Below are 144,179 nucleotides of genomic sequence, written 5' to 3'. Positions count from 1 at the left end.
ATTGGGAGAAGTGCCATTTCATGGTGAAAGATGGCATTGTTTTGGGTCACAGGATATCAGAGCAGGGTATCGAGGTTGACAAAGCAAAGATTGAAGTTATGACCAGCCTACAGCCTCCTAGGACAGTGAGGGATATTCGGAGTTTTCTGGGACATGCCGGTTTCTACAGGAGGTTTATCAAAGACTTCTCTATGATAGCGAGGCCACTCACCCGTCTGCTGTGCAAAGAAGCGAAGTTTGTTTTTGATGCTGACTGCCTCGCTGCGTTTCAGATTCTCAAGAAGTCTCTAGTCAGTGCTCCCATTGTGCAGCCACCAGATTGGGACTTGCCATTTGAAATAATGTGTGACGCAAGTGATTACGCGATTGGAGCTGTTTTGGGGCAGAGAAAAGACAAGAAACTCCATGTGATCTATTATGCCAGCCGAACGCTTGATGATGCTCAAATCAAGTATGCTACCACTGAGAAGGAGTTGCTGGCAGTAGTTTATGCTTTCGAGAAGTTCAGGTCCTATTTGGTGGGCTCGAAAGTAATTGTGCACACAGATCATGCAGCCTTGAAGTACCTGATGACGAAAAAAGATGCTAAACCGAGACTCTTAAGGTGGATCTTACTGCTACAGGAGTTTGATATTGAGATCAGAGACAAGAGAGGAGCAGAAAATGGAGTGGCAGATCATCTTTCCCGAATGAGAGTGGAAGCTGAAACACCACTGGATGATACATTACCCGAGGAGAATGTCTATGTGATCACCTTGCTGGAGGATGAGTATTTGGATCAGGCTGATTGCTGTGTCATGAGACAAATTCAGGATGATCTCCCATGGTTTGCAGACTTTGCAAACTACCTATGTGCTGGAATTGAACCACCGAACCTGAAGGGGTATGAGAGGAAGAAGTTCATGAGAGATGTGAACCACTACTACTGGGATGATCCCTTCCTCTACAAGAGATGCTCAGATGGTTTATTCAGGAGATGTGTTCTGGAGAATGAGATGCAAGGGATTCTTTTCCACTGCCACAGTTCAGAATACGCAGGCCATTTTGCAACATTCAAGACGGTTTCTAAGGTCCTGCAGGCTGGTTACTGGTGGCCTACACTTTTCAGAGACGCCCATGAGTTTGTCTCAAAGTGTGATGCATGTCAGCGGAAGGGCAACATCAGTAAGAAAAATGAGATGCCCCAAAATTTCATCCTTGAAGTTGAAGTTTTTGATGTATGGGGAATTGATTTTATGGGCCCTTTCCCATCTTCTTATGGAAATGAGTACATCCTGGTTGCGGTTGATTATGTCTCCAAGTGGGTGGAAGCAGTAGCCAGCAAGACAAATGACTCTAGTGTTGTCAAGAAAATGTTCAAGACAGTCATTTTTCATAGATTCGGGATCCCGAGAGTGGTTATTAGTGATGGAGGCTCTCACTTCATCAACAAGACGTTCGATAAACTGCTGAAGAAACATGGAGTAAAGCATAAGGTAGCTACACCTTATCATCCTCAGACAAGTGGGCAGGTTGAAATATCGAACCGAGAAATCAAGGGGATTTTGGAGAAGGCTGTAGGCAAAACAAGGAAAGACTGGGCTGTGAAGCTTGATGACGCCTTATGGGCGTATAGAACCGCCTACAAGACTCCCTTGGGCACCACTCCTTTTAATCTGGTCTATGAAAGTCTTGTCACCTACCTGTGGAATTGGAGTACAGTGGTTTTTGGGCAACGAAGTTGATGAACTTCGACATTAAAACCGCTGCAGAAAGGAGGATGGTTCAGTTGAACGAGCTGGACGAGATTCGGTTGAACGCCTATGAGAACACCAAAATCTACAAGGAAAGAACTAAGGCGTGGCATGACAGAAAGATAATCCCGAGAGACTTCGCTGCTGGAGACAAAGTCCTTCTGTTCAACTCTAGACTCAAGCTATTTCCTGGAAAGCTTAAGTCTCGTTGGTCCGGACCTTTCACCATCACAGAGGTTAGACCTTATGGAGCTGTTGTCTTGGAAGAGAATGGGAGGAAGTTCACAGTCAATGGGCAGAGGCTAAAACCTTACTTCACAGATGCAAAACCCGAAGAAGGAACCAACATTCCTTTATCGGAACCTGATCTCGCCTAAGGACAACAAAATAGTCAGGCTCGCGACTTTAAACAAGCGCTGAGTGGGAGGCAACCCACATGGTTTGATTTTCTTTCTCTTTTGTGATTATGTTTTCTTGTGTGAATTGATTTTTGGTTGTGTTTTTAGATGATTTTCAGGCATGTATCACGATCAGGCAGAGATCGATCGATCCTAAAGAAACAGAACGGGCGATCCATGTAAGAGATCGGTCGATCCGGGTGAGGTAGAGCGGTCGATCTCAGGAGAAGATCGGTCGATCCGACGCGTATGGATCGGTCGATCTAAGGTAAGTATTGCCCGGTTTGATTTCACTTAATTTAAACCGGAAAACACCCATAGAACACCCAACTCGCGAAAATATCGATCAAAACACATATCATTTCATCTTCCTCTCCTCTCAAACTCTCTCAAACCTCTCAAGAACACCAAATTCGATTTCCATCATCTCTCATCCGATTTTTGTAATTCTTGGTGCTAAACTCATTAGTTTTTCAAGCTCTATCCGTTTCTACCATCAGTTTTCATCAAGACACAGGTATGACTCTCTAATTTTGGAATCTAAAATCGCCCTAGGGTTTGATGTTGGGGAATCTCCGAATTCTAAATGGAATGGCATCTAGGATGGTTTATTTGTGATGATTATTAGACTATTTCCTTGTGTATTGTGCATTACATTTCATATTGGCCAATTTTCAGGACTGTTAGCGCAGACAAACCGAGGAACCACTTGACCAAACAACCTCTCCTTAAATCTTTTATCAAGTCTTGGTGAATTGTAATCGACTCAACTATTTTTGACCATTAATGAATTTAATTTCTTTTGACCAGGAATCAACATCAGGAAACGGTACACCATATACACATTCAGGATTTTCTTTACCACATTTTACCACTCTTTAATAATCCTGAATGGCCAGACTCATCAATAGTTTGGTACCACACCTACACCTTACCATTTTATTTCATCTCCATGCATTCTTACACACTGATCATATGTGCATACATGTGCAAAAACAATGGAGAGATTAGGTAGACATGGTTCATCCGACTGCTTAGGTAGGATCGGAACATTTAGGTGGTTAGACACGGACCTGTGTGTCTAGAGGTGTAAATAGAAAAATTGGGTGTTGTAAGTGTGTGATTGCATCGCAGTGTATATATTCGATTTTGGTTTGTATAAGTTTTCGTTCTAAAATATTAAAAAAAAAAAAAAAAATCCAGATATGAATCGATTGATTACCACAAAACATTTGCAAGTAATCGGTCGATTCTAAAAAAAAAAAAGAAGAAAAAAAAAGGAAAAGAAAAAAAAAGTTCATGTTTATATCTCATTCAGTAGATTTGATTTAGACATTTTATTTTTATTTTGTGTACCAGAGATGATGCGTTGTTTAAATTTGGGGTTAGAGTTTGAGATTTGTTGGGTTTTGATCATTTGAGACTTGAGCAGTTCGAAAACGTGGTTATCAATATACTCGGTTTCTCCAGCGATTTTGCATAATGTTTTGCATTTTTTTTGTTATCGCTGATACCCACAAACACTTGAGCCTCACCTAATTAAACACTAAAACAGCCTCCCAAACACCGACCCCGTTATACCTGATGGAGATATCTTTGGTGGAAAGGTCACGCCCTTTTTAATGAATGTAAAGAGTTGATTACTTGAAACTGAGACTTGCAGGTCTGAAATATGGAAAGGTTTGCGCGGTCTTGGTGGGGATTTGGAATGAATGCCTTCACAGTCTCTGATTTAAGTGGTTAGCGAAATCACAAGGTAAGGTCTACTGAGGGTTAGTGAGCTCCCAAATTTTAATCCTCTTTACTTGAGGACAAGCAAAGATTCAAGTATGGGGGAGTTGATATTCCGTGTTTTTAACGGTTTTAAACTCGTTTTGGAGCAATTAAATGGTCGGTTTTAATTAATGTTTTGCTCTATTTGATGCGTTTTGGTGTTCTTAAGTGTAATATGCAGGTTACTAGATAGCTTGCAAGAAAAGAACGCATTCGGGATTTATTCAGAAGCAAGATGGACCGAACAATGGACCGAATGAGAAGTATTGATCGCACAGGACATAGATCGACCGATCCATTGTCTGTGGATCGACCGATCCAGAGCTAAGAAGAAAAGCCGTGAATTGTAGCGACATGCGTAGCGACCAGAACTTGTCGCTACGGTTTCATGCACTAGATCGACCGATCCGACCACTGAGGATCGACCGATCCCACGCTCTACGGGCTCCACACGCACCAATGAGCTTTTCACTCCTTTTTACCCACTCCCCTCAATAAGGGACGAAAGAAGGGGACTTTTGGGACTCAGAAAAGATTAGAGATGACCAAGGAGGAGATTTACAAGTTCTTGAGAGAGATTTGAGAGTTTTGTAACTTGTTTTGTGTGATTTGTGAAGATTTGTAAAGGAGTTCATCTCAAAACCATTTGGAGAAGATCTTCTGAACCTTTACTCTGTTTTAATACAATCTTATCATGTTTTCTTCATCAAAATCGTGTTGTTCTTGCTTAGTTATGTGTGAGTAGTCATCTAGTTGGGTTTAGGGGTTCTCATAGGGGATTTCTTGATGTTTTGATTCATAAAACGTGTGTAGACTAAGGGATTACGTTTTGGTTCTTCATCTAATGGATTTCTTACTGCTTGGACTGAATTGATCACTTAGTTCATGATATCAGATTGTTTAATGCACCGAAAGTGATTGTTTGAACTTCCGAAAATACTTTAGATGAGCAAAGTGTCCTTAACCCTCGGAAGTTGATGTTATTGCGCTTTGTGAACATATTGAACCTGTTCTTAATGCTTGTTTAGAAATTGAAACTCAGCGGAAGTTAGTGTGGAGATTTCTATAACATAGAGAATTAGCACTACGGAAGTAGGTTAATTCTAATATCGTGTTTGAGTTCTAGAAGGTTCTTAATATATCCCTGTGTCTGCCATTAATTGTATCTTGATTAAAAAAAAATCCCTGAGAATTCCCAATGCCCAACGTTTGTTTTAAAATAGTTTTCAAATCGTTTAAATCATTTTTTTTTACAGCTTGTTTATGTTTTGTGACACTAAAGAAAATTAAATAAAAACCATCAAAAATATATCTTCGTTCGCTGTAGCTATTAACTTGTCTGCAACTCTACGTGTGATCATCGGTCCCTGTGGATTCGATCCCGCATTACTACTGCGTACTTTACTGTGCACTTGCAGTTAGATAATCGGGTTAAAACTCGACACATCAACCTATCAAGCACCCAGGAAGATCCCAAGGAAGGTCTCTTATCCTCTTAAACCGTCCAGGTTCAAGAAGAATCAAGTTTCTCACTTGGAGCCAAAATCCCATAAAAGGCTCCAACGGCTAGTTTCCGATTTTGTTAGTTTGCTTGATTTGTTTCCTTTCTTTTCTTCTTATGAACGTTAGACTTAGTTTCCAGAGCATTATATAATCTCTTAGATAGTCATTGTAAAGAGCGCCCTCAATCACCAAGTTAATAAAAAGTTTATTCAGTTTTTATCAAAGATTGCTCTTTGTATAAAATATCGGTCTTTAGGATTCAAAGAGAGATTCTTTGTTGTTCTATTGATTTCGTGAGTCTAGTTTGTTTGTTCAAATCAAACAAGCTCAGTACACAGATTGAGAGAGTCAATCACATCGTTTCCATCATCCATCAGATTGAGAGATTCAATCAAACATTCGTCCGCAATCCACTTCAATCCATCTTTTGATCAAGCTGAGAGTGATACACATCCAGCAGCTTGATTCCGCCATATCTATCATTTTCCTTTGTTTATTTATCTTAGTTTATTCTTCATAGCATTCGTATCTCATTCATCTTTCATTTGTTTCAGGTTTTACAATCGATTTTAGACCATATCGACCAACCGGTCACATCTTTGGTTGATCCGATTTGAACCTCCAACAACCATTTGGGCGACCCAGCTTCCAGCCTGTAACAGTTACCAGCCCTAAATCTGTTGCTGACTACATGCCCATTGCTCTGTGCAATGTGAGTTACAAAGTCATCTCAAAAATCCTCACGAAGCGTCTCCAACCTCTCTTCGAGAACCTCATAACTGGAACTCAATCTGCATTTGTACCAAAGCGAGCCATTTCAAATAATGTCTTAATAACCCACAAGATACTACACTATCTGAAGAAATCAAAAGTTCAAAGACATTGCTATATGGCCATCAAGACCGATATGAGTAAAGCCTATGATAGGCTAGAATGGGATTTCATCAAATCTACACTCCTATGGCTTGGGTTTCATACTACTTGGACAAATTGGATTATGCAATGCGTGTCTACAGTCAGCTATGGGTTCATTATCAATGATGCAACAAGAGGACATGTCAAGCCAGGCAGAGGTATCAGACAGGGTGACCCCCTACCCCCTTACATATTTATCCTCTGCAGTGAACTCCTATCAAGCCTCTGCATTTTGGGTCAATCTAATGGGAAGTTCAAGGGAATCAAACTAGCGACAGGCTCCCCGTGCATAAATCATCTGCTTTTTGCAGATGATACTATGTTCTTTTGTAAGGCTAATGCAAGTAATGCTCAGGTGCTAAACAAGATCCTATCGACCTACGCAACAGTGTCAGGCCAACTGATTAATACCCAGAAGTCAGCTATCTCATTCTCCCGCAAAACCAGCCAGGCAAGAAAAGACCAAATCAAACAAACACTTGGAATCGAAAATGATGGGGGCTTTGGAAAGTACCTAGGACTGCCAGAGTAGTTTGGTATACGTAAAAAGGACATCTTTGCCGGTATAGTGGGTCGCATCAAACTGAAATCTATCAGCTGGTCCTCAAAATTCCTCTCGCGAGCCGGTAAGATGATTATGCTGAGAACAGTCCTTGCCTCCATGCCCACACATGCAATGTCGTGCTTCAAACTTCCCCAATCACTCTGTGCCCAAATCCAATCTATATTGACTAGATTCTGGCGGGATTCTGCACCTGAAACAAGAAAAATGTCTTGGATCTCCTGGAAAAAAATGGCAAGACCGAAGAAGCTTGGTGGTTTAGGATTTAAGGACATCTCTACCTTTAATGATGCTCTTCTAGCTAAGCTCGGCTGGAGAATACTGAGGAATCTGTTTTGTCTGCTAGCTCGATGTCTCTTAGGGAAATACTGCACAGAAGAAAGTTTTTTGTCAGTAAAACCAACTAAAGCCTCCTCTCATGGATGGAGGAGTGTTCTCATTGGAAGAGACTTGTTGATTAAGCACCTGGGATGGGTAGTTGGTTCAGGCTCATCTATCAACGTGTGGAACGACCCCTGGTTATCGTCAACTGAGAAACTCCGCCCTTATGGACCCGCCCCTGATGAGTTCAAAGATATCCAAGTGGCTGATTTGATGCTCGAAGGATCCCATGATTGGGATCACCGGAAACAGGAGCTATTCCTCCCTTTCCACAAGCACCAGGTGCTCCAGATCAAACCATCTCTGTGTAACGCCCCTGATGAACTGGTCTGGCTCAAAACAGCCTCAGGTGACTACTCCACGAAATCTGGCTACAATGCTCAATCTGAAAGCCTGTCTCTGGTGGAACCAGTAACCCCTGAGGCCTCCCTTGATTGGTTTGCAAACGTATGGGATCTCAAAACCTCAGAGAAGATTAAAGTCTTCCTCTGGAACTCACTACACGATGGATTACCGGTGGGAGAATAGTTTGCAATCAGGAACATCCCAATCTCAAGACAATGCCCTCGCTGTCCTGAAGTTGAAACGATCTTACACATGATTTTCACATGTGAATTCTCCAAAGAAGTATGGATCTTGGCGCCGCTTGCTACCCCTGTAACCCTGGACCTTATACTTAACACAACTACTGGTCTCGACCTCATTAGAAGAATCCCATCATTGCCACCGATTGGTTTGGGACCAGGAACTCTACCAGCGTGGATATGCTGGAACCTTTGGATCTCCATAAACCAATTGACCTTCCAAAGTCGAACCTTCTCACCGATGGAAACCCTATCGAAAGCAATCAAGGAAGCACGATATTGGTCTTTAGCTCAACTCCTTCACCCAAAACCCCAAACCAGAAACCCTAGTATCTCCCAGGATCCGATCAACGACCCATCTCAAGCTTGCATGTATACAGATGCAGCTTGGAACCCTTTGTCGAAACGCGCTGGACTCGGTTGGATCATCGACGATGCTGGATCTACCACAACATATTCAGCGACCTCCCCTTTTGTGGCGTCGCCCCTTATTGCAGAAACTTTGGCTCTTCGAGCAACCATGATCTCTGGCAACACTCGTGGAATTACCGCTCTATGTATCTACTCTAATTCTTTAACCCTCATCAAGTTGGTGAAGAAGAAAGGAAGAAACCTAGAGATCGCTAGAATTCTCAACGACATTTATCTCCTCTGCCATAAATTTATTGCTATTCAGTTTAAGCATATCCCTAGAACTAATAATAATAGAGCTGACTCTATTGCCAAACAGGCTCTAGGATTAATGTATGAAACTTAAGTTTTTCCTATGATTTAAAAGTCTGATTTACAAAAAAAAAAAAGTCTTATTGTTTGTATATAAATATTTTTATTAAATGTTTCCCACCGTGCTTTGCATGTTTACTTTTGGCAAAACACCCTTCAAAATATTGGTTAGTTAACCTTTAATTCAACCAGTTAAAGAATATTTTGAACCTTCAATAGGAAATAGTCAAAGGCTAGCGACATTACTTATGCTGCTTGATTTGTGGCATTATTTGACATAAAAGGTCTAGCTAAACTCGGACAAAGACGTTGGCACGAGCCTCAGACCGGCTTGATATCAACCTCTTGCACCTCTAGTTTTAGCCCTTTTAAACGTAGAGTATTATAAATAAAAAAGTTATGATGTCAGACCGGCCCTGCTCCCCCTCTATCGAAACCCTAAACCGCTTCTCCATCTCTGCATCCATAATCAATTCCAAATCCTTTCATAAAATACATGCAGAAATCCTAACAACATTATGTAAGACCATACCATTGTTAGCTATAAATAAACCGGCCTACGTTATCAATATTCTAAACCGGGTTTACTCTCGGTTTGACATTTTTAAAATTTTGTTAGGCAACGGTTCCTTTGCATATGCTCATGGGCGGATCTGGCCTGGTTTTCTATCTATGCATCCATACCAAATCCAGCTATAAATTTTCAGTGATTACTACACAATTACATATACTCTCTTTGTTCCAAAATATATCATGTTTTAGTCAAATGCACAACTATTAAAAAATATTGTTAAAACATAAAATAATAATAATTTAATCAATTATATAAAATATCATATTGATTGTACATTTCTTAATAAAGTTAAAAGATATCTAAAAATATGAAAAGAACTTTCGTGCATGCATGAAGTGTAACACGTGGGACGCCTAAAAGGCTACACCTGTGTATTTAAGCTTTTGTTTAGAATTGTATAGACAAGAAGAGAAGAATTTGTCAAATGTTTAGAGATTTTCTTTTGTAAAAAATGCCTGAGAGATTTTCTTTTGTAAAAAAATGTTTGAGAGATTTTGAAAAGCTGATTAGATAAGTGTTTAGCGATGCTGGGATAAAGAGTTTATTTTTTTTTGTAACTTTTTACAACAACATCTGGAGTGTTCATCTCAGCAGATTTAATCAACCAATAATATGTTTCCAAATTACCATGTCCTTTTTGTTAACAAAAAAACTAAACCTCAAACATTATTTTATTAAAATGTAGCCGACGTTATATGTTGCTCCTCCTTCTTCCTTCGGTCTCGATTTTACTGGCAAAGAAAATTTCACAATACTAAAAGTTCTTAAAACTCAACATCTAGAGTGTGTCCACCTTAACAGATTTAATCAACCAATAATATGTTTCCAAATTGCCATGTCATTTTTCTTAACAAAAAAAAACCTCGAACATTATTTTACTAAACCGTAGCCGACGTTATACGTTGCTCCTTCTTCTTCCTTCGGTCTCCACTATATAAGGGACTAGTGGTTTGTCCGCGCTTCGCGCGGATTGTTGTTGATTATAATGTGTGTTGGATTTAAGTTGTTGATGACTTCAACATGACTTTGAACTTGTTTGGGTGGTTGCCACTTGAGTTCACGTAGCTGTTGTTTAACCATGGCCATCTAACGTCCCCACCTTAGTTGTTTATGTTTATTTATAAGAAACAGTTGAGTTGTAGTGCATCGGGGGGAAGTTATCTGACAAAGAGCTAACTTCTCTAACTTTTAGTATTTCACTATGCTCTGTTCTCCGACTCGGTTTGTTTGTTTTTCAACATTGTCCAATAGATATAAGAGTGGCTAGGAAGACGAAGCTTAGTATATATGTTGTGATTTATGGTTTGTTAATTTGAGTATTAATGATGTGCATGTTGTCAAGGCTAATGGTCCACTCTCGATATATCACTTATTAGTGTTTTGTCTTGCGGATCTTTTTGGTTAGCTTTTGGTTTTAACAATTTATCTATTACAATTTAATATTATATTTACAGCTGATACAGCACTGATTACACAGAAGATCTAACAACAATAAACCGTTTAGGCAAACGAAATCTAGTTTAGTTGTTATATCACTACAAGAAAACATCAAGGATTCTGAGGGAAAAAATCGTCGGAATTTCGTCGGAATATCGTTATTCCGACGCAATTCCGACGAAATACGTCGTCGGAAATAATTCCTCGGAATTTCTTTTTTCCTCTGAAATCCCTCGGAATTTTCCGACGGAATTCCGAGGAAATAAATTTCCGAGGAAATTCCGAGGATCCCTTGTTTGTCGGAAAAGTCCTCGGAATATACCGAGGTAGAACTTCGTCGGGATAATTCCTCGGAAGTTCATCGATCGATGCGTGTTTGGACATATATACATCGATCGATAGGAGTATACCGACGGACTTTTTCCTCGGTTTATTCCGAGGAACTGTTCCCTCGGTATATTCCGAGGGATCCGTTCCTCGGAATTTTCCGAGGGAGTTGTCCCTCGGAAAATTCCGAGGGAAATGTCCCTCGGAAAATTCCGAGGGAAATGTCCCTCGCTATATTTTTTAAAAAAAACGGATCGATCGATGCGTTTTTGTTCAAAAACGCATCGATCGATGTAGTGAAAAATATAATTAATTTCCTCGAAATGTAAAAAATATTAATTTTTTTGAAAAAATAAAATTTCTGAAATTTAAATTCGAAAATATGAAATTAAAAGTAAAATTGAAATCATACTAATTAATATTCAAAGTTTCACAAATAAAAATAAAACATTCCGAGATTGGGGAAAAAAAAACTACGGGTCTGGCACGTCCGGGAACACCTCGTTCGGGTACATCCTCTGCATCATCTCCATCATTTGCTGGTTCAGCCTCCTCTGTGCCTCATAGCCCGCCTGTTGAGCCGCCATCTGGGTCTCCAACAAAGATATTCGATCATCTTTGTCCTTCAACTGAGCCGTAAGTACTTCTGGATCAACAAAGGGCGGTGGTGCAGAAGAAGGAGGAACCGACCGGGTGCGACGACCCAAACCGAACAAACGTCCCTTCTTCTTTGGAACCGACTGAATAGAAAAAAGCCAAATTTAGAAATTTAAACCAAGAAATAAATGAATTGAACTTAAAAAAAAAGAACTTACGGATTCAACGATTTCGTTGATTCGAAACCGGGACAAGTTGGTCGAAGCCGTCGAAGCGTCATCCTCGGTTTGAAGCTGAGACACTTCGTCTACCACCTGAGTTTGGACCAGGTCGACCACGTCCCTCACAAGACCGTCATCAATCTGGCCGGTCTTCTTGTTGGTATACGCCCTCCTCATTAGGGCGAGATCATCGACCGGCTCGCCATCATTTTCTTCCGCCTTGAAAAAAACATAAAATTAAAGAAACATTAGAAATTAGAAGAAATGCACAATAAATTTAAATTCTGAAACTCAAATAATTGAAGAAAAAGCGGTTGAACTTACCATGCGATCTCCGAGAGTGGCAATAGATTGAGCACCCAAGTTATGCTTGTAGATGCCCTTCCCTTTACGGTCGCTCCTGCGGTTGGTGGAGTTGGTGGAAGAAGTTTCTTTCGTCTCCTCCTTATCCCAATGCGCACACAACTCCTTCCAGACCGTATCGTTCATCGACTTTGGGACCTTTTAATTAAAAAAAAAAGAAAAAGTTTAATAAATTAAAAAATAGTTTAATAAATTAAAAAATTGTTTAATAAATTAAATCGAACCTTATTGATTTCCCACTTCTTCTTCCACTCGTGGATCTGCTTCCCATAGTTGTCCATTACTTTATGGACGAAGTGGTGATAGATAAAGAGCGTCTCATCGGAATTCCAGTTGAACTCTTGCTGAAAAAAAACACAATTAGTAGAAAATTTATATTAAAGATTAAAAATATAAGTAAAAAATTAGAATACTTACCGCAAACTGACGAAACCACAGAACCTGCTTGTCGGTTGGGAAGTGAGTGAAAGTCGGATGTCCACTGTCGAGGGCCGAGTACATCATACGGTTGATCCATGCGCTGATCCCGTTCCCGGATCGGTTGAACCTTATTAAAAGAACAAACGGTTAATAATGAATCCAAATTTAAAGAAAAAAAATGTTTAATTACCATGTTTGACCCCGTCCATGTGGATACGGAGTGAGATACGGAAGATGGTCACGACCGGGCTGTTGAACCAACTCCGCAACCCTCATCACTCCCGGAGGACCCGGAGGAACAGGAGCGGATGCAGCAGCGGGAGCGAGAGGAGCATGAGCGGGTGCAGCAGAGGGAGATGTATGGTTGGAGCTGTGGGGCGAAGGGGAATCCTGAAAATGGCTGGAATCCCGAGACTGGCTCCCCGTACCACCACGACCACGACGCTGTCGAGGCCGGGTCTGATCATCATGAGACCTGTAAATTAAAAAAAATATATTTAATAAATACAGAAATATATAAATTAATTTTTTTTATTAAAAAAAAATCCCAAATAATTTAATCACAGAAAAAGATTTATATATATTAAATTTTTTTAATAAATATATAAAAATAGTTCTAATAAACAAAAATAGTTTTAATAAATAAAAATTGTTTAATAATTACAAAAATAGTTTTAATAATATATATATATGAAAAATATTTTTAAATCCCAAATAATAGTATTTAATCACAAAAAAGTTTTATAGATATTTAAAATGTTTTGTAAAATCCAAAAAATCGAATTTATATAGAATTTTTTTTGTAAAATCCAAAAAATCGAATTTATATAGAAAAATCGTTTTGTAAAATACAAAAATCGATTTTATATACAAAAATCGATTTTATAAATACAAAAAATAAAAAATTATAAAAAAATTCTAAATCAATTCAACAAAACAAATTATTCAACCAAATCACAATTCTAAACCTATTATACAACCAAATCACAATCCTAACCAATCACCCTAACAAAAATCTATCAAAACTACACAAAAACCTAACAAATAGAACCTAAGAGAGTGGGATAGGGTCCTTACATGATTTGTGTAAGAGAAGAGGGAGATCGCCGGAGATATCGTCGGATTTCAGGGGGAAATCGCCGGAGAGAAGGAGAGGAGGCGCAGAGGAAGAAGAGAGAAATGGGGAAGAAGAAGGGGCTCGTGGTTATAAAACCTAGGGTCCGACGGACATTATCCGTCGGAATTCCGTCGGAATTCTAATTTCAATTTTCGCGAAATATTTGCCCGGTAAAATGAAAATATTCCGAGGAAATTCCGACAGATAGTAAAATATCCGTCGGAATTTCCTCGGAATATTCCGAGGAAATACCGAGGAACTAGTGTTTGGGGTTTCAAAACATCAATTTTTTTTGCCGTATTTCATTTCTTATACAATTGTAATGCATACCATTGAGGATTCTTTGTATACATGAGCATAAACCATGAAATAACAAATTTCAAAACTAATTGAAAGTATTCCCTTTACCGTTCGTTAAAAGGTATAAGTGTTTCTCTTATGTTGCGAGATTTCGTTCATACAATCGGAAAAGTGTTAATTATACGGTAAGGAACAAATTTTTGACTTCATAATGAACGTAAGACACTTAATAAGGGTTATATAGGTGTTATTCAAACGGCAAAACGTTGTTTTCGGTTTAAAAACCCTATTTCCTCGGAATTTCCTCGGATTATTCCGAGGGAACTCCGAGGAAACCCTCTTCTTCCTCGAAATTTCCTCGGAATATTCCGAGGAAATTCCGACGAACTAGTGTTTGGGGTTTCAAAACGTAATTTTTTTAAAAAAAACGCATCGATCGATGCGTTTTTGAACAAAAACAAATCGATCGATTACTAAGATGGCCCGGGCCGTAAGATTGTGATCGATCGATGAGAGTATCCCATCGATCTATCGACAATCTGAATTGTTCCTCGGAATTTCCTCGGAAAATCTTGTATGTTTTTTTAAAAATGCATCGATCGATGCGTTATAGAACAAAAACGCATCGATCGATTACTAGGATGGACCGGGCCGTAAGATTGTGATCGATCGATGAGATTAACCCATCGATCTATCGACAATCTGAATTGTTCCTCGGAATTTCATCGGAAAATCTTGTATGTTTTTTTAAAAATGCATCGATCGATGCGTTATAGAACAAAAACGCATCGATCGATTACTAGGATTTACGGGGCCGTAAGATTGTGATCGATCGATGAGAGTAACCCATCGATCTATCGACAATCTGAATTGTTCCTCGGAATTTCGTCGGAAAATCTTGTATGTTTTTTTAAAATGCATCGATCGATGCGTTATAGAACACAAACGCATCGATCGATTACTAGGATGGACCGGGCCGTAAGATTGTGATCGATCGATGAGAGTATCCCATCGATCGATCGACAATCTGAATTGTTCCTCGGAATTTCCTCGGAAAATCTTGTATGTTTTTTTAAAAACGCATCGATCGATGCGTTATAGAACAAAAACGCATCGATCGATTACCAAGATGGCCCGGGCCGTAAGAATGTGATCGATCGATGCGTTATAGAAACAAAACGCATCGATCGATGCGTGTTCGGAAAACAGAATTATAAGGCAAAACCCGACCTTTTTTGGATCTAAACCTTAGAACTCTCATCCCCTCCGATTTCCCCTATAATTCGCCCCCCCCCCCTTTCTCTCTCTATAATCATCCGATTTGAACAATTTTGGGCTCTATTCCACTTGATTTTTCGAGCTCTACCTGATTCCTACACTCGTCTTCACCCTAAGACAGGTATACTCCGCGAATCTCCACATTCTGAAATCGTGTTCTTGAGCAATTTTTTGGGTTTTGTGAATTTCTTATTTCCGTGTTGATTCCTTGATCAAATATGCATGAAACAGATGTTTAAACATGGAATAGAACACAATTGTCTGTGATCAACGAGTTTGGAACATGATTTGAGATGATTTAGGGATAGAGAATTTTTTTCAATTTCGTTTTTTTTTATCACAACTCGATTTTGCTTTTCATTTTCATGTTCAGCTTTGCCTTCTTAATTGATTATAACCATGTTGAGAGCAATGATTCTATTTTGTAGAGAATGAAGCGCACGAAAACATCAGCAAAGAAAAACACACAAGAAGCGGGTTCGTCACAGCTGGAGAAGCAAAGGCCAAAGAAGTGGGATAAGTCTGATACCACCCACTACAACAACATGAAGAAGGTAGCCGTTCCGGCTACACAACTAGCATGTCCTGAGACGATGACAATATTGGGAATCAAAGCAGACATTGAAGGACTGTTCCAGAACATGGGTCTAGGCCAACTATGCAACCTCAAGGAACCCACTTATCCGGAGTTGGTACGCCAGTTCATAGCATCCGCATACGTCACCCGTCCCGATGATAGCCATCAGGAAGGTTTTCTGGCATTCGTAGTGCAGAAAGTATACTATGAGGTATCTTTCACAGACCTCTGCGGACTATTTGGATTGAGTGCGGGGGAGAGGACATATGGTCTTTATTGGACTTCAGAGCTGTTGAACTTCTGGGAAACGATTGGCACAGGGGTTTATAGATCTTCTCAGGCAAAGGAGTCACTTATCCGGAGCCCAGTACTGAGATATGCGACACGCCTCATTGGCTCATTGCTATACGGGACAACCACAGCCGCATCAGTCACGCAATGGGAGTTGTGCCTCCTGTACCAAGGTGTGAGGCATTTGCTACCGGCATTTGGAAACTCTACATTCCCACCTGCTACTGCCTTCAACATGGGAGCGGTGCTGGCCGCAAACTTAGCAGGATACAAGGGGAAAGTAACCAAATCCAAGAGCAATGCATGTGGATTTGGTGCAGTGATTACTCGGATCCTTAGACATGTGGGTGTAGACTGTGAGAACCACCAGGTAGCACTGGACAGATCGAACAACATTGCTTGGAACTACCTGGATGTCATTTCTCTAGTAAGTAAGGAGTTCATAGCTGGTCCCCACTCGAGGATCGATCGGGATGGTCCTTACGTCTACGTATTCCAGGACCGAGCGAAGAAAACACTCTACTGCCACCTGCCTCAGATCGGCCTGACTGCTCTACTTTCAGAGGCTGCAGTTGAGTTTCTACCCCCTGCTACCGCACTAGTAGACAAGCCATCCTTCTTCACGCCAAAATATCAGACCAAAGGCAAGGGCGTGGTTGATGAAGAAGGACAAGATGAGGCTGCACAAGCCATTCCAGATGATTCACAACCCCATCAGCTACTCCCATCAGACTCCAGCCAGTACAAGCTGCAAGAGCTTCCACCGAACGCCACTTCGCGCCAGCAACAACATTGGAGAGATCAGAGCATAAAGACAAACAACGACATGCTACACAAGATCTGGGCTGCCATTTCACGTATCAGGCCGTGTCGTTGCCAAAAGGATGATGTAGTTCATCGGGACAACTCTCCATCCAGCTCTGGTTCGGGTTCGAGTGGTACACACAGGGTAAGAAAGAGGTCCAAGAGACCCAACGATGCAGGAACATCTGGAGCAGGAGACGAGGAGTAGGAGCTATCACCGGCTATTTTATTTTCTTTTCTATTCTAACGTTTTATGGTCTTATTTTCTGTTAATTTTGAACTGAGTTTTTTTTTAGGTTTCTTAATTATGAGTTCGTATTTCTTTTACATGGTTTCTTTGTTTTATTTGGTTGTGTTTTGTGTAGCTTTTAATTCGTATTCAGCTTTGCCTTGCTAGATAAACCAAATAACTATTATCCAGGAAAGAGGTTATATCAAGTGTTCCTCGGAATTTCCTCGGTATTTCTTAAAAAAAAAAAATAAGTTCAATGGTAGTCTGTTTCCGAGTCATCATCACCAGATGAATCTGAATCTGGATCTTGGTGAAACTCTCCAATTACTGGTTCATCCTCTACGTGAACGACGGCTTCCTCTCCAAAGTCGGTTAAATCGACTACAAGGCCAACTCCAGCTAAATCTTCTGCTGCACTACAGTTGCCGGATGTGCTTGGTTGTAGTGGGTCTTCCAGCTCAGAACTTCCCTGAACTCGGCCTCTCGGGTTGAGTCTTGTAACAGTAACCCATGGATCATCTCTGTTCCTTACCCGGGGGTACTTGATATAACAAACCTGTAACATTTAGAAAAATTATAAATTAATACACATGATGATGAATCATTCTGAATAATTAACATTTAATTACCTGATCGGCCTGGGAAGCAAGAATGAAAGGATCATAATATTGCAGCTTTCGCCTCGAATTTACTGATATAACACCAAATGCATCTGTTCTCACACCTCGATCTGGGGTGTTGTCGTGCCAATCACAATAGAAAACAGTACAGCGCAATCCAACCATGCCCAAATACTTGATTTCCAAAATCTCATGTATGTGTCCGTAGTATACATCATCTCCTGATGCAGAACAAACGCCAGCATCATAAGTCGTACTCGAACGTCTCCTCTTCTGAGTTGTGAATGCATATCCTCGAGTACAAAATCTCGGATATGACTTCACAACAAAGTTTGGTCCAACGACCATCTCACGTATCCAATCGTCAAATGTTTCACCTCTGGCCAAACCAGCAGACACCTATTAATAGCACATATATATATATTATATCAATAAATGTGAATTAGTATAAATATGTGATAAAATATATTTTAATTTGTTTAAAGCACTCACATAAGTAAACATCCATCCAGTAAATTCTCTCTGCTTCATTTCTTCTAGTTCGTCCTCTGTGGCGTATCTATACTCGAACCGCTTTTCTGCCATGAAAATCCTGTATATGATGACAATAATGTAATTAATTAAGATTTAAATTTCAACTTGTTAAAATAAAAATTTGTAAGCTCATTTATTTACCTCTCATATTGAAGAACGTCTTCGCAGTTGGTGAGCAAATATGTTTGCAAATGACTGCGCTCCTGCTCAGTAAGTCGACGGTCCTTTGGTTTTCCGCTAAGTCGTCCAACGTCTGTGAAAATGTCTGGAACCGTAACATGATATGTTGCCCGTTCGCCTCTATCATCATGCCGAGCAGGTCTTCTGTTTTTGGTCTGAACTTCTGCTGGAAAGTAGTACTCGGCAAAGTTTGAAGTTTCTTCATTGATCATCTGTGCGACTATAGAACCTTCCACCCTACTTAAATTTTTCACCATCTTCTTCAAATGGAACATATACCGCTCATACAGATACATCCATCTATACTGCACAGGACCACCAAGTTCCAATTCTCTTGCCAGGTGAATAACAAGATGCTCCATAACATCAAAAAATGAGGGAGGAAATATCTTCTCAAGGTTGCACTGAATCACGGCTATGTTAGTCTTCAAATTTTCAATACCTTCAAGAGTCACTGATCTCGTGCATAAATCGCGGAAGAAACCACTTATCCCTGCAATTGCTTCATGAACATTTCGTGGTAATATTTCCTTGAAGGCGAACGGAAGGAGGCGCTGCATCATTACATGGCAATCGTGGCTTTTCAAGCCAGTAAACTTTCCTTCCTTTCTGTCGATACAGTTACGCAAATTTGATGCGTAACCGTCTGGAAATTCCACATCGTTTGAAATCCAATCAAAGAACGCATCTTTTCCCGCTGCATCAAGTCGGTATATGGGAAAAGGAGCCCTACCATTCTCATCAACATGAAGTTCTGAACGAGCACATATATCGACTAAATCCAGTCTTGACTTCAAATTATCCTTTGTTTTACCTTGAACATTAAGGATCGTGTTCATGAGATTGTCAAAAAAGTTCTTCTCAATATGCATGACATCTAAATTATGCCTTAGCAGATGATCCTCCCAGTATGGCAGATCCCAGAAAATACTTTTTTTGTGCCAGTTATGTAGTTCTCCAACAGCATCTACCGGAAAACGCTCATGTCCACCGACTTCTGGCGTCCTTTCTGCACCAAAATCTCTTAGTTGTATCTTCAAATCTTTCCCACAAATTTCCGGAGGTGGACTGTCAAACACCCTCTTGTTCTTCGTAAACAAATTCCTACTCCTACGATATGGATGATCAGGTGGTAGGAATCTCCTGTGACAGTCAAACCAACACGTTTTCCTTCCGTGCTTTAGTTGGAAAGCATCAGTGTTATCTTGACAATATGGACATGATAGCCTTCCATGCGTTGTCCATCCAGACAACATACCATATGCTGGAAAATCACTTATTGTCCACATTAGTACTGCCCGCATTTGAAAGTTTTCTTTACACGAAACATCGTATGTTTCAGCACCTTGAGCCCATAGTTGTTGCAACTCATATATTAGTGGCTGAAGAAACACATCAAGTGATCTCTTAGGATGCTCTGGTCCGGGAACGAGAATCGAGAGAAACAAAAACTCTCGTCGCAAGCACAAGTTTGGGGGGAGGTTGTATGGTGTAAGAATGACGGGCCATAGAGAATACTGTCTTCCACTCTTGCCAAACGGACTGAAACCATCAGTACATAATCCAAGGTAGACATTTCTTCTCTCATACGCAAAGTCGGGATACTTTGATTGGAAATGCTTCCACGCTTTTGCATCTGAAGGATGTCTGATCTCACCATCTGTTGAGTGCTCCGCATGCCATCTCATTGGTTGCGCTGTGCGTTCAGACAGATACAACCTCTGCAACCTTTCCGTCAAAGGTAAATACCACATCCTTTTATATGGCACTGGAACTCTTCCAATTGTATCTTTATAACGAGGCTTTCCACAAAATTTGCATGTAACCCGCTGTTCATCCACCCTCCAATAAATCATGCAGTTGTCGCTGCATACATCTATTACCTGATACGATAAACCAAGACCAGCTACGAGTTTCTGAACCTCGTAGTATGAACCAGGAGCTACATTATCCGGGTAGAATACCTTTTACAAAATCAGCAATCGCATCCACACAGTCTTCAGCCAAATATAATCTGTTTTAATGCCCATCAATCTTGTAGCAGATGATAAAGCTGAATGACCATCTCTGCAACCTTCGTACAATGGTTGCTTTCCAGCATCCAACATATCATAAAATCTCCTAGCTTCTGCATTGGGTAAATCTTCCCCTCTAAAATGATCATTTACCATCTGCTCAGTACCTACACCATAATCTACATCCGTTCTAATTGGTTCTTCTAATCTAACCGCTGGCTGAGGTTCACTAGTACTACCATGTTCATAATCAGTTTCCCCATGATGATACCAAATTTTGTAACTTCGTGTAAACCCACTCAAATATAGATGAGTCCAAACATCCCACTCTTTAATAACCTTTCTATTTTACAATTAGAGCAAGGACATCTTAACATACCTGTTTTTTGCTTCCGGTTGTCGGTGAACTAACCCCATGAATTCAGTTATACCTCGTTGGTATTCTTCCGTAAGCAATCTCGTGTTCGGATCCAAATGAGGTCGATCGATCCAAGAACGAAAATAATTTGAAGAAGACATATTTTTTATGAATCAAATTCGTGTGTAAATAGAGTAAGAGGAGGATGAAGATATGAAGTGAATGAAGAGGAAGAGGAGTGCTTGTATTTATAGTTTAAATCCTGCCGACATACCGAGGAAATTCCGACGGAATTCCGACGGACAAAACTAGTTCGTCGGAATTTCCTCGGAATTTTGTAAAATCCCCCAACGGCTCTCCAACGGCTATAATATTTCCTCGGAATTCATCGGTTTTTTCCGAGGAAAAGAGTTTTCCTCGGAATTTCCTCGGAATATTCCGACGGACTGTAGTTTCCTCGGAATCCGTCGGTATATTCCGAGGAAATTCCGAGGAAACCCAATTTTGTGTTTCCTCGGAATTTCCTCGGAAATCCTCGGTATATTCCGAGGATTTCATTTTCCGTCGGAATGTCCGTCAGAATATCGCTGTTTTCTTGTAGTGTATTGTTGTTCTCCTTTCATGTACAAAGACTGAAAAAACCGCTCCACCGGCAACCTTTGGGTTGTCCCTTTTTTGGCCATAGTTTTTGTATACATCTCAAGACTGTTAAACATCCAGTGTTTTTTCTTTTCAACATGAAGTCCTATAATGGTGGATATAAGAGACTTTAACCATGTGGATATAGAGAACTTGTTAACCAAGGCTGTTTGCATTGGTATTTTATTTTTTTAATTTTTGAAAATTTCATATTTATTTATTGTTCTTAATTTACATTTATTTGTTTTAATGTATTTTTTCTTTGGGGGTATTTCACTTCTTTTTTTTTCAATTTTGTGTTTTTTGGTTTCTTTTTCTATCCCTATCTACTTGTCTTCTTCTCTTCTTTCTCTGCTTTGGTTTTGTTCTCTGGTTTTCCTTCCTGGGGCCCTTTCTCTTTTTTCTCTTTGTTCTTCCTTTGGTTTTTGCTATGCCTCTTTTTTTTTCTCTTTCCTTTTTCGTCTGTCCTTTTGGAGTCTTTATTTTTTTGATTCTTCCGTCATTTTCTTTCTCTCTGTTTGTCATTTTTATTGCTCTCACTTCGCTCTTTTGAAACTTCCTTTGTGTTTTCTTCTTCGTCTCTTGGATCATCTTTTTTCGTGTTCTGTTCCTCAGATGTTTTTGTTTTTATTTTCTCCTCTTCTCTCAGGACATTATCTGGGTTTTTCTCTGTCTCCAGTCATCTGATTGGTCATCTCTTTTTCACTCCCTTTCCGTATGCTATCTTTGGTCTTCTCATATATTGGTTCCACGTTTGTCCATCGTGTCGTTACTATAGTCCCTCGTCCTTTATGTTTTGGACCTATGGCTTACTTGCTTGGCCTCGGTTCTTGGCTCTTTGTGCTTGTTGTTCTCTGTTTTCTGTTTGTTTTTTCACCTTTATGTGTTTCCTGAACCGTAAAACTTATCCAGTGTTTTTAATGATTTCTATGTGAATGTGTTTGATCAGAGACTGAAACAAAATTTGTCACTTTTGGCAAGGCTTTGTGGTTGTCACTTTTTTGGCCATCAGTTTTTTGTTACTTTTTCAAGATGTTAAACATCCAGTGTATTTTCTCCAAGACGTTATGAGATTTCTTAATGTGGATCATAAGAGACTTTTTTTAACCATGTGGATATAAGAGACTTGTTAACCAAGGCTGTTTGCATATGGTGTTTGAAACCTTTAGGTTTATGTTCTCTGAAATATAAGAGACCTGTTAACAATTGGTATAATGGAACCTTCTTTACTTGAAGAGACCCCGGTGATACCAATGGTTGCAGAAGATCACTGATACGTTTTTGTTAAGTGTTAACAAAGCAAATAAAAGATAGAAACCTTACTTTTTGAGGTAACTTTGGCTTGTAACAAATTCATGGTCGAAATAAAATTTAGTTCCAGAGGTTGCTTTAACGAAAAGGCGATCTGGAATTACGGCATTGGAAAACAATGAACATGTAAACAACTGAAATACATACATGTTACTAAATAAGCAGCTAACCAGATACTCATAACATCATTTACCAAGCTAGATTTTCTCTAAAATAGTGACAAGAAAATCATGGTTAAGATTAGGCAAGAATATGAAATAAAAATCAAACCTGGTTTGCAGAAAACAGAGAGGCCAAAGTCCGTAGGTTTAACAGAAGAGTCTTCATCAAAAGAATCGAAAAGGAAAGACACACAGCAGCACAAGCTGTAGCAAGACTCGACATTTGTCACAGCATCACACTGAAGCAAACACTGAACATAGACCATACATGAAGATTCGATTCATAGTCTTTAAAAAAAATAAAGAAGTAGAAGTGAGTATATTAATAATATTAGCATCAGTCAAGGTGGCTACTCAGTATAGCTTGGGCAAATTGACAAACGATTCTATAGGAAAAAACTTTCGCAAATTTTTTGAACCTTTTTGCAATTAATGGCTCTGATCACAGTCCTAGTCTCCAACCTCCCAATCGGATCTGATCATCACCTAATACGGTTATAGGTTTCGGAACCACCGCATCTCCACAGCCGGAGCAGTTGTTGCTGAAACAGACGGTCCTCGACGCCATCAAGCTCGGTTATCTCCATTTCGACACATCTCCAAGGTATCTCGATGAAGCTCTATCGGAGACGATTTCTTACCTCAAACTGACTTGACCAAAATATAACACCACAAACTATAATTTCAGGTAGTTTCCTACATGATTTAACTTTTAAATAACTCTATAAATTTGTTAAAAGGTTAGAAAATAAAAAAAGGACCTTGCGATTCTGTGTTCGTGTTATGCAAGAGCATGAGTTGGTCGGAATTACCGAACCGGAAGCCCTCCGTCGGGATTGGGTGAATAGTTTCTGCAACTTCAACGAACACAGTTTCATCTCTAAAATCTGATAGACACAGGGGCATCATCAAACAAAAAACTCAGGTTGCTTCTTGTAACATCAAACACTCGGTTCATAAAGCTTCTTTCAAGATATGTCTAAACTTAGAGGAATGTAATTGTGATTTTGTTTGAGAAATAAAGTAAGCTACTAACCTGGAAGAAGAGCATGATTTACCAACGCTTCTCAGACGGCCTATATATACACAGAAACTGGTCGCCGGCAAATGTGAAATGAAATTGGAAGTTCAAAAGGTACGGAGCTCAGGCGGAGATCTCTGCGTCAGGAAGAAATAGGTCTGATAAAGGATCACAAATTAATGGGTCATAACTGGTTATATAAGGCTCAGTGTATGCAATCAAATGGAACTTACGGTACAGAAGCCCATTAAATAACACACAACACAATTCGGTTTATTTGTACTTACGAAGTTAAGCTGCCACGTGGCAGTAAATGCCCCTATGTGAATGATGATGTGGGTGCATAAGGAGAGAGACAAGGCAACTTTATTGTATAAGACTAAGGGTATTCCGGCGCTACGCACCGGGTTGAATGTTTTATTTGCGGAAGAATTCAAATTGTTGTGTTCTTGTGTGTGGTAGTTAATAGTGTCTGTAGTTTAGTGTAGTTGATTGCTTCTTCATAGTAAATATAGTTGTACATTTAAGTGTTGAAATGTCTATGGTCGGGAGGGAGAATAAGTATAATGAATGTGTCTGTTTTGGGTCTACAAATCATGTCATGGTTCGTATATTTAGACTAATAGATGTTGTTGTATTATAGTGTTTCTCATTCTAAGGAATTTTGAATGTAGGAATTTTATTCATAGGAGAGTAGTAATCATTTTAAATTGGTATAGGTAAGAATTTTTTTTTTAAATCCCACAAAAGAAAAAAAATAATAACATTGTTTTCTATCTATGAACTATGTATTGGATAAATTTCTCCAATCTTAAAAAGTAGTAGTAATTCTTGCATAGATGATTCATGTTTTGGAAGTCGCAGCTTTGTACGAGTTTGAGTCTGGTCATGTTGTTTACATAGTCGTTCTCTAGAAGAATACTGTAAACACTGATTTTTTTAAACCTTTTTTCAGCAATAACGGATGTAGATAGTGACATAGTGTGTGTTCCCAGTCAAGTGTGTCAAGCAACATTTTTCCCTCTCTGATTTTTCCTGAGTAGAGCAGCAGTAAACAACAAAGATAGGTATATATTATTTTGTTAATTATTGTCTTAAAAATTCATGTATATATATATTTTTTAATACATTGCTTTGAAACTATAAACTTTAATGCATGATACCAATAATCACAGATGATAGCAAACTTGCCCAAAAACCGACTAGACATATAGTCAGAAGAATTACCTCTCTCTTTCTTTCTCTCTAACATCTCTCCAAAGGCGGTTTCAGAAAAAGCTTATCGTTGGTGGCCGGTGGCTTTAGCCATCGGTTACCATCTTCTCTTTTTTTGTTTTTTGTTGTAAATATCTTCGATCTTCTAGATCGATTGTATTTTCCGCTTGTCAGATTTTCTCTTCGCTTAGGCGATTTCGGTTCCGCTCTGTCGGAAATTTTCTTCGCAAGGCGACTCTTTTCTTTTGTTGTGTTTCTTCAAGTCAATCAGAGCTTCTCGCTGATTTGCTTGAATTTCTTCTCCCCATGTATGTTTTAATCCTTTATCCCGGATCTTTGATTTGTTTCTCTTGAGATCTTCGAGTGCTAGATCTCGTCCATCGGAGAGTAATTAATTTCTTCTCATGATAATAAGTTGAGGAGTTTCTCCTTCTTGGTTGAGATTCGAAGTTTATGGATGAAGCCTATCGATTGGAAGCGGATTAAGTAAAGTTGGGGTTTGCTTCAAAATGTCCTAACAAATGATCTGTTTTTGATCGGAAAGATCATCCCAGAGTTTGAATAATCAAAGGTCATTAGGAGTTCAAATTATAAGATCCGGTGAACACTGCATGGGGGCTTCAAGATGGATTCGAAAGGCGATAGAGCTGCATGCGTCATCTCCATATGGAAGACCGGAGGGATGATCGGAAATCAATCGGAGCGCCGGTGAGAAGATCTGAAAGACTCGGGAACCTTCTCACTGCCCATTGTGCTGCCCTTTTTTTACACGTGTCTCACACGTGTGTTATGACATGTATGATAGTTATCTTTATGTTGTTTTGGGCTTGTAATATTTGTTCTGGGCTTTCGAATCCTCTTGTATCGTTAAGCTTTTATAAAAAGCAATGTTGATAAAAAAAAAAAAAAAAGCAAACTTGCCCAAAATTAATTACTTCGTTAGACTATCTTTCATTATTATACATGATATTTACTCTATCGTTTACAGTTGTGTAAAAATCGAATTGTTAAGCAAATAAACCAAATTTACACATCAACTCACTTTTTTAAGCAAATCTATTTTCTTACAACATTGGCTTAAGCTCTCTAGTACTCATCCAGGATAAAAACACAAAAGAAAAATTAAATATTTGTTTTACCTGCACTACGTCTATTGCCCTCTATGAACTGTGAAAGCTAAAGGACGACACACATCTGTTATTTATATTCGGCTCCAAACTGGGCAATTACCTGAGTTAAAACTATTGTTCTACAGAGTTTTAAATATTTAATATAATTTAGGTACTCTTTGGAGTAGTACACCTTTTCCGAACACGCTTTTCTCCTGCCACTTAGATTGCGAACTCTCTCTATCCAGATAAGGTAGCACCGGTGATAGCCTATGAAAAGGGCGGGGAAAATGATTGTAGTAGGAAAAGTGAAATTTAGGATATATGTTGTCATGTGATGATGGTGTGCTTCTTATACCTCCTATGTTGATAAGCCGCTCTCTCGATTTGAGTAAGGTATGCTAAGCTGCATCTCAATGAGGAATGTGAAAGTATGCTCTCTCGATATTCTAGGTTCTTGTTGTTGAAATATGGACGTGATGATGCAGTGCCTCCAAGTATACTTAAATGGTAACAAAAGAAGACCAGGTAATTCATCATCGATCAAATCTTACTTCTCTCATGTAGTGAGGCATAAAAAACGACTATGTGTATTGATCCCATTAACTTCCAAACCACAGAACAGAAACTAACACGCCAAAAAAATAGTATTTGAAACTTTTTTGACAAAAAGCCTTTGTCAAAAAAACAACATGCCTACGTTTATAGACGGAACAAAAGGATCACATTAAAACAGAGAAACAACATGACTACGTTTATATACAGAACAAAGGCATCAAAACAGAAAAAGTTGAAAAGATATCCTAAAGAAGTTCACATGTTGCGTCAGTATATGGCTAACTATTTATAATCCCACCTCTTTGTTCATACAGTACAGACCTGAGAGAGACAAAGATGAAATTTTAAGACAAAAAATTTGTGCTACTAATTTCATAATATGAATATTAATATTTATACATCAAGGAGGCTTCACCAAATACAATAATACTTAAGACAATAGCGTATGCAAATTGTATGGAATTTATGAATTTTGTTTACAATGCTGAAGTAAACTAATTAATCTTGAGCTTTCACGTGTTTTAACTAAAAAAAAAAGTTAGTATCTTGGTCAGATTTTTAAAGAATTCAGATCTATTCCACAAACATATACATGTTACGACAGAAGTGGATATAATCATACTCCAAGCTAAAGTAAACGATCTCATCAGCTGCACCTTCAGTCACGAGACTCACGACATGTGCTCGCTCCTCTACCATTGCATCTGAGCAGTTTTAATATTTCAGAAAGTATTGGATTGGCTGAAGAAAAGCAATCCCTTGCGCCAATCATACAAACCTTCATCTCATTTTTGGAAAGAGAGAAATCTAAGATTATCCTCCTCCATGTCCATTTCTTGCTCTCCTAATTCCATTTATCAAGATATCAAAACCATCATCAAAACAAAACTTATGGATCATGATGGCACACATACTTTTCTATAATCTCTGGTTTGTTCATTTTAAAGCAGCATCCAAAAAAATGTTCTGCAATTAAGCTAATATATTTTACAATCCTATTCCTCGTATCCACCTTTATTCTAGTATACGTACAAAATATATTTTACATGTAAGTCATCTAGGTATAACAAAATATTGATATTTTAATTTAAGTCGTCCAGGAAAATTCAACTTTCTGACACAATCCGGTCAAATGCAAAACTAACCCGTTTACCTTAGATGACTTACATGGAAGTTGTCTCGATTTTTTTTTTAACAGACAAAATAAATTTTTTTTTAAAATTTTTAATTGCAAAACTAACCTGAGACGACTTACATGGAAGTCATCTAGGTATAACAAAATATTGATATTTTAATTTAAGTCGTCCAGGAAAAGTCAACTTTCTGACACAATCCGGTCAAATGCAAAACTAACCCGTTTACCTTAGATGACTTACATGGAAGTTGTCTCGATTTTTTTTAATAAACAAAGATGGACGACTTCCATGTAAGTCGTTTAGAAAAACACATTTAAAAGTCAATTGCAAAACTAACCTCTGCATTGACCAGAAAACTTCCATGTAAGTCGTCTACAGCTAGACGACTTACCCGGAAGTCGTCTGGACGAACAGATCTGGAAAAAAAAAAACTAATTTCATAGTTTCAACCAGTGAGATAACTTGTTTAGTACAAAAAAAATCTTCTCCAAGCACCCAGAATCTCAAACAAAAGTGACCCACCAAGAATCGTAAGCTTCAATGGCTCCATGAACCATAAAAATTTTAGAATCAAAATCTTGGGTTTTTTTGGATGAATATGGAGAGAAAGTGAAAGAGATGTTGTTTTTAGTTCATAAGAATTGAGAAAGAAAAAGTGTAAATCGATTTGAGGTGCATTAAGAGCTTCAAATTGGTTGTTCATGGTCGTTGGTGTATTGATGACAATGACAATCTTGTAAATACTTGAAGATGACGAGGTTGAGAGAGTAAAAAGACCATTTTCGAAACAAAAAACAAAAAAAAAACTAACGGCATTTTCGTGAATAATATGAACTTGTAGGGTGAATTGGACAAAAAAAATCCAAAAAAAAACATGGGTTAGTTTTAGGTTTGACTTTGAGTTTTGAGTCAATTTTGCAAAAACCCCTGTTTGTATTGGTGGTTTTAAATTCTGCGAAAATTATTATAGATATTAAGTTAATACATTTATATTGAATTTCGAAAATTTATTATACATATTAAGTTAATACATTTATATTATATTTTACTTTTTAATGACTTACAGCCTCAACTTTTATATAGTACATAATCATTTATATTGAATTTCGAAAATTTATTATAGATATTAAGTTAATACATTTATAAAGTTTTTAATTTGTTAGTTTACATTATATGATATTGATTTCTGTTTATTTACAAATAATTTTTTTTAGAATATTAACATTATTGAAAATATTAAATTAGAATGGTAGCGTGTCATAATACAATTGGTGGTTTTAAATCATTTTATAATCGCGCTACGCACGGATCTGTATTAATAACTTAGTTTAGTTTTAGAATAATGTTAAATATAAATAATATATAATCTTAATTTTTTTGTAAATTTATTTAAATATAAATTATTTATATATCATTTTCTTTCTTTCTACTTATGTATTCTATAAAAAATATAGCTTTAAGCTAATTACTTCCTAGCTATTTATTTTTGTTTTTATAAATGAATATATTATGTGTATTAAGGTATTTATAATGTTTCTAAAATATATGCAGTTTAATTTTAACAAAAATATTATGTACATTTCTCTACACATATAAACTGTTAATACACTTTGTATAAAAATTATCATCATTTTAACCTATCATGTTAATCGATTAATCTATGGGAAATTGTCATAATACCACATTCATAATATCATTTTTCATGTCTACACTAATCACCATATCCTCAGTTTTAATGAAGGGTAAAAAACACTTATACCCCTAGGGTTAACTAATCTAGACTTAGAGTTTAGAGTTGAGGGGTGGGGTAGGATTTTTGGAATATGAAATTTAGGATTCTAATAACTATATAAATAAATACCTAAAAATATATATATATAATTTTAAAAATAGTTTCAAACATAATTTTTGATTTTCAAAAAGAAATTTTGAAAAAAATAAAAAAAACATTATGGAAAACACAATTCAAAAAAAAAATTTATAAAAAAGTTCGAATTTGAAAAAATATAATTCGAAAACATAAAAAAAAAATATTATTTTTTTTAATTGGACCATCCCTAAAAAATCACATTTCATTTATTTTTTTAATTAACATTTTGACATCAATAAGATATCACATTTTATATAATCAGCACATATAACAACTTCATTTATAAAATTGTTTAAATTTAAATTTTAATTATAAAAAATTTGTTAACAAAAAAATCAAACAAAATCTTTATAAAAATATTAAATATTTTTATATAATAATGCACTAATTAATTTTGTAATTAGTAGTATAATATTGTTCAAATCAATGTTAGTTAAGATTTTATTGTAAAATAAGAAGAATAAATTTGTACGTTATTTTCATAAACTTTGTAATTATAGTTTATAGTTTATTAAAATAGAAGTACTATATGAATTAAATATAAAAATAATATTCAATTTATCAATTAACTTTTTTTTAATATTTCATTTAAATCACCTACAAAATTTAATTATAAAATTCTGATGTATACTAAAATTGTATATCGTCCACAAATAACTGTTTTATGATTTATTATATGTATAGAGAAACAAAAGTATAAGAATCTTTTGCTACTTAATGAAAAATTTGAAAATTTTACATTAGTGATTGTAAAGATGAAAAGTGGTACCATGAAAGTGCTAAACATGAAATTTCCCTTTTCAAATACTATGTAGACACAGTCGCATTGAATGAGTAAATAAACAATAATTTAAAAAAACAAATACTTCACAAGCGACAATTTTGTAAATATCTCTTTTCTTTTCCAGTATCTATCTTTTTGTCAAAGTAAATTTTGAAACCTCTAGGATATTTGACAACTATTTATACTCACCTTAATACTTAATATATTAGAAAGTTTCTTATTTTATATATTAAGTGAATTTCCCTTTTTAGATGTTTTAGTTTTTGTTATTTTAACTTCTTTAATATCAAATTTCCTATTTTTGTAATTTAAAGGATATTAGAAAATTCCTTTTTATACATTGTGAATTGTTTAGACGATTTTTTTGTTACTTCTACTATTTTAACGTTAGATTACTATTTTATTTTTGTATAAAATATATTTTACATTTATTATACCTAAGAAAACAATAATGTTTTGTTAATATTACGATTTTACTTTTGATTTTCCATTTTACTAAAACAATTAAACTTTTTAAGAAAGTTGTAAAATATTAATATTTATTTTGTTAGTTTAAGTTATTATATGGATTATAAATTTCATTTTTAATATAATTTTGGAAATTTTAATATTTTCTATAAATAATATAGGGAAATTGCCACAAATACCACTTTTCATGTCTACACTAATTATTTTTAATGAAGAGTAAAATACATTTATATCCCTAGGGTTAACTAATCTAGACTTAGAATTTAGAGTTGAGGGTGGGATAAAGTTTTTGGAATATAAAATTTAGGATTCTAATAAATATATAAATAAATACTTAAAAAATATAAACAAAAATTTAAAAATAGTTTCAAACATAATTTTTGATTTTTAAAAAGAAATTTTGAGAAAAATAAAATAAAATAAATTTTGAAAAACTAAATTAAAAAAATATAAAAAAATTCGAATTTGAAAAAGTATAATTCGAAAACATAAAAAATTATTTTTTTCATTTTTTTATTTAAATAATAATTTATTATATACATAGAGAACAATGATATAAGAGTCTTTTGCCACTTAATGAAGAAGGTATTTATGAAAATGTCCATTTACTGGTGGTAAAGATGAAATTTTTTCCAATAATAAATTAATATAATGGTGTGTCATAATATGATTGATTGGTTCAAAATTTTGACAAACATATTATTACATAAGAAGATATATGCGCCCTTTATGAAGTCGATATACATAGTATATGTTATGTTAAATTTCAAAAAATATTTCATATATTAAGTTAACTTATTTATAATGTTCTACTTTTGTCAACTTAACTAATTTAACATTAAAAAGATAGGGTTTCAAAATTTTTAAAAGGAAAATAAATATTAAAATTTTCAAAATAAAAAGGGCTATTTAAGTCATTTTTCTCCTTGAGGACTATTTGAGAGAATTCAAAAAAATTTTATATATTAAGTTAACTTATTTATAATGTTCTACTTTTTTCAACTTAACTAATTTGATATTAAAAAGATAGGGTTTCAAATTTTTCAAAAGGAAAATAAATATTAAAATTTTCAAAATAAGAAGGACTATTTTAATCATTTTTCTCCTTAAGGACTATTTGAGAGAATTGCCTTTTTTGAAAGTCTTGCATTTTTTAATTAATTATCATTCTGTATTTATATTTTTATGTTAAATTTCAAAAAAAAAATTATATATTAAGTTAACTTATTTATATTTTTGACGTTTGTTAACTTAGCTAATTTGATATTGGTTTCTGTTTTATTTTGAAATAAACAATTTTTGAAAATATTAACATTTTTAAAAATAATTAATTAAAACAAATGATTTGTCATAATACGATTGAAGGTTTTAAATCCTACGTGGATGCTCTCAATAGATAGCCTCAATTTTTATATAGTATAGAATGTTTTACTTTTGTCAACTTGACTAATTTGATATTAAAAGATAGGGTTTCAAATTTTTTAAAAGGAAAATAAATATTAAAATTTTCAAAATAAGAAGGACTATTTTAGTTATTTTTCTCCTTGAGGACTATTTGAGAGAATTGCCTTTTTTGAAAGTCTTGCATTTTTTAATTAATTATTATTCTGTATTTATATTTTTATGTTAAATTTCGAAAAATATTTTATATATTAAGTTAACTTATTTATATTTTTTACTTTTGTTAACTTAACTAATTTGATATTGATTTCTGTTTTATTTTGAAATAAATAAGTTTTGAAAATATTAACATTTTTAAAAATAATTAATTAAAACAATTGATTTGTCATATAATACGATTGAATGTTTTAAATCTTATGTTGGACGCTCTAGCCTCAATTTTTAAATAGTATTAGATCGGAGGGACTCGGATAAATGAGCTTGTGTTATCACCGCACTGCCAAGCGTCCCGCCAAGGAATGGAAGCATTCAAAAGGTAACACCTTTGTAGATCATGCAGAGAATATTGTAAAGCTTAATGCATATGTAAGCTCTCCTATAATTTCAGGTCTAATAACAAAACGTATGGGCTTTTAGTAGGGATCATCATTTCAACGTGTCAGAAGGTAAGAACTATCCTCAGGAACGGCCTCAAGCCTCTCAATATGCTATATGGGCTTCTCTTAACCAAGGCCACTTTAATTTTATTCATTAAAGTCTTTGAAACAATGCGACTAGGGTCTACAGCAAAGTCATCTCCGCCATGAAATTCAAGCGCAGTAAGCGAGCTAAGACCTTGTTGAATGGAAGAGAAAACTCAAAGACGATCCCTACTGATCTCATAATCGAAATACTGTCGAGACTGCCGATGAAGTCCGTAGCTAGATTTCGTTGCGTATCGAAGCTTTGGACCTCCATAGTTGACCTTCCCTATTTAACAGAGTTCTTCACCACCTGAGCTTCAGCTCACCCGCAGCTATTGTTCGTCTACAAAGAAAAACACAAGCTTGTATTCCTCTCGTCACCTCAGCCTCAGAATCTTGATGAGAACTCGGCTCCTGAAGCTGTCAATCATCTATCGCGTATACCCTTTCGTGGTTCTTCTTGTTACGTTAGTGGTCATGTCCAAGGCTTGGTATGTCTTAGAGTTATAAGTAAGTGGATGTCACCAATACAGATAATATGTAACCCTAGCACAGGACAAGCTTTAACCTTACCGAAAATAGAGAGGATGAGAAGAAGCTTTACTAGGGCGAGAAACATTCTGGGGTATGATCCCATTAAATAATCAATTCAAGGTATTGTCCATAACAAGGTACTCTCCTCTTGATCAGCATCAAGTTCTGACTTTGGGAACTGGAGAACTTAAATGGAGAACGATCAAGAGTTCCACACCCCAGAATTATTTCCAACATGGGATATGCATCAATGGTGTTTTGTATTATCCAGTTTGTACTCGAGGAAGAGATATGATAGGTTGTTTTCACGTTAGGTCTGAGACTTTCAGTTTTATTGAAGTGGAAACAACTTCAATAGGAGCAGTCTTTTTAAAGTTGCACAAACACAAAGATTATAAGAACTTCTCTTCTTATTAGATTTAGAAACTCTCTCAAAACTAAACCTTTCAATGTGTTTCTCTTGATGGAACATCTCTCCATGAGAACTCTTTATATAGGAAGAAGCTACATCTTTTCCTAAGAGCGAATCTACATCTTTTCCTAATAATAATATGGAAACATTCCTAAGCTCGATATGTTTTCCTTTTTCCTTAACCCATCAAACTTCACTTTAATGAGTTAACTTGCTCCTCAAGTTAATTGGAATTATCCAACATTCTCCCCCTTAATTCCAACTTGAATCTTAGGTATGTTGATCTTCTTAACTCCGATGAACTTGCGCATTGCTTCGAACTTGATCCTTGCCAATGGCTTAGTGAGTATGTATGCCTTCTGTTCCACTCCAGGTACGTGCTTCACTTCGATAAAGTCGAACTCTACACATTCTCGAATGAAATGGTACTTCGAGAGTATGTGTTTGCTTCTACCGTGAAACACCGGGTTCTTGGTGAGGGCTATCGCTGACTTGTTGTCAATCTTCAACACGACCTTCTTGTCTTCTTTGTTCATGATCTCGATCATCAACTCCTTTAACCAAATTGCTTGTTTTGCAGCTTCCGTAGCTGCCATGAACTCCGCCTCACATGAAGAGAGTGCCACTGTGGGTTGCTTGCACGATGTCCACGTGATCGGCGATGTTCCTAGGTAGAACATAAACCCTGTAGTGCTTCTTCCATCATCAACGTCTATGTTATGGCTGCTGTCACTGTAACCTGTAATCTCCGTTGTTCCATCCCGTTTGAAGAAGAGACCATACTCTGTAGTGCCCTTTATGTATCGTATTAGATGCTTCACTGCTTCTCCATGACTCTCTCTTGGACTCTGCATATATCTGCTTAATACACCAACCGAAAACGCCAAGTCCGGTCGTGTATGAAGAAGATACCTTAAGCATCCTATGATGCTTCGATACGATGTTGCATCAATCTCAGGCTCCTCCTCTGCCTTTGATACTTTCAAACTCGTGTGCATCGGAACATGAGTATAGTTACATGACTCCATCTTCGTCTTGACAAGTATACATTGCGCGTATCCTTCTTGTTTGATGTGAATGCCATCAGCTCCTTGCGTTACTTCTATACCAAGATAGTATGTAAGCTTCCCGAGGTCTGACATCTCAAATCTTCTTGACATATCATCTTTGAATTGCTTGATAACGTTGAGTGAAGTCCCTGTTACAAACAAGTCATCAACGTATATAGCTATGATCAGAAGCTCCTCCTTCTATTTCTTTTGATATACCGCAGGTTCCTTGGTGCACTTCGTGAACTCCATCTCCTTGAGAACACGGTCGAGTTTGATGTTCCAAGCTCTCGGAGCTTGACGCAAACCGTATAGTGCTTTGCTAAGTTTGTACACATGATCCTCCTTTCCTTTCTCCACATAGCCTTCTGGTTGAGTAACGTATACATCCTCATTTAAGTCTCCATTCAGGAACGCAGTTTTCACATCTAAGTGATGGATCTCCCATCCATTAGTTGCTGCTAACGCCAAGAGTAGTCGTATGGTTTCTATCCGAGCAACTGGTGCAAATACTTCGTCGAAGTCTATGCCTTGTTGTTGCACATAACCTTTTGCAACTAGCCTTGCTTTGTATTTGATCACCGTTCCATCTGCATTCCTCTTGATCTTATAGATCCACTTCAAACCTATCGGTTTCACACCTGCCGGCTTCTTGACGAGCTTCCAGGTTTTGTTTTTGATGATAGATTCGATCTCTGCCTTCATTGCATCGATCCAAGCTTGTATTACTGCAGCTTCGATGTAACTTTCTGGTTCACCATCGATGGTGAGCAAGAGTCTGCCACTTTCAACTTCAGCGAGTAGGATGTAATCATCGAACCGCTTTGGTTTTCTGATGTTACGACCATATCTTAATGTTACATGCGGGTCTTGGTTTGCATCGTTGTTCTCTACTTCTTGCTCTTGTTCATCTGCGTCTACAGCTTCTTCTTCTTCATTATTGTTTTGCTCTTCGTGGTGTTGGTGATCTTGATGCTCATCACCATCTCCTTCTTCTGTAACATCAATATGAGGAAGCTTGAATGATCTTGGTTCTTCGTCTACGTTTGTTGATAGTGTGGACCAATCCCAACTATCTTCTTCGCGACCGGATCATAGAGTCTGTAAGCTTTTGAGCCGGGCTCTGTGCCTAGGTTGATCACCATCCTTGATCGATCATCCAGCTTCTTGAGATGAGGACTGTTGATTTTTGCAAAAGCTACACATCCAAAGACCCTTAGATGCTCAATGTTCGGTTTCTTAACATACAAGCTTTCGTATGGAGTCTTGTCTTCCAAAGCCTTTGTAGCAATGCGGTTTATGAGATACGTTGAATGACGTACTGCTTCTCCCCATAGCTGATTAGGTATCTTCATAGCTTTCATCAAACTTCTAGTCATCTCCATTAGTGTTCTATTTCTTCTCTCAACCACACCGTTTTGTTGCGGTGTATACGGTGCGGTGAGATGTCTAGTTACACCGTTTTCTTCACAAAAACGAATGAACTCAGAAGATGTGAACTCTCCTCCTCTATCGGTGCGAAAAGTCTTGAGTTGTAGCTTCATTTGATTCTCCACGTACTCCTTGAACTTTTTGAACCGATCGAACGCTTCACTCTTCTCTCTTAGCAGCATCGTCCATATATATCTTGAGTAATCATCAATTAAGACAAATACATATCTATTGTTTGCTGGTGTTGATGGTGATATCGGACCGCACAAGTCACCATGTACCAACTCCAATGCGTGTGATGCTCGATACTTTGCTTTAGGCGGGAAAGACTTCCGAGTTTGCTTCCCAACTAAGCAGGCGCTGCACACATCTTTCTCGTGTATCACCTGAGGCATCCCTACTACCATCTCTTTGTCTACCATATTCTTCATGACTCCAAAGTTCACATGTCCTAGCCGTGCATGCCACGTCCATGTAACATCAGTTTCTTGTATTTGAAGACACTTCGGATATTCAACCTCCATTGGCGTCTTGTACAATCGGTTTGGTTGCCTTGCGACTTGTACTAATAGCCTTTCACGGGGATCTTTCAGCATCAGTAAGTCTTCTTTCATATTGACCTCACAACCCATCTCGGTTGCTTGTCCAAGACTTATGATATTGTGTTTAAGACTTGGGATGTAGTAGATATCTTTGAGTGCTCTTCTCTCCCCTGTTTTTCCGATGAACGTGATCGAACCTTTCCCAACAATCTCAACGTTTGATCCATCATCGAATTTGACTTTGCCTTTGATGCTCTCATCTAGGTTTGAGAAGAACTCTCTCTTGCCTGTCATATGGTTACTTGCACCATTGTCAAGGTACCATATACTCGTATTTCCATCGGATACATCAAACCTCTTAGGAAACACTCTCTCTTCGTTGAGGAATACTACTTCATGCATATATAATGCATCTGCTTCTTGTGTTTCCGTTAGGTTAGCTTCTTCTCTTGGTCGTGTAGGACAATGTGACATGAAGTGCCCCATCTTGTCGCATCGCCAACATCTAACCTTAGAGTAGTCCTTCTTGGTCTTGTCTGAAGCTTCTCCTCCTTTGTTATGACCATCAGAACCATTAGACCTTCCTCGTCCTCTTCCTCTTCCACCATAACCTCTACCTTTGCCTCTTCCTCGCGAGTTGCTATGGCTTCCACGACCTTGTGCATCATTCTTTACAAACATTAGCTTCGATTGATCTTCATCTTGGGTTTCTTCTTTGATGCGTTCTTCGAAAGCCTTCAATCTCCCAACAATGTCTTCGAATCCCGTTGAATTTAGATCCAACACTTGTTCTAACGAAGCTACGATGTGAATGAACTTCGTTCTTGGAAGTCCCTTCAGAAACTTCTTTACCAGCTTTGATGCTTCCATTATCTCTCCTAACGCGGCTGCTGTCGATGCTAAGCCTGAAAGTTTTCCTGCGTAGTCATCCACCGTGTCTGTGTCTGTCATCTTCAGTTTGTCGAACTCAGACATCAAAGTTTGTAACCTTGCTTCTCTCACGCGATCAGCACCTAGGTTACAGGATTTGATAGCTTCCCAAATCTTCTTCGATGTATCATGTTCTCCAATCTGAAGTATTAGCGCCTCCGGGACTGATTGAAAGATTAGAGCAATCGCCATATTGTTCTTCTTTGCATCGTTACTCCCTGGATCAATTGTATCTCAAACTTCGTATAAACGAAGCATCACTTTCATTCGCATCGACCATACGGTGTAGTTGGTCGATGTTAGCATCGGACATCGTATGTCCTTCTTCATCTCAAGACCTTTATCACGTGCTTGAGAATCGTCTCCCATGTTTTGATCGAAGTTACAACTCCTCTTGTAAACGACCTTCGAAACCTGGCTCTGATACCAATTAAAATTGCACAAACACAAAGATTATAAGAACTTCTCTTCTTATTAGATTTAGAAACTCTCTCAAAACTAAACCTTTCAATGTGTTTCTCTTGATGGAACATCTCTCCATGAGAACTCTTTATATAGGAAGAAGCTACATCTTTTCCTAAGAGCGAAGCTACATCTTTTCCTAATAATAATATGGAAACATTCCTAAGCTCGATATGTTTTCTTTTTTCCTTAACCCATCAAACTTCACTTTAATGAGTTAACTTGCTCCTCAAGTTAATTGGAATTATCCAACATCTTTGAGGGCACTCTGATAAACTACAATGGAAAATTAGGTTCACTTATCTCTGATAGAGGGGATCGCTTCGCTGATGGAGAAAGTAGAAGTATTAAGTTGCTTGTTTTAGGGAATGTGTACTTAACAAAATTAATCTAACGAGTTCGAAATACAAGTCACCAACAAGAATCGTATACCCTAATTAAGTTTGGGCATGGGCTTTCTCGTAAGTCATAACCAGCATGCACAAGATAAATTTTATACCGCCTTTTTACTCTATTTTTCTGTCAAAGGCCTTTTTAAAATCTTTCTTACGATACGAGCTCAGAGGCAAGCTAGGTTTTACAGCAAAGTCTGTTTCAGCCAGGAAATCTAAGCGCAATACGCGAGCTAAGACCTTGTTGGATGGAAGAGAGAACTCAGATACGATCCCTACTGATCTCATAATAGAAATACTCTCGAGGCTGCCGGTGAAGTCAATAGGGAGATGTGTCAAGAACATTTCAGTAGTTTAAGATGTTCTTCTTATTCCTTACGTAAGAGAGGCAACTGCCTTATATACAAGTGTGCCCTAAGCCCATTTACATTGACATATACAAGATATAATAGTCCAATACAGCCCCAATACCTCCCCCCTCAAGATGGAGTGTGCAGATTACAAACACCCAGCTTGAAAAGAAATGCTTCAAATTCACGACGTCCAAGTGCTTTTGTCATGATATCGGCGAGTTGAGACTTTGTTGAAACATGTTTCGTTGCAATCCTTCCTCGTATGATCTCATCGCGTATAAAATGACAGTCATTACCCACATGCTCAGTCCGAGCATGATACACCGGATTAGCAGCCAAGTTAATAGCCGACAAGCTATCTGAGTACAGAAGTGTAGGTTCTGTACATGGGATCCCCATTGCTGGCAGAAGCTGCCGAAACCAAAGAAGTTCACTCACCGTATCAGCCATTGCCCTGTATTCAGCCTCCGCCGACGATCGAGAAACCACATCATGTTTCTTTGTCTTCCAAGACACCAGCAAACCTCCTAACTGAATAAACCACCTGGTCAGTGACCTGTGAGTGATTGGACAGCCTCCCCAGTCCGAATCACACGACCCTATCAACTTCAATTCGGTATCTGCTCGTAAAAGAATACCTTGGCCAGGACTGTTCTTGAGATACCGTACAACTCGCAATGCCGCAGCCCAATGTTCTTCCTGCGGATCATTCATGAATTGAGACAAGATATGTATGGCATATGATAACTCTGGTCTTGTTACCCCAAGATAAATAAGTCGGCCTATTAGTCGACGATACTTAGAAGGATCCGAGATTGCATTGTCTTTAACTCGAGCGAGTTTATGATTTTGCTCAAGAGGGGAAGCGACTGGTTTGACACCAAGTAACCCAGTCTCAGCAATGATATCCACCGCATACTTCCGTTGGCACAGGTAGATACCCATAGGACTGCGAGCGACCTCGATGCCCAGAAAATACCTTAAGATACCCAAGCCTTTCATGTGAAACTGCTTGCTCAAATACTGTTTAAACTCCGAGATAACAGTGATGTTGTTTCCCGCAACAATAAGGTCGTCAACATACACTAAGACATGTAACCGAACGTCAGAAGCAGTGTACACAAAGAGAGAATAGTCAGACCGACTCTGCTCCAACCCATAATCCTTCAACGCAGTTCCAAGTTTAGCGAACCAGCATCTAGGAGCTTGTTTTAAACCATACAATGACTTGCGTAAGCGACATACTTTTGTTTTCTCATTCGTACGGAAACCCGATGGAAACTGCATATAAACTTCTTCTTCAAGATCTCCATGAAGAGAAGCGTTATGAACATCCATTTGGTGAACTTCCCAATTTAAGGAGGCTGCCTGCTGGAGGAAAGTTCGTACTGTAACCATCTTCGCAACTGGAACAAAGGTCTCATTATAATCAATACCTTCTGTTTGATTATTTCCAAGAACCACCAACCGAGCCTTGTATCTCTCAATCGTACCATCAGCTCGAAATTTTATTTTAAATACCTATTTGCAGCCAAGTACTTTCTTTCCAGGAGGAAGTGCTTCAACTGTCCAAGTACCCTGATCCTCAAGTGAGTCAATCTCGTGTGTAGCCGCAAAATGCCACATTTCATCCAATATTGCTTCTGCGTAGCTCCGAGGTTCAACCGCAGACAGAATAATACCCAAAAATGCTTGATAGTTCTCTGAAAATTGCTCACTGGAGGGATAATTATCCAAAGGATATGGTGTAGTCGAGGGTTGTGGATCGTGTATCAGATTCGCAACATAATCGGCAAGTCGAGTAGGCTGTTTCTTTGGTCTCATACCACGACCAAGAAGCTCTGGTTCAGGTAGAGAAATGACTTCAGCTGGAGAAGAAACTGAAGGTTCTGGTGCATGATCAGTGATGACTGCTGTGTCTTGCCTTGTATCTGTCGAGACTGATATTGTTTCTGCATCAACAACAGGCAACGGTATTGGCTGAGAAGAGGCATCAGGAGTAACAGCCGAATCAGATTCATTAACACCAGACGACGTAGAAGCGTCGAGATTAATCGGTGCAGGCGATGCGATTTCAGTAAGCATATGCTCTGGCTCGAACAAGTCAACAGGAGGTATCTGTTCGAGCAGCTCCGTAGGTGTAACAGAGATAGGCAAAGATGAAAATCCAAATTCTGTCTCAAGAAAAACAACATCTCGCGAGACTGTTACACGTCCAGTTTCGATGTTGTAGACACGCCAGCCCTTCTTAGCAAAAGGATACCCAATAAAGATCGACTTGTTACCGCGATTTTCAAATTTATCTCCACCATGCTTTTGGTTATGTACGTAACAGACGCAGCCAAACACTCGAAGATGATCCAAAGATGGCAGTCTATTGTATAGCACCTCGAAAGGTGTTTTCCCTTGCAGCAATGGTATTGGTGTACGATTGATGAGATAACCAGCTGTGAGTGCACAAAAACCCCAAAATTCCATTGGGAGATTGGCCTGGAAACGAAGAGCACGTGCAGTGTTCAGAATGTGTCTATGTTTCCGTTCAACCCGACCGTTTTGCTGAGGAGTTCCCACACAGCTCGTCTCGTGTATGATGCCATTCTCAGCAAAGAAACGTGAGAGACAAATAAATTCTGATCCATTATCAGACCTGACCGTTTTCACTTGACTAGAGAATTGCCGTTCAACAAGAGCAATGAAGTTTTTGAGATGTTTTGGTGCTTCAGTTTTTGATGATAAAAGATATATCCACACTGCTCGTGAGTAGTCATCGAGAATGGTGAGAAAATATCGAGATCCGCAGATAGCAGTAGTTCTGTATGGACCCCAAAGATCGCAGTGGATCAATTCAAATGCAAAACTCGTCTTATTGATACTCAAAGGAAGAAAATCTCTTGTTTGTTTTGCACGAATACAAATCTCGCACTTCTTTGAGTCAAAAGTACTAAAATCAGAAAACTGAAACAACTTCAAAACTTTAGAGGAGGGATGTCCAAGGCGAGTATGCCACACATCAGGCGAGAGTGAACTCGATCTCTGCATTGCTGCCGCCATTTCCATTCGTCTGAAAAAATACAGACCATTCTCCTGCCCACCCACACCAATCAGCATCCTCGAAATGCGGTCCTGGAGAATACAAAGTCTATCAGTAACCTGAGCAACACAACCTCTGTTCTGAGTCAACTGAGAAACAGAAATCAAATGACACTGCAATCCATCTACAAAGAATACTTGTTCCAGACTTAGCGCAGGGCCCAATCGGACACGCCCTTGCTTAGTCGAAGTAGTGAATCGGCCATCCGGAAGTTTTATAAGAACCGGAGCCATATCCCCAATATCAGCCAAGAAATCACAAGTTCCAGTCATATGATTAGTTGCACCTGAGTCAATAATCCAAGATTCAACAGAAGTTTTACCTGATCGAGACTCTGTAGATGGTGCTTTTCTTTCGTTTAGCATATGAACCAATGTTTTCCACTGGTCATCACTGAGCCCAGTAAGCCCCACTAGATCAGCAGAGGTGAGAGCCGAGGATGAGACACTGGTGGCTACTGCTACATGATTCGCTGCTGCAGACCCACGACCGGCTACAGTGGACCCACGACCAGCCGCTTGCGAAGTCGAGCCACGACCAGCACCATTGTTTCCACAAGAAGCTCCAGTTATGTTCTTTTGTTTCTCGACTTCGTACCATTATGGGTATCCTATCAATCTGAAACAATTCTCCGATGTATGCCCCTTTTTACCGCAGTTGGAGCATGTTCTATTTTCGTATGGTCCTCTGGTGTCAGCAGAAGAACGAGAAGGTCGAGGGTTTGTCTAAACTGCAAAGCTCGCCACATCTGTTCGCTCCTCATTCAGACGACCCACAAGCTTTGTTTCCTCATCTTGAATCAGCGTGTTATACGCTTCTTCAAGCGTAGATAGAGGTACTCGTGACAACAAAGACGATTTAACTCCTCCGTACAAGGTTTCATCAAGACCCATGAGGAACTGATGCAGTTTGTCTTCCTCACGCTCTTTTCTAACTTCTTCCATGGTCTTGGCTTTTTGGTAGTCAGCCAAGCTCCTCCACAGTTGAGAAAGCTTTCCGTAGTACGCTTCGATAACGACTCCTTTTTGGCGACAATTTGCCAACTCTGTTTTGAGTCATTGAACTCTTTGCCCATTCTTAATCCCAAAGCGCTTCTGAATGCGTGTCCAGAGTTCATGAGAGTCGTCGATGTGAGCCATAGAAGCTGTGATGTTCTCATCAATCGTCAACTTCATCCAAGAGACTACAAGAGCATTGTTGGCAATCCAATCCTCATAGTCTTCTGATTCTTCAACCGGTTGCGGGATGGTTCCATCCACAAAACCAAACTTCTTTCTCGCCTTCAAAGCCAGTCGCAAGTTGGTGGACCACTCGTCATAGTTAGGTCCTCGCAACGACGGCTTGGAGATGAAAGTTCCTGGATTATCACCCGCAGTTAGGTCATAGGGTGAAATCGTTCGTCTACGAGTCGGCACTGTGGAAGTAGTGAGAGCCGAGCTTGTATCCATTTTCTCAAACCAGAAACGTCAAACAACACAACTCGCAGCGGATCGAGTAGTGCCAGAATCGATGAGCCAAATCTTGTAGTTTAGATTTGAGGCTCTGATACCATGTCAAGAAGATTTCAGTAGTTTAAGATGTTCTTCTTATTCCTTACGTAAGAGAGGCAACTGCCTTATATACAAGTGTGCCCTAAGCCCATTTACATTCACATATACAAGATATAATAGCCCAATACAGCCCCAATAAGATGTCGTTGCGTATCAAAGCTCTGGGCCTCCACACTTCGCCTTCCCTATTTCACAGAGTTGTTCATCACCAGATCTTCAGCTCGCCCGCATCTATTTTTCATCTATAGAGGAAAAAGCAAATTATTATTCCTCTTGTCACGTCAGCCTCAAAACCCTTATCAAAACTCGTCTCCTGTAGCCGTCAAGCATCTTACCCATATCCCCTTTGGTGATTATCATCATCACTGTAAAATTAGTGGTCCTGTCCACGGCTTGCTCTGTATCACAGATAAAGAGTTATAGAGGGACCAACAAGGCAGCTCTCAACCGTACATATAATATGTAACCCTAGCACGGGACAAGCTTTAACCTTACCCAAAGTGAAGAGGACATGTTGGGAGGGAAACCTTTTTGAAACGATGGGCTTTATGGGGTATGATCCCATTTATAAACAATTTAAGGCTCGTCCTTGCCTAGACTTGGGTTCTTGATACTGTTGTTAATAATTGTGGTGGTTGTGCCTTCGGTAGTTGTCGTAACTCGCAAGACTCATCATGTAGTTAATAGCTCGCAGCAGCTATTGTACGCCTAAAAATTTGTTTCTAAATACATTCCTGCATGAAGCTGGCAGTACGTATGTAGGCTCTGACTCTGAGCATTCCTCCTTTTCAGCATCTTCTAAGATCCACAACTTCAAACTTACAAACCAGACATTTATTAAATAATTACTCCTAATTTACCATGGTAGTCTATCTATAAAATTGTTAGAAACCAAGTACTTGATAACGTTTCTGTATTTGTATACAGAGATTTACATTATCAACCATAGAAATCCAGTCAGACGATCACCCAATCAGAGGATCATCCAATTACACATTGCTAGAGAGAGAAGAGTTTAAAGCTATATTGTCTCAACTGGACAAACAATATGTGACCCTAGCATGAGACAAGTTTTTACTTTTATACCAAACCATTACAAAATTAAGTGATTTCAATAAGATGGAAAAAGAAAGCATAATGAATTTCACAATTATTTTCCCTTTACTAAATTACAAAATTTCAAAATACAAATGTCCAACAAAAATCATATACGAGCCCTAAGTTTAGGCATGGGCTTTCTCGTAACCAGCATGCACAAGATAAATTCTATACCGCCTTTTTACTCTTTTTTTCTGTGAAAGCCTGTAGAATTGGATATCAAACTGACTTGATTTTATTAAGCTATACAGCTGAGACTTTATACAACTCCAATGACGGTTCTAACATCCGTGTTTCCTTATAACTAATAGGAAACTATACATAACTTTAACAAGAGAATATAGGAAACTATACGATATAGAATATATCGTAATACTCCCCCTCACGTTGGAGCGTGCAGGTCACAAACGCCCAACTTGAATAATAAAGTATTGAACTGAACCCGTCCCAACGCCTTGGTCAGGATGTCTGCGACCTGCTCCTTGGTACGTATGTGATGGAGATTAATAAGACCAGCTTTTACAGCGTCTCGAACTGCATGACAATCATTTTCAATGTGCTTGGTACATTCATGGAAGACTGGATTTGTAGCAATGTAGATAGCTGCTTTACTATCACAGAAGAAGCGAGTAGGAGCCTGTTTGACATCGAATCCATGCAACAGTTTACGTAACCATTTAACTTCTTTGAGAGCATCAGACATAGCTCGATATTCAGCTTCTGTGGAAGAATGGGATACTGTATCTTGCTTCTTTGTCTTCCAACAGACCGGAGAATCACCAAGTAAAAGAACAAAGGCACTGAGAGAACGACGGGTTTTGCAACAAGAAGACCAATCGGAGTCACAGTAAATGGTGAGGGACATATCTTTAGACGAGCTTAACATGATTCCTTGGCCAGGAGAATTCTTTAAAAAACGCACTACTCGTTGCGCAACTTCCCAATGAGCTTCTTTGGGCGTCTGCATATACTGAGAGAGAACATGAACCAAATAACTCAACTCGGGTCTGGTATGGAGAAGATACAATAACCTGCCGACAAGCCTCCTATACTTGCGCGGATCAGCCAAGACGGGACTCTCAACCTTGCCGAGTTGATGATTCTGTTCGAGAGGAGTAGCCGCCGGCTTGCAGCCAAGGTTTCCTGTGTCGGCAATAATGTCCAAAGTGTACTTACGCTGAGAGAGAAATATACCTTCTAGACCACGACTTACTTCGATACCAAGGAAGTATTTGAGTTTTCCCAGATCCTTCATAGAGAAACACTTACTCAAATATTCTTTGAACTTTTGTACCATACGACTATCGTTACCACTGATAAGCAAATCGTCAACATATATCAACACACACAGCTGTATTCCTTTGCTACTGTTGCAGAACAATGAGTAGTCATCATAGGACTGGATAAAACCAAACTTAAGCAGCGCATCAGAGAGCTTTTTAAACCAGCAACAGGGAGCTTGCTTGAGACCATATAATGATTTGCGAAGATGACAAACCTTATTGGGATGAGAATGACGAAATCCAGGCGGTAGTTTCATGTATAATTCTTCTTCAAGATCGCCATGAAGGAAAGCGTTGTTGACATCCATTTGAAAATCTTCCCATTGATTTGCTGCGACCAAACGAAGGAACATACGCACCGTCGTCATTTTAATAACAGGAGCAAATGTTTCATTATAGTCTTCCCCTTCGACCTGTTTGTTTCCCATAACTACAACTCGAGATTTATGTCTCCGGATCGTACCATCAGTATTATACTTGATTTTATAAACCCATTGACTTCCGAGTGCAACCTTGTCAGGCGGTAGATCGCATATGTCCCACGTATGTTTTTTTTCGAGAGCAACTACTTCGTCAACCATGGAATCATCCCATACATCGATCCCAACAGCTTCCTTAAAGTGTTTGGGTTCAACTGCGGCTGTAATTGCAGCTAGGAAAGCTTGTTGCTGTGGAGTAAAGTTAGAATCAGAAATATACTTTGTCAATGGATAAAGTGAATTACCTTGGACCGAAGACGAGGACTGAGACGCGGAGACCGAAGGAGCGTGATGGGTACTTGAGGTAGAACTCTTCACTGATGTATTATATGTGACATAGTCCCTGAGTTTAACAGATGGTATTTGCTGACGTTTACCCCGACCAAGATCTTCTTCAGGCAGCAGGGGACTACTATCATCGCCAGTTAGATCAGCTGCAGTTGTTATAACCTCTTCTTCGATGTCACCACTGTCCTGAACAACTGGTTCAGCTTGTAGAACTCCATCACCAGTACTACTAGAAATCGATGAATCAGCTGGAACATCAAGAGAATGATCGGCAGGTAAGAATCTCCCCCTGTCCGAAGAACCAGTCGGAGCCGCTACTATGTTGTAGCTCCAGTCATCATCAACAATGTCCACCAAAGTTGTTGTTGACACTGGTTCCTTGTGTGTTGCATATGGATGTCAAACACTTTGTAACCACATCTCGAGATATTATAAACTCATTACGATCCATGTCAAACACTTTGTAACCCTTTTTCCCGAAAGGGTAGCCGACGAAGATACACAAACGACTCTTCTCACCAAACTTATCTTTGTCTCTTGCTTGGCGATGAGTGTAACAGGCAGACCCAAAGACTCGTAACTGCGTATAGTCTGGTTGAGAACCATGAAGGACCTCAAAGGGAGAGTGACCTTTATGAATCGCAGTTGGCGTCCTATTAATCAAGTAGGCTGCGGTCATGACGGCTTCACCCCAGAACGTTATAGGCAAACTCGCCTGAAATAGTTGTGCTGGGGCAACATTAAGTATGTGCCTATGCTTCCTCTCCACACGACCATTTTGCTGAGGAGTTCCAACGCACGAGGTCTGATGTATAATCCCTTTCTCGCGAAAATATGATAAGAGACACATAAACTCGGTTCCATTATCACTTCGCACCATCTTAACAGCTTTACCAAATTGTTTTTCTGTGTAGGCGAGAAAGTTTTTCAGAATTGTCTTAACTTCTGACTTCTCAAGCATAAGGTACGTCCACACTGATCGAGAGAAATCATCAACAATAGTCAGAAAATATACAGCACCACAAGAAGAAGGAACACGGTATGGACCCCATACGTCGACATGAATTCATGAAAAGCAATCAACTGATTTATTAATACTGTCTGGAAAAACTTCTCGAGTTTGCTTAGCTCTAAAACATACGTCACAGTGACGTGAGCTAGTAGAAGAAGAAGAGAACAAAGGTAAAGCCGAAAGCACATTAAAACTAGGATGTCCTAAACGCTGATGCCACAATGACTGATCTGGAGAAGCATTCACTGTGTTTATCTTTGCTGTAGCCACATCCGTTAAGTAGTATACCCCATCACGCTCTTTACCGGTTCCAATCAGAGTCCTCGAAAAACGGTCCTGCAAAACACAAATAGCATCAGTGAAAGTCACAAGACAGTTTGTTTGCTTTAGAAATTTTGCGACAGATATCAAGGTGCAATTCAAGGATGGCACATAGAGGACGTTCGTCAGTGATACTTTCCCCGACAGGGGAAGGACTCCCATGCTCATAGCAAACGTACGGCTGCCGTCTGCAAAGCCTACTGAGCACGGTGGTATGGGTACAATATTGTGCAACAGAGAGAGCTTCCCGGTCATATGGTGAGAAGCTCCAGTATCAAAAATAACATCACCATATTTCTTCTTACCGGATAACTTATCGGAACCTGATTTTTCTTGGATCACCTGAGTGAGAACCTTCCATTGTTCTTGTGTAAACTCTGGGAAAGGCGATGAGTTTGAGCTGGTAGCAGGTGCCGTAGCCGTCTGTCCTCTGCCTCTGCCACCACGACCACTTCTGCCTCGTCCACGACCAGCTGCAGTACGATCGGATAGCTCATTCCACCATTCCGGAAATCCCACCAACTGCCAGCAATCCTTTTTCTCATGTCCACTTCGTCCGCAATGAGAGCAGAGACTCTGTCGATCTTTGTTTCGAAGAATTGACGTGTCGGACCTGGAACCACTCTGGTTTGGAGACGCCATCTCCGTTTGTCGAGCAAAAAATCCTATCGCATCTTGTTGCTGCTCATGACCGCGAGAAGAATTCAGACGCTGCTCTTCTCGTATCACTTTGGAGTACACTTCTCCAATTATCGGCAGAGGATCCATACCAATCAAGGATGTACACAGACCTCCAAAGCGAGAGTCATCAAGACCCATGATGAACTGGTGAACTTTGTCGTCCTCTATTTCTTGCCTGATTTCATTAGCTGCACCGCAAGTACACATAGGCAGGGGACGATAGACTGCATATTCTTCCCACAAGGAACACAGTCTGCCATAATATTCAAGCACGCTTTGACCTTCTTGTGGACATGCCGCTTGCTGAGCTTTAAGTTGATGAATACTGACTTTGTTCCCAACTGAGAACCTCTGTTTCAACTCCGATCACAGCTGACTTGCATCGCTTACGAACGTCACTTCACGTTTGGCTCTATAGCCGCCCTAATCTAGCCAATGATCATGGAATTCACTGCAATCCAGTTGTCATGGTCGGGATCATCGGCAAGAGGTTTCTTCAAAGAGCCATTAATAAAACCCACTTTACGCTTTGCCTGAAGGGCGTTGAGCATCTCACTTGCCCACTGATTGTAATTCTCGCCGTTTAGCTTAACAGGTGTGATCATGGCTCCGGGGTTGTCGGAACCATAGAGAGCATACGGAGAGGTACTAAGGGGCCCCTCTGCAACAGGTTTATCAACCTTAGTAACCGAACTTAGGTCAAACATCGTCACTGACGATATTAGGTTAGTTCAAACTTTGAACAGATCGACTAAGAACAAAAACTTGTCCAAACTATGAACAAGAGGAACGATGGATATTTTGTATTTAGAATGATCTTAGCTCTGATACCATATAGAATTGGATATCAAACTGACTTGATTTTATTAAGCTATACAGCTGAGACTTTATACAACTCCAATGATGGTCTAACATCCATGTTTCTTTATAACTAATAGGAAACTATACATAACTTTAACAAAGAATATAGGAAACTATACGATATTGAATATATCGTAATAAAGCCCTTTTTACTTATATTCTTTAAAATCTTTCGAACCTTAGGAGCTCAGAGGAAAGCTAGGGTTCATTGCAGTCGTCTTAGCCATGAAATCTAAGCGCAATACGCGAGCTAAGATCTTGTTGGATGAAAGAGAAAACTCAGATACGAATACGATCCCTACTGAACTCATAATCGAAATACTCTCGAGGCAGTGAAGTCTATAGGGAGATGTCGTTGCGTATCAAAGCTCTGGGCTTCCACACTTCGCCTTCCGTATTTCACGGAGTTGTTTAACATCAGATCTTCAGCTCGCCCGCATCTATTGTTCGTCTACAGAGAAAAAGGCAAGTTCCTATTCCTCTCGTCACCTCAGCCTCAAAACTCGTCTCCTGTAGCCGTCAAGCATCTTTCCCGTATCTCCTTTGGTGGTTATCAGTATCACTGTGAAATTAGTGGTCCTGTCCACGGCCTGGTCTGTCTCACAGATAAAGAGTTTATAGAGAGATCAGAGATGTCAATAGTACATATAATATGTAATCCTAGCACGGGACAAACATTAACGTTACCCAAAGTGAAGAAAACGAGGATGGTTGAGGTGAGAACCATGCTTGAAACGATGAGTTTTTTGGGGTATGATCCCATTTATAAACGATTCAAGGTATTATCCTCGAGATATGACTTCGACCGTTGTATCACCGAGCATCAACTTCTGACTCTAGGAACTGAAAAAATTGAGTGGAGAATAATACAATGCTGCGTACCCCATTATTGTTGGCTTAAAGGAATATGCATCAATGGTGTTTTGTATTATAAAGCCAAAAATTATCGTACACGAACTTCTATAATAGTTTGCTTTCACGTTATGTCTGAGAAGTTCAGTTGTATTGAACTGGACACGACTTTCAAGGAAGCAGTATTTAACCAATCTATGATTAACTACAATGGCAAATTAGGTTCAGTTAAGATTAACAGGTTTAAACTTGGTGGAACTCACAGTATAGAGTTGATGGTCATAGGGGATTCTGAAAAGCTGGAATGGTCGAAGCATACATACATACTGCCTCCTGTGTTAAAAAATGTGGTTGGAAAAGACGTGTTACGCTTTGCTGGAGTTACTGATAGTAATGAAATCGTGTTTGGTCACCCCTCCTGCGTTATATATTACAACATCGAAAAAAACACTATCGTAAAAGTTAGAATCCAAGGGATGGAAGCGTTTCAGAGTACTAATCTGTCCACCTTTCTAGACCATAAGGAGGTCGACCCGAAGCTTATGGAAGCATTTTAATTAGGGCACTGATAAACTTGGCGTTTTGTAACATAGCTCGTTTGGATTTTAAAGTTCTCATCATAAAGATCATGGGACCTTAACTTAGTCTCTTACTCTTTCTATTGGTTTTGTATACTTGTCACCTTTTTGACTTACTAGACGACTGTTTTCTGGTTTGTGTGAATTTTTATGGATATATTATACACATTATGGAATTGGCTCCGTACACTCATCAAGAGAAATGGTTTGTGTGAATTTGTATGGATATTTTCTACACATTATGGAATTGGCTCCGTACACTCATCAAGAGAAATGGTTTGTTATCAGCTAATAGCTTGCTTTATAAACTCTTCTCTATCTAGCAATGTGTAATTAGGTGACCATCATATCTAATTAAGTTTATGGCTATATCCGTAAATTTCAGTTGTTTCTATAATTGATCATGTAAATTCGCTGCATATACAAGTACTGAAAAGGCCAAGTTTGTAGAAACTTTTGACAAGGCAACTAATACATCACAGTAACAGAGTTTATTACTTTATTTCATGTTTTACAGATGAATCATAGAAAAAGTCCAACATTATAGATAATCTGAACTGATATTTTTGTTGATCAATTACTTCAACGGATCAGAAGGCAAGAAACTAAACATGACCATATCTCTAACACTTCCTTTCATTATTATAAAATTCCTCATCACACCTTCTCTAGTAAAACCAACTTTTTCAAGAACCCTTTGAGATCCCATATTGTCCACGTCTACTAGTGCCTCAAGCCTCTCGATCTCCGGCATTTCCTTGAATATCTCCGCCGTCACTAGCCTCACCGCCTCCGTAGCGAACCCTTTTCCCCAATACTTTCTAGCTAGCACATAACCGATCTCTTTCCTGATGTCATCAACCGCCATGATCAAGATGTAGCCGATGGGACGGTCGTCCTCCAAACAGATGGCTCGGAGCCATGGGTGTGTCAAGACCGAATCAGTTATGTATGTGATGGCTTCTTCTCGGCTCGTGCAAGGCTCCCATGAGCAAAATTGTGCGACTTTAGCGTCTGTGGCCCAAACCATGTAGTGGTCAACGTCGGAGAGAGTCATTTGTCGGAGTGATATTCTTCTCGCCGGTGATGAAACAACCACCTTTGGTTGAGTCTCGTTTGAGTCCATCTCCATTTAAGATAATGATTGTTTGAGATATCACATTGTAACGTCAATGCGATATCTTTATATACACGCTGCGCTTAGCAAAAATCTCGAATATTGCTTCTTGCTTTCGAGTAAAATACAGTTAGTGGTAATATTATATTATATAGTCAGTTTTAATGAATGAAGCCATGACGGAAGATGAAGTGTCATGTGACTCATGTTGTGAATGGCTGGTTGTTAATTTTGACCTTTGACTTTTGACACTTACTTGGTTGCCAAACAAAACATAGATGAGGATTCGGAACTTGCCGTGTTGCTTCCAAAAAAAAAAATCCAAGTGCTGCTGTGTCGTCGGTAGTAGTCAACGCAAGACTCAACATGTTGTGAAACTAAAATTTACCCAACGTTAACAAATTTTATTTTTATTCCATCTATGCTTGTTAAAAATACTTTTTCTTCTAATTTTATTTTTATTCCATCTATGCTTGTTAAAATACTTTTTTCTTCTAAAATTTTAAAACTATCTTGTTTAACAGATTTTCTTTCATCTAATCGTTGCTAGAATTTTTTTTTTTCTCATACCATCTCAGTACACTATAGTTATTGTATTTTCTTTTTTTTTTTCCTTTACGCTACTTTTAACTTTTAACAATCAATATTAACTTGCATTCTTATAAGATGCTGAATCTTTGTTTTTAGTTTATGAAGTGGTAGACAGAAACGAACGTACTCTAATTTGTACATAATTTTGGTGTAAAATAGCAAATAAGTTACAACAACATAAGAAGAAAAATAGAGCAGCATAGCAAATTATCTCCTATATATTAAAAGAGAAGCATTCTAACATTTTCTGTAGCCACGTGTCATCACCACAATCATTCTTAGAATCCTTAGAAAAATATGTTGGTTCATCAAAATATATAATAAGCTTTTTATTAATCTCATATATATTAAAAGAGAAGCATTATAACATTTTCTATAGCCACGTGTCATCACCACAATCATTCTTAGAATCCTTAGAGAAATATGTTGGTGCATCAAAATATATAATAAGCTTTTTATTAAACTAATCATAAATTGATTATTAATGTTATTCATTGTTTCCTTAAACAAAAATAACGGAATTACCAAATCTGGCTAAAGTATATATGAAAATTAATGATTTTGAATAATAAAGATTTGATAGAAATTAGTCTATTTTCTATCATTTTTTAAATTTTAACATATTAAAATAAATTAAACAACCACATTAATATAGTAAGAATTTAGATTTTTCTGTATATGTTATATTTTGAAATTTTAAAAAAGAATATAAATGACTAAAGTTGTCGAAAATCTCACATTGAATTTTTCATGGTTTAAATTTTTTGTTATAAAAAGATATAAATGATTACAAAATTATATAATAAGAAGTCTCATTTAATAAATATTAATATTTTTAAAATAAATTATGTACAATATAAAAATACATATGTATTTTAATTTCGAAAGTTGCTTTGATTTTTCGTTTGATAAAAAAATTGAACAAATATTGACAATTTAATATTTAGTTTTAAAACTTTTCATAATGTTTTTAAAATTATAAATGACTAAAACTATTAAACATCCCACAAAAAAAAAATTGTTATCGGTGATTCAAAATTTTTGTTACAGAAAATACAAATGATCAAAAAACAATATGAGTATAAAATATTATTTAACAGATAACAATATTAAAAATGTACTATATATATATCTATGTTAATATCATTAAAACTTAATTTTATATCATATAAAATAGAAAAGGTGTTTGTTTGAATTAATAAAATTTATTTATGTGTTTGCACCAATTTAATCATATACGTAATATTTACTGAGTTTTTAATTATCAATATATATGTATTATTTAATAATATGTAAAAGAACATGTAATACGTAAAACTAATTTATATAATATTTATTCCGCGCAAAACGCGGCTCTTAACCTAGTACAATGTTATTTCATAACACAGCAAAATACAAATTCGATGGTCTATACTCTCTTTTTGGCATCTTCGATGGACTATATTCTATAAACATATTTATCAAACAAACATGTTTTCTTTTCTGGAAAAAAAAATCAAATAAATGTTCGATGCAAAACTAATGTGACAGTGAAGTTCTTTAGGGAAATATTCTCTCGGCTTCTTATTAATTCTCACAGATTCCTAAGCTAATATTTTCTCTGTTTCAGTTTAATTGTCTTTGTAAAGTAAAATTTTAGTTCAAAATAAGTATCGTTTTATAATTTCAATGCAGATTTTATTGATTTTATATTTCAATCTATCTTTGTATTTATTAAAATGTGGATAAGTGTATTGATAATGATATTTTTATTTAATAAATATACAAAATTAAATATTTTTTAATATGTGTGTCTAAGTCTAAATCAACTGCAATTTGAATAAAATGGATGGAGTATGATATCATCAGTTGGTCTAGACAGATTCTTAGGGTGTGATAAAAAAGTGATTAAAAAAAAAGACAAATTCGTAGGGTGTGATAAAAAAGTGATAAAAAAAAGACAGATTCCTAGGGTAATCTGTAACAAATAAAAAGAAGCACTAGAACAAAGAAAAAAGAAGCAGAAGTTTCATTGTTGCTCGAGCTGTCGAGTACGCACTCAACAATAAAGGCCATGGATCTATGATTGATGGTTGCCTCTCGTGGGATGCCCATAATGTGATGGTAAAGCATGTAACATGTTTGGTCATTTTCCTAATCAGACGATTCATTGTTTTGTATAGTTAGTGTAAGTTTTTTTAATGGAAAATTAATCAACAATTTAGTCAAAAAAAAAAAAAAGATTACTCAACAAACAGAGGTTGTTTTTAAGAGATTTTTTTTTGAGAAAAAATAGATGAAAATAAGAATATAAAATAAATATGTATTGTGTACGTACCTACTTATGCAATAGTTTGTTCTTTTTGAAAATTATGTCTATTGACTTTGTATTTATTAGATTAATTAACTGAAACATTGTATTTTAAGATTTTTATATGATAATATTTTTATATTCTTCTTCAAAAGATTGATAAAACAGAACATACTTCCAATAAAAAAACAAATAATATAGTAATTTTTAATGGTTTTATATGAATGTTAGCCATTTATAGATATTTACACAAAGCACACAACATCAATCATGAAATACATTGTAATTTAATTTTATCTTTAAATTTGAAATAAAATATGTATTATGAATGTAAACAAAATTTCATATTGGAATTTAGATATATAATGTGTAATATGTAATATGATGTCCAATTCTGATCAATACGAAATCTTTTATAAAAAGTCAAAAACAAAATCTATATGAACTTTAATTGTCGGATTTAAAGTGGATATTATCGTATTAATTGGTTTAGTAAAAGTTGGACATGGACTCGAAAGACTCCAACAATAGAATACAAAATCAAGAAAAAATGTCATAAGAATTTGTTATATTTTGTTGAAAATTTCTCAACAAAAATTTCTTTTTTTCTCTCTTTTTTAATTATTATCGTTTTCTATTTATTTATCTATTTATTTGATGTTAAGATATTTTATACTGCCTACAATAATGTCTTTAACACAAATAAATTGTTGTTAACTGAAAAAAAAATTATTTACTGAGTTTTTAATTATCAATATATATGTATTATTTAATAATATGTAAAAGAACATGTAATACGTAAAACTAATTTATATAATATTTTGCGCGGATCTTAACCTAGTACAATGTTATTTCATAACACAGCAAAATACAAATTTGATGGTCTATACTCTCTTTTTTTGGCATCTTCGATGGTCTATATTCTATAAACATATTTATCAAACAAACATGTTTTCTTTTTTGGAAAAAAAATCAAATAAATGTTCGATGCAAAACTAATGTGACAGTGAAGTTCTTTAGGGAAATATTCTCTCGGCTTCTTATTAATTCTCACAGATTCCTAAGCTAATATTCCCTCCGTTTCAGTTTAATTATTTTCTAGAGTAAAATTTTAGTTTCAAAATAAGTGTCGTTTTATAATTTCAATGCAGATTTTATTGATTTTATATTTCAATCTATCTTTGTATTTATTAAAATGTGGGTATGTGTATTGATAATGATGTTTTTATTTAATAAATATATAAAATTAAATATTTTTTTAATATGTGTCTCTAAGTCTAAAACGACGACAATTAGAATAAAATGGATGGAGTATGATATCATCAGTTGTTCTAGACAGATTCCTAGGGTGTGAAAAAAAGTGATTAAAAAAAAGACAAATTCGTAGGGTGTGATAAAAAAGTGATAAAAAAAGACAGATTCCTAGGGTAATCGGTAACAAATAAAAAGAAGCACTAGAACAAAGAAAAAAGAAGCAGAAGTTTCATTGTTGCTCGAGCTGTCGAGTACGCACTCAACAATAAAGGCCATGAATCTATGATTGATGGTTGCCTCTCGTGGGATGCCCATAATGTGATGGCAAAGCATGTAACATGTTTGGTCATTTTCCTAATCAGACGATTCATTGTTTTGTATAGTTAGTGTAAGTTTTTTTAATGGAAAATTACTCAACAATTTAGTCAAAAAAAAAAAAAATTACTCAACAAACAGAGGTTGTTTTTAAGAGATTTTTTTTTGAGAAAAATAGATGAAAATAAGAATATAAAAATATATATATATATATATATATATAGTGTACGTACCTACTTATGCAATAGTTTGTTCTTTTTGGAAATTATGTCTATTGACTTTGTATTTATTAGATTAATTAACTGAAACATTATTTTTTACGATTTTTATATGATAAATATTTTTATATTCTTCTTCAAAAGATTGATAAAACAGAACATACTTCCAATAAAAAACAAATAATATAGTAATTTTTAATGGTTTTATATGAATGTTAGCCATTTATAGATATTTACACAAAGCACACAACATCAATCATGAAATACATTGCAATTTAATTTTATCTTTAAATTTTAAATAAAATATGTATTATGAATGTAAACAAAATTTCATATTGGAATTTAGATATATAATGTGTAATATGTAATATGATGTCCAATTCTGATCAATAGGAAATCTTTTATAAAAAGTCAAAAACAAAATCTATATAAACTTTAATTGTTGGATTTAAAGTGGATACTATCGTATTAATTGGTTTAGTAAAAGTTGGACATGGACTTGTAAGACTCCAACAATAGAATACAAAATCAAGAAAAAATGTCATAAGAATTTGTTATATTTTGTTGAAAATTTCTCAACAAAAATTTCTTTTTTTCTCTCTTTTTTAATTATTATCGTTTTCTATGTATTTATCTATTTATTTGATGTTAAGATATTTTATACTGCCTACAATAATGTCTTTAACACAAATAAATTGTTGTTAACTGAAAAAAAAAATCAGAAAATATTAAGGAATAAAATGGAGGAAAAAAAAAAAGAATTATCCAGAGGGCAAGGAGACTCGATAATAGCTAAAGACACGGAGGAGTGTTCATTAAAAAAGCCTTAAATTTAACAAAAGTTAACTTTTAATGGCGTCTCGCAATCTTTTCTCCATCCCAACAATCTCACCCTCTCAAATCACACTCTCCCCATTCACCTTCCTCCCTAGACGCCTCGCCATCACCGCCCGATCCCACCGCCGGAAGATTCCTCGGGATAGGAGAGACATGTCCTCCACAGTTTCGATCCCGGAGCTTCCTCGCAGAAGGGATTCAGAAGAAAGTCTCCTTCTTGATTCCAGAATTAGTAAGTTCCATCAACTGGGTTCATCGAAATGTTCACACTTTCTTATGATTAATGAACTGGGTTCATCGAAAGATAGTGAATTGGTTCGAAAAGATTCAAACTTGTGATTAGTCTCTCTGTCTCTAAATGTGTTGTGGTGTATAGGTGTAGCTGAAGGAGATAGTGTGAATACAGATGTTGAAGGAGTCAGAGATGGTTCTGTTAGAGGACAGGCTCGTAAAGGAAGAAACTTTAGTAGCAGAAAAAAAGTTTTGGGTGTTGAGTTATCGCCAGACAATTTTGCTGTAGCAATGGTGTATTTTGTTCAAGGTGTTCTAGGACTCGCTAGGCTCGCTGTTAGTTTCTATCTTAAAGACGACTTGCATCTTGACCCTGCTGAGGTATATGTCCTTGTTGAAATGCTTTCATGAACAATTGTCTTTTTATAGGCTGACAATAATGTAACATCTCTTTGACTTAGACAGCTGTGATAACGGGACTTTCTTCGTTGCCATGGCTTGTTAAGCCTCTCTACGGTTTTATCAGGTATATGCCTCCTTCATCACCTCTGTTTTGTTAGCATTTTGAGTTCTAAGGTACTTGTTTTGTTTTGCAGTGATTCGGTGCCTCTATTTGGCTACCGGAGGAGATCATATCTAGTTCTCTCGGGACTACTTGGTGCATTTTCTTGGAGCTTGATGGCTGGTTTTGTTGACAGTAAATATAGTGCTGCTTCTTGTATACTTCTTGGTTCCCTCTCTGTCGCCTTTTCTGATGTTGTAAGCTTTCTAACCCATTAGATTGTTTAGTTGATAGACAATTCATCATATTGAACTGTTTGAGTTATTACAGGTAGTAGACTCAATGGTTGTTGAACGTGCTCGTGGCGAGTCACAAAGCGTGTCGGGATCTCTGCAGTCCTTATGCTGGGGATCCTCAGCCTTTGGTGGAATCGTGAGTTCCTACTTTAGCGGCTCTCTCGTGGAGTCGTATGGTGTGAGGTACAGTCCCTTGAAAAGAAGCTTTCCCTTTTTTTCTCTGCCACGTGTCGTAGATAACTAACTTGGTGGCATTCGAAAAGCTGTTACACCTCAGGTTTGTATTCGGGGTGACAGCTTTACTACCTTTGATAACTTCAGCAGTTGCCTTTCTCGTCAACGAACAACGTGTGGTCAGACCAATGCCAGGGTCAGGGCAGAAAGAGAACATAGCCTTGGCCAATCCCGGCTTTCTTCAGACCTCAAAGCAGAACATGATTCAGCTGTGGAGTGCCATTAAGCAACCTAATGTTTTCCTCCCAACCTTGTTTATCTTCTTATGGCAAGCCACGCCACACTCTGATTCCGCAATGTTTTACTTCACGTATGTTTCTCTCTTCCCACTGAGATGATAGTAGTTACTTAAGTTGCTAGCTAATGCTAAACATTGTGACCTCAGAACGAACAAGCTTGGCTTTACTCCGGAGTTTCTAGGAAGAGTTAAACTTGTGACCTCAATTGCTTCGTTGCTTGGAGTAGGACTGTACAATGGCTTCCTCAAAACCGTTCCTTTGAGAAAAATCTTCCTCGTCACAACCGTTTTCGGAACAGGTCTTGGGATGACTCAGGTTAGTCTCTTTAGATGAAGAACCGTTTCTTCTATATTAGTCACTAATCTTATGTCTTTGCAGGTTCTCCTCGTGACTGGTTTTAACAGGCAGCTGGGGATAAGCGACGAGTGGTTTGCAATAGGAGACTCTCTGATCCTAACAGTTCTTGCACAGGCCTCTTTCATGCCGGTTCTCGTGTTAGCGGCGAGGTTGTGTCCGGAAGGAATGGAAGCAACGCTCTTTGCTACGCTCATGTCAATCTCCAATGGAGGCAGTGTTCTTGGGGGACTTATGGGGGCAGGGCTGACTCAAGTGTTCGGCATCACAAGAGACAGTTTTGATAACCTGTCGACGCTTATTATCTTGTGCAATCTTAGCTCGTTGCTCCCTCTGCCTCTGCTTGGTCTTTTGCCAAAAGATTCTCCAGACAATGTTGGTAATAAGGATGATCCAGACATTGACATAGAGATGAAATCTAATTAAGGAAGATGATGTATACCTTTGGTTATGTGTATTCAGTTACAACGGTTGTCATGTAACCAAAATGTTGTTCATTTACAAAGAAGAAGAAAAAACTACTTTAATATAATAGTAATCTCAACAAATTAAGTTTATAACATAATTCTGGATTTGATTCAACATACTTGATTCAGTCTTCCTCGCCAGTACCATAGTTGTGACATGACAACGCAAGTTCCATACTTGTTGTCACGGTTGTTACTTCTTCCTCCAGCCAATTAAGATACTCTAATATGTAAGTAATGATCAAAACAATATTTAATAAAATTACAATTTAATTACATGTTAGTTCTATACTATGTTGGTGTTTTAATAAAAACTATATATATAAATACAAATATTTATCTATTTATTTATGATTATTACATCTTTATATAGTATACATATAATTCGATATCTAATTAAGATAATACAATACATATTGTGAAAATCAGAAACATTAAGGAAAAAAATAGATAGTTATTAAGGCCTTGCATAGAAAACAAATTTGAACCAATTAAATTGTTCCCTCCAGTATTTAGCTGCAAAAACTTAGGCTAACCATTAAGATTAACGTAATGGTTTTTTTAAAGTCAATGGTTAGACAAAATGTGATGGTACGAATGCTTATGGTTGGTTGAATTTTATCTATTAAAGATTTTAACTTTTATAAAAATATATATATTTAGACATATTCAATTCAACGTGAACATATAATATATAAAGTTATTATAATTTGTTAAATTTTGGAAATAAGTATTATTAATTTAGATGCTACTATATATTAACATTAAAATATACATTAATGTACTATTTATTTATTATTTATATCTTAACAACACTAAAAATATAGATTTCGTATAGAAAATTTCCTTTTATATTACTATGCTTTTTTTTTCTTACCTTGTAGGTTCCTTCAAGTATTTAAACTATAAATAATAAAATTTGAAAAATGTAAAGCTAAATAAAATACGTAAAACCATGATATGTTGGTTTTAATTTTTTGTATGGTGATCAGTGTAATAATATGTCTAAATGAGACCTTATCTTATGGATCTTGGAAGTCAAGTACTGCAGTAAGACATCAATTAAAACTTCTATTGAACCGCTCTCAAAAAAAAAATTTCTATTCAGCCGTTACTGTCAACTTTTAGTAAAGGGGTAGCCGACGGTATCTACCGTCGAATCAGAAGAATTATGACGATTACCACTTTCTGATTTCTATTTTAGTACTTTTCGAAGGGGACCATTAGCTACTCATTTGGAACAATCCTCGTTTATTCATTGAGACATTGTCTATATTGCCAACATTCATCATCGAGGATGTTCATTATGCGTTACTCAAAAATTGGTACTTCTACTCATTGCACCCAAGTATATGTTTGATTTTGTTGGCTAAAGATTGAGCGGTGAGCGCTGTATTCATTCCCAACGATTAAGGCAACTAGGCTGCCGTTATGTTGCAACTGTGTCATTACGATGTTCTTGGTTAAACGATTTGGATTTACGGTCTATCATGGCTTGGTTCTTGATCATCTGACTGACGATTCAACCATGTGTCAAAATCAGAGTTTACTGAAACGCATAATTTTTCCCCTTGGGAGCAGATAAGAAAACCTTCTGATGAGTGAAAAGGTTGAGTATTAGTAAATATGAGCTAGATAACATCAAAATGTTATTGCCTCAAACATATCTCAAGACATATCCACTAAACAAGTATTGAATAACAAAAAAAAAACAAAGAAAACAAGAGGAAATAGCATCTGAAATCTTGACTTTGCTGATTTTAGTTAGATTCAATATGCTTCTTGACGATGTTGAGTGCAGTTGTCTCCTCACCGTAATCCTGTAAGAGTAAACACACAGCAGCACGAATAAATACCCAGACACAAGTCAAACACATTATACGATCAAGATAAGAGTTAAAAAAAAAAAAAGACTCTTTACCTTGACCACAAGGCACGAGCATCCAACAACCTTCCTTGCATTACCCTCTGAATCAATCTTGCAAAGCTGCAAGCAACCACATTCAAGATTATTAATATGAAAAGTCTCATTTACATCTAGAGTTTGACGAAACTAAAGACTACTTACACTAGCCCATTCACCGAGGGTTTTGGCACTTGGAACAGTAAGCAAGTTGATGTTGTGATCAGCGCATAGAGCTTTAACTAGCTTGACGTAATCGGGCTGGTTGCAGTCTTCAGCCAAGACACAAAGCTGAGCAACACGCTTCTCGATAAGCTTGGCGCTTTCATGGAGACCACGAGTCACACCACCGTGAGCACGGGCTTTTCTTAGAGTCAGCTCCAATGCAGTCAACAGATCCATGTCCTCTGGAATTGCAGCTGGCTCAGCAGCCGGAGTAACAACAGCAGGAGCAGCTTCTTCCCTGAAATAAACGAGAGGAGTGAGCAACACTAGACAACACACATAGGCCTATGGAAATTAACCGAACCTAACCAAACTTTTTGGTTCGGTTTTACATTTTTATTTTAAAAATATAATCAAATCATATTGATTTATACAAACCCAAATCATATCCAAATTTTGAACCAAACTAAACAAACTAAAACGAAATTACCAAAAATTTTAACCAAATTAAACTAGAATCGAAAAATTGGATCCAATTCAGTAGAATTTTAGATAAACGAACTAACCTATTGTCGAACCGGATCAAGTCTTTTCGGTTTAATTTGGCAAGCTTTAGTGTGAACCGAATTAACCCAAAACCAAATTATCCAGACCGAGCTCGTACGCTTACATACACTACAAGTTACAACTACTGATTCTTCCTAGGTGAAACCTAAATGAACAAAACAGAATATGGTGTAATAAACCAACTAAAAATGAACTATAAAACCTAAATTTCAGTATCAGTTACCGATTCACGAGACCTTTAACGAAATGTGGTAACATCAAACATAGCTACATCCAAAGAAAAGCTTACCCAGACATGGTGACTTTACGAAGAGAAGCAAAAGTCCTTTTGAATCTGCAAACAAAACCAAAGCAGATTCGGATTCTTCAATAAGCAAAGTCGTCGGAGGAATAAGAATGCTCGACGATAACATACACAGATAACAGATTCAATTCGTACAAAAGAGTGAGTGACTAACCTTAAGAGAGTTAGAGAGACTACGACCACGACGAGGATTGAGTAATAAGTTTATAGACTAGGGTTTACAATGATTTTACAGTTTTGGGCCTTTTAAATGGGCTTTAAGTGTACATAAATAAAGATCTATGACTGTTGTTGAGAGGCATCGAAAGATGAGAGAGAATTGTTAGGCAAATCAGAGGGAGTGTCTCTGCATTTGAAGGTAAGTTCAAAGAGGTTGTTCTCTGGATTTGAGGGCTCAAGGTCTTGACTGAGATCTTGAGATTGTATCGGTTCCGTTAAGCAATAATATTGTACGTGTGGTTGCTTATCACTCCACCATTTAGATCATATGCCAAGTCAAGACACAGACAAAAATTTCATACGCTAACAAAATCAATGGTAACAAACATGTCATGAAAATACAAATTTCCATTCTCAGTTCCACAAAAGAAAATATAACACAGTCGTATATAACAACATATTATTCCTTACACATGAATACAACCACTCTAAAGACAATCCACAAATATACTTTCCACACCAACCAAATTAACAACACTCTGCGCGGACAAGCAGAACAAAGACGGACATAATAACATTCATACAATACATAAACATTTCAGTGATCATTCTCAACAGAAAACCCAAACAAGACACCAGAATACTTCTCCACAGACCCATTGAAGAAAGAATCCTGCAGAATCATGAATATACGCGACGTTAACAAGCTATCCGATCCCGCCTGGTGAGAAATCCCCAGACGCTCAACTCCAAGCAGCTCCGCCAACTTGTTCAGACCACCACTGAGACCATTACAGAACTTCATCAAGTGCTTAATGTCACAAAACCTCGGGAAATAAAGCCTAATCAACTCATCGAATCCCTTCGGCTTCTCCGGTAGATCCTGGATAATCAATACCTTGAGCAAGTAAGCCAAATCGTACACCCCGTGAAACGTAACCCACTGAACATTCTCGTTCAGCACGACCCCAGAGGTCAACAGAAGCTCGGCGAAGCGTTTCGAGTGGACCCCCTTTTCGTAGTTCTTCTTGAAATCGATCCCTGAATTACGGAGGAGCTTGATGGATTCTTGGTTGGAAATGGAGCAGACGGGATCGAAATCGCAGAAATTGAACTGCCAGATGCAGTACTTGTCGGAACCGCAAGTCGGGAGGTTTCCACTCTCGTTGGAGAACGTGAGACCGAGCTGAATCATCTTCATCAAGTTGACGTTAGTTCTCAACGTTTTGTAATGATACTCGGTGATGGTTTTGATATTTTCGAAAGGTCTAAAGACGATTCCGGGGAACTCGGTGTCCATCGAGACGTAAGGGAAGTCGTCGACGACTTCGCGAATCAGAGCCATTTCTGCTTCGAGATTGTCGCTCCACACCTCGCGGATTTGAATCGAATCGCCTTGCAGAAACATCGTCATGATGATGAATGGTAACGGATCTAGAGTAAGATCTGGTCCTGTTTCGATTTAAACAAGAAAACATGAATCAGTCGAGTTTCAACCAAATAGATACCATATACAGATTATGAGAGGAGGATAAGTCGGCTGCTACGAACCTTGAAATTAAGAAACTCGACGATCACATAGATATAAAATATCAGTTCCTACACAAAAAGAGTGAGGAGGGGGGACTAACCTTTGAAAGAGAGAGAGGCTGTGAAGACGAGGAGGTTGTTTTGTACAAGGAATGCGACAATTGAGTAACGAGTTTTTACTTTATATATATAGTAGGGTTTATAATGATTTTACTGTTTAGGCCTTTTCAATGGGCTTTACCTGGTCAATTAGTTCGGTTTAGTAATCGTCTCGCGTTCTTCACTGCTCATCGTTCCTCAAATTACCCAGTTCAAGTAGCCGTTGGCATTCAGGTGGTAAATAAAAATTAATTTATCACTCATAAAACTAAAAAAATAACAATAAAATGTTAAATCAAGCATGAAAACACATTATTTGTAAATAATACGTATTGTCCTATAGAGAGTAGACTTTTATTTCAATGAACAAATTATAAAATATTTATTTATAACTAATTGTGTACTTAAATCATTTATTAAAATTTTAATATTTATTATTATATATCATATTACCACAAATATTGAATTTAATAAGTAAAATACTTATATATATTTCAAAATATTTATATTGACTATTAATTTCAGATTTTTCGGGTTACTCGTTCGGATTCAGTTAATAACACTTCCGGTTCGGATATTTTTTGTACCACCCTACAAGATCCGTTCAAGTATTTTTTACATTTCGGGTCGGATAACGGGTCAGATTTTTTGGTTCGGGTTCGGTTCAGATTTTGGATTCCGGATGTTATGCCCAGGCCTACCTCAAATGATAATAAGTTTATCAAACACTGCACAATACACCATGATATCATATGACATGCCAGAGCATTATAAAGCATTGATTGGTACATCATTAATATAAGCATTACGATCTTTATTATTCAAGCAACCGTTATTATAAAATTATTTAGAACTAGATTACTTTCCGGATAATATTATTCAAATACACTTGAAGTAAATAAGTTTTGTATATATTTGAATTTAGAATAATTTTAAAAAATTAAATTTATTGATAAAAAAAATCGACAGAGAGATTTTGATTGGTTAATAATAAAAGAATAACATGAAATTTTATAAATTTCATTATATTAATCATCTTAACACATGTGTAAGATTACAAAACTAAAAATTATAAAGAGAAACTACCATATGATTTTTTGTTTTTGTTTTTGAAACTGACTACTATATATGAGTTGTAATATATATCTAATATTTAAGTTTGAAAATATTCTATTATAATACTTGAAAACATAATATAAATTTATTTAGAAATTTTAACCAAGATTAATTATTAAGTTTAGTTATGTACACAATTATTAATCAATAATATTTTCAAGACATTCTGAAATATAATATAAGAGATCCCACTAAACATTCTCAAGACATTGGCATATTTATTTGCCTTTATATTAAACATAATATTATGTTAATAAAATTAGGATTCTAATCAAAAATATCAATAAATTCAAATAATTTGAAGAAACTTCAGGACGTAGATGATTTTGTTTGTCTTACAACTACAAACTCATATTCTGATGAAGATGAAAATTATGTAAACTATAAAAAAATATAATATTATTTCACTATAATAAACTGTAAATTAGTTATTTAAAATAAGGTAATACATATTAAAGCAGTAAGCCACATATTCTATAAAATATTATTTTAAAGATTGTCTAAAGCAGAATATTTAATATCATATAATACATAATTTTGTTTGAAGATATATTCTTAAAATTATATTATAACACTGATTTCCACTTATTTAATTATTTTTACAATACATGTTATACGTGTTATCTTTATTAAGACCTTAAATATTTTTCATTATTACAGTTACGTCCAACTCATTATATATATATATATATATGTACATATTCCTTTTGAAAAAGACTAAAGAACGATAATAAAATTATGAACACATATATAATATATACTATTTACATATGATAGAGTTCCAACTAATTAAAATCTCTTACAAATTAATTAATGTATATTACGTATCTAAAGATCGGACTGAATAGAATATTTAGAATTCTATCATAATCATTATCTCAAATTATTAAATAAAGTTTCAAATAATAGTATAAATTTAAATTGATTAGTATAAGTTTTAATTGATGACTCATTATTCAAAATTATTAAGAATATGACAAATAAGCAAAATTACCTAAAATTATGAAAAACATGATAAATCAGCAAAATCAATTTCCAGATAATAGTATCATTTTAAAGATGCAAATGTTTTGATATGTTTTTTACCAATGTTCTTATATAAAGTTTTTGGTAAATCATGTACATTTATAATATATAATTAAATTATTTTATAGAACCAAGATTTGGTTCCTTCTCTCACACCTCATCCAACACGCTCACGACTTGCAGATGGACAAGATCTACAATCTAGGGAGGCAAGTAGGCAACATATCAGCATTCGATCCGTCAGAACAGAGCTTTCCGGTTGTCCATCAAGCCACCGGATGTAATCGGGTTTGCTACGTTCATTTTCAACGGAGAGTTTTTGGAAAAATATTAAAGGCAGTACCTCAACCTTCCGGATATCGAGCTTGGACATGAAAACGTCAACGGCTGTAGGATTCCTCAGCCACTGATGATATAAATTTACATTTATGTTATAATTCAAAAGATTACTTTAGTCTAGTTGTTTAAGTGTCATGTTTAACTTGTCTCGTTGTTTAGGTAAAAAAAGTGTCATGTCTATAATATTTCCGTCAGAATTAAAATAGTTTTACACACATTTTAAAAAGTTCAGATAGTTTATTTAAATTATAATCAAGTGAAGTTAAATACTATTTAGCATGTATCATTTATTTGGATTGTATATGGCATGGGTTGTGTAACAGGCAGTTTTCCCTTCTCGGATCAGTCTTTTTCTTTCTATCTTGCTGCGGGAAGTTTAATCATATAGAAGATCTAAGCACGAGCAATTTAAATTCCAGCCCGCTTATGTCAAAAATCCAACTATAATGTTTATTGGACAATTTTTTAAATAGTTTTTTTTTAATTTTTGTCACAAAAATAATCTTCAAAAAATAAAAGGGAAAATTGCCAAATATGACTCACAACTTGATTTCAAACACAAAGGTTAACCCAAACTTGAATCAAATGCAAAAGTAACATAAAAGGCTATTGAAATTACAACCAACCCCTTGTGAACAAACAAAAAAACCGATTTTTTTTTACTTTTCTAACCCCCGTAAGTCGTCTGGACTAGTTTTACTTAGAAATAATTTAAAAATTTTGTAAAAAATATTTTGATAAGTGGAAAATTGAAATCATGTAATTAACATATGTTTTAAGAGATATAAATTAATATATAACAAAAATTAATTGTTTTCAACATAGATGAGTGAAAGTAGTGAGTCATGATATTCTTTGGTTTAGGTTTTGCCAACATATGTTGTAGTATTGTATGTGTTCTTAGGGTTAGATTTTGGAATGCATAAATGTTTTTTTGAAAACTTTAAAATTTACCTAAGTGTTTTTATTTCTGTGTATAGTAAACACTATTTAAGTATAACTACAGGTTTATAACGTGGTTAGTTAGTTAATTTAGTCAATTTAGTTTAGGGGTTAAATTTAGGGTCTGGAACGACTTACTAGTAAGTCGTCTGATGTACAGTATTCAACAGACGACTTACTAGTAAGTCGTCCAAACCGGACCAAACCTTTAATTTTACAATGTACTTTTAAACCTAACCGTATTATTTACCGGCCATATATAAGGTGTTTTTTTTTCACTGTTTATCGAAAATCAGAAAACCCTAAAGCCGTTTCTCTCAAAGGCGATTTCGAAGGCGATTTCCGTCGATTCTCTCTAATCCATCGTTCTCACCGCCGGTTATCTCTCCGCTGTTATCACCGTCGTTCTCACCACCGTTCTCACAGCCGCTTCCTCTATTTAAGATCCGAGAGGAAACCCTAGCGCGCATTCTCTCAGAGGCGTCTCGTTGAACTCCGCCGCCGGTAAGTTATATCTCTTACTGTCGAGTGATTGATTGAGGAAAAGGTGAACATAAAACTGGAAGTCTTGGAAGACTTATAATTAAGTCGTCTGGAAAGTCTTCCAGCTGGAAGACTTTCCAGACGACTTAATTATAAGTCTTTCAGCTGGAAAACTTGCCAGACGACTTAATTATAAGTCTTTGATTGTTTGAGATGGTTGTCTTTGATTGTTTTGCAGGAAAAAAAAATGGAGATGCCAGAACTCCCCCGTAGGATATATACATTAGGGGAAGAGCCCCCTGCAGTGCAAAGCATTTCGTATCATACTTGTTGGACGTTGCATGCTGCTTTAAAGAAAGCTCTTCAGGATGACGAATATGAAGAGCTGAAGGAGTCGAAGTTGGGAGTTTTCATCAAGTTCCAAGAGCTGGGATTTGATTGGGCTTCAAGGCTGGTTCATTACATGCTCGGTTTCCAGCTGGACATAAATAAGAAGTATGAGCTGTGGAGTCTCGTTGGTCCAGAACCTGTGAGGTTTTCACTGTTAGAGTTTGAAAATCTCACTGGTCTAAACTGCGAGTACATCGAGGACCTTGAGAGACCTCACTCTGTTGTTACAAAGGAGTTGACTTCTTTTTAGGAGATGCTGGAAGTTCATGTCGAAGCTGGGCCATCTACTCAGGAGATAATAGCAGCACTTGAAAGATGCGAAGGGTGGTCTCGGGATGATCGCAAGCGGCTCGCGTACCTTGCCATCTTCATTGGATACATTGAAGGGAGAAAGTATTCAACCCCTACACAGGTTAGTCTGGCAAGGCTAGTGATGGAGCTAGAACGGTTTGAGAATTATCCATGGGGGAGAGTCGCGTTTAAGGTGCTGATGGACTCTGTGAAGGGCAGAGATATTTTGGGTTGTTACACTATTAATGGGTTTGCGCAAGCTCTCCAGGTCTGGGTGTACACAGCTCTTCCGGAATTGGGTTATACTTTTGGTAATCCTCTCCCAAACAATCCGTCTCCACCGATACTGGCTTACAAGGGTCGCAAAGGATGCAGACAGTTTAAAGAGGCTATCCTCAGTCAGGTATTTACTTCAATTTGGACGACTTCGTAGAAAACTTATAATTAAGTCGTCTGGGAAGACTATCCAGATTACTTAATTATAAGTCTTCTACTAAGTCTTCCAGCTGGAAGACTTTCCAGACGACTTAATTATAAGTCGTCTACTAAGTCGTCCAGCTGGAAGACTTTTCAGACGACTTAGTTATAAGTCGTCTGTGAAGTCTTTTCTTCCCATCTTTCTTAATCCGTCAAATATCAAAGTTCATATCTTCTATTTACTGCAGACTAGGGTGATCAACTTTGTTCAAAAGGACACTGCTGAAATGTTTCCAAAATGGGAGTTTGATGTTGAGGACACGCTCGCGGAGAACATAATTAAACTCATGTTTGTGAAGAAACCGTGGAAGTGGACCATGGATTGCTGGGAAGTCACCGATACTTGGGTCAATACAAAGCCAGCGGTTGTGAGTCCAGCGAAGAAAAAGGTAGTGAAGGAAGACAGTCCAAGACCTCGGAAGAAAGCTCGTAAAGAGGCACCTGCTGAAGCTAGTGAAGAGGCAGCTGCAGAGGCTAGTGAAGAGGCAGCTGCAGAGGCTAGTGAAGAGGCAGCTGCAGAGGCTAGTGAAGAGGTGACTACGACTGTTGGTGGGTTGACCAAAGAGGATATTAAAACCATGTTCAAGGACATAGCTGATGCCATGAGGAAAGGGTTTGGGACGTGCCTTAAGGAGATCAAGTATCTGTCGGAAAGGGTGGAAGCTGTGGAGAAGAAGGTTGGTATCACCACAAAACGGAAAGGGACATCATCTCAAAACACTATCTCTCCACCTAAACCGACGCTCGAACCCGGGGTTAGTAACGAATCCTCCCACAACAAGAGATTGACTAGACAAAGTCTTAAGAATAAGAATTGAAAAGTTGCATTTGCTTTGTTTCTTGTATGTTAGAACATGTGTGCTTTGTTTATAGTGTATGGATTTTATATATGTATTTTTTTCCATGTTTGAAGACACTCATTGGTTATTATTGTTTGAAATGGATCTTTGGTTATTATTGTATAAACTCATCTTGTATATTGCAGAGTGAAAGTGTCAATGGGACGAACGCGGGAAGGAAGAGCTTGGCAGAGGATAAAGGTCCAGATGTGCCCGCAGATATGCCCGCAGCTGTGCCCGCAGATGTGCCCGCAGATGTGCCCGCAGATGCTAGTTCCTTGGAAGATAAAGCTCCAGAACCGAGCCTTGTTCTATTGGACAAAAATCAATCCACTGTTTCAGATTTACAGAAGGAGGATGCTAGATATCTAGAAAAGATGGATGCTGCTTTGGCACTTTGCCGTGCAAAGAGTGATCGAACAAGGAAACTTGCTGCCTCACAGAAGTCTCCTTATACGGCAAACAGCACGGCCAGAGTGATCATTTCAAACAGAAAGCTTTATCCAGGATATAATCCTTTTGCACCAATTGACAAGACGAAGTTGAAGGAGCTCGCTGATTGGTTGAAATATTGTCCGTAAGTGTTTGCTTTTCCCATAATAGCTTGCTTTTCACATAATAGCTTGCTTTTCCCATAAAACCTGATTGCTTTTCAACATTTTGTGTTTGCAGTCATTATAGAACAGCTCTCGATAAAAAACCCCGTAAAAGTACAACTTGGTGGTATCAAATCCTCTGAACCTCCCTAGAGTGGCTGGAGGACTGTGTAAGTCTTCTGCTATGACGTAGACGGCTTACTTGTAAGTTTTCTGGTAAGTCTTCTACGTAGACGACTTATCAGATGACTTAATTCGTCTACGACTTACTTGTAAATCGTCTGGTAAGTCGTAAGTCGTCTGGTAAGTCGTCTATGTAGAAGACTTACCACTAAGTCGTATGATATCTTCTGACTTGTACTCTATTTTATATGCAGCATATTGATGCTTGGATTAATGTGCTGAGGAAGAGGTACGACACTAACCCACAACATTTCAGGAGCGAGAGAATGTGTTTCCTTGATCATCTCTTGGCTCAGCAATGGAGATTCAACTTCAAGGATTTTAAGTACTCGAAGCCCGATCACAATGGTTTAGGAAGAAGACTCTCTGGTGGGGCGTGGAATTTTTATGCATGCACTATACCATCATTTTGCCACTCGAACAAGGTTTGGGGGATGGATATTGATGATATCTATGCGCCAGTAAACTTCGCCAACAGTCATTGGATTGCTATGTGGATATCGATCCCTAAGAGGCACATAGTCGTCTTTGACAGCATTTGTTCCAGTATCTCCCCAGAAGAACTCGATGTAGTAATGGAGCCTTTTCTCTACATGGTCCCTTATCTGCTTGTTGAGTACGCTTCCTTAGACGAAGTACGTGCCCAATACAGCCTGGAGCCATTCACATATGAGAGACCGACCAATATACCTCCAGCCCGAGCTGGTGATTGTGGCGTGTACACTCTAAAGTACATTGAATGTCATGCTCTTGGGATAGAGTTTAGTAAAAAAGATTTTGCTAAGCCCAACGGGAAGAGTATGAGGGATAAGATGGCAGTGGATATATTTCAAGAGCTTCTTGACGTGCATGAGTTCGAAAACAATGACATGGATGACATCCTGGGTACGTATGACGGGTGATAAACAAGCCACTTTAGATTATTTTGTATGGTAGATTAGGCTGATGTGTGTATTTGAACTTGATCCCTATTTTGTATTTGAATTTGATCCCTATTTTGTAACTATATTCTGCGCAGAAGACTTACAGTTAAGTCGTCTGGAATGTTGGACGACTTAACTATAAGTAGTCTGGAAAGTCTTCTGAGCAGTGACTTTTTGTAACTATATTTCAGATAATATAAAGGGCAAGACCATCTCAAATTTGTTTGGTAGTGCAATTTGAAGTTGACACAGATAAGTTCATAACACAAATTTTTAGTACATAGACTGAACACTGGACGACTAACTTGAAGGTCTTCTGGAAGAAAAAACCCTGGACGACTAACTGGACGACCTTCTGGACGACTTAATTGAAGTTCTTCTGGAAGACTAATCACTGGACGACTAACTTGAAGGTCTTCTGGAAGAAAAAACCCTGGACGACTAACTGGACGACCTTCTGGACGACTTAATTGAAGGTCTTCTGGAAGACTAATCACTGGACGACTAACTTGAAGGTCTTCTAGAAGAAAAAACCTTGGACGACTAACTGGACGACCTTTTGGACGACTTAATTGAAGGTCTTCTCGAAGATTAATCACTGGACGACTAACTTGAAGATCTTCTGGAAGAAAAAACCCTGGACGACTAACTGGACGACCTTATGGACGACCATATGGAAAGTCTTCTGGAAGACTAATCACTGGACGACTTACATTGTGGTTTCGTATGGCCAGTTTCCTTGCATTTTGAGCATCTATAAACCATGTGTTGCTTCTAGGGTTTGCGTCCTCTCATCCTGGATAGCTCCAACTAAGATTGCCATCTTGATTTCTTCTGTCTTCCCGGACCACGTTTTACTTCCGAAGGAAAGCATGTGCGTTCCTCAACTTGTTGTCCAACACAAGGATATATATTCTCTGAGTATCCTGCAAACAGAAAATCTTTTGAGTACACTGGACATACAAGTGTGGAGATATGCAAACCAACAGATGTTCCAGCAGCTATAGCATGAGAGCAAGGTATTTTCTCTGCTGCATAGACACCACAATCACACTTTCCATGTTTCAAATCAACCACACAGTCCATTTTCCCACCTTTCACAAAGAATCGCCATCCATCAATTGGTTGTACCATCATCGTATCCGCTATCTCCGATCGAACAACAAGCAAGTATTCAACACCTCGACTATGTTGAGTTGGGAGACTCAAAGCATCTTCTCTCCTTTTCCAAAACCACTTTCCTAGCTTCTCCCTTATGAACTCCAACAGGAACTGAACCGGAAATCCTCTAGCTCGCTTCAGAGCGGAATTAATAGATTCAACGATGTTGCTTGTCTTTATGTTGTACATGTCCCCCTGACAATAAACCCTTGACCATAGGATGACGTCGGCATTCTCCAAATACGTTGCAAGGTCCGGGTTTGCACTCCGTATCTCAGCCATGTACCGGTCAAAATCTGAAACCGTATGAGCATAAGCAGCACCTTTCACCAAGTACAAGAGATGTTTCCCTTTAAACTTTTTGACAATGTTATCTTGAAGGTGATAATAACATATTCCTCGGGTTACCCAAGAAAACACCTTATCACACGCACTTTTACTGGCCGCGTGCCGGTCAGAGACTATCACCAGAGGCTGCTCATCAGATACACAACTAGCCAATTTTGTGAAAAACCATTCCCAAGAAGGTTCATCTTCAGCATCTACGATCCCAAAAGCGAATGGAAATATCTGAAAATTCCCATCTTGTGCGGCTGCAACTAACATAACACCTCCATATTTCCCACTTAGGTGAGTCCCATCCACCACAATGACCCTTCTCTGATACTTAAAACCTTTGATAGAAGCTCCAAAAGAGAGAAATAGATACTTAAATCTATTGATAGAATCAAGTTCTTTTCTAAGGAGATTTGCTCGAGATATGATGGCAGACGCGAATATCCAATCTTCTGCTGATCCTCTCACCAATGTTTGTGCATATAAAAGTGCTCTGTATGAAGTGGTGTAATCAAGCGTCATGCCAAACATGTTCTTCATTGCATCAGTGATATGCTGCGGATTCAACCCATCAATGATTCCAACACGATCAATGAAAAGCCTACCAACATACTTCGGAGTACAGTATCTCCGCTGAGCGAGTCGGTCTCCCGCTGAGCATGTATGTTTTTCCACATACTTTGTTACCCAAAACGTGTTTGTCCCATGTTTCACACTTGCTCTGACCTTCCATTGACAACCACTAACCGGACATGTTGTCACAAGGAGAGTTTTCGTTGACTTGTATATTCTGAAGGAGAACTTAAACCTCACTGCTGTCAAACGCAGCTCTGAAAGCAGTGCAACCTTGCTAACAAAACTCTGGTTGACATAGATATTGTTACCATTCGATCTTCCTCCTTCAATCTTTTCGATATCTTCAAAACACATATAATCATCTTCCTCATCCTCATCTTCAACCTTTCCATAAACACTGTAATCCTCACCATTCTCGTCCGCTTTAGCAACAATAGAGATACCAGCATCCTCCTCCCCATCGTCCTCCTCCCCATCATGATTTTCATCTTCAACCAAATCATCATCATCATCTTCAAAACATTCATCAGCTTCATCAGCTTCATCATCTTCCCTGAACTCTGAAACCGTTTCCACCTTGCTATGGCTTGATACACAAAGCCGTACTCCATGCGTTTTGGTTATCTCGAGCAAGTTTCGAACTTGTCTATCACTTGTAACATGAATATGAGGGGTGTCTGGAGCCTGCATCATTTCTGCTGGTAATGAGTAGGTTATCTCCACAGATTCTGTGCTCATGTCCAGGTTATAATCTTCTTGAGTCATTGCAAGAAGTTCAGCATGTGTCGAACCTTCCCCCAAAAAAATGATTCTCGCTCCTTTGACATTATCAACCACAAAATCCCAACGGCAATCATTCAACAACCATTCTCCATACACTGCATGTAACTGACGCATCATCTACAAAAATTCAAAATAAAACACATTAGTAAACATAGAGAAAATGAAAGTTTACTAAACATTGACGCAGATGACATACCAGTAAGTCGTCCAAACATGTCATTTTTGCAATTGAATTTTAAATAGGACGACTTACAAGTAAGTCGTCCAGCTTTGTTTGTTAAAAAAAAAAACTAGACGACTTGCCAAGTCGTCTAGGATAAATGGGTTAGTTTTGCATTTGACCGAATTGTATCAGATATTTGACTTTTCCTGGACGACTTACCAGTAAGTCGTCTCAGGGAAAACAAAAATTTCAATATTTTATTAAAGCTAGACGACTTATTTGTAAGTCTTCTCAGGTTAGTTTGCAATTCGAAAAAGAAACTTATATATTTAACTTTACCCAGACGACTTACCTGAAAGCCGTCCAGGCAGACGACGTACAAGAAAGTCGTCCGAGATAAGCAAGGTTTTACCATAATCTAGGAAATAAATCTGGACGACTTTGCTTATCCTAGACGACTTTCAAGTAAGTCGTCTTACTTGACGACTTCCGCGTAAGTCGCTGGGAAAAGTTAAATATTTAAGTTTTATTTTCCAATTGCAAAAGTAACCTAGACGACGTACAGATAAGTCGTCCAGATTTAATAAAATATTGAAATTTTTGTTTTCCCGGAGACGACTTACTCGTAAGTCGTCTAGGAAAAGTCAAATATCTGACACAATTCGGTCAAATGCAAAACTAACTCATTTATCCTAGACGACTTATCAGTAAGTCGTCTAGGGTATTCTCTAGATTTTTTTTAACAAACAAAGATGACGACTTAAAAGTAAGTCGTCCGTTTGACCAGAAGACTTACCCGTAAGTCCTCTACAGCCAGATTACTTACGGGTAAGTCTTCTACGCAAACAGATCTGGAAAAAATTTCAATTTCATACCTTAAACTAGTGAGATGACTTCCTTAACACACATAGTCTTCTCCAACCACCCAGAATCTCAAACGAAAGTAACCCACCAAGAATAGTATGCTTGAATGGCTCTATAAACCATAAAAAATTTTGAATCAAAAGCTTGAGTTTTTTGGATGAATATGAAGGCAAAGTGAAAGAGATGTTGTTTTTAGTTCATAACAAGTGAGAAAGAGAGAGTGGAAATCGATTTTAGGTGCATTAAGAGCTTCAAAATGGTTGTTCATGGTGGTTGGGGTATTGATGACAATGGAAATCTTGTAATTACTTGAAGATGATGAGGGTGAGAGAGTAAAAATGTCATTTTCGGAAAAAAAAAATAGAAAAAAAATTGATGGCATTTTCGTGAATATCATGAACTTGTAGGGTGAATAGGACAAAAGAAAAATCCAAGAAAAGCATGGGTTAGTTTTAGGTTTTGACTTTGAGTTTTTAGTCAATCTTGCAAAAATCCCAAAATAAAATGACCAAAATAAATTTTTTTTTATTTTAAAAATTTTAATATTTATTTTTTATTTTTAAAAATTTGAATTCATCCCTAAAACCTAGCGGCTTAAATATAAACCCTAAGTTTTAGATTAGTTAACATTTTTCATAATAAAAAAATTAATCATTTTTTTCTTTGAAGATTTATTTTTGTGAAAATAAACTAAAAAAAAGATTATGTAAAGAAATTTGTCATGTTTATTTCTAAAAGACTTTCAACTAATTTTGAAAGCATATTGTGTCATTCGTATTCTGCTTAATGATCATATAAACTATTTGGATTCCAATTCTTGTAGATAGATCCCTCAATGAAACAAACTTAATTTCTGTAATGTGATGTAAGAAACGAAACCATCTAAATAAAGAACATAAACTGTTATAAGAAGAGTGTTGGAATATCATCTAGCTACTTCTAAACACCTAATCTGTGACGTGAAAAGAACATAAACCCATCAACATGAATCTAAACAAAACCTTTAATTTTAACAAACAAGAATTATTTCCTTTTATTTCAGTGAACACTCTGAACATTTTCAACACCTAACCCATACAAAACACCAGAGTACTTCTCCATGGAACCAATGAAGAAATTCTCCTGCAGCTTCCTGAATGTACACGAAGTTAACAAACTATCGGACCCCGCCTGGTGACAAATCCCAACTCGCTCAACCTCAAGCAGCTCCGCCAACTTGTTCAGACCACCGTGGAGACTATTACAGAACTTCATCAAGTGCTTAATGTCGTAAACCCTCGGGAAATAAACTCTGATCATCTCAAAGAATCCCACTTGAGTCTCCGGCAGATCCTGACACGTCAACAGCTTCAACAAGTAACCGAAATCGTACCCGCTGTGGAACGTAACCCAGTGAACATTCTCATTCAACACAATCCCCGAAGACATCAGAAGCTCCGCGAATCGCCTCGAATCGACGCCGTTTCGTTTATTATTATCGAAATCGATCCCCGACTGGCGGAGAAGCTCGATGGAGTCGTGTGCGAAGATGTCGGAGGAGAGATCGAACTCGCGGAAGTTGAACTGCCAGATGCAGTACTTCTTGTCGTCGGGACCGCAGGTCGGGAGGTTTCCTCTCTCGTCGGAGAAGGTGAGACCGAGCTGGATCATCTTGAGCAAGTTGACGTTCGTTCTCAGTGTCTCGTAGTGGTACTCGGTGTTGGTTTTGAATGTTCCGACCGGTCTGCAGACGATACCGGGGAACTCCGTGTCCATCGCGACGAAAGGGAAGTCGTCGACGATGTCGCGAATCAGAGCCATTTCTGATTCGAGGTTGTCGTGCCATACCTCGCGGATTTGGATCGAGTCGTCTTTTAGAAGCAGCGACATGATGGTGATTGATGATTGTGAACAGATCTAGAGCGAGATCTGATTCGGTTTCATTATTTCTACAGTCGATTATTACAAGAAAAACATGAATCAGACCAGATATTTATAGAGAGAGAGAGAGAGAGAGGATGAAAGGAGGATAAGTCGGCTGTTACGAACCTTGAAATCAATACAGGTCGAAAAGATGTTTCTAGACAAGGCGGCTATTGTACAGGTTAGGGTTTCAGAGGATTGTGGTGGTTTATCGAAGAGGATATATATAAAAAATCACCTACTTTAATTTTTTTTATACTAATTTATTTGTATTTTATAACTATAAATTATGAAAATTATTAAATAAGTGATTAATATTACCTATTTGATTAGATTCATGCTTAACGATTTTATTTGTACTGCACTAACTAGTATTATCGATTTTATATATGTTGAGGATTAATCTTTACAATTAATAATAAATTGTATTTTTATGATTCAAATTTTAAATCTCTTGGTAAAGACAGCGTTTCCACCACCTGGTTTTATTTGTCTCTGCTTTTGACAGTTTAAACTCAAAACTCTCCCACGCTCTTCTTGTCTGAAGCTGTTTGTTCCCTCTACAAATTCTCATATTCAGACTTTGCTCAACCCATATGGGACATCAATTATTTATTGATTATTATTACACACTGGCATTAGCCCAAACCCAATGTTCTTTTACAACTGAAATGCAAAGCTGTCAACAGATATACAACCAATGACCCAAACTGATAACAAAAAAACAAGTTAAAACAAAACATAACCAAATGGGAAGAGTGGGGGGAAGGAGAGAGGGAGGGATAGATGCAAATGGTAGATGGCTTCAGCTTATTTCCAGTTGCAGACTCCAAACTTTTTTTAATCTGCTACTAAAGCCAAATGATGATCCTGCTGAATTATTTTTAGATGATGTGAATGGGGAGATAAATTACTTGAAACTATTGCACACAGGTGATCAGACAGCTACTAGGGAAGTCGCTGAGATTCAAGAGGATTGAAAATTTGGAATGGATTCCATTTAATTCCCCCATCCCCTAGAAGAATCAAGTGCTCATCTATGAGGAGGATCAATAGTCCTGACATTTGCACCTGTCATCCCATCAATCTTATCTTTGGTGATCTCCACAAAGTGACCAATCACTTCATGAAACTGCCTTAGACCAGATAACGGTAGAATGATCGACGACCTGTCAGAACCCGCCACCTATATTTTCATGCATTATTAAAAACAAAGCTCTCAAGAGTCTAAACAACAGCAAAAAAAAAAGATAGTTTCTTCCAAGAAGATTACCTCGGAGATCCTGAGGAAATGGCCCCTGTTGTTGTTCCCAAGATCAAAGAAGAACCGTTTCTGATCAGCTCTGATTACTTTAGAAACACCCGTCAATCCGGTTTCATCCTGGCCAGGCAAGTCAGTAGCTCGATCCACAGTAAGCTCTGAAGAAGAAGATGCCGGTTGGTTACCATGGCCAGGTATAAATCCCGCGCCAACATCATCAGAAAGTCCAACCAGGTGTTCCTGTCCATCAGAAGGTTTCTGTTTTCCAGAGAAAATCAGAATGAGACCCGAGAAAACAGAGAGCTTATTAGTTAACATGTTTTAGAGAGTATCCTAACCTGATTTGGCATCGTGAAAAGCCCTGATGCTTCATGTATCTCAGCCAATATGTTCCTGAAAGCTGCCCACCCTTCATCAGGGGAGCTTCCAGCGGGAACAATAATGGTGCTTCGGTTTCTACTAACAGATGCTTCTGACACCTAAACCAGATCAAACCCATATCAAATCTGATAACCAATATGAAAAGAACATTATTAAACTTCAGATTCAGACAACAATCCAATCAGACAAACATGAGCTTAAAGACTTGCTGTCGGAAAACGGAGAAACCGATACCTTTCTTTCAAAAATCTGAAGCTATCAAAAAAGAACATTCCTAAACTTCAAAATTCAGACAACAAGCCAATCAGACAAACATGAGTTTAAAGACTTGCTGTCGGAAAACGAGAAACCGATATCTTTCCTATCAAAGATCTCAAACTATTAAAAAGAACATTCCTAGACTTCAAATTCAGACAACAATCCAATCTGAAAAACATGAGCTTAGACTCCTGTCGGAAAAAAAGACAAATCGATACCTTCAAGAACCTCCCCCTCCTGTTATCACCGATGTCAAAGTAAAACACCTAAAACCACACAGAACTCAAAAAAGTCAACGCCCGTTAGTGCTAAAAAAAAAGAGATGGAGAGTTAACGAAACCTTGGAATCGAGCTGTAACTCTTTGCTGAAAAGCTCATGCTCCTCGGAATTGACGTAGTAATTGAAGAGATCGAGGAACCAGGGTATGCCTGAAGAAGGAACGATGATGGTTGACCTTGTCGCCGACGTCTTCTCAGATATCTTGAGGTACCTTCCGCGAGGATTCTCCTTGAGATCGAAATAGAACAGCTTGTGCTCCACTTGCAACGTCTTGCTCACCAACTCCACATCGCTCCCTCCCCCTCCTCCTCCCGTGGCCGCTCCTCCGCCAGAGTTCCCTTCCATGTCAAATCTTTAGCCGATCGATGGGCTCGGCGGACGTAGCGGAGAATTTTCGCTGGAATTAGTTCACTGAAGAGTTGAATTGGACGTCTCTGATCTGAGAGATGGGAGTGCGATTGAACATATGAGAGAAGGGGTGGAGTACGGGAAATCGGTTTGGAATCGGACCGGGTGTCTAACCGGTATATACTATTAAGATTCCAATTAGTATTGGTTAGATTTTAAATACTAAAGATTTTAAAAAATTATAGGAAAAAGATCTATAAACTATGAATTTTTGACATTATTATTTTAAAAAATTCATTTCAATTAGATAATTCTTACGTTTTATAAAAAAATATCATTTAAAGTTTTATTTTGTTATACAAAAAATGTTATTTTAGAATTTTGATGTAATTAATACTTATTTTTGTAGTTTAATATTAATTATAAATTGCATGATCTTATAAATAATTTAATTTATAGCATTATTAACTAACTATAATTAATATTTGACAAAAAAAACTAAGTATATAATTAATTAGAACATATTTCAATAATTCTGTTAATTCGTGTGAAAAGTTTCAAAAATCACACTTTTTATGCTCCTTCTGTTTCATATTAAGTATCATTTTAGCTCATTTTTCTTGTTTCACAAAGAGTGTCATTCTACAATACTAATGCAATTTATACAAATTTTCAGCTCAAAATTAATTGTAAAAAACATTGATTTTATAAATAAATTGATTTATCTAAAATACTATTGGTTAGATATGTGATATTAATGAAAACATAAATACTAGTTCTTTAATATGTGTGAAAAGTGTCTAAGTGATACTCTCTGTGAAACGGATTAAGTACATTTTATCTAAGCTTTAGCTAAATGCATCTTTAAACCGACCGGTTCAACGGTGGTGTTAATTCAATATGTGTTATGTCGGTTCGACGCCACGTAACCAATAAAAATGATGACTGGGGATGGACTGCCTACTATCACTGATCTTATTTAATTAGTCAATAAGTTTGTGTTGTGTGCTTATTTAGCTCTGTTCATAGAACCAAAGATACATGGCGACTCTAGGCCATATCGCGAGAGAATCATCCGACGTCACACGCCTCGCCCAGTTCTACAAAGAGGTAATCAAATCACCTAATCAGCCTTCTCTTTGTTATCTCTTCTAGAATTTTTCTGCTGTGTTTGTTTGTTGATTGTTACCCATCTGCAGTAGAATCTATAGGATTTGATCAAGTTAATGTTTCTTCTTTGATCATATACATCATCGTTTTGTAGGTATTTGGGTTTGAGGAGATCGAAAGCCCTGATTTTGGAGACTTGAAGGTGATATGGCTAAACTTACCAGGTGCTTTTGCGATGCACATCATCCAGAGAAACACTTCAACAAACCTCCCTGAAGGTCCTTACAGCGCCACCTCGGCCGTTCGAGATCCTAGCCATCTCCCTATGGGCCACCATATCTGCTTCTCCGTCTCTAACTTCGACTCCTTCCTTCGTTCTCTCAAGGTCTTCCTTCTTTACATGAGAGCTTTCATTGTACAATATCATATGGTTTGGTATTGAATTTTTCAACTGGCGCTGAAATAGTTAATTCTTACTCTGTTATAGTCTTTTGACCTTCATCTAGTGTTCTGTAATGGTTTCAGTACTGATTTTAGTTGAGGTTTTCATTGATCTTCTCTCTGTCGTTGAATGGTGTTAGGAGAAAGGGATAGACACTTTCCAGAAGTCTCTTCCTGATGGAAAAGTCAAGCAAGTTTTCTTCTTTGATCCTGATGGTAATTTTGTCTCCTTTTGCTCATAATCCATGCTTAATACTAATTACTATTACTCCCAAACAATTTGTTTCCTCTTTTTAATATTCAGAGCAAAGGCATTGAATCCATTAATATACAAGAATTGCATGCAACTTTGTTGGGATGTTTATTCATGTATGTTTTAACTTACAGATTATTCTACTCTCAATTTTCTTTTTGTAGGAAACGGATTAGAGGTAGCAAGTCGATCTGAGTCTTGAACCGGGAACTTTGTGGTATGAGTAATTAATGAAAATAAAAAATAATCAGCTTGTTCAAAGCAGGATAATTAAAGTTGCATATCTAAAGAAAAACGTTGCTGTTCTCGTTTCTTAGCTGGAGTGTTTTGGAACAATCTTGAGTCTCTATGCTGTCTAGGCTTTGATGTTTACTTCTGACAACTTACCCTTCATGTGCTTTGAATGTTGGATGTATCGCATTAATGATCTTTTCTTGTCTACTAGTTACCATGTCCATATAACAACACCAAAGAGAGAGAGAGAGGGAGACTTAACAAAGAACAACCATACATTCATAACTCAGGATATTTATTTATTTTTGGTGCTGAATCCAAGAAAACCAGGGTTTAGTCTTGGTCCACTCATATAAAATGCTAACCAGAACCGGGTTAAGGCTAAATCAAACTTAAGTATGTCATGTCTGTCTAACTGTAGATTGATCGGCCTTGTCACTAACCCACCCATGGAATCAGTGTCTTGGTCCGATGAGCTGAGCTGAACCGCATCGGTCATTTGCAATTTCTATACGGTTTAGCAAACCGATTATCCAAAAAAAAACTCAAAATATAGAAAACTTGTCTTAAAATTCCAGTCTAAGCACATCAATTTGTGGGTCAAAGTTGTTGTCGATAAACCAACATGACATGGACATGAAGGTGTCTTAAGGCATCACAAACATTCTACAACTTACCATTTAATTACCAATCTTTTCATAAATCCATTACTCAAGTCGGTTTTGTGGTTGTTATTTGAACGGATCTTGAGTAGCTTATGTAACAACAAATATGATAGCTATATTTTGCGCCCCACATAAACTGAATTTTATCCGATGGAAAGATGAGTTCGAATCTTTTCTGGTGCAGGATAACTACACAAAGTGGTACCACCGGTCCATCTTCCCCAAGATATTATAGCTAGGATGTGTGTTTCGGCTCAGCTTGTCAAGTCATTCGATTTAAACATGTAAACCATTCTGATTTTCTTAGAATGATTTGTTTCCTTGTTCAAAAAAGAAAAGAAAGAAAAAAGAATGATTTGTTTGAGACTTTCTGTAATACTAGGTGGTTTCCTGCACATGGTGCAGTAAGAAATTTTTTAAATCTAATTTATATTTAAAAATAAATTTCATTAAATATTATAGATTTTACTATTTTCTTACTAATATTTAATATAGATTTGATATATATTAAATCAATTTGTATAAAACTAATAAAAATGATATAACATTGTATAATTATCAAAAATTTAGCATAAACAATATTTATAAAATTTGTATATAAAAAACTAATGATCTTACGATTAGATATTTAAATTTTTTTTAAAAATGTAGAAATTTTTGAAAGCTTTAGTAATACAAATTGTATAATTATACAAAAATAATAATATTTCAAAATTTGAAATGTTATATATGAATATATTTATTTTATAGATGATGTATGAGCTATTAACATATTTAAAAAAAGTTTACCAAAAAAAAATATCAATATTAAATGTAATATACGAATTATTACCATATTCTAATAAATTTGCCAAAAATATAAATCAACATTAAATGAAATTATATATGTCATATTTTTCTGGAAGTCATGTCATCAATTTCAGTAGCCATGTCATATTTGTTTTGTAAAATTGATTATAAAGAGTACATATGACAAAATCACTTCGCAAATATAGTCTAGGGAATTGATATGTGTCAATGGATAAATGTATAAGTCCAAATGTATATACGTATATTCTAATTATCCATTTAGAGAACCTAAAAATATATAGATCACTAAAATTATCTTTAATTATCCGAAATTTTGAAACATGAATATGATCCTCACTTGTAAAGTAGTTTTAGCCATTGTCACTTGATCCAATGATCTTTAATTAAAAATGGGCAGATGCTTAACTGATAATCACATATATGTTGGCTAAACATATTTTGAATGTTTTTCCATAAAAAAAAAAAAAAGCGACCCGATTGATCTGATTGGTTGGACCAGTGTTAACTCGACTTGGCCTTATCGACCGGACCACACAAGAGGGGTACTCGTACTCTAACATCTTTTGGAATTTACATCATGATGAGTGGACCTATTTAGGTGGTGGGTGAATTTTCCTCACCGTGAGTTTTTTTTTCCTGTAATTTACATGGACGATCACTCTTCATGTTTTGCAAATTTCAGAACTCTATATGATATGTTTATCCCATATGAATAAACCAAAATAAATAAATAAACAATTCACGATAAAGAAATACATCCCCATGTTAAAATGCAGCTTTGTATGTCAGAGTCCAGAAAGAAAAGTAAATAGAAACAAAACTGGAAAGTATAAAACCAAAAGAAAGAGAAAGAAGTAATATCTGACCTTCACATTCACTCGAACGTACATACCATTTTAGTGTATATATGTTTCCAAATTGCTTTTTTTGAATCTACTTGGTTAGCTTTTCATCAATACAGATGTAAACTAACGATCTTAATAACTGTAGCTAATAACATAACAAGTACAGTTAGTATGTTTTGCAACTCGTAACACAAGTGCATGTGGTGGTGATTGGTGAACATGGTCAACATTCAGAGTCTTGGTAGCTGCATTACCATTCTTGAAAATGAGAGCATCAATAGTAACTCCATTAATAAATAAAAAAGAGGGATTTTTTTATTAATTCCACTAATTAATAAATGAGATTTATAGATTACATAACTACCCTTACTATCATAATGAGACACTGTGGATATATATATGCAACAAAATAAGCCAACAAATCCAATTGCTCTAGAACATTTATACTCTCTCAAGTCCTCTCTCAAAAAATGCCAAAGATCATGTGGAAGAGCCTCCATCTTTGCTTCCCGTCAAATCTCACCAAATGCTACTCTTCGCCGTGTCTTCCTCCATCGGCCGCCGCCGCAGAGGACGACGATCCCAGCCGTCCATCTATAGTTCTCATCAACAACTTCAACCTACTCTACCACAACGACCACAACAACTACCACCACCGTGTCGTTGACTTACCTTCCTCATCCACCGCCACCACCTTCTCCTCTTCCGCCACGTCATCACACGAATCCGAGAGCCAAGACATTTCTCCGGAATTATCCGCCGCTTTCGCATCCCGTCGCTTCTTCTTCTCTTCCCCTGGGCGATCAAATGCAATCACCGACTCACCGGAAACACGGTCAAGAGAACTCTCTGATAATAGCGACAGTGCCAGTATCAAGACAACAAAGAAGACGACGTACGACACTAGCGTGAACACCACGAGGCTTCTAAGCGGAGGTTCCGCCGTGAAGCAACACGTGTACTCACCGGATCCGTTAACTGACTTCCGGCGGTCAATGCAGGAGATGATTGATGCCGCCATTGAAGCCGGAGATCTTATCCATCCCGACGACGGTTATGATTACTTGAACGAGCTGCTTCTCAGTTATCTAGCGTTGAATCCAACCGACATGCACAAGTTCATCATAAGGGCTTTCTCCGACATCATGGTCTCACTCTTGTCGGAAGAACGTCGGATATGATAACGCCGCGGCCGCCTGGATAGAAAAATGATCGTGTAATAAATGCCCCCACGTGATTTTAATTAAGTAGACGGACCTAACATTTTTTTTACATTATCGTCTTCAAGGAAGAGAAGCTAGCTCAGAAACTACTAACAATTTTATCTTTCCTTTATTTGTATTTTGTATGTTTTTATTAAATAAACATCAACTCCGGACCAGAGGTGAACTAATGGCTGTAAAATGGTAAATATATAATGAAATTAGTGGGATAAAAAGGAATTGAACAAGGAGGAAAATGGAATACATATATTTCATTCATTCACAATCAAAACTGTAGTGAAATAATTTTCTTTGCATTTTGTTTATTTTTGAGTGGAAATGATGAAATTAGCACAAATGATATTTTTTGTAGATTTGATGGAATAGAGGATTCTACATTATTAATCCATTCCAAAAATTACTATCCAATATTTTTGCATGCATTACGACCGAATGACCAGATGTAACTATTGTGCAATGACGTCTGATTTTTAAGAATTGTTGAGGTGGCGAGTGCTTTTTTTTTTTTTTGGCGAGTGCATATTGCTTTTGGTTTATTTTTAATTTCAAATTATTATAATGAAAAGGATCGAAGAAATTTGAGATAAATGATAAGGATTTTTTATATAAATTTTTGGAATGGATATTGTAAAGTGAGATATTATGTTGTCGAAATAAGGACAAGAAACTTAAAAGAATTTTAACATGTTTGGATACTAGACATAATATACTAGTATGTACCAAACCGAGATACACCCCTCTCGACCCATGGACTCGAGAGTGAACAGAAAATTCAAAACATATATATGTGTTCAATTATTGGCAAAAAGCATTATAATTGGAAGTAATTGTCTGATGATACGGACAAAACTTGTTTGGGGGTGGACAGTTTGCGGGGAGCTCCAAGTCCAGATCAAATAAGTAAAAAAGATTTTTTATTGATTAACTTATGAATTAACAAAATGAAAGCTAAATACGTCCAAAAAACTTTATGCGAAGAGTTAAAATTGAACTTGGTTTGATTAATGGAGAATAAAGTCTTGTAGACAGCAAAGTATCACAGAGCTGCAAAGCTTGAGGCATCGATAACCTCACTAGTCACTAGTTGCCTGTATTATATCTAAGGCATGGATCTTGTTTTAAAATATTAGTATGAATCCATACCCTAGTAGAGGGAAAAATAATTAATGTTTGGATTTTTAACGTTAAAACTTCTCGACCAAATTTGTTTTGGGTATAAATCCATGAATTAAGTATTTAACAAAAAAAACTTCAAACTAATTTTATTTAATGAATTAAACTCTAACATGTCATAATTACCATTATTACAGGTAAATTTTTAGTTTAAAAATTTCTACATTAATTAAACATAGCCGAGAGGTTTTACCCTTAAAAATCTAAAAAATCAAAATTTTATAATATTATCTAAAAATTAGTAACTTAAATTTTCAAAATTAGCATTTAAAAAAAAAAAATTGTAAATATATGAGTTTGATGTGTTTTAAACAACAATATTATATATGTATAAATTAAAAATGTAAAAACCTATTAAAAATAATAAAAATTATCTAAAAATTTATTATTACATTTTTATTAGATAAAATATAATTTTATTATATTTTCTTATTTTTTTTTACATTTTTAATCTTTTAGTAATTTTATTACAAGTAAATGTTTAGATAATTTTTATTATATTTTCTGAGTTTTTACATTTTTAATTTATACATATATAATGTTGATGTTAAAAACACAACAAACTCATATATTAACAATTTTTTTAAAAAAATGCTAAATTTGAAAATCTAAGTTACTAATTTTTAGATTATATTATAAAATTTTGAATTTTTAGATTTTTAATGGTAAAACCTCTCAACTATGTTTACTTAATATAGAAACCCTTAAACTAAAGATTTACCAGTAGTAATGGTAATTATGATCTAATAGGGTTTAGTTCATTAAATAAAGTTAGTTTAGGATTTTTCTTTAAATACTTAATTTGTGAGTTTTTATTCGAAACAAACTTAGTTGAAGGGTTTTAACGTTAAAAGTCCGTAATGTTTTAATTCCTCGATAAAATGTACAACGGTTTTCTTTATTTATAGACAAACTATCAATGTCTTATTAACTGTTAAGACATACTGTACAATCTAATGCTAGGCAGTACTATGTTGTAAGTATGTCACCGCCAAAATTCAAGCGCACATAATTCATATTGTTGGAAAGAAACATCAAACAATAAGTTTAATAAAGTTTCATATACACTACTTCTCAATGTTTCCTTAGTAATATATTAATATATTAATATATAATTAATCTTCTTCTCGGTTTACAACAAAAAAATTTCTCAGTTTATAATATTTATAAGTAAGTTTTTGTTTTTAATAATTTAAGTTAAAGTTGCATGGTTATATATTGATAAAATCAAGGAATGCTACATGTCTGGCTTGTAGTTCACTTAAATATTGAGATCTATTCGGTTTTGCTTCTTTCCATTAGATTTAAACACATAGCACAATGTGAGACAAAACAAAATAATTGCGAATCCTAAGGACGGATGTTGGAAGGTCCACTCGCCCACAAAAACTATAGAACTGTTGTTAATAAAGAGTCTAATATTTAACTAAATAAACGTATTAAAATGATAGTTGGTTTAGGTAAAGTAAGGCCATACCTTTTGTCTTATTCAGTAATTAAATAAATAAACCTACCTCTTGACCCTCTCAACTGCGAATATCTTATGCAACCAACACACAAATTAATTTCTTCCACACAAATTATTTATTAATATTTTAAGTAACTGCTAAGTAGTAAACCGGGTTATGATGGTTTAATACTTAAACTAATTTTCTACAAAAAGTTGAAATAGTAAAATAATATTGTGTAATAGGAAATATGTTTCTCCAGTGAAAAAAGTATGTACTTTGTGGAAATCTGAACGTGGGGTTTTATATTTATATTTGCACCTAAATTTTACTAGAATTTTACTTTTGGAATTTATAAACAGGTTTTCTTAAAATGCCGCCGTATGTAATAACTAGTTATGGAAAAAAATAACTAGGTATGATTTGCATAAGTTAACGACTCCAAATTTATATAAGAATAAGCAATCTTAATTAGACTAATCGAGTTGGCAAATAGTGCCTGGTTTTCTGCCGCTTGTCTCCAATTTTGCCCAACTACTTGGGTGATACATTCAACCAGGTGTTTTCTTCCACCATGTGCAGTAAGTAACTTTTTAAACTTAACTTATATTTAAAAATAATTTTTATTAAATATTATAGATTTTACTATTTTTTTACTAATATTTAATATAAATTTGATATATATTAAATCAATTTGTATAAAACTAATAAAAATGATATAAAATTATATAATTATCAAAAATTTAGCCTAAACAATATTTATAAAATTTGTAGATATATAAGAAACTAATGATCTTACGATTAGATATTTAAACTTTAAAAAATTGTAGAAATTTTTGAAAACTTTAGTAATAAAAATTTTATAATTATACAAAAATAATAATATTTCGAAATTTAAAATGTTATATATGAATATATTTATTTTATAGATAATATATGAGTTATTACCATATTTTAAAAAAGTTTACCAAAAAGAAATATCAATATTAAATGTAATATATGAATTATTACCATATTCTAATAAGTTTGCCAAAATATAAATCAACATTAAATAAAATTATTCATGTCATATTTTTCCGGAAGCCATGTCATCAATTTGAGTAGCCTTGTCATATTTGTTTTGTAAAATTGATTGTAGAAAGGACATGTGGCAAAATCACTTCGCAAATATAGTTTAGGGGATATAAATTTACATTTTTAAACACTACACTTTTAAATACATCTTATATATTAAAACAGAAGTCACAACCTTGATTCATGTGTGAATTCTTTAAAAATAGACCTATTCCTAGAAAGTCATATTACATTTAATATCAAATTTTATCATTTAAATTTTGAGCCTACCAGAAATTTTTATTGGGCTAGGCATAATTGGATTTAAACAATAGATGATCCATTGGATTTATAGATACTATAAATTAAATAGATATAATTTAATGTTGTAATACTATACCTCTATATGCTAAATATTTAAATATTTGTCGATGCTAACTTTTAAAATTATAAAGATTTTTTTTTTAAATAACAAAAAATCATATTATCTAACAATGATTAATCTTTACTACCTTAAACCAATGAAAACAAATTTTAAACTATATGGCTTATTTAAAAAATTAAACAAAAACTAAATGTTTAATTATTTACACGATAATATAAATCTATGAAGCGAAAAGTTTAAAATTTTAAAAGCTTTCTAAATTTGCAAAATGTTACAATATTTTTGAATATGACAATAAAACAATATTTTACTAATCTTTATATATATAGTTACAATTTTAATAATGAAATAATAATTCGAAAATATATATATAGAAGAAGATACAAATACATGTGAAAATTTGAAACAATCTATTCAATGAAAAAAAATATACAGTAAACTTATTATGTTTTAAAAATTGATAGACATATATATATTATAATATATATCAATTTAGAATTGAAAATAAAATATTTATATAAAAATAAATGAAAACAAACTGCGCGAGATCTAGTGTTTATTGTTAAACTCGGAGGCAGTTACGCTATTTCTGAAAAAGAGAGCTAGCTCATATGGGTCAAAATGCACAGTGGATATGTGTATAATAAATAGTGAGTTTTTCTATCAAAGTAACCATGTACAGTTATATGTAAATCTTGCGCTCGTTCTCTCCCCCAAATTATGTCAATCAACTCACTGTTTGTAAACGTATCATAAAGAAAATCTTAGAAGAAGAAATATTGCTTACAAGATTTTAAGAGATGAAAAGGCCATATCTTGTTCAATCGAGCAGTTGTCCTAAGTCCTAACAATCCCGTAAACCAAAGAAAACTTGTGATTATATTCCAAAACGAGATATGAGACTAATTTGAATCGATGTTTTGTTTCTTTATGAACACGGAAACCGAGTTACAATGATTCTCATTGGTCCTTGCCATCCTCAATTAAATCTTAACATTTCACTACCTGAAATTTTTTCCTTCATTGGAGTTCACTTTCAACGGGTATGTGTAATTGAATTGAGCAATTAACTGGACTCAACGTGTAAGGAATTAGTTCAAATGAGTCACGGGTTCAAAACATGTACAGTTGATACGAAACATTACTCATTAACCATAATTTCTAAGAACTGATTTCAAGTTTATAGAATACTAGATTTTAATTCGCGCTTTCAAAGCGCGGATTTATTTCTTTTGACATATTTATTATTATAGCAAATGTGTTTATATATAAAATGTATATCAAGTGTCTTAATGATTTTTTGTTAGCAGTTGTTTTTTTATGTTTATGTTCATTTTTCATCTATACAAAATGTTAGTATTGTGAAATAATTATTATGTTTTATATTTATATTTATATACCAAAATTGGTAAATATTTATATTTAAATATTATTGGCCGTTTAAAAGGTCAATAACATTGAAAACCAATGATTTCGAAATATGTTAACCCTATACGAATTCGATGGATTAGTAAACATACACGAAATGAGCTTAAAATTTTGATGGATAAATTATTTAAATTATTGAGTTGTTTTGTTTAGTTGGACAAAAACATGCTATTTTATACTCCCTCCGTTTTTAATATAAGTCATTTTAGAATTGTGCACATAGATTAACAAAATCATTAATTTTTTATATTTTCTAAACAAAAACATAATTAATTATTTACTTAACCATAAATCAACCAATAATAATTTAGAAGGTATATTATCATTGGTCATATAACATTAAGTGTTAATAAATTTTACATAGAAAACCGAAAACGTCATATAATTTGGAACATAAAATTTTCTCTAAAACGACTTATATTAAAAAACAGAGGAAGTAATTTGTTGGATAATTTTTGTAATTAATTGAAAAACTTAGAGGCATAATCCTTAAAATGATTCTGCTTTGATAGTATAGATTATGAACCACCTAAGGTTGGAAAACTTCTAACAGCAATAAAAGAATTACCCGATTCGGATTCGATACAAAGCATGATGATATATATTACTACAATTTTACGTGCTTTAAAAAGAAAGAAATAAATCCATGATTGGCAAAGTTAGTTTCTCCATTCGGATGAGCCATCTGGATGGAGATGAAAGTTTTATTTGTTTACGCACTAAAAGTGCAACTCATCCGAATGGATCATCCAAATGACTTTCGGAAATCTAGGCTTAATTTTAAGGTTCATTCAGCTGAACCAATTTGGACCATTTGGATGGAGAAGGTTCATTCAATATGGTATAATGTCTATTATGCCCCTAATGTAATTCACAAGTTACAAACCTAAACATAATATCATTTTGTCACACACAAAAACTGACAAAACCACAAAAACGCATTTTTCCGCGAAAACCTAAAAAGAATTTTTCACGCCAAAACCCTAAAAATGCATTTCCAAAAAAAATTGCAAAACGTGTTTTTCCGCAAAAAAATCGCAAAAACGTATTTTCCCGCGAAAACCGCAAAAACGTATTTTCCCGCCAAAACACATTTTCCGCGAAACCCAAAAAACGCGTTTTATGCCAAAACTACAAAAACGTGTTTTCACACCAAAACCGCAAAACGTGTTTTCTCGCCAAAACCGAAAATTGTCGTTTTTCTGCCAAAACCGAAAAATCTTGTTTTCCCGCCAAAACCAAAAAACATGTTTTCCCGCCAAAACCGAAAAATCTCGTTTTTCCGCCAAAACCGAAAAATCTTGTTTTCCCGCCAAAACCGAAAAACGCGTTTTCCCGCCAAAGCCAAAAAATTTCGCTTTCCTACCAAAACCGAAAAATCTCGTTTTTCCGCCAAAACCGAAAAATCTCGTTTCCCACCCAAACCGAAAAACGCGTTTTCCCGCTTAAACCGAAAAATCTCGTTTTCCGCCAAAACCTCAAAAATGTGTTGATTTAATCTAAAGTTTTTTTTTTCAAATACATGTTTATCAATTTTTTTGTTTATTAGAAGTTATTATTGTAGTAAAATTTTAACATATGATTAAATCAACATAAGAGTATTTTGGTAATTTGTTTATTAAACTCATTAGGATGGAAATAAAAATAAAAAAACAAACATAAGATCCATTTAGATGATTCATCTAGATGAACATCTATCTGTATGGACAAACAAACAGTCACAAAAATCTGAATGGATCGTCTGGATAGAAATGAATCATCTGGACGGAGATGAAAGATGCTGGGATGAACAGCCCCTTAATACAAATACTTACTTTGACTTCAGTAAAGTAAAGTTCCACACCTACCTAGACATATATTGGGTCAATCTCAAGATATGAGATCCAAATCAAGACGGAACAAACAGAAGTTTGAGACTCCTGCGCATACATATATGGACTTCTCTTACCTACTTACGAAGGTCATATAAAATATAATTTGATACAGTCAATTTAGACGGCCGTCACGTCCACATGATTCATGGTAAGTATGTTTACGCACACGCCCATAAAAGAAAGCAAAAATGTAAGCAAAAAACAGACAAAACAACCATTTTGATTTTGTATGCGCAAAGTAATCAAAGCTGGAATAGCTCAGTTGGTTAGAGCGTGTGGCTGTTAACCACAAGGTCGGAGGTTCGACCCCTCCTTCTAGCGTTTTATTTTACTCTCGTAATGTTCATTTGACCCCTGAAGCTTTGGTTGACTAGAAATGTCTCCCTTAAAAATTGTTTAAAACTTGACACACTATCAAAAGCTCAAAGGAGGTGTACAAAGGACCAAGACTCCGTTTATTATTATTTATACAATATATGGATAACATTATTACTTCACTTCATTACACATACAGACATTGTCACCAAGTTTCAAGACAACACACCCCAAACACACAAACTCTTTGCTAAAAGATCCCTTCATTCAAACTTACATCACTTCCTCTGAAGAGTAACCAAATCGAGAGCAGATCCAAACTTCGCACTCAAAGCTTGAGCACACCAACCATGTCCATCATCAACCGTCGGCATCCTCACTTCAACCACAGGAACCACAGGACTCTTCGACCCCGGCATCAACACCGCCGCAAAAACCCTCAAAGCATTCGAAGCATCGATATCCATACAAACATTAATCTCCGGAACTCCTTTAGCCGCCGCCGGGATCCCAACGATCTTGAAGTAACCAAGAAGATGATTCTCTCCAACGCCCTCTCCTTCACCTTCGTACACAACGATCAAAGCTTCCTTCTGGTCATCATGAACCGTAGTGAAGAAGAGATCTCTACGCGCAGGAACCATCGTGTTGCGCGGTATCACGGGTACGAACTTGTTACCATTAGCTCTAACTCCAACCGCAAGAGCTGTAGCTTGTATAGTCAAGAGGTCTAAGCTACCGAACGGGTCGTGAATCCCTGACGTCACAGCACCTTCCAAAGCCGCTCCTCTAACCGCAGCTTCTAAAGGATTCACGTCTTTATAAATCTCTTCCTTCTTGCACACGTTAGAGACGATGGCTCTCACTTTAGGTATGTAAGAACACCCTCCAACCATTATCACATCGTCTACATCATCAACGTCCACTTTAGCATCTCTCAGACACTGCACAACAAGCCTCTCGCACTCCTCGAACACGTTCTTGTTCACTTCCTCAAACTCCAACCTATCAAGAACCTTGGAGACCACGTCACCGTCTCCCAAATCAACTTCTATCTGAACACTGTCCTGCTTCGACAGCCTGTGTATAGCGTCCTGCGTCGCGACACGCAGCGACCCCGAACCTTCCTTGTCCGGTCGAGGAGCGATATGTCGCATCGTGTTCTGCAAGATGTCTTCTCCTCCAACGGCGCTTCCAGCCAAGGCTTTGATCTGCGAGACGCCACCAGCGGTTGCGGTCACCGCGACGTCGCAGTAACCAGCACCCATGTTGAATATAACCGCTACCCTCTCGCTTCCGCTCCCCATGTTGTCATGACTAGTCATCTGCTGCTGCTGCGCGTACAGCAGGGCGACGGCTGTGGGCTCGGGCATTAACCTAAGGACGTGGAGTCCAGCCATAGCGCAAGCTCTCTCGATCCTAGTGAGCTGGAACCTGGAGAAGGACACAGGAACCGTGAGCACCACGTTTCTCACCGCGCGTTTCAGCTGAGACTCGGCCATCAGGCGCAGCTCCACGAGGAAGATCGCCAAGACTTCCTCCGGAGTCGTCGACCTCCACGCGTTGTTCACCAGGGCGGCGATGAACGGTCTGACTCCGATGTCTAGGGTTTGGACGAGAAAGGGAAGGCTTTTGCTGGCGTGGACTACGGGGTCGGTGTCCACGCGGCCTATGAGGCGTTTCATGTTGAACACGGCGGCTCCGGTTAGCATCTCTTGCTCGTGCGCGAGCTGGTTGCTCACGCCGCCCGCGGGGACTTCGTCTTTGAACGTGACGAAGGATTTGATTAGCTTTTGGTTTCTTGTGTTACGCAAGATGTGGACTTGAGAGCCGTTCCAGACGGCTATGCTGCATTGGGATGTGCCAATGTCGATTCCAACGGCGATTTCGGGTAAGGAAGGAGATGATGATGACTTCTCTTCTCCTGTGTTCTCGCTGTCTGATGCCACTGTGTATGCTGGTTCTGCCATTTTTGTCCTGTTCAAACACAAGTTGTTAAGGTTTGTACATAGAGATGTAAACACAACCAATTATTAAAAACTAAAATTGATTTCACTACATCACTTAACATTCAAAAACTAATTAAGACATGATTCAGACAGAGAACTAAAACTAGTTCCAAGTGTCTGCCTGATTCAAACCATTTTTATGCTGGTTCTGCCATTTAACCAGTGATTGGGTGTAACTAAAACTGATTTCATTACATCACTTAACATGCAAAAACTAATTACGACATGATTCACACAAAGAACCGAAACTAGTTCCAAGTGTCTGCCTGATTCAAACCATTTTTATGCTGGTTCTGCCATTTAACCAGTGATTGGGTGTAACTAAAACTGATTTCATTACATCACTTAACATTCAAAAGCTAACTAAATAAAACTTTATTTAGTTGTCAAGTGTCTGTCGGATTCTCGGGAGCTCACTCTCCTACCATCTCACCCAGTAACATAGCAAAATAAATATGAACTAATTAAGCGATATTGGAAAAACACAGAGCTTACAAACCCAATGAAGAAGAGGGAACAAAATGGAAGACGAGACTCAGAGCAGACAAACCTGATCAAAGGAGAGATTTTTCACAAGTGGGTTTTTCAGTTGTAGCTATTTAGAAGATTAGGGAGCGACGCACGAAGAAGAAGTAGACAGACTTTAGAAGGTGCGAGAGTGAAGGGATTTGATCTTCTAGAGCTTCCTAGAGAACTTCGGCGCTTCTTTAGAAAAAGAGGAGAGGGAGGCGATTTTTTATTTCTTTAATTAATTTGCCGACCAGAAAACAAATACTTACTACTTTATTTAAAAATGGGCCTGCTTGAAGAAAATATATGGGTCGAATTAACGAAATCATGTGGGCCTATAGTTGATTCTAGGCCCAAATTAAGGATCGTGATTCTTTAGCTTGTGTTTCAATGAAATCAGCAAGTCAATTAATTCGTGTGTTTGATTGCACTACTAAATGATCTAAAAGAGCGGAAGAAAATATAATGATTTGGACAGAATGGTTATATGTCATTCTTCTCTGTCTCCAATTGGTTCCTTATAATTATATGATAATAATTCATCAAATGAATAATTTAAACAAATGATTATAAGTCCTATTCGAATGACTATTTAATTAAATAGTAAATCTATCAATTCGTGTGTTGTTTTCTTCCGAGACTTCCAAATAAAGGGAAACAAAAAAGAGAGTTTTTCTAAACTAGCTCAAATCCAAAACCAACATCTATTCATCAATGAATTTTCTATATTATCCCAACGTTTTTGAATTATTTACAAAATTACCATTATTATTTAATTTTTTATTAATTTTGAAATTCACAAAAAACCAAATACACCAACACTATTTCTTCTTATTTATAATAACGCTATTATCATCAATTTTTTAACCATCATGAACCACCATTTTTGAGCTCTTAAAACTCTAGAATTCAATTTTCAACCACTTTTTCTCATTCTAAACCAACAAATCTTCATTTCCTCTACATTTCCATCTAAAAAAACTCTCATAACTTTCAATTTCATAAACTCAAACTTCATATTTTTGAGTTTCTTCATTAGTGAATCATTAAAGGCGATTCTTTTTGTTCATATTTGGAGTTTGAACGGTTGAGAATGTTGGAAACGAGCTTTACATCAGAAAAAGATAACTATTTACATGGTTTTCATCATTTTTCAGATCTGTGTCGAGATAGTAGACTGTTTTGTATGTCTACGCCTATATGCAGACGTACGATGCAGTCTACTTGTCAATGCACATGTCAGTTATGCATTTGACCAAACAAATTGTTTTTTGTACCGCAGACTTCCCCAGCAGTCTTCGTCTTTATCTTTGACAACAGAAACAAAAATTTTAGGTAGACTTACTAAGACATCTACGTAAAAGAGGTTAGTTTTACATTTGACTAAACTTTTGACTTTTTATTGTAGACTTCAACGGAAGTCTATGAAGTGTAGACTGCCTGAGAAGTTTGCAAAAGGCCAGTTTTGCATTTGACCTAAACTTTGACTTCGTTGAATAGGTTACTTTTGTGTTTGACTAAAAAGTTTAACAATTAATTAAAATGATATTAAATTGTAGACTTCATATGCAGTCTTCTTATCTTATAAAAAAATGTAGATTACATGTTAAGTCTACTATTTTATTTTGGTCAAATGAAAAACTAACCCGTCAAATTTGATAGTAGACTTCAAACGAAATCTAAAAATATGTAGATGTTTGTTTCCATTTACTCGTAGAAAGTCAAACATGGTCAATTGCAAAACTAACCTCTTTCAAAAAAATTCAAAAATGTTGACTGCATATGAAGTCTACTTCCGGAAGTCAAATCATGGGTGAATTTTGGCCAGTTGAAAAAACTAACCATTTTGAAGTGTAGACTGAAATGGAAGTCTACATGTATAAAATCACAACGTTTTTTCAAATATAGAAAGTAACCCGTAAAATTTTCAATTGCAAAAACTAACCTAAAGAGTATACCTATTTGATAGTCTACATTAGTAAACTGAAAATAACGTCTACATCTTCGTTGATTGAATATGGAGTCTACATAGAAAAATATATTAAAAGTGAATTTGTGTATTATTCATTAAGTTTTTTCAAGACTTTTTTTGTTTGACAGTGTGTATTAGTTAATCCTAACGGGTTCGAGTTATTTTGAAAAGAAAATATGTTATAATTATGAAAGTATAATACTTTTGATTTGACTATGTTGTTAGATAATAATTGTAGATGTATTTGTAAGTCTTCCTTTATATTTTTATGAAACATGAAATATTTATCCGCTAATTATGTAAACTGTATTTTTTCCGGAAATAGCTCTGTTACCTGTTGTATACAGAGAATGTGTGGTGAAAGACTCTTTGTGAGAGTTTGTGGTCAATAATCGGAAAGGAGGAAGAATGTTCATTGTGCATGCTGGCTGTACACATGGTGAACTTCTTGAAATGACACAAGAAGATTATGATCTGGACAAGAAAATCGAGAAGATGGTGCTAACATATTCCTTACCAGATGTTATTTTACAACAAATGACTCCGAATAGGCGAATACTCCTCTTATGTCTGTCACAAATGATCGACAAGTGCAGAACTTGATCGAGTTATCTAAGACACACTTTGTACACCTTTGTGTATCAAGCCAGCGCCAAGTACACTAGAAATTTTTGGATTGACTATATGTTAGATAATAAGTGTAGACATCTTTTTAAATCTACAAATGTAGTACAAATGTAGACTGCAATTGAAGTCTAAGTCGTAAATTCTATTAAAAGTGCATTTGTGTATTATTAATCATATTTTTCACGTTTTAATTATTTTACAGTGTATGTTAGTAAAATTTTAATGGTCTTGGATGAATTTCAAAAGTTAATGTGTTATAATTATACACTTGAAGCTTATTGCAAAAATTTGTGATTAGTTTTACTCTTGAAACTTCTTAACAATTTTGTATAGATTTTCTTCTTCTCACATGTGTGTTAGTTATTATTTTAGCTTATGGTGGTTTTACTTGTTTGGTTGATTAGATCTTGTGAAAAAATTGATATTTAACAAAAAATTAATAATATCATACAAGTGAAACACAACTAAAAATGAATACAATGTTTATAGATTATGTATTAAACAATTATTTAAAATTTAATATTTTATTATAAGAAATTTTACAGAGCAATATATTAAAAAGTATTCTTGAGTGTGTTTAATTTTTAATAACCTTGATGCCTCAAATAAAGTATTGGAAAAGAGTACGTGCAAAATAAGATAAAGTTATGAGAAAAACATAAGATAAAAATTAAATCATATTTTAGTAGAATTTTTATTAAGTCTACATAAAGTGATTGTTTAGTAGACTTCAGTTGAAGTCTATACTAATGGAAAATTTTCATATCTAAAAGTGTACATTTAGAAGATTTGAAAATACTTTGTTCTGAAAAATATTTTAAAATAGTTTTTTTTGTCAACCTTGTAACAAATCAAAAACATAAAGTACGAATCTATAAATATAAATTTAGTTCAATATAAACACAAAATATTTTATAATGAATATATGTAAAACCTACATTTTTGGGAAGATGATTTGAAAACTTTGGAAGAGAATACCTGCAAAATAAAATAAAATTATGAAAAATAAGATAAAAATTAAAATCATATTTGAGTAAACTTCTAATGAAATATGTTTAAAAGTCAAGGCTAGTAGACTTCACTTAGTCTACCAGCCCTAACTTTTAAGTAGACTTCAAATGAAGTCTACTTTATCAAAAAGAAATTAGATCTGAAAAATATATACATTGAAAATATGAAATAAGTTTAAATGAAAAAAACTTTTAAAAATATAATTTAATAGACAAAATAGTAATAAATTAAAGACATAAATTTGAATATGTAACCTTATTTAAATATAAATACTAGAACACATATTTAAAATCTATAGATGTAAACCTTACATTTTGTGAGGAGAAGAGAACAACCATGTAAGAAAATACCTGCAAAATAAGATAAAATTATTAAAAAACATAGAAAATAAAATTAAAATCATATTTTTGTAGACTGCTTAAACTTTGTGGGTTTAGTAAACTTCATATGAAGTCTACTAGCTTTAGTTTATAAGCAGACTTCTTTAGAAGTGTACACTGTCTGATAATTTTCAGATCTGAAAAAATATAGACTTTTTGAGAAGAGAAAATAATTTTAAATCTGAAAATACTTTACAATATAGAATTTATAAGATAAAATAGTAGCAAGTTAATGCACAGAGCTTGATCTATAAATTTATTTGAATATAAACATATAAATATATATTCAAAATCTATTAATCTAAATCTTACATTTTTAGAGGAGAAGATGAAATCCATGAGTGATAATACCTACAAAAAAAAAGATAATATTGTGAGAAATAAATAGCATAAAAATACACATTTAACATCTATAGATCTAAACTTACATTTTTAAAGGAGAAGATGAAAACCATGAATCATAATACCTAAAATAACAAGATAATATTGTGAGAAAGACTTGAGAAAATTTTAAAGAGAAATAAGAGAAATGAGATAGTTATAGAGAGAACGAAGATAATTTTAGAGAGAAAGGAGAGAGTTTTAAAGAGAAGTGAGAGAGTTTTAAAAACTTGTACAGCCACTTTAGAGAGAGAGTGTGTAAATTTTAGTTATATAGGGAGACAAAAATGTAACTAGGTTAAAATTTACGACACTGTAGAATTCTTTTGAAGTCTACGAAAATTAAAATGTTGGAGTAGATTTTACTGTAACATAATAGACATTTTTGGAAGTCTACTATAATAATTTCATTATTGTTGTTCATTCTTTATTATTTTAATATGATTTACTAAATTTATTTCTTTATTTTTTAATAGTTATTGTATATGATTTCACTTTTTACTCTTAAGGAACTCAACTAATTAGTTTAAATATAATGATTTTTTTGTAAAAAAAAGTTGAAAAATGTAGACTGAAAAAGACGCCACCAGCTAAATAGACTTTATTGTAGGTCTACGAAACCCTAAACCACAAATCTCAAACCCTAAATGTTTTGCTTTATAATAAAAAGTCTTAATTATTGTATCAAATATCAAATTATACAAAATATAAACTACTAAACATTAATATACAAATTTAAGTCAATAAAACAAAAACAAATCTAAATCTAAATCTAACCCGAAGAAGTCTACTACTAGAATACATAACATGTTATAACATTTTGTTTCTAAATCATATTGTCTAACACATGGTTACCAAATTAGAGTATAATCTTTAAAATTGTTTAGTTATATAAAATTTCAATTTATTTACTTCATATTGATCATTATATTGATGATTAATTAACAATATCACAATAATTATTTTTATACATTTCAAAAACATAATTATTTTTAGATCAAATTACGATGTAGACTAGAGAATAAGGCCCTGTTCGTTTGTACATCTGGAAGATGCATCCAGATATCCAGATGGTCCATCTAGATGTCTTATCCAGATGCTCCATCTGGGTGTTGTTCGTTTCTTCATTTCGTCCATACATCCAGATGAATCATCTGAATGCAACTATGTTCGTTTGCTTTTCATTTTTTTAACTTCCATCTACATCCAGGTGGACTTGTTCATAAAATGATTAAAATATATTTTTTTACGTTTTGGCAGAAAAATAGCAATTTTATGGTTTTGGCGGAAAATATTTTTGCGGTTTTTGAGGAAAAATGTGTTTTTGGCGAAAAAGTGTATTTTTTACGTTTCGGCGGAAAAATAGCATTTTTACGGTTTTTGGCGGAAAAATACGTTTGGCGGTTTGGACGGGAAAAGTGTGTTTTGCGGTTTTGGCGGAAAAGTGTTTTTGACGGGAAAAGTTTTATTTTCACGATTTTAGCGGGAAAAGTTTTTTTTTCGCGATTTTGGCGGGAAAAGTTGTTTTTCGCGATTTTGGCGGAAAAAGCATTTTCGCGATTTTGGCGGGAAAATCATTTTTTCGGTTTCGACGAGAAAATACATTTTTCCGGTTTTGGGTGGGAAAATTCTGTTTTCCGATTTTGGCGGGAAAATTCTGTTTTCCAGTTTTGGCGGGAAAATCGTTTTTTCCAGTTTTGGTGGGAAAATTCTTTTTTTTTTTTGCGGGAAAATTGTGTTTTCCGGATTTGGCGAGAAAATGCATTTTTCCGGTTTTGGCGAGAAAATTGCGTTTTCCGGTTTTTGGTGAGGAAATTGCGTTTTTCCGGTTTTGGCGAGAAAATGTTTTTTGCGGTTTTGGCCGGAAAATATTTTTTGGAGTTTGGTATTTGGCGGGAAAATGCGTTTTTTTTGTTTTGACGGGACAATGCGTTTTTTTTGTTTTGGTCGAAAAGTGTGGTTTTACTGGTTTGGCCAAAAAATGTGTTTTTATGAAAATGTGTGTTTTACGTTTTTTTTGCGGAAAAACGCATTTTTTATAGCAGAAAAATGTATATGCAAAAAAATAGAATTTAGGGTTTGAAAATAATATTTTGATTTTAAAAGATCATTTTTGTCATTTATCATTTTGGACTGAACTAGATGCATCTGCATCCAGATGCACCATCATGACTCACCTTCATTTGGGTGAGAATTTGGGATGAATTTTTAAAAATTCAGGTGGGTGATCCATCTGGATGTCATTATAATGCACAAAACGAACATTGATTTGCATCTTCACCCAGATGGATCATCTGGGTGAGCAAACGAACAGGGCCTAAGTCTACACAGTAGACTTCTTAGGAGGTCTACATATACGTAGACTTCTTTCTATTACGTGTTGGCTTACTAAGGACATAATTGTAAAATATATTTCTGTTTTTTTGTTTGGTCATAAGAGTTACATATTATTTTTACTACCCCTTTAGGTTGGTTTTGCGTTTGACTAGGGTATACTTTTTTTTTTTTTTTTTATACTTTTATACTTTTAAGTTTAACATGAATATTTAAGTTGGTTTTAGCAATTCTCCCAACAAAAAATCACTGATTTGGACAGAAATAGTTATTATCATTCTTCTCTAGCTCCAATAATTTGTTTATATATGATAATTTATCAGATGAATAATTAAAACAAATGATATTGTACAATATCATAGTCGAATCTTTCACGATAGGAGATGAAGTTGTATAAAATGTCCAGCCAATAACCCAACAAATTGGTGACATCTCTTGATGGGAAGTGATGTTTGAGAGAGGTCCACTTAAAGAAAATTAAAATCAGCTATTTTGTACAATATTTCATCAATAAACATATAAAACCAAACTAAGCATAATCAGTCATTTTTTCTTACGCGACAGATTCACGGAATAATGTGCTTTAGAGAGTGGGACAACTTTATCTTTTCCACATCGCTTTGTATTCGTTTTTGACCATACGTAAAAAAAAACTTAACCAAAAAACAAAACACGTAAAACAATCGAACCACTTCCTACCAACGCGTACGCTAGTGCCGTCCAAGATATATTTTCTCTATAAAGGCACGTGTATATTGTGTGTGAATTTGTGGTAGTGACATCTTATTTGAACTCCATAAAGGTGATAGTTGTTACGAAGACAGCTCTAAAAGCCTAAGCCATGTGACTAATGGCATTTCATTTGAAACTCCATCGAATATTTATTAATAATGATCGCGTAGCCTTCATGTTTGGGTTCAATTTTTCTGGTTTATCACTCTTTTACAAATGAACAAGAACAGAAAGGAAGCGGTGCCTAACCAACATCAGCTTCCGGCCGTTAAATCTTAAAAGCATTATACCTCCACGGGCCCCCACGGCCACGATTCATAATCTTGGTTATCGACTATGATCCTAATAACTTAAGATATTTTAAAATTGTTTCTTTTGGTAAAATATTTTTTTATTGTTATTTGTAGATTTTAACAATAAGTGCCAGCTAACATTTATGACGCAGAAAGAATAGTTATAAAACATGTTACACAGAAACAATATAATCGGCATCAATGCTTGGTCCATTGACATGTCAAACTTCTGTAACGAATTGAAAAGTTTGGTCTCAAAACTATGTTGGAGAGATTTACTCGTGACAAAAGGACGTAGAGACTTGGCCCCGAACTTGGTCGGATCCACTCTAACCATAACAAAAAAAATCCAGTATATGTATATATGAAAGTGAAATTAATAACTATATGATCAATATATGATCAATATGTTATATATTTAAGTGAATGTGTGCAATATTATATATGAACCATTGCAATTGTTTATATGAACAATTGCAACTATATAATGAAACCTTGCAACCATTAATGATTGCAACCTTTGATAATTAACCATATTGATAATCGCAATCCTTGGTGATTAACCATTGCAACTCTTTATTAACCATTGCAACTCTTCATTAACCTTTGCAACTTTTGGTTTAACAATTACAACTATTGGTTGCAACTCTTCATTCTCTATATAAAGAAGTGTAGGTAATGACAAATAAAGATAAAAAAAATCAGAAACTAATAGTTAGTAAGAAAGACAGAGAAAAAGATTCAATGTTCAAAGATCATCAAAGACTTTGAAAAAACACATATAAACACTAAAGCTTTGTTTGCTACTCTTGTATCTTAGCCTAGAACAAGAGTGATACTTTGATTGTCTTATCCTACAAAGGGATTTCGTGTAACTCAAGGTTTGGAATAAGGTCGAAATACTCTTTAAGAAAAGCACGGCGATTCAATCATTATCCAAGTATATAATTCACAACTATTCGGGTTTCAACCCAAATAACCAACAATCTTAAAGAGTATTTTTCTTGTGAATTATGGCTGGTGTATCGGTGCGAGAGATGACATCAAAGTTTGGGAAGTTAGATAAGTTTGAAGGAGTAGATTTTCGGAGATGGCAAAAGAAGATGCATTTTCTCCTCACAAATCTGAATGTAGTGTATATTCTAAGCATGCCTATGCCTACTGTACCGGAGGATGCTGAGAACGAGTCTCTGGATGAGACAAGGAAGCAACTTAAATGGGAAAACGATGATTGCATATGTTGTGGCCATATTCTCAACGGTATGTCAGATCCTCTCTTTGATATTTATCAGAATGTCGAATCCGCAAAAGAGTTGTGGGATGCGTTAGAATCAAAATACATGGCTGAGGATGCTTCTAGTAAGAAGTTTCTTTTTAGTAATTTTAATAATTACAAGATGTCTGATTCTAGGCCAGTTATGGAGCAATACAATGAATTGCTTCGTATACTAGGTCAATTTGCACAACACAACATGAAGATGGACGAATCCATCTCAGTATCGAGTATCATCGATAAGTTAGCACCTTCATGGAAAGATTTTAAACACATGTTAAAACACAAAAAGGAAGAGTTGTCTCTTGTACAACTTGGCAGCCATTTGCGCATAGAAGAATCTCTAAGGGCGCAAGAGGGAGAAAAACCCAAAAATAATGAGGCTGGTACTTCTTCCATCAATATGATGGAGGAAGGTGTGAGTTCTAAGAATAAGAATAAGAGGAAACGATCCTTTAATAACAACACTTACAATGGATCTAATAAAAAGTTTAAGAGCATTTGTTGGAATTGTAACAAGCCGAGTCACTTAAGTCGTGATTGCCGAGCAGGGAAGGATAAAAATAAAACGGGACAAAACCGTTTGGGACAAGTGTCTAAGGACCAAGGTCCATCCACTCATCAAGTATGATGAAGTGGCATGGTGGATTAACTCGGGTAGGCCTGGGCGTTCGGGTACCCGTTGGCGTTCGGGTCGGGTTTTTCGGGTTTTCGGGTTTTCTGGTTTACGCCCTTAGGTCCCATACTAAAATTTTATTAATACGGGTCGGGTTCGGATAATAACACTTCGGGTTCGGTTCAAAATTATATTGCGTCTTAAAACCCATAAAGTAATCATATATCGTACGGATTCGGGTTATATCGGTTCGGTTCGGATATAACCGAAGTAAAAAAACAAAAAACCTGAAGTAAAACATAAAGAAAAACATCTAAATTAAATAAAAATTAATCTATCACACATAAAATTGATAAAATAGCAATAAAATGTTAAATCAAGCATGAAAACAAACATTATTTGTAAACAATATGTATTGCCTTATAGATTGTAGACTTTTTTATTTCAATGAGCAAAATATAAAATACTTATTTATAACTAATTGTGTACTTAAATTATTTATTAAAATTTTAATATTTATTATTATATATCATATTACCATAAATTTTGAATTTAATAATTGAAATACTTATATATATTTCAAAATATTTATATTAACTATTAATTTCGGATTTTCGGGTTACCCGTTCGGATTCGGTTAATAACACTTCGGGTTCGGATATTTTTTGTACCACCCTACAAGACCCGTTCGGGTATTTTTACATTTCGGGTCGGATAACGGGTCGGATTTTTTGGTTCGGGTTCGGTTCGGATTTCGGGTTCCGGATTTTATGCCCAGACCTAGACTCGGGTGCAACAACACATGTTTGCAAGGATCGTGAATGGTTCACTACATATGAGCAAGTTCAAGATGGATACGTACTTCATATGGGAAACGAGTCAACTGCCCCTATCCTAGGTCGTGGAAAAGTGGTGTTAGAGTTTAGTTCTGGAAAAACCCTTGATCTCAAGGATGTACTTCATGTACTTGGAATTAGGAAAAACTTAGTCTCTGGTAGTGTTTTAAATAAATGTGGTTTTAAACAAGTGTATGAATCCGATAAGTATATATTATCGAAGTGTGGTGTATTTATTGGATTTGGATATTTCTGTAATGGAATGTTTATGCTTAATATTAATAAAGTTGTCAATTCTGTTTATATGGAAAGTTCTAGTAAAAATGATTCATTTCTGTGGCATGCTAGATTAGGTCATGTACATTATAGTTGTATGATTAATATGTCTAAAGAAGGGTTAATTCCTACTTTTGATATAAATTTAGAAAAATGCAGTACGTGTATGTTAACAAAAATAATTAGGCAACCATTTAAAAGCATTGAAAGAAATTCGGTAGTGCTAGGACTTATACATAGTGATCTATGTGATTTGCATGCTACACCATCTTTAGGAAACAAGAAGTATTTTGTCACTTTTATAGATGATTATTCTCATTTCTGTTATTTGTATTTATTACATGCTAAAGATGAGGCTCTAGATAAATTTAAGATTTATAAAACTGAGGTTGAATTGGAACAAAATGGTTTGATTAAGAAGTTACGCACTGATAGAGGTGGAGAGTATTATGATCATGTATATTTCCAATCCGTAGGCATTATTCATGAAACTACGGCTCCATATACACCACAACAAAATGGTGTATCAGAAAGGAAAAATAGAATCCTAAAAGAAATGGTTAATTCCATGTTATCTTACTCGGGATTAAGTGACGGATTTTAGGGTAAAGCCATGTTAACGGCTTGCTATTTATTAAATAGAGTTCCTAACAAAAAGAACACAATTACCCCTTATGAACTTTGGTATAAGAGAAAACCAAACTTGAATTATCTTCGAGTTTGGGGATGTAGGGCTGTTGTAAGACTACCCCAACCTAAAGTTAAAACTTTGGGAGAGAGGGGTATTGATTGCATTTTTATTGGATATGCAGAGCATTCCAAAGCTTATAGGTTTTATGTAATATAACCTAATGATTCAGTAGCAGTTCACACTGTAATTGAATCAAGAGATGCAATATTTGATGAAAATCGGTTTTCATCTATACATATGCCAAAGGATTTGGTACCAACTTCAAGTAGAGCTAATAAAGGAGACGACACTTTAGTGCCTCCTGACATGTCACCTGTGCTCCGTAAGAGCAAACGGGGAAGGATTGAAAAATCATTTGGTCCTGATTTTTAAATATATTTAGTTGAAGGATCAAGAGATGAGATTGGTTTCCAACACTCATATTGTTATCATATTGATAATGATCCAAGAACTTATAGAGAAGCTATGAATTCTCAGGAAATTTTTTTTTGGAAAGAAGCAATAAATGATGAGATGGACTCCATCATGGAAAATAATACTTGGGTCTTGTCGGATCTCCCACCTAGTTGCAAGCCTTTAGGCTGCAAATGGATCTTCAAAAAGAAAATGAAAGTTGATGGAACAATAGACAAGTTTAAAGCATGATTGGTTATTCAAGGCTTTAAACAAAGAGAAGGTAATGATTATTTCGATACATATGCTCCAGTTGCTAGGATCTCTTCTATAAGATTATTAATTGCTTTGGCAGCAATTAATAACCTTGTGATTCACCAAATGGATGTTAAGACAGCGTTCTTAAATGGTATTTTGGAAGAAAAGGTGTATATGAAGCAACCTGAAGGTTTTGTTATGCCTGGTAATGAGCATAAGGTGTGTAAGTTGATCAAATCATTGTATGGGCTAAAGCAAGCACATAAGCAGTGGCATCAAAGGTTTGATGAGGTTGTCTTATCAAATGGTTTCATGTTAAACCAATCGGATAAGTGTTTATATAGAAAATTTGACGAATTCGGTAATGGAGTAATCATTTGCTTGTATTTTGATGACATGTTGATCTTTGGTACTGACCTTAGACAAGTAGAGCTTACAAAAGCATTTTTGTCATCAAATTTTGCAATGAAAGACATGGGGGGGGGGGGGGGATGTGATTCTTGGAATTAGAATCAAACGTGAAACTAAAGGACTATCTTTGACACAATCTCATTACATTGAGAAAATTCTTAAGAAGTTCAATTGTGAGAATTGTTCTCCAATGAGAACTCCCATGGATGCGAGTGTGAAGCTTATTCCTAATGCATGACAAGCAGTATCACAACTCGTATATTCACAAGTGATTGGCTGCTTAATGTATGTCATGATGAGCACTAGGCCAGATACAGCTTACGCTGTAGGAAGGTTGAGTAGATACACTAGTAATCCTAGTACTCAACATTGGCAAGCCTTAAAAAGGGTGCTCAAGTATTTGAAAGGAAACATTAATTATGGTTTGACATATGTCGGATTTCCTTCGGTACTAGAAGGATATTCAGATGCAAGTTGGATTACCAACATAGAAGATTATTCTTCTACAAGTGGTTGGGTGTTTTTGCTTGGGGGAGGTGCCATTTCTTGGGCTTCCAAGAAGCAAACTTGCATTACAAGTTCGACTATGGAGTCGGAATTCGTAGCATTAGCAGCTGCTGGTAAAGAAGCAGAGTGGCTAAGAAACTTAGTGTACGAGATTCCATTGTGGCCGAAACTAGTATCACCAATTTCTATCCATTGTGATAGTCAAGCTACCTTGGCTAAGGCCTATAGCCAAGTGTATAATGGTAAGTCTAGACGTCTGGGCGTTGACATAGCACAGTACGTGAGCTGATCACACACGGGGTGATTACAATAGAGTTTGTTCGGTCTCAACAAAATTTAGCTGATCATTTGACGAAAGGATTAGCTAGGGACTTAGTGATTAAGTCGGTTAAAGGGATGGGTTTAAAATCCATTTTAAATCTTTAATGGTGGGATACCCAATTCCCCTCTAATACGATGTTAGAGGCTGAATTCAATGTGAAAAGCCAACACTTAAAGATTGAAGCACATTTTTTTATCATCCCAAGGTATGTGCTTGGACCTGCAAAAATGAGATAGGTTGAAATAATATTCTTAATAAATACTTTGAAAAAATGCATTTGCTGCATGAGTGAAAGTATTTACCTATATGAGTGTGAAGTGATGCCGCTTCAATAAGCTGGGACTTGGCTTTGTACGCTCTCAAGAATGGATTGGGACACATGGCTTATAATAGTGTCAAGTATAAACATTTAGAGTAGTGTGGAAACACATGTGTGTATTATCTTCATGTGCCCAAAATGGGTTGAGGGATTCAATCCGTAGGATATCCTGATTCTCGGAAATTTGAAATGTGTAATACACTAAGATGAAAATTCAATTCTTCGAACATTTTCATTTATGCATGAGTTTGATATATGTATGATTTATTTAATGAATCTATGATTACACTTAAATGGGGAAGGATTGTTATATATTTAAGTGAATGTGTGCAATATTATATATGAACCATTGCAATTGTTTATATGAACAATTGCAACTATATAATGAAACCTTGCAACGATTAATAATTGCAACCTTTGGTAATTAACCATATTGATAATTGCAACCCTTGGTGATTAACCATTGTAACTCTTCATTAACATTTGCAACTTTTAGTTTAACCATTATAACTATTAGTTGCAACTCTTCATTCTCTGTATAAGGAGGTGTAGGTAATGACAAATAAAGATAGAAAAAATCAGAAACTAATAGTTAGTAAGAAAGAGAAAGAAAAAGATTCATCGTTCAAAGATCATCAAAGACTTTGAAGAAACGCATATAAGTACTAAAGCTTTATTTGTTACTCATCTTAGCCTAGAACAAGAGTGAGACTTTGATTGTCTTATCCTACAAAGGGATTTCGTGTAACTCAAAATTTGGAATAGGGTCGAAATACTCTTTAAAGAAAGCACGGCGATTCAATCATTATCCAACTATATAATTCATAACTATTCGGGTTACAACCCAAATAACCAACACAATATATGAAGTAGAGGAAGATTCTGTTACAGTGATCACTAGATACAGCGTGAGTAGATGGAAGTATTACAGACAATTTTTGTTAAGTAGTTTATTTTTTTTGTATTTTATCAGAAAGATACAAGAAGAAAGAAATGTATTAAATCATTTAAGCACATAGATGACAATATATTTTTGGTTGGCGTGTCAAGACTTAAGACTTATTAGAAAATTTGGTCGTCTAAAAAAATTTGCAATCATTGATGGAGTAGTTACTATTCATGTTGGTTTTAATTACTCTTGGCTTAATTTTCTAACCTTCTGTAGTTAGGTTATTCTTTACCAAAATGGCACCAAGGATAACAAATGATTGATTTTCTTATTCATGAAAAAGTCAAAATTGATCCATAGCATATAATACAAGTTTACGTATTTAACGTGATCAGTTATTTTTATGTTCATCTTAAGTTTTTTTTTCGTTTTACTCTTCTTTATAAACCATACTATTTTCTGTTGACAAAAAAAAAAGAAACATGGTTTTTTTTTCTTGATCATATATTTAGAGACATGGTTCTAAAGACTTAACACGTAAAGTTTGAATCTATTTAATTAAGAAAATGTATTTGCACTACAAGAAAACATGCCTATAACGAGTAAAAATTATGAGGAAATATATTCCTCGTAAATTTACGAGAAAATTATTACGATTTTACGACAAAAATGAATTTCGTCGTAAAGTCATAGAAAAATTACAAGGAAAATGTTTCGTGGTAATTTACATGTAAATTTACATCGATTTTACAAGAAAAGAGAAAATTCGTTGTAAAATCCTTGTAACTTTACAAGGCTTTTACGACGAAACATGTTACCATTAATTTTTGTGAAAATATGTTTTAAGCATGCTTTACCAAACTGATACCCTCGGTTTAGAGATTTTGGAATAATTTGATTAGCTGCTATCAAAGTTACACCTCGTGAACGAATAGTTGCTAGAGAAGAATCACCTTTACAAGAAGAAGTGTGTATCACTGAAGTGGAAGTATCTGAACAACAAACTGATGACATTCTTCTAATTGATGTGGATAACCATCAATATGAAGATCTTTTCGACGATATGACGGATGAAGAAGGTGAAGAAGAGTTCGATGCAAGCGATGATGATCATTGTACTGATATTGATGAAAACTCGAATGATTCAGAATGATGTAATATATGTTTTAAATATTTTTTTAAAAAATATATAAATCAGTTTAAGACTTAATGCAAGTGTATATTGTTTGGTTATAATAATTATTTGTTGGCTTTTAAGGATTTAATTGGAGTTTAGGGTTTAAGAGAAAATAGGATAAATGGGAGAATGGGGGAATGGGGTAAAAGGGATATGATGTTATAGGTAAGAGACTTTGGGGTTTAGGGATTTGATTTTCAGGGATTTAGATATAGTCGTAGTAAATTCGTCGTAATGGAAAACACGGGCCTGGTATATTCCTTGTAATACACGTGTCCTTATAAATTCGTTGTAATCATTTCCTTGTAAATTCGTTGTAAAGATTTCCTTGTAAATTCGTTGTAACGCTTCCTTGCAAATTCGTTGTAACTCTAAGAACGCGGGCCTGGTAGATTTGTCGTAAACATGTGTCCTTGTAAATTTGTTGTAATGCTTTCTTTGTTAGTTCGTTGTAATGCTTTCCTTGTGAATTCGTTGTAACTTTACAAGGATTTTTTTGACGAAACATGTTACCATTATTTTTGGTGAAAACGTGTTTAAGCTGTTTTACTAAACTGATTTTGTTGTAAGCATTCTCAAGCCAAACAAGTTAACTTCATTTCATACCCTCGGTTTAGAGATTACGGAATAATTTGATTATTTGCTATCAAGTGGTTGTTTGATTATAGTACTTATAACTTGCGTTTTAAGGATTCAATTGGAGTTTAGGGTTTAAGAAAAAATAGGATTAAAGGGATGATGTGGTAAAAAGGTATGGTGTAAATAGATAAGTGATTTTGGGGTTTAGGGATTTGATTTTCGGGGTTTCAGATATTGTCCTAGCAAATTCGTCGTAATAGAAAACACACGGGCCTGGTAGATTCCTCGTAATACATGTGTCCTTGTAAATTCGTTGTAATGCTTTCCTTGTAATTTCTTTGTAAAGCTTTCCTTGTAAAGTCGTCGTAAAATTTTCCTTGTAAGTTCGTCGTAAATATTCCTTGTAATTCTAAAAACGCGGACCTGGTAGATTCCTCGTAACACTAAAAACGCGGGCCTGGTAGATTCTTCGTAAAATTACGATGACTTTACGAGGAATGTTGTTTTCTTATATAAACTCGAAACATGAATGAGGAATGCCTCCTTCATTCCTCTCAAACCACTCCTCTCCTTCTCTCAAAGGTATGTTGTTTTCAATATTAATTTAGATTTAAGTGGTTTGTTTAGGTGGTTAATTTAGGTAATTAGTTTAGGTAATTAGTTTAGGTAATTAGATTAGGTGGTTAGTTTAGGTGGTAACTAGGTAACAAAAATATATTCAAATATTAGGTTGAGGTATTTAAACGACTGATTAGATATTTTTTTAAAAAAAAATAAATATATTTTATTTTCTTATACTTTTATGTAATTAATTATATTAATATGTTTCTTTTTTTCAAGGTGGCTCCTAAAAAGATGGAACTGATTGTATGAATAAGCTTCATCAATGAAGCCACAAGGACGACTTCATCCTACTCTTCGCGACGGAACCCATAGATGAAGTATGAGACTCTCCAGGAAGAAACACCTCCAACAACTACTTCGACGGCGTCTTCCCTGAGCTTTTTATTTTTCAATTTTTTTGTTTTCTATTATTAATTTGAATATTATTTTATGACATTTATATATTTTTTTAAAAAAATTATTTTAATTTTCAATATTTTATTTTATAGTTTATATATTTTGATTTTGAATATTTCATAATATTATAATAATATGACAATGAGATGTAAATTTCTTATAATGTTTACAAGGAGTTTACAAGGAAGTACTTGTAAAATCCTCGTAATCTTTACGAGAAATTTACTAGGAAATACTTGTACATTTCTCGTAAATATTACAAGGACTTTACATTAAAAGACTTGTAAATTCGTCGTAAATTGTACAAGTACTTAAAGAAGACTTTACAAGGAAACTATGCGAATCTTTTACGATGAAGCGTAACTACGAAACTACGATGAAATACTCTCTTTCGCTTTTACAACAAATTTATTTCGTCGTAAATGTTACATGAAAGTTACGACGAATCTTGCATTACGACGGACGTTTTACAACGAAACACTATTCCTTATTATTTTGTTGTAACCCTTCTATTACAACGAATCAACAAGGAATATAACCCTTGTAATAAATATGTTTTCTCGTAGTGTTGTATTGCTAATCAAGATGGAATATGATCGGTGCAAGAAACAATCAAGATAGAAAATGATTTGATTAACATGGAAACATAATAAAATGTGATTAGATATTCGAGAATAAATGTGTCATCATTTGCCACAAAAAAGAATTATGTATTCAGATAAAATAGACACGAGAAGGATATGAACTATGAGTCAGCAGTCAATATCCATGATTAAAAAATAGATTAAAACATAAAAAAACATGACTTAAAACTAATTTACACAAATAAAAAACGACTCAGCATCCTATAAATACCCTCCAGACTCTCCCTTTCTTCTTGCCTCTTCGTCTTTGTTTTGCTATTTACTCCATTTTCTCAAATATTTAAAACAGTATTTTTGCTTACATTATTTTCTTGTAATGGCTTTCTCTCCGATCAACTGCCTCATTTTCGGTAAAACTCAAATACATTTACAAAACTTATATTATTTGTTACAAAGCAGTAAAACTCAATCTTTCTGTTATTTGTAACTGTGATCAGATTTGGATGACACATTATACCCTCTGAAAACGGGAATAGCTCCAGCCGTCAAGAAAAACATCGACGGTAACTAAACGGAAAATTACCTTTTTACAATTTTCATAAACATTCAGTTAATTATAATTCCCTTGGCAGATTTTCTAATGGAGAAATTTGGATTTTCTGAAAGTAAAGCTTCGAGTCTAAGAGTTGAACTCTTCAAGACTTATGGAAGTACTCTGGCTGGTCTCAGGGTAATTTCACTTCTCCCTATTCTTGTATCTTAAGAAATTTTTTTTTTTTGTTAAAAGGTTTTCTTAAGAAAATTTTACTTTAAGTGATTTCTCATTTCTTGTCTTTATTTTCATATAAATTTTGTAGGCATTAGGTCACGATGTTCATCCTGATGAATATCACAGGTAAAAAAATCACCATCAACATATATAATTTACCACTTATATATATATTGTTCTCAAAACGTTTTGTTGATTTTCCTGAAACTTTTGTTTGCAGTGTCGTGCACGGAAGGTTGCCGTATGGTTCGATCCAACCTAACAGCAAACTAAGAAACCTTCTGAACAAAATCAAACAGAGAAAAATCGTAAGTTCATTTATTTTATTTTTTTTTCAAAATAGCATGAATTTTTATTTAGTTTGTATTAAATGGTCCTTTTTTTCCTGGGTCATCAGATATTTACGAATTCAGACAGGAACCATGCGATGAAGGTTCTTGAGAGATTGGGTTTAGAAGATTGTTTCGAAGAGATTATCTGTTTCGAGACAATGAACCCGAATTTATTCGGGTCAACAACCCGACCCGATGAGCATCCCGTCGTTCTCAAGCCTTCGTTGACCGCAATGGATGTTTGCATTCGTGCAGCCAACGTTGATCCTCGCCGGGCGGTAATATTCTTATTTAGATAAATATTTAAATTATTTTCTTATTAAATGCATCGTATTAAAACTGCTTCTATACTTACTTTTTTTAAAAGGTATTTTTGGATGACAATGTCCATAATATTAGCGCGGGTAAATCTGTGGGGCTTCGCACAATCCTGGTAAAAAAATGATTTCATCCACAATATTGTGTTTCTTTGTAATAATAACATACCTTTATATTAGTTTACAAAAAAAAAAAAAAAAACATACCTTTATATGTAATTTATTTATTCTTCTTTGTTGGTTTAAAAGGTGGGAAGATCAGAAAAGACGAAAGATGCGGATTACGCGGTGGAGAGTGTAACTGAGATAGCTACGGCGGTGCCGGATATTTGGGCGACGGCTACGGCCGGATGTGATGACGGCGGTGAGAGGATCAGACGGAGCAAGAGTGAGCTGGAAGGTATGGCTTCAATCACAGCCGTCGGTGCTTGACGTATCGAGTTGGCGAATCGTGGCCGTTGGATATTTTAACGTTTAGTGGTTGGGATTGTACAGATGGCGTTAAATGTTGATAATGCATGTGAATAAAATAATAGAGGTGGTGGAGGATATTAATATTCACCCCATCTGGACCCCAAATGTGAATACGCAATGAAAATGTTAAATGTATGATGACAATGATTTCGATAACAGGTGTGGTATAAAAAGAACTCGAATTTTATTGTATCGCGGGAATTTAAATAATGGTAAAATTTATACCCGTAGAAAAGAGATAACACTGATAACAATAGAGAATTTGTTATTAGAAGGAGAAGATATGGTGTGTTACAAACGATCGAAACGATTGTTTATATAGAAATTAAAAAGTGGAAGTTACTGTGCATGCATAGTGACGGTGGGCTCCACATGATTTATAATGTCAAAGTTTGGTGCCGTAAACATTGACGTTGTTTACGTTTATAACACTCTCCCTTGGATACCAGTGTCACTATCGCTTCTTGCTTAACGTCTATGTTGCCTCGTTAAAAACCTTTCTAGGAAAACCCAATGGGAAAAACCATAGTAAGGTAAAAAGAGTACAACTACGTAAGCTCCCCCTCGAATGAGCAGTCATAGATCCTTCTGATGACTTATTCCAATGTTACGAACATGTTTTCTGAATATCGAAGTCGGAAGTGATTTTGTGAAGAGGTCAGCTGCATTGTCGCATGATTGGACATATCTTACTTCAATCTCTTTTTTTTTACGAGCTCTTGAGTGTATGAGAAGAACTTCGGATGAATATGCTTCGTTCTATCGCTTTTAATATATCCGTCCTTTGTTTGAGCAACACATGCTGCATTATCTTCATATAGAATAGTTGGCTCCGTATTTTCGCCAATCCCGCTGCTTGAACAAATGTGTCGGCTCATTGATCTCAGCCATACACATTCTCTACTTGCTTCATGGAGTGCAATGATCTCAGCATGATTTGAAGAAGTAGCCACGAGCGTTTGTTTCTGAGAACGCCAAGATATAGCAGTGCCTCCGATCGTAAAAACGTATCCTGTTTGCGATCGGGCTTTGTGTGGATCTGAAAGATATCCTGCATCTGCAAAACCAACCATTTGACCTTTTGAACTTTTAGGATAAAACAAGCCTAAATCAATGGTCCCTTGGAGGTAACGAAAAACATGTTTAATCCCATTCCAATGTCTTCGAGTTGGAGATGAGCTGAATCTTGCCAAAAGATTCACAGCAAATGATATATCAGGCCGTGTACAATTTTCAAGGTACATCAGCGCTCCAATTGCACTTAGATATGGTACTTCCGGACCAAGTATCTCTTCTTTCTCCTCAGGTGGTCGAAATGGATCACTTTCAATATTAAGTGACCTAACGACCATCGGGGTGCTAAGAGGAGTTGATTTATCCATGTTAAATCGTTTCAACACTCTTTTAGTGTATGTGGATTGATGCACAAATATACCATTTTGTGAATGTTCTATTTGTAAGCCAAGACAATACTGTGTCTGTCCAAGATCTTTCATCTCAAATTCTCCTTTGAGATAGTCTGATGCCTTTTGTATTTCCTTTTGAGTTCCGATAATGTTAAGATCATCAACATATACCGCGATTATTACAAATCCGGATATTATTTTCTTGATGAAAACACATGGGCATATAAGGTCATTCACATATCCTTCTTTTATTAAATGATCACTGAGACGATTATACCACATACGTCCAGATTGCTTTAACCCATATAATGATCTTTGCAATTTTATTGCACATAACTCTTTAGGTTTGGAACTTAATGCTTCTGGCATTTTAAATCCATCAGGAACTTTCATGTAGATATCAGTATCTAATGATCCATATAGATAAGCTGTAACAACATCCATGAGACGCATCTCAAGATTTTTATCAGCGGCTAGACTCATCAGGAATCTAAATGTGATCGCATCCATTACAGGAGAATATGTTTCCTCATAATCAATACCAGGTCTTTGAGAAAATCCTTGGGCTACAAGGCGAGCTTTATACCTTGTAATCTCATTTTTCTCATTTCGTTTTCGAACGAAAATCCATCTGTACCCAACTGGTCTCACATCTTCAGGTGTGAGTACAATAGATCCAAACACTTTTCGTTTGTTAAGTGAATCAAGTTCGATTTGTATTTCTTCTTTCCATTTATTCCAATCATGTCTCTTTTGACATTCATATATGGATTTCGGTTCTGGATCATCGGTATCTTCATTTACCTCATTTGACATAAGATATGAGAAAACATCACCAATGTCATCATTTTCATTCATTTTCCATATCTTTTTATTATGGATGTAATTAATAGAAATCTCATGATTATCTTTCGATTCATGATGCTCTGATTCATTAGAGTCCTTATCATTTATTTCTTCCAAAATATTTTCTGCTATTTTGGGTGCATCATATATTTCAGCTTTCTTCTGTTTCCTAGGATTCTTATCCTTAGAACCAACAGGTCTACCACGCTTCAGGCGTGTTTTTGGCTCACGTGTGTCATCCTCCTTTTCTTGTTCATTTGGCATTTTGATACGAGCAGGAGCATTTGCAGCTGGTATATGAGATTTAGTTACCGTCTTGGTATCCGCAAATGCATCAGGTAGCTGGTTAGCTATACTCTATAAATGCATAATTCGTCGAACTTCTAGTTCTGACTCTTTAGTAGGAGGATCAAGATATAACAATGATGGTACACTCCATTTTATATCACTTCCAACATTTTTGTTTTCTCCCCCTAGAACTGGGAATACATTTTCGTCAAAATGACAATCAGCAAAACGTGCTGTAAAGACGTCACCAGTCTGTGATTCTAGGTATTTTATAATTGATGGAGAGTCACAACCAACATATATTCCCAACCTTCTTTGTGGTCCAATCTTTGTTCGTTGTGGTGGTGCTACAGGCACATATACTGCAAAACCAAAGATTCTTAAATGGGAAATATTTGGTTCTCGACCAAACGCTAATTGTAGTGGGGAATACTTATGGTATGCACTCGGTCTGATTCGAATGAGTGTTTCTGCGTGCAAAATAGCATGTCCCCATACAGAGGTTGGAAGTTTTGATCTCATGATCAATGGTCTTGCAATCAGTTGCAGACGCTTAATTAAAGATTCAGCCAAACCATTTTGCGTATGAACATGAGCCACATAATGTTCAACTTCAATTCCCGTTACCATACAATAATCATTGAATGCTTGGGATGTGAATTCACCAGCGTTTTCTAATCTAACTTTTTTAATATTATAATTAGGGAACTGTGTCCGCAGTTTGATTATCTGAGTTAGAAACCTCGCAAATGCCATGTTTCGAGATGATAATAGACAAACGTGTGACCATCTACTGGATGCGTCAATTAATACCATAAAATAGTGGAATGGTCCACATGGTGGATGTATCGGTCCACATATATCACCTTGAATTCTTTCAAGGAACTTTGGTGATTCTTTATCGATTTTGGTTGGCGATGGTCTTACGATCAATTTTCTTAGAGAACATGTAACACATGTCATTTTATTCCCTTGGGAAATCCCCTGGATTTTCAGTGAATGACCATGTGAGCTCTCTATGATTCTACGCATCATTGTGGTGCCCGGGTGACCGAGGCGATCATGCCATAAATTAAAATCTTCTGGATTTTGTTTTACCATAAAATTTGATTCGATTGCATTGATATAAGTATGGTGTAATCCCGAAGGAAGTTGTGGAAACTTTTCCAATATGTGTCTTTTGCCAAATTTATCAGAAGTTATATATATACACTTCTTTCCATTTTCAGTTACAGACTGAGTATCATATCCTTGACGATATATGTCTTTAAAACTCAACAAATTTCTTCTGGAATGTGGAGCATATAGTGCATTATTTATGGAAATTTTTGTTCCAGTTGGCAATGTAAAGTTTGCTTTACCATTTCCTTCAATCACGTCTGCAGGACCTGATATTGTATTGACAATAATTCTTTTTGGTTTTATATCTGAGAAATATATATTTTTTCTCAAGATAGTGTGCGTTGTTCCACTATCTAGTATACATATCTCTTGAATCTCTTTCTTAGATTTTGTTCCATTTGCGTTTTGATCCATTTCTGAAATTATCATAAACATTGAACAACAGTGAAACGTGAAATTTATTTATTGATTATATAAAGAAAACACACAATAATTATACATATATTGTTGTTAAAACAACATTATTCTTTGAAAAACATAATTATTATACATTACAAATGAGGACTATTCAGTAGTCTTATTAGAAACATTTCCGTACGGTTCAAGAGTATTCTAGTCGAGCTCATTTGCGAAATCAGAGGATTCAAGGTATGAGGTCCCTTCAACGTTTTCCGTGAGATTCACCTCTTTAGCCTTTCCTTTTATGGACTCTTGATATAACTTGCACAAATGTGGGGGAGTACGACAGGTACGGGACCAATGTCCTTTACATCCACATCTGTAACATACAGTCTAACTTTTCTTTGTGGTATCCTCTTCGGTTTCTTATCCTTTAGGAGGTTGTTCAGATCTAACCCATTTGTTAGATCTAATACTTTTAGGATAGTAAGGCTTTCCACGTTTGTTGTTGAAACGCCGACCACGACCTCGGTTGGTCTGGTTTCTCCTTCCCGAATATTCTACCGCTGTAGCATTTACTTCGGGAAATGCCTTGGCTCCCGTAGGTCGGGAATTATGGTTTTTGATTAGTAACTCATCGTTCTTTTCAGCCAACATGAGTGTTACCATCAATTCAGAAAATTTGGTATACCCACATTTTCTGTAAATTCGGGATAAGACGTTGTGTTCTTTGTGGAAAGTATTGTATGTCTTGTCAAGCATTTCTGCTTCGGTGACAGGGTTACCACAATATTTTAATTGTGCAATTATCCTCAAGATAGTGGAATTGTAATCTCTAACCCTTTGGAAATCCTGAAACCTCAGGGTTTTCCACTCTTCAAGAGCGTGAGGGAGATTGATTTCCTTTTGATTATTGAATCTGTCTTTCAAGGCTTGCCATAGTACGGCTGGGTCCTCAACGTCTCCATAGTCGTGAGTTAGATTCTCATCTAAGTGCTTCTTCAGGAAGTTTATCGTCTCGGCTATATGCTCGGGTGGCGATTTGTTACTGACTTTTATCACTTCGGTTATCTTTTTTATTACAAGATAAGGTTTCATATTTGTGACCCATCTGACATAGTTTTCGCCGGTTACTTTAAGAGCCGGGAACTGGAGTTTCTCGATGTTTGCCATTTGTATTTCTAAAACATAAAATAATAATTTTATTAGAACTTCATAATTTAAAAACCGTTTACATTAATCATACAAGCAATAACAAGTAAATATAATGTAAACAAACATAAGGCGATGTTAATGCCAAAATATTCATCAGTGGTTCCTCCAACAAAAATAAAATACATAGCCGAAAAAATATAAATCGTACATAAAATTAAAGCTAAGCGACTCATCTTCATTGCATTGAAAAACCGAAATATGGCGATTTGAAAATTTTGAGAGGAGATGAAATGTTTTGGATGAGTGAATGAAGTGAAGAATGAGTTGTATTTATAGATGAAAATCACTGTTCATGACCGTTGGAAAAAGGGTAAAAATTTGAAATTTTTTCTTTGTGATCGTTGGGGTTAAATCGAGTGCACCGAAAATCAGTCTGAAAATATCGTATTAAACGATCAATCAAATCTATTAAATTTCATAAAATTTTGATAAAAATAAAAATTATGGTGAATAAATATTTTTTGTTATGATAATAAATTATGCGACGGCTCAGCCGGTGAATGCATAATAATAAATAAATTATACGGGGGCTCGGCCGACCAATTAGCAATAAACAAAATATAAGGCGGCTCAGCCGACCAGTTAATAACAAACAGAAAATAAAGGCGGCTCGGCCGTCCAGTTAACAATAAATAGAATATAAGGCGGCTCGGCCGACCAATAAATTAATTAAAATATTAATAAATAATATATGCGGTATTCCGGCCATTATAACATAATATAAATAATAGTACAGGCGGTATACCGACCATTATAGCAGGGTATATATGATACAATAAATTTTACCGAATTGCAGAACAATCGTGCTGATAACGTGTTATAAAAAGAACTGGAATTTTATTGTATCGCGGAAATTTAAATAAGGGCTAAATTTATACCCGTAGAAAGAAGATAACACTGATAACAATAAAGAATTTGTTATTAGAAGGAGAAGATATGGTGTTTTACAAACGATCGAAACGATCGTTTATATAGAAATTAAAAAGTAGAAGTTACTGTGCATGCATAGTGACGGTGGGCTCCACATGATTTATAATGTCAAAGTTTGGTGCCGTAAACATTGACGTTGTTTACGTTTATAACAATGTGTACATTTTATGTTTATTATCAAACGTAATTTTCGAATAAATTCAAAGATTTTTCTTTTTCAGAATTGTGTTAGTAACCTGGCATTAGATAACCTTAATTTATCAAATGAAAATAATAGTACTCCCTATGTTTCAAGTGTCTGTTTTAGGTTTCGGCACACGGATTAAGAAAACAATTAATTTTGTGCATTTCCTATAAAAACACTATTACCTATACAACTAACCCTATTTCAACCAATAGAAAAATAAATTTTGCATAAAATTAATAAATTTTGCATTGAAAATCGAAAATGACACTTATTTTGTAACGAAAAAAATTCTCTAAAATGACACTTAATATGAAACGGATGGAGTAATATTTTTTTTATCAAGAACATAAATTAATGCATGTCTAAATCGGAATGATGATTAAACCTATATTCAGCGTTTATTATAGTAATCAACTAGACGGTAATCCGCGCCCAGCGCGGAATGAATGATTTAATATAAATTATTTATTTTTAATCTATATGTATTAAAAATGTAAAAATCATAATCATAAATTTTATATGTTATATAATGAAAAATGTAAAGAAATTGTGTTTGTTAATATAAGATAAGCTCTGTTTTTTTTTCTTTTAATTTGTGTTATTCCTTAGGTGTAATTAAAATATAGTTTGTGCAAGCAAATCTATAAGCGTAAACAAAGACTTATATAAAATTAACTAAACAATGAAGATAAAACGGAACATATGAAATATTATTATTACTTTCATAATATAAATTATGAATTTAAAATATCATAAGAAAAAATTATGAAAAACAAATAAAAACTGAAAAATCCACAAGCGCCGACATGGATCTTAAGAACTCTTTATTTGCATTCATATCAAGAACAATAACAAAAGATACCAGCTTATAAGATTAATGAAATTTATTTTACCAAACTTATTGAATGAAATATACTACTTCTTTTTTAAAGCGTCAATTTCTGGAACGTTATCAGGCTCAAACACAATTTTGAAAAACCCATCAATATTAGTTTCGTGATAAACAAAATTATGTTAGCAAATAACTCAAAGGGCTATCTATTACATTTTGTATTAATTTGAAAAATGTAAAATAGATTACCTTCTCCCCAATCATTTGCCAAAACTATAAAACACATAGAACAACATATGCATCTGTAGAATTCCATAAATCTTGGAAAACGTGAGCAAATGCTCCATAAAAAACATACTTAATAGTCTTCTTTTTAAAGAATTTTAAATTTTTTAAAACAAAAAAACTGTTTTACAGAAGACTGCAACTTTTCCTACTACATTCCCTCAAAACAAACTCAAAGATAACTATAAAACTCCATTATCTACTACCAAACCAAACCTCTATAGTCTTCATACTTAATAGTCACGTAACTGTAATCAGTGAAAATCATAATATTTCAGCAACAATGAAAAACTACAAAATGAGACAATTTTATTTATAAATCTTAACTATTTACTCTATGTCTATAACAAAGAACCGAATTTTATGGTCAATGAAATCATTGTTACTGTCAGTAGGTTCTGTCATATGTTCTTCAAAAAATCCTACTCCTACCATAGCCCCATAAATATCTGCTTGAGAAGTGAAAAACATTTACTCTTGTTTAGACAGTCCTAACTAAATAAGTAAATATTAACATATTCATGGTTACTTGGTAGTATTCATATTAGAATAAATTAGATAAAATCGAAAACATACCAATAGAAAACTTAGGAGCGATATTAATGTTACATTGTCAATATAACTAATTTTTTATTAGATATAGTTAGTATTTTGATGATCAAATAAAAATTGAAAAATATACTATAAATTCCATGTATTACACTTTACCAAAAAGGTTAAGGGTGTTCAATACAGTAAAACGAACTAATTAAAACCGAACAAAAAAATAACATAGTTTGGATTGAGTAACATCGAATATACCGAATGATGTTATTCTTAAAAAACCACGGTCTATAGATATTATTTGGTACATAAACCGATCAAACGGAATAAATCAATTACTAAAAATAGTAGTTCATTTATATGTAAATTATATAGCATAATTAATATATATATATGGTTTTGACTTTTGACTAAAATTTTCTATACTAATTTTTCCAATACTAATGATACTAGATGATAACCCGCGCCCTGCGCGGGATGAGAAGATTTAAAGAGATTTTTGAATCAATAGGTATTAGAAAGTTAATAGTCTTAGAAAGAAATATTACATGTTATATAATAAGGGGGATTCAACGAAAGTGTGTATGTCTATATAAATTAAGCTTGGATTTTAAAAAAAAAACTTGTGTATTTGTTTTGTTTAATTGAAGTATATTTCGTGGAAATGAATCCATGAGAGTAAGCAAAAAACTTATATAAAATAAATTATGAAGTAAAGATAAAAACGAAACAAAAGCAATAAAATTATTGCTTTCATAAACTAAATTATAAATATAAAATAAAATGAAACATAAGCAAAATAATACTAAAATATGAAAGAAACAAAATATAATATAGGATACTACTTTACGGATGAGGAGATGTAGGGAGGGGTTATTGGGCAAAGAATTTAGAGGAGTTATTAAATTTTGAGATTCCTTTGTTATTGGTTTGTGAATTTTTAAAATCTAAATAGAATCCATCTTTATTGGGGTGATGATTTTTAAATTCCACTCAAAATCATTTGTTATTGGAAAAGTTTAGTTTTCATTGATTTTAAGATTCTATTAAAATCTGTTGTTATTGGGATGTAAATTTTCTTTGTTTTTACTCATATTACTTAACTTTGAGAATGTCATCTATATCCATAAGATTTTTGAAATCAATGTAATAAAATACACTCACATACAAAAACTCAAATTGAAGAATGAAATAATATACAAATCACAACTTTAACATAATACAATTCACAACTTAAAAAAATATTAAAAATATAAAATAAAAATTGTAAAAATAGTTTTAAAAAGCACTTTCAAATTTTTTTAAAAAACATTTGAAAATAATAATTCAAATTTTTTTTTACAAAAAATCAAATTTAAAACATATATTTCGAAATTATATAAAAAAATATTTTTTATTTTTTATTTTTTATATATCTACAAAGTAAGAAGTAGAAATTAAATTTTTTGGTCATTTTATTTCTTGAGATTTTTTTTGTGACAAAAACGTTTTTTAAAAGTTGTTTAAGAATTGCCTTAATTGAAATGATTTTTTTTTCTACCACCATTAATTTCTTACTTTAAAAGTAGGGGTGTTCAATCCGGATATCGGTTCGGTTTCGGTTCGGTTTTTTCGGTTTTTCGGTATTTCGGTTAGTAAAATATAACTACCATTTTAAATCCATATTTACTTCGGTTCGGTTCGGTTTATATACCGTCGGTTTTCGGTTTATTCGGTTTTATACCAAAAAACATAATTCTTTATTTTGGGATCATATTATATGAATTTTAGAGTCTTGTTGTCAACACATTCATTTATTAAAAAATATTATAAGTTTAAATAAAAGAACAAAAATAAAAAATGTTTCTATCATCTAATAAAATAATCAAATCTATAATTAAAATCAAAGCTCAAAATTTTGATAATAAAAATAAAAAAAATAAAAAATAAAACAGAAGCACGAAGCACAAAAAATAAGTTATTATATTCTTTCATATTTAGCGTTCATCAAAGTCATGTTTCTTCTATTAAATACGAAACTCTATTCGTTTATAGATAAAAAAAAATTGTGAAGAATTTCCACTAATTGTTATCATCAAATTTATAATCTTTATTTCAATTTAGTCAATGCTAAATTAAAGCAAAAAGATCAAAAGAAGACTAAGAAAATAAGAAGCATGTTTGCGATGAATTGTTATTTAATTATAGTTCAAGTATTTTACAAATCAGGACTATTTTATTACTATAAAAAATATGGTAATAGTTATTAGCAAAAAAAATAACTTATGATTTTCATACGTTGTTATAAAATATATACATATTTACATGTTTCTATTTTTTGATCGGTTTATTTCGTTTTATTCGGTTTTGTCGGTTATATACCGAACCATATCCAAATCCTACGGTTTTTTAAAAATCATATCCATTCGGTTTGTATGGTATATACCAAATCCAAACCATATTATCTATTTCGGTTTGGTTCGGTTCGGTACGGTTCGGTTTTGCCATATTGAACAGCCCTATTTAAAAGTTAATAACAATCAATAGAATTCTATACACAAGTAATGAAAATCTATGTAAAAGTATTTGATAAAATTTGTTTAATCTAGTTAACTTGTAAAATCCTCTCAACTATTAAAATCATCAAATTCCACAGAAATTCATGTTCCAATAACCCCCCCCCCCCGTAATCATACGGCCTTGTATTTATATATGCAAGACGCGGGACAATGGCAATTATAGCTATTTGCCATAATTATTTTCGTAAAATCAATTAAAATTATGTCCAAGGCAAAATATTCACATCCCCTTTATATAGTATAGGAAACAAACTGAGATTCTAGTCAACTAAATTAGATTCAAAATTAGTCAGTGAAGATCAAAAATATGATTATATGATTCGGTTTTGACGATGAATTTCCATTACCAAATTCGGCCAATATTAATGAGTACATATATAACCGGAATTAGTGTTATATTTAGCTTCATTTTTCCTAATTTGAAATATTCATACGGCAATCATGCATTGTCACGCAAGTATTGTGTGGTTGACAATGCCTTTATGATCTTTGAAAATTATATTATGGCAATCAATACCATGATTGCCATATTTCCTGATTTATTGCATTGATAGATGGTTATCGACATTCCCAAGGATCTTGAGTATACATTGAATTATCATTGATTATTTTCATATGTGATATAATATATAGTGTGATATATTCGATACATGAAAATGAGATTCCTTAGTATTTTTTATGTAATATAATATATGGTAACCAGTTTTAAAATGATATAAAACACAGTAACATAAAATCGAAAAGTAATACATGAGCATAAGGTTAGTCTTAAAAAATGTTCCTCTTTTAATATAAAAGGGATGATAAATATCTTGACTCAATGCCATATATATTTTTGTGCATTCAAATATTCTTGATTGTGATCCCGTGAATCAATACATTAATATTTGTATGGTTTTCATTATATATTTACCTTACACAGATCTTTGACTGCAGATCAAGAATATGTGTTCACCGAGCTCATCTTACACTATTAAAAGAAGAATATGAAGTCCTCTTAAGCTGTCTACGTCAGCGAAAAAATTTGCAACCAATCGTTTGTTCATGTCATCATGGATGTTAAGTTGTTGGGCCACGAATCTGTGCTGCGTAATAGGCCCTCTACCTTTAATGACCCATTTGTTTTGTCATCTTCTTACTTCAACCTAATTTTGTTATGACGTCTACAGAAGACCTTCCAGAACTCACTGTCTTCTTATCTCCTCCGTATAACGCCTGCGACGGTTATAATGACGAATTAAAGCTACTTAATTACTCCTCTAGACAAATCGGCGTCTAACTCTCCACATCCCTCCTCTTACACTATCATAACGATGCCTCCTCAAGCCAAAAATCTATTGCTCAGATCCTCAAATCCATTCCTAGATTTATGGCAAATCAAACGGCAATCACCACCACCCAAGTTCATTCTCCACTTTTCTTCAGTAAGGTTTCATACGGACCTGAAGATTCCCAGTTGCTTTTTAAGCTAATCTATTTTTGGAAAGCTCGCAATAATTTCATAGGAGGCATCATTCTCGGCCTTGAGATGCTGATGATTGATGAAGAGGTACGTGTCCATATTTCAATATTATGCTTCCGATTTTATACACGTCTCTGATTTTTTCTAAAAGAGAGAGAATATGTTAACAAGATTCTATCCTGAAACTCAACACCTAAGAATTTTTAACGTTAAGAGATAATTTTTAGGATTAGTTAAATAAGTGACCATCTGTGAATATGTTAATGGTTCTCAATATCCTTTTATGTAGTAACTAAATACATAATTGTTCATATTGAAATCTACTACATATTTCACATTTTTATAACAAATAATTATTTACAAAATAATAAATACCAAAAAGTTTAATATTGAAAATAAATTATGGCTTCAAAACTTAAAGAATTGCTGAATCATTTTATTGGTTATCAAAATTTACATATTTAAGTATTCAAAATTATTACACATTTATAAAATTATATATTTATATGAAATAAAGGTTATTTACCTATACTTCAAAAAATAATTCAAAATCAATCAGACGATATATAAGAAAATATATAATATACATAAGATGATAAATTTTATTTTATTTTATTAAATGTAGAGTATTTTAAATTTTAAGAAATATTTAAACATGGTTACGAAAAGATTAATAGAGACATTTAATATGTTAACATAAATTAAGATATTTCAAACAAAAATATATATCGAAGCATATAAATGATATAATATTGAAAAAAACAAACTTTTTTTTTAATCTAAGGTTTAATGTTTATAGACAAACAAAACGCGCGTAGCGCGGTAAAATCTCTAGTAGTCATAAAAAGAAAATATTACATTACGTTATGAGATTAACATTCACATAGAATTTTAGAAATACCGAACATTCATGAATAATATATATAAAAATAAACTATTCCAATACGTGGATCTACCTAAATAATAAATATAATTAAATACATTTATACACTATAATTAAATATATTTATTGAAAAATGAATTATTCATATTCCTTCGACTTTTAATAGTTTAGCATATTAGTATGAAACAATTTCCTATGATCTCCATAAAAAAGTAGCTAGTAGGTCTACGATCATATGTATATGTGCAATTTATAATGCAACAGCCTGTCAAAGATGTTTATGCATACATTTATTAAATTTTCTATCTGGGTTAGGGTTCTAATGACGGCATAAAACATGATAAAATAGGATATTTGAAAGCGTTTAAATCTGAATGATTTCTAGATGGAGATGCAAGTTGTATTTAAATAGTAGAACAATAGTGCCTCGTCAATTACTGAGAGTGTCAAAAAAGGAAGGTGTATAATCTAATTACTGCTAAATCAGTTTATACCATATTTTTTAATATCTTATAGAATTAGGTCATTATTCAACGAAAAATTTGAAATTTGATTCAATCATGCACGTTTATATAATGTAAGCTTATTTGTTTTGTTTTTTTTTAAGTTTGTGTAATTAGTAGGTGCAATTAAGTATATTTTATGGAAAATTAAATCTACAAGAGTGAGAAAAGACTAATATAAATTTATTATGAATTTAAGAAAAAAACATGAGTTTAGGGTTACCAGCTTTGCAAGCAAATCGCCATAATGTCATCAAAATCTCACTATTTAATTTTACGTAACTTGCGATCCAGTACAATTCTAAACTTGCCGTAAGTGTAATATTCGCTGATAAATCAATGCAGAAAAAAATATTACATTAATGATTGCCATATGTAAATCCATGGTAGTATTCCAAATTTATTTGTGTTTCCAAATTTAAAGAAATAATAGTTAAAATCGTCATATTAAAGGATTTGACTTGTTCAAAAAGTATATTAGAATTTAAAACTACATAATTTAGGAAACAATAATTGTCATAACAATTTTACACCTACCAAAAATACAAAACTTTATACAATCAATCACTCCTGAAATATTTTCTCACCAAATGAATTTCATAGAATCCCATAATATTTTTACATTCACGAATACAATTCAATTTGGTTTGATAGACACAAAACCGATTTATTAAACCGAGCTGGGTGTTGGTTAAAAATCTCTTTTATAATTTCAACAGATTTCAATTGATATACGATAAAATCTATTAATCTTATTATTCTATTGATATATGATAAAATCTATTAACAGGATAATGGTTTAACTATATGGTTGACTTAATAATCATCCCCAAGCCACTAAAATCACTTAGAGTAATGTTTGTATCATTATACTCAAAATAGCTCCATGACTTCTTATATATTTTATTGGGAATATGAAAAATCGATGAAATTATATATAGCCATTTTAATTTTAGTGGTTTGTATACATGATGCAAATGACCAATATATCATGATGTCTCAATTTTATGTAAAAAATAATCTTAGAGTATAAAGGTGTTGGAGAGTTCCTCCTCGTACATTATCTATATATGGCAAATCAAAAAAAATTTGGGCATAGGACAAACCAATTTCGTGAACGTTCACTATAGAACATGTTTCTAAATCTAATAATGAGGACGCATATAATATATCATAGTGGGGGTGATTGGTAGTTGATGTAGGTGCTGTCCACAGCCCTATTTATTTCTACAGCACCAAATTCAGAGCAATCAAGCTTTACTTTTTTTTTTGAAACCACATCTTTTGAAATAACTTACAGCTGTACAAGTGCTCTGCAGAGCCAAATATCCAAAGCAATTGTTTAGTGCTTTGCATAAAATTCTACAGCAATAAATTCTAAAGCCATAGTAAAAAATCTACAGATTTTTTCTACAGCAAAAATTTTAAAGCTACAACCATTACCAATCGAACCCAGTAAATTAAAATCTAATGATCAATGGCAAGATATGTAATTAACCTAATAAGAAGATGATCTTTAAATATATGGTGTGTGAGTGATTGTGGTGTTGCCACATAGAAAATAACATTTTTGATAATAACAAATGAAGTAAAGGTTATTTAATAATAATGCTCTTAAAATAATAAAAAAGAGATTTCGTTAACTGAAGAGTAATAGAGAATGGAAAATAATTGCGTGCTTTGTCGGATTATCTCTCAACCATCCGTTTTATTATTTCCACTGCTCCAGAGATGGGCAATAAGCCAATAACTATATATATATACTAGTGGTTTTCACGGGCTACGCCAGGGTTTTCTTATATAAATTTTAGTTTAGTTTAATTTAATCTATTATATTATTTTTTGAATATATATATATATATATAATGCATATATTGTGTGTATATATATATTGATTTTTACAAAATACAAATTCTAAATGAAGTTAAAATTATTAAAGTGCAAAAGCTAATAATATTGAAAATAGATATTATATGTTTTCTGTTTGTTAGCTATGTTAAAATTTTAAATAAATTTACATGATATTTGATCAAAAACTGTAAAATGTCTTGATATTTGATCAAAAACTGTAAAATGTCTAGATGGTATAACTTGGTTATTGATTTGATGATCAATATTTTAACAAACTGATGTGTTTAAAACTGTCTTTCTAGCCTTCTTGGAGATCTCATTCCTCTCACTGATCGTGCGTTGGGTCGTTCAAAAGGCTCTGTGCTGTTTTCTGCAACTCGAGACTGTGTTTTCTTCACTATTTGGTTAGAGCTATGTAAAGTTCTACGTAGTAGAAGGTATAAACTAATGCTATTAGATGGTGTTCTTGCATATAAATTTTTATGTGTCTGGAGATTGCAGGTGTCAAAATTCGTTTGTGGTTCCCATTATCGTTAATTTGTGAACTCTTCTGTTCTGAACTATGGTCCGCCTAGTTGAATTTTTGTAACACCTATTGCAATTAATAAAAGGGTGTGGTCATGAATAACAACACTCGGTCAAAACCCGATTTGCGTATGAATATAAAGTTGTGGCCTTGATACCAAGACCTATTGAAAGAAAAGACCAACCATCAAACCTCAGTGATTAAAAATGATAAGATAAGAATGACGTTTAGAGGTGAGCATCATAAAATGGTAGAGAATCTGATGCCGCTAAGAGCTTAGCCTCCAAAAGAGCTCATCTGCATGTGAGAATGAGTTCTTGATGGAAGAACCTGCATTTTAGGCATTCCATTTCAATATCTGAACCCCACCTCTCAGCCAATGATATATCTATTGATGATGATTAGGACTAAAAACTATCTGATATTCGCGTAGCTATGGTTCTATTATTTGCAGATTGTTGACCATCTTCCCTTGCTGAAGGTTGTGCATACATGTCGCCAGAGGCTGTGAAGTGTTCATTATCGTGAGATTTATTGTTCTTCTGCATAATTATTATAACCAGAGATACTGAAAAGCTTTCTTCGTATCAAACATACCTGTAAATACGGATGATATATTGCAAAGGGAGTACGGTATGAGAGCAGTACTGGCAATACATCTTTAGCTAAGGTCTGTGGGTCTTGGTCTTGGTCTTGTGCTGCCATGATTAGGCTACAAAATCACACCACGCAAGTGTTTGCTAATCAACCTGAACCATTTCCATTCACAGACAAACATATAAATATAGTACTTACCTAGAGAATCCGTTTTCTTTCCACATTTCTTTTGGTTTTTTTGAAGCCTTGGCTCCAGCTTTTGGGGCTTTGATGATTTTACTCTGGGACAACATCATCTACTACTCTGGCCTCAACTGTCGCAGGTGTGTCTTCTACCATATCAGATGCCCATGGCTCCTGCATTTTTTCAGTTAGAACCGTTTGTTAAAATCAATAGATTTATAAAATCGAGACTCAAGTGAAACAGTAGATGCTGGCAACTTCCATTAACGTTAATCTCATAGTTATAAACTCATTTGAAGATTATTACATTGGAAGAAACTTGTGCATTACGTTTTTGTGTGTTTGTGGCTGTTATAATGGAGCTTCAGTTATAGGTGGTTATCTTGTCAACATATTTAGTATAAGGTTAAAGAACTTATGCATAAAATAAATATTTATTGAAATGAGAATCTATCATGCAAGGACATAAAATCATAAATACAAAAAACATCAAAAGTGTATTATTCTAGTGTTTTCAGTATTGACAGAGATGTTACTTGGATCAATTGCATGAGCTCTATTTCCTTCTGCAACTCCATAAGCAACATAGCCTCCTCAGTTGACGTCGCAGCTGTTCACAACAGGCGAAACAGATGAGTCTCGTCTGAACTAATTTTCTACAGCGATCTGTCTTCAACTCAGAGAAACGGAGCTGAGAAGTTGCCATTAAGAGAGAACATAGTTTTTTTGGATGAAATTGGAGGATTTGGAGAGGACTCTAAGGAGGTTTATATATACATGGAATCAAGCTTCTCAAGGTGGAATTAAAGAAGCAATGAATAGAAGGTCGTGGGATTAGTGAGTCAACCGGAAAGTTGAACAGAGTAATTATATAGTTTCAAATCGGCAAGAAGGATGTGGGAATTCGCCATTTTAATAACTGGAAAGTTGAACAGAGTAATCTTCTGATTCTCGTCGAAGCAGTGATTCTCATGTCTGGATGAGGGGTTATTCATACTCGAAAGAAAACTCAGCAACATTTAACCCATGAAATGATATCTATAACCTGTTTTAGAAGCCCAGAAACGACCCAAAAAAAAATTGAAAACAGCTGAAGTAACTGAGGTGACACGTGTCTATTTATCCCCCATGGAAAGAAAAAATGCTACTTTATTGTATAAGATATATATAGTCCATATGATTTCCACACATTACCAAAACTTTTTTAGTAAAATCAATCTAAAATGTCTGACTCCAATTTAGAGAAAAGGCACATAAATTTAACAGTGAGATGATTGAGACAGCACGGGACTGGAAATTGGTACAGCAATGGTCCATGGTAGCGGAAACCCTAGCAGATGGAGATGTTGTGGGAAGTGGACGATGAAGAGGAGGAGTAAACGTCTTACAAAAAAAAAAAGAGAGGAGTAAATACACCGTCATGAGCCAACTTTCTTTGCCGCATTATCAGTGCTTTGTGTTATTTTCTTTGTTGTATTGTATTATTGTATATTACTCATCTTCTTCGGTAGAGATGTTGTGTTTAGGTTACTTCAGTTCTCAGAGAAAAAAAAAAGTTACGGATCATAAATTATCATATTTGTTTTACTCAGTTATATTCTTTCAAGTTATATTATGTTTCAATGCAATCATAAAATGTATCAATTAATCATGTGTTTTATTTATTGTGAATTAAGTCAATACATTAATTCGTTTATTCCTTGGAAGACTCAGAATGATAGGTCTGAGACTTATTATCTGAGATCCGGATCTGAGATCCGCTTCGGATCCGCTTTGAAAATAGGATATACGGGGTGCCCGAATCCGAATCCGGATAGTAAAATCTTAGATCCGTCTAAACCGAATCCAGATATCTTAATTTTTATGTCCGAATATCTGGATCTGTATTTTTAAAACACATTAAATTTTTAAATTTCATTAATATTTATATTTTAATATTTATACATAAATTAATTTTATAATATTATATTTTAGTTTTTACAACATTATAGACATATATATATTTATAAATCTTGTAAAAATATTTAATTTATGTATCATTTTCTACAATTTAGTATTTTTTAAAAATAATAATTTTTTAATTATTTTTACGGATCCGGATTTGGATCCAGATATCCGCGAGTAATAGAATATAAAGGAATATCCGAAATCTGGATATTAAATCCACGGATCCGGATATCCGGATCGTCCCAAGCCTACCAAATGAGAACAAATATCATGATTCGGACAGAAATAGTTATTGACTTATTGCCATTCTTCTCTGGCTCCAATTGGTTCTTTTAAATAATTATATGATGATAATTCATCAATTGAACAATCTAAATAAATGATTATATCACACTCGAATCTTTTTACGACAGAAGATGAAGTCCTCGTATAAACTGTCCAACCAATAGCCCAACTGATTGCCTCATTGGTTACATCTCTTGATGGGAAGTGATGTTTGGAAGAGGTCCACTTAAGTACCAATTATTATTATCTTTTTTTTTCGACACTTAAATATGCCAATTTAGGCATGGGCGTTCGGGTCTTTTGGTCGGGTTCGGGCCGGTTCCTTTTGGGTCTGGGTCTTTTCGAGTCCTAAATATTTAGACCCAATAGTTACTTAGAAATTTTCGGTCCGGGTTCGGGTCGGTTTTTCTCGGGTCCGGGTCGGTTCGGATCTATAATTAAAATACCCATAAAATATTTGTAATTTTTCGGGTCCGGATCGGGTTCGAGTATTTAGGATCTGAAAAGGACATGATATACCCAATTCCATCAACTTTAGTTGAATATTTGTCATATATATCTAAAATTTTACAAAATGTTGTAAATAGAGAGTTTAGAGACTGAATATTTCTGTGTTATTATTAATGATCAAGGGGTTCTTTTATATAAGGATTACAAGATGAAGATAAATGGAAAGTATCCAAAACCTAAACTCACTAGGATTAGGAAAACTACTAATACATAATAATGGAAAGATTACATCTACTAGGAAAAGGAAAGGGTTTCCTTTTCTCCAAGCTTTGTGGCCGCCATTCTCTCTCTCCTGAAGCGGCTCTCTCTCTCCTCTCTCTAGGGCTTCGGCCGTCTCTCCATCTTCTAGGTATTGGGCCGGTCTTGGACCGGGCCTGGTTAATGGCAATCCACTCCATGATTTATAACACTCCCCCTTGGATGCCATAACCATACATGATTTGTAGTACGCTTCATGTTGCCTCATTAAAACCTTATCACGAAAACTCAGTGGGACAAAACCATGATGAAGGAAAAAGAGTACAACACGCACTATTCCCCCTGATGTGAACCTCAGTGTAGGTTTCTACATTCTACGCATCTGGTGCGTGATCTTTCCTGTATATGTAGAAAGGGAGTAATCGGCCAAGTTCATTACTAAGCTGTATCTAGACCACTTCGACCTTTTAGGTCGTTTCTCATGTCTCTTGACATCGAGTGTCCCGGTAAAGCATGTGTGCTAAATAATGTGAACCATATTGTTCTCGGGGATCACTATTGGGTCTTTGCAAATCGTGTTTGCATGTGTCCATAGTCTAGACGTGATCGTCTACTGTTAACTCTTTACTTTGATCGGACAAACTAAGTACTTATGGACAATGTACTAGACGTGGTTATCATGAACCTGTGTCTCGATCTGGCCGATCCATGTTTGGGTCATAGACCTCGTCTATACATGTCCACTACTTGTCTCATGAGTGTTCAAGATCAATGATCATTGCTATGAGTTTATAATCTCTTATTATGGCTCTGCGGCCGAACACTCTCATGGATGTGGACATCGATTTCTTTGCCTTAGGTAATGCCGTATTCATTTTGCATTCCTATCTTAATGATGGTGTCTCATGACCTTAGTTGCTGTGGATCATATCACACGCTAAGTATATATTATTAGGTCATGAATCTCGGCTTTCACAAGCTTATGGACTACAATACATTTGTATCCGGTTGATCCTTTGTCTCTACTAGCCCGTGATCAAGAAGAAGGGCTAGACGCCTTTTAGTCTTAAAAGCCGGACGCGTCTAGTAGGATAGCCAGACGTTCTTTGCTGAAGAGTCGGATGCCTTTAGACGGACATAGTCGGACATCTTTAGTTTGAAGGGCCGGGGCCGGACGCTTTTGGTCGGACACCCACATAGATTTATTCTATGCCTACTAACCTCTTTTAAGTTTAGTATAATCACAAGGAATTTCAAATATATGGACTGTATTGGATTGTCTTTTATACAACTCCAAGATCAATGATCATGCGTGATCAATTTCTTTTTCATACTATATGCAGCTGCTTTATGTTTCAGTCCATGAATCAGCTTAGGAACGAAGTTGTTCTTTCATATTATCCAATGATCCATATGCTGCTTACTACAACATTTGTATCTAATTTCTTTCTTATGACCAGACCATTTTCAATTTCAAAAATCTGTAGCAGCATCCACCACATAGGAGTTTATCTCCTTATAATATGTTCCTTTGATCTCTGTGAGTACCTTGTGTAACAAGCTATAATCGAATGCTGTTAGTAGGAAACATGAACACCTTTACATCATGTACATCTCTCACGATTTCTTTACTTCTCACAAGATCCATATATTTCACTGGTTTATCAGATGGCGTTTCTGTATATGTTTATGGCCAATACGCCCATCTCTCTTTTAGATACTTTGAACTTCAACGTTTTATCTTTTCTAATCTCTATGATCTTTTATGATGGTGTTTTTGTATATGTTTATGGCCAATACGCCCATCTCTCTTTTAGATACTTTGAACCTCCATGTTTTATCTTTTCTAATCTCTATGATCTTTTATGATTGTATGAGTACTCATTCGTGGGTACATGATCCTCGCTTATCTCTTTATGTTCAAGTGCTATAACTTTATGTATCTTTATACAAATGTGTGTGTGTGTCGACACTTTCATGTGGTTCCATTATGTTCCAGACATGATCTATAGATTTGAGATCTTATTATCCAGGACCTTTATTACCTAGTAGCTTGGCGTCCCAAGCCACATGGTTTGGTACCTTAGATGTGTAGCTGCGCAGCCTTTTCTCAATGTCTGGTATGGTTTCTCTTATAATCTCGGATCTGTATTCTATGCACCATTTTTCTATCTGAGATTCCTTTATCTTATGGAACACTTGGTCTATCTTGTATAGACTCTATAGCAACTTGATTATGTCTCTTCTAGGACATTCATTTGGTGCTAAGTTGGTTAGTCATTTCTCGGGTCAGTGTCTGGCATTTCGATTAGCTTCTCAATTAGCTAGCTTTATATAATCTTTCTTTGGACGTCTTAAATCATAATCTCTAGTCCGATGATCTTTGCCAAGACAATGATGGTTAAAACCATTCGTACTTTTAACATTTTTTATCCAGCTTATAATCTTTCTCCTTTAATATTCGGATTCATTTGTTTCATGCAATCCGTACCTGGCCACTATTTGATCACCCATGTTTTGGCTCTCGGTCCTTTTTATTTCGTGGAGAAGATCTTATTCTTATATATTCCCAATCCTCTTCTTAGGTTCCATCTTAGATGGCACATGTATGTATGTGGTGGTTTATTCAAAATCTCTTAAGATGGTGTATGTCTGGTTTTATGACCCGTATTCAATCTGAGATGGGAATATTTATGCTCACTTATATGGCCTGATGCATATTATCATTCTATACATGTAAAACATAATGTCTCCAAGCTTATAGACTTTAGAATCTTAGTCTTATAGATAATGACTTACATGGCCAAACCTTTTATAGGTAATGGCTTGTGTGCGGCCAAGCCTGCACTATGCGTATACAAGTCGTGGCCAAGCCGTCTATAGGTGATGGCCGTGTATAGGTGATGGTCTTTGCAGCCGACCATAACATGGTCTCTTCGGTTTGGCCGTTTGTATCATGGCCTCTACGGCCGAGGAATGGTCCTTTATGGCCGAGTAATGACCGAGCCATATAACATGGTCTTAGACCATAGTGGTACACGAACTTGTAGTATTGATCATGGGTTTATCCTCTATCCCCCTCATGACCATACTATATGGTCGTGGTGCTTGGGACAATTAAGCCTAATGTGTTTCCCTTTGTGTACATGTTTCACAACGTGAGATCTTTTACGGGATAACTCTGTGCCTTTCCAATCTTTGCATCAGGTTTAGACTTTAGGATGGCTAATCCTATCATGCCATATAGTGTAAAATTTCGTGGTGTTATCTCAATATGGTTACCACATCTCTTGCCTCTTTATCATACTGATCTGTAGCATAGTTTTGATCAGTAGAGATCATAAGTATAGTCTCGACCACTTTCTTTCAAGGTCTTTAGGCGTTTTTCTTGTTTCCTTCCTTACCCATTGTTTATACTTGGAAACCATACATTATAACTTCAATGGGTCACATTTGTTTTGGGTGTGTATAATGCCTTTTAAGGCAATGCCTTAGTCATAGTTTCTTTACTATGCTTACTATACCCATTCATGATTTCTTACTTGGTTTTATGCCATTTAGGCAACTCTTTAAAATCATTTATATGTTCAAGTAAGATCAGACAAGATAATGAATTCAAAATCAATTCTTATTATATATATATATAATCGTGAAACATCAAAGCAAAACATAAAGCAATAAGACAAGTTGTATCAAAATTTAGTCCTTGAGACAATCAGAAGTCTCAAAGTCCATCTGGTCATCTTTAGCAATGTCGGAATCATTATCGGCCTCATATCCGGAATCGTGAACCATGTGAGCCTCCGGCTTCTTGTTCTTCAGACTTTCTTGGTAGAGCTCACATAAGTGCTTAGGGGTTCTACAGTTCTTGGCCCAATGGTTTCCCATTCCACATCTGTGACAAACGGATTTGGTCGAGTAAGACGGTTTGGATATGCCGCCTCGACCACGACCATATCTACCTCGGCCACGACCATATCTACCTCGGCCACGACCATAATTGGAACCACGACCACGGTTATTGTGGTTTCCTTTCCGGCCGGTCGAGTAGTTGTCTCGGCTGTTCGAGTAATTGTCACTGCCACGCCCCTTGTAACCACCACGGCCATTGCCGTGTGATCTCTTATTGTTTTGGACGTAATTGCACTTGTTGGGTTCTTTCTTTTCAACCTCATTAGCTTCCGGTAATGGTGCTGTTCCAACAGGTCTAGCTTCACTGTTCTTCATCAGGAGCTCATTGTTTGCCTCGGCCAGAAGTAGGCACGAGATCAGATCAGTATATGTGGCGAAGCCTTTCATTCTGTACTGCTGTTGCAGTATCACATTTGATGAATGGAATGTAGAGTAAGTCTTCTCAAGTAACTCTTCTTCGGTTACTACTTCACCACAAAGTCTCAGCATCAAGACCGTCTTAAATAAGACTGAATTGTACTCATCCACCGACTTATAATCCAAGAATCTAAGATTCTTCCAGTCGTTTCTAGCCTTTGGAAGTAACACCGTTTTCTGGTTATCATATCTATGATGTAAAGCATCCCAAAGTTCTAGTGGATTTTCCATCGTGATGTACTGATCTTTTAGACCTTCAATGAGGTGATGGCGTATAATACTTATAGCCATGTACCGATTCTTATCGGTCTCATTGTTGCCCTTGATGATACTATCACCAAGTCCCTTTGACCTTAGACTGATCTTTGTATCTAGTGCCCACTGCAAGTAGTTATCTCCGGAGAGATTAAGGGCTGCATAGTCTCTGTTTGAGATTTTCGACATCTGAATCACATCATCATTCAAAATTAAGTCTCACAATGTGATCATGTGGCCGCAAGATAATCGACAAGCTCGGCCACAGACATGTCTTACGCATTTATGAAAATCAAGCAATCTAATCGACCATGGTGCGAAACAATCATCAAGCCACACGGCCATGTAGTTCTACTTAATGCAAACGGTTCAAGATTTTATAAACTACATGCTGGTCGATTCCTTTTAAACAGTATGAATACAATTCATATTTAGATTCATATGTATGCAAATAATCTTAATCAATTCTAGGGTTTCGGTATAAATAAGATTCAGATTCAAGTTCCTAATCATAACTCTAGGCGATCAATCAAACACTCAAGTTTCAAATCAAAATTAAAACCAATTTTCCAAAATTAGGGTTTTAGGGGATTTCGAAAACTTTGATCTTTGATCAAGGAGATTTGATTTGAGATTCAAAAACCTTTAAGGTTCTGATTTTAATTGATCATTGGATCAATCTCGTTTTTAGGTTTTGATCGAACTTATAGAGCATCGATTTACTCATAGGGAATTTATCTATTTAACCTATGGCTTTTAGTTTTAGAGATTATCTTTTAGGGTTTCAATCTTTACAAAACAACCAGGTTCGATTTATGTTCTCAGAATTAGGATTACTTTTGTTTTGCAGGTCTGAACCGGACCACCAAAGATAAGAGACGAGCTGAGACGAACGCGTGCAGTCGGGGTCGCGTTGCCGAGAGCTATCGCGAGCTTGTTTCTTCTCGCGGACGGTTGCGTCTGGTCGGGATTTGGTCTGAGCTGGACGCAAGCTGAGCTGAGGCTGAGGACGTTGATCACGGACAGGGAACGTCTGAAGCTGAGCTTGATCGGAGTTGAGCCTGATCGGAGTTTGCAAGCTAGAATGCAAGCAAGAACAATTTAGGGTTCTTCGGGATTAGGGTTTCAAAAGATCAAGACGGCGCCGCGTATTTTTTCTGCGAGTGTGGGCGCATCTGAGATCGGATCGACGAACAGTTTGCGATGATAGATTCTTCTCGTCAAGAGCTTCAATTTGATATGTGGCTCATCGTCTGGTTCCTCAGAGTTTGAGAGATCGATCGATTTTAAGTTGCGCCTGATTTAGGGTTTATGTGTGACGGATTTTAGGTTAGGTTTTGTCTCAGGGTTTTGGAGTCTATCGTGCTGATAACGTGTTGTAAATAGAGAGTTTAGAGACTGAATATTTCTGTGTTATTATTAATGAACAAGGGGTTCCTTTAAATAAGGATTACAAGATGAAGATAAAAGGAAAGTATCCAAAACCTAAACTCAGTAGGATTAGGAAAAGTACTAATACATAATAATGGAAAGATTACATCTACTAGGAAAAGAAAAGAGTTTCCTTTTCTCCAAGCTTTGTGGCCGCCATTCTCTCTCTCCTGAAGTCGGCTCTCTCTCTCTCCTCTCTCTAGGGCTTCGGCCGTTTCTCCATCTTCTAGGTATTGGGCCGGTCTTGGACCGGGCCTGGTTAATGGCAATCCACTCCATGATTTATACCACAAAATAATTTAAATGAAACTATTAATAATTAAAATAAAACATTTTAAAACTCTAAATTTTACATTTTAAAGCTTTATATTACTTTAAAAATGTTAAAAAATAATAACAAATGTTGTTAACAAAAGATATTTCAACTAAATCATAAAATAATTTATATATAATAGAACACAAAAACATCATAGTTTTAGATATACATGTTTTTAAGTCGGGTACAAATCGGTTCTTATCGGGTCGGATCTATTCGGGTTGGTTCTTTTCGGGTCCGGGTCTATTCGGGTCGGTTCCTTTTCGGTTCCGGTTCTGTCGGGAAAAAAAAATTTAGACCCAAAAGGTACTTGTAAATTTTCGGTCCGGTTCCGGGTCGGGTATTTTTGGGTCGGTTCCGGTTCGGGTCTTCGGGTCCAGGTTAAAATGCCCATGCCTATGCCAATTATAACTAATTATCAGCAATTAATGTCATCTGTAAATCATGATGAATTATGTGGTTTTAGGAAGGTGCTGTAGCCTGTAGGATGATGAGGGATATACAAAAATTTATATTTTCCTGGTCGTAATTTTGGTTTCGTTCTCATAATTTTGCTCTATAAGGTGGATCAACCAATTGCTTTTATTATTTTTGGGTCGTTAGCTATTTGTATTTTTTTTATCTAAAACAATATAGAAGCATGTTCAAGGAGTAAAAAAAAAATCTTTTAAGAAGATAGAAAAATATGTGAAATAATCGAATTATTGCAACGCGTACAATACCACTATGATGACATACTTTTCCTCTGTAAAACACGTGTTCTGAACTTCAGAAAAAAGTGATGTTAAGTTAAAAGAGCTAAAGAGTTCTTTACAAAAAAGAGGCAGTTTTAGAGTAGATATCACATTTGAACTCTTTGGACACCAAAGCTAAAAATGTGAAGAAGCCAATGGCAAAATTTCATCTGAAACTTCATTGAGTATTGAACTGTACTAACCGCGTATACATGTACAAACAAGTCTTCTAAAATTATCTTTTTCTTCGGAATTAATGATGTTATTTTTTTTGTATAATCACTATCAAAAAGGAATAAGAAGAAATGTTATAGTGTGCGCGTTTTGAATTCGGACGATGACCAAACCAGTTTACTTTTAAGCTATTCAATGCTTATCCTAGGAATTAAATTTCGTAACCTGAAACAGTTATAGTATGGAAAATCAGATTATTTCCTACTCCAGCTCCCGTTTTATTTACACTTACATTTTGGGCTAAACTACCCACAAAGGAACAAAAGGCCCAAATCGAACCTTCGGAAAAGGACCTGAAGAAATGGGAAAGATCATATCCGAATCTCTCTCCTGCGCACAAGGTAGCATTTGTTGCGTTAGCTGTGTTCAGAGAGATATTGAAGTTCTTGTTATTATTCCTTTCAGCAGTTTCTGATCTTTGTTGCATTAGATTTTATAGTCTTGTAACTCATAATTACTTGGCAGGCTTTCGATCCCCCTATATATTTGAGTTAGGATTTTGATGGTTGTGAAGACTCAAATCCTGAATGTACTCCAAAGAAAAATGCATCAAGACACTGAAACTAATATATTTGTATAAATGCAGGAGCGAACTATGATTGTGATGGGGAAAACGGCCAATTCATACATCAACAGCGGGACGCGGTCCCGATCAATACATGAACTCCAGACCTGTGCAAAAACATACATCAACAACATTTTTATTTAAAATTCATACATAAACTAACACTCTTCTGTCAATACATACATAAACCGAGTTTCCGTTATCTTTATTCTAACGGTGTATTATGTGGATTTAACGTTGGTTACGTG

The 144,179-nt window shown here is 35.4% G+C and overlaps 13 protein-coding genes and 1 non-coding gene across 17 annotated transcripts in view; 7 read left to right on the top strand and 7 right to left on the bottom strand.

The window, feature by feature from the left end:
* Positions 1 to 7,862: 7,862 nt before the first annotated feature.
* Positions 7,863 to 8,606, top strand: LOC106392837. The gene has a single exon (XM_013833614.2). It carries the CDS (start codon positions 7,863 to 7,865, stop codon positions 8,604 to 8,606), a length of 744 nt encoding a protein of 247 aa, XP_013689068.2.
* Positions 8,607 to 51,848: 43,242 nt separating this feature from the next.
* On the bottom strand, positions 51,849 to 52,795 carry LOC106395147 (uncharacterized N-acetyltransferase p20-like). Its single transcript, XM_013835666.3, has one exon. It carries the CDS (start codon positions 52,502 to 52,504, stop codon positions 51,950 to 51,952), a length of 555 nt encoding a protein of 184 aa, XP_013691120.2. The 5' UTR covers positions 52,505 to 52,795; the 3' UTR covers positions 51,849 to 51,949.
* A 5,169-nt stretch (positions 52,796 to 57,964) lies between these two features.
* Positions 57,965 to 60,382, top strand: LOC106396570 (folate-biopterin transporter 1, chloroplastic). The gene is made up of 8 exons (XM_013836997.3): positions 57,965 to 58,226; positions 58,371 to 58,606; positions 58,687 to 58,751; positions 58,822 to 58,984; positions 59,058 to 59,206; positions 59,301 to 59,567; positions 59,643 to 59,811; positions 59,875 to 60,382. The coding sequence occupies exons 1-8, from the start codon at positions 58,010 to 58,012 to the stop codon at positions 60,274 to 60,276; spliced, it is 1,668 nt and encodes a 555-aa protein (XP_013692451.2). The 5' UTR covers positions 57,965 to 58,009; the 3' UTR covers positions 60,277 to 60,382.
* A 1,533-nt stretch (positions 60,383 to 61,915) lies between these two features.
* LOC106391224 (40S ribosomal protein S12-1-like) lies at positions 61,916 to 63,512 on the bottom strand. The gene is made up of 5 exons (XM_013831833.3): positions 63,411 to 63,512; positions 63,242 to 63,286; positions 62,386 to 62,683; positions 62,239 to 62,304; positions 61,916 to 62,137 (listed from the first exon to the last, which is right to left on the bottom strand). The coding sequence occupies exons 2-5, from the start codon at positions 63,247 to 63,249 to the stop codon at positions 62,078 to 62,080; spliced, it is 432 nt and encodes a 143-aa protein (XP_013687287.2). The 5' UTR covers positions 63,250 to 63,286; positions 63,411 to 63,512; the 3' UTR covers positions 61,916 to 62,077.
* A 293-nt stretch (positions 63,513 to 63,805) lies between these two features.
* LOC106396709 (probable CCR4-associated factor 1 homolog 7) lies at positions 63,806 to 65,141 on the bottom strand. 2 transcript variants are annotated; one of them, XM_013837177.3, is made up of 2 exons: positions 65,047 to 65,141; positions 63,806 to 64,867 (listed from the first exon to the last, which is right to left on the bottom strand). In XM_013837177.3, exon 2 carries the CDS (start codon positions 64,827 to 64,829, stop codon positions 64,014 to 64,016), a length of 816 nt encoding a protein of 271 aa, XP_013692631.2. In that variant the 5' UTR covers positions 64,830 to 64,867; positions 65,047 to 65,141; the 3' UTR covers positions 63,806 to 64,013. The 2 variants fall into 2 exon arrangements, with proteins under 2 accessions (XP_013692631.2, XP_013692632.2); XM_013837178.3 differs by having other exon boundaries at positions 64,967 to 65,112.
* Positions 65,142 to 77,419: 12,278 nt separating this feature from the next.
* On the bottom strand, positions 77,420 to 78,688 carry LOC106396867 (probable CCR4-associated factor 1 homolog 7). Its single transcript, XM_013837371.3, has 2 exons — positions 78,561 to 78,688; positions 77,420 to 78,460 (listed from the first exon to the last, which is right to left on the bottom strand). The coding sequence occupies exon 2, from the start codon at positions 78,399 to 78,401 to the stop codon at positions 77,571 to 77,573; it is 831 nt and encodes a 276-aa protein (XP_013692825.1). The 5' UTR covers positions 78,402 to 78,460; positions 78,561 to 78,688; the 3' UTR covers positions 77,420 to 77,570.
* Positions 78,689 to 79,031: 343 nt separating this feature from the next.
* On the bottom strand, positions 79,032 to 81,109 carry LOC106396423 (transcription factor Pur-alpha 1). Its single transcript, XM_048756526.1, has 5 exons — positions 80,675 to 81,109; positions 80,553 to 80,600; positions 80,034 to 80,174; positions 79,708 to 79,953; positions 79,032 to 79,620 (listed from the first exon to the last, which is right to left on the bottom strand). Exons 1-5 carry the CDS (start codon positions 80,957 to 80,959, stop codon positions 79,468 to 79,470), a joined length of 873 nt encoding a protein of 290 aa, XP_048612483.1. The 5' UTR covers positions 80,960 to 81,109; the 3' UTR covers positions 79,032 to 79,467.
* A 710-nt stretch (positions 81,110 to 81,819) lies between these two features.
* Positions 81,820 to 84,091, top strand: LOC106390170 (lactoylglutathione lyase). 2 transcript variants are annotated; one of them, XM_013830575.3, is made up of 5 exons: positions 81,820 to 82,072; positions 82,227 to 82,457; positions 82,654 to 82,729; positions 82,931 to 82,983; positions 83,850 to 84,091. In XM_013830575.3, exons 1-4 carry the CDS (start codon positions 82,004 to 82,006, stop codon positions 82,966 to 82,968), a joined length of 414 nt encoding a protein of 137 aa, XP_013686029.1. In that variant the 5' UTR covers positions 81,820 to 82,003; the 3' UTR covers positions 82,969 to 82,983; positions 83,850 to 84,091. The 2 variants fall into 2 exon arrangements, with proteins under 2 accessions (XP_013686029.1, XP_022556280.1); XM_022700559.2 differs by lacking the exon at positions 83,850 to 84,091 and having other exon boundaries at positions 82,931 to 83,210.
* A 1,616-nt stretch (positions 84,092 to 85,707) lies between these two features.
* On the top strand, positions 85,708 to 86,701 carry LOC106390414 (transcription repressor OFP16). Its single transcript, XM_013830867.3, has one exon. The coding sequence runs from the start codon at positions 85,791 to 85,793 to the stop codon at positions 86,499 to 86,501; it is 711 nt and encodes a 236-aa protein (XP_013686321.1). The 5' UTR covers positions 85,708 to 85,790; the 3' UTR covers positions 86,502 to 86,701.
* Positions 86,702 to 94,151: 7,450 nt separating this feature from the next.
* TRNAN-GUU lies at positions 94,152 to 94,225 on the top strand. The gene has a single exon. It is a non-coding gene; the product is annotated as a tRNA-Asn (tRNA).
* A 98-nt stretch (positions 94,226 to 94,323) lies between these two features.
* Positions 94,324 to 97,001, bottom strand: LOC106396657 (heat shock 70 kDa protein 8). Of its 2 annotated transcripts, none has more exons than XM_013837116.3 (2): positions 96,779 to 97,001; positions 94,324 to 96,196 (listed from the first exon to the last, which is right to left on the bottom strand). In XM_013837116.3, the coding sequence occupies exon 2, from the start codon at positions 96,187 to 96,189 to the stop codon at positions 94,498 to 94,500; it is 1,692 nt and encodes a 563-aa protein (XP_013692570.1). In that variant the 5' UTR covers positions 96,190 to 96,196; positions 96,779 to 97,001; the 3' UTR covers positions 94,324 to 94,497. The 2 variants fall into 2 exon arrangements, with proteins under 2 accessions (XP_013692570.1, XP_022556279.1); XM_022700558.2 differs by having other exon boundaries at positions 96,728 to 96,974.
* A 17,843-nt stretch (positions 97,002 to 114,844) lies between these two features.
* On the top strand, positions 114,845 to 116,703 carry BNAC04G12610D (uncharacterized protein C24B11.05). The gene is made up of 8 exons (XM_013837118.3): positions 114,845 to 115,029; positions 115,117 to 115,182; positions 115,252 to 115,349; positions 115,477 to 115,514; positions 115,609 to 115,696; positions 115,786 to 115,998; positions 116,088 to 116,153; positions 116,287 to 116,703. The coding sequence occupies exons 1-8, from the start codon at positions 114,996 to 114,998 to the stop codon at positions 116,467 to 116,469; spliced, it is 786 nt and encodes a 261-aa protein (XP_013692572.1). The 5' UTR covers positions 114,845 to 114,995; the 3' UTR covers positions 116,470 to 116,703.
* Positions 116,704 to 138,736: 22,033 nt separating this feature from the next.
* Positions 138,737 to 142,044, bottom strand: LOC125585321. The gene has a single exon (XM_048754171.1). The coding sequence runs from the start codon at positions 140,838 to 140,840 to the stop codon at positions 139,767 to 139,769; it is 1,074 nt and encodes a 357-aa protein (XP_048610128.1). The 5' UTR covers positions 140,841 to 142,044; the 3' UTR covers positions 138,737 to 139,766.
* A 640-nt stretch (positions 142,045 to 142,684) lies between these two features.
* The window catches only part of LOC106415747 (uncharacterized protein At4g04775-like), a 2,876-nt gene continuing 1,381 nt past the window's right edge, over positions 142,685 to 144,179 (top strand). Inside the window, exon 1 of the mRNA XM_013856516.3 lies at positions 142,685 to 144,179. This exon is cut by the window's right edge and continues 269 nt beyond it. The gene's annotated coding sequence lies outside the window, so the exon portion shown is untranslated.

The sequence above is a fragment of the Brassica napus genome, chromosome C4 (assembly GCF_020379485.1).
Source record: "Brassica napus cultivar Da-Ae chromosome C4, Da-Ae, whole genome shotgun sequence".
Taxonomy (NCBI): domain Eukaryota; kingdom Viridiplantae; phylum Streptophyta; class Magnoliopsida; order Brassicales; family Brassicaceae; genus Brassica; species Brassica napus.
Note: the sequence above shows the minus strand (reverse complement) of the source record. Positions and strands in the feature narration are given on the sequence as shown.

Excerpts from the sequence above, each read along its gene's own strand:
- LOC125585321 (XM_048754171.1), bottom strand. The coding sequence starts at position 140,840 with ATGTCGAAAATCTCAAACAGAGACTATGCAGCCCTTAATCTCTCCGGA.
- LOC106390414 (XM_013830867.3), top strand. The coding sequence starts at position 85,791 with ATGCCAAAGATCATGTGGAAGAGCCTCCATCTTTGCTTCCCGTCAAAT.
- LOC106395147 (XM_013835666.3), bottom strand. The coding sequence starts at position 52,504 with ATGGAGATGGACTCAAACGAGACTCAACCAAAGGTGGTTGTTTCATCA.
- LOC106392837 (XM_013833614.2), top strand. The coding sequence starts at position 7,863 with ATGATTTTCACATGTGAATTCTCCAAAGAAGTATGGATCTTGGCGCCG.
- LOC106390170 (XM_013830575.3), top strand. The coding sequence starts at position 82,004 with ATGGCGACTCTAGGCCATATCGCGAGAGAATCATCCGACGTCACACGC. Across the intron at positions 82,073-82,226 it reads TCGCCCAGTTCTACAAAGAG|GTATTTGGGTTTGAGGAGAT; the intron begins GTAATCAAATCA and ends ATCGTTTTGTAG. Across the intron at positions 82,730-82,930 it reads TTTCTTCTTTGATCCTGATG|GAAACGGATTAGAGGTAGCA; the intron begins GTAATTTTGTCT and ends TTCTTTTTGTAG.
- LOC106391224 (XM_013831833.3), bottom strand. Across the intron at positions 62,305-62,385 it reads CCCTCGGTGAATGGGCTAGT|CTTTGCAAGATTGATTCAGA; the intron begins GTAAGTAGTCTT and ends GGTTGCTTGCAG. Across the intron at positions 62,138-62,238 it reads GCTCGTGCCTTGTGGTCAAG|GATTACGGTGAGGAGACAAC; the intron begins GTAAAGAGTCTT and ends TTACTCTTACAG.
- LOC106396709 (XM_013837177.3), bottom strand. The coding sequence starts at position 64,829 with ATGACGATGTTTCTGCAAGGCGATTCGATTCAAATCCGCGAGGTGTGG.
- LOC106396570 (XM_013836997.3), top strand. The coding sequence starts at position 58,010 with ATGGCGTCTCGCAATCTTTTCTCCATCCCAACAATCTCACCCTCTCAA. Across the intron at positions 58,227-58,370 it reads CCTTCTTGATTCCAGAATTA|GTGTAGCTGAAGGAGATAGT; the intron begins GTAAGTTCCATC and ends TGTGGTGTATAG. Across the intron at positions 58,752-58,821 it reads CCTCTCTACGGTTTTATCAG|TGATTCGGTGCCTCTATTTG; the intron begins GTATATGCCTCC and ends TTTGTTTTGCAG.
- LOC106396657 (XM_013837116.3), bottom strand. The coding sequence starts at position 96,189 with ATGGCAGAACCAGCATACACAGTGGCATCAGACAGCGAGAACACAGGA.
- BNAC04G12610D (XM_013837118.3), top strand. The coding sequence starts at position 114,996 with ATGGCTTTCTCTCCGATCAACTGCCTCATTTTCG. Across the intron at positions 115,515-115,608 it reads CATCCTGATGAATATCACAG|TGTCGTGCACGGAAGGTTGC; the intron begins GTAAAAAAATCA and ends TTTTGTTTGCAG. Across the intron at positions 115,999-116,087 it reads ACGTTGATCCTCGCCGGGCG|GTATTTTTGGATGACAATGT; the intron begins GTAATATTCTTA and ends TTTTTTTAAAAG.
- LOC106396867 (XM_013837371.3), bottom strand. The coding sequence starts at position 78,401 with ATGTCGCTGCTTCTAAAAGACGACTCGATCCAAATCCGCGAGGTATGG.
- LOC106396423 (XM_048756526.1), bottom strand. The coding sequence starts at position 80,959 with ATGGAAGGGAACTCTGGCGGAGGAGCGGCCACGGGAGGAGGAGGGGGA. Across the intron at positions 80,601-80,674 it reads AGTTACAGCTCGATTCCAAG|GTGTTTTACTTTGACATCGG; the intron begins GTTTCGTTAACT and ends GTGTGGTTTTAG. Across the intron at positions 80,175-80,552 it reads GGAGGGGGAGGTTCTTGAAG|GTGTCAGAAGCATCTGTTAG; the intron begins GTATCGATTTGT and ends GATCTGGTTTAG.